This window comes from Pyrgilauda ruficollis, unplaced genomic scaffold (assembly GCF_017590135.1).
Source record: "Pyrgilauda ruficollis isolate IOZ18807 unplaced genomic scaffold, ASM1759013v1 scaffold71, whole genome shotgun sequence".
In the NCBI taxonomy this organism is placed as follows: Eukaryota; Metazoa; Chordata; class Aves; order Passeriformes; family Passeridae; genus Pyrgilauda; species Pyrgilauda ruficollis.
Window position 1 is genome coordinate 336,677 of NW_024528933.1, and position 121,896 is coordinate 458,572.

At 38.6% G+C, this 121,896-nt stretch overlaps 2 protein-coding genes across 5 annotated transcripts; one reads left to right on the forward strand and one right to left on the reverse strand.

Moving 5' to 3' along the window:
- The first annotated feature begins 5,523 nt into the window (after positions 1–5,523).
- HACD4 (3-hydroxyacyl-CoA dehydratase 4) lies at positions 5,524–22,726 on the forward strand. 2 transcript variants are annotated; one of them, XM_041485605.1, is made up of 7 exons: positions 5,524–5,610; positions 9,856–9,959; positions 10,829–10,956; positions 16,783–16,895; positions 18,537–18,643; positions 19,411–19,542; positions 20,271–22,726. In XM_041485605.1, exons 2-7 carry the CDS (start codon positions 9,863–9,865, stop codon positions 20,351–20,353), a joined length of 660 nt encoding a protein of 219 aa, XP_041341539.1. In that variant the 5' UTR covers positions 5,524–5,610; positions 9,856–9,862; the 3' UTR covers positions 20,354–22,726. The 2 variants fall into 2 exon arrangements, with proteins under 2 accessions (XP_041341539.1, XP_041341540.1); XM_041485606.1 differs by lacking the exon at positions 5,524–5,610 and adding an exon at positions 9,551–9,689.
- Positions 22,727–27,873: 5,147 nt separating this feature from the next.
- On the reverse strand, positions 27,874–120,655 carry FOCAD (focadhesin). Of its 3 annotated transcripts, XM_041485571.1 has the most exons (46): positions 120,565–120,635; positions 119,095–119,188; positions 116,603–116,705; positions 116,060–116,151; positions 113,102–113,176; positions 111,271–111,425; positions 106,382–106,486; positions 101,066–101,167; positions 98,194–98,398; positions 95,757–95,963; positions 95,235–95,322; positions 94,380–94,582; positions 88,949–89,206; positions 80,501–80,605; positions 80,003–80,104; positions 78,939–79,069; positions 77,243–77,369; positions 71,303–71,437; positions 70,868–70,918; positions 69,052–69,135; positions 67,444–67,576; positions 64,609–64,797; positions 64,295–64,416; positions 56,740–56,832; positions 54,634–54,722; positions 52,522–52,563; positions 51,152–51,260; positions 50,521–50,637; positions 49,942–50,180; positions 48,412–48,501; positions 45,563–45,710; positions 43,548–43,667; positions 42,543–42,665; positions 41,625–41,702; positions 41,176–41,247; positions 40,905–41,007; positions 39,725–39,805; positions 38,563–38,691; positions 37,446–37,561; positions 35,956–36,216; positions 35,248–35,337; positions 33,583–33,760; positions 32,067–32,164; positions 30,917–31,168; positions 29,668–29,743; positions 27,874–28,298 (listed from the first exon to the last, which is right to left on the reverse strand). In XM_041485571.1, the coding sequence occupies exons 4-46, from the start codon at positions 116,114–116,116 to the stop codon at positions 28,225–28,227; spliced, it is 5,412 nt and encodes a 1,803-aa protein (XP_041341505.1). In that variant the 5' UTR covers positions 116,117–116,151; positions 116,603–116,705; positions 119,095–119,188; positions 120,565–120,635; the 3' UTR covers positions 27,874–28,224. The 3 variants fall into 3 exon arrangements, with proteins under 3 accessions (XP_041341505.1, XP_041341506.1, XP_041341507.1); XM_041485572.1 differs by lacking the exon at positions 119,095–119,188 and having other exon boundaries at positions 120,565–120,655; XM_041485573.1 differs by lacking the exon at positions 106,382–106,486.
- Positions 120,656–121,896: the final 1,241 nt, after the last annotated feature.

Consider the following 121,896-nt stretch of genomic DNA (forward strand, 5'->3'; position numbering starts at 1 on the left):
TAGCATTATCTGGCACACCAGTTACCAACACATCTACTCACTGTAACTTTTACTGTCTACATTATTCCTTAAGTTTCTTATCTTGGTAGACCAGAACCTGCACAACTTCCTCTGAATTTAACTGGAGTACTGTGTGTTACAATTCCCAGAAAGGAAATATCTTGACAGACATGTTTATATAAAACAGAAAGTTTTTCTTCGACAAAGAAATAAAGCCTATTTGACTTCAACTATTTTTCAAAACGTTGCTCTCTCTTTAATCAATTAACATACTTTCTTTTAAAGTCTCTTTGGATTGAGTTATACTCTGTTCTGGTCTCCACTTTTTGGGAAAAGCTTGCATTGGCCATAACATATTTTTTCTTGAAATTATAATATTTTAATATTTTAATAATTAAAAATGAGACTGACATAGAACTCAGAGCATTGTCCTTGTGACAAGTATTAAATCCTGTCAGAGCTACTCACTTGTATTTTAAAAGGATTTATGTTGGACATGATTACTGATCATTAGAAGTAGTTCAAGATATTAAATACTTCATTTGCTTTCTCTTTTTTCTTCTTGGTTTGTTTGTTTGTTTGTTTTTAAAGAAAAATAGAGCACATCTCCCTCTCCTTCCCAGTTCCCCATAGTTCAGTATTTCTGCAAACCATTACATTCCTAGAAAATGTCAGAAGCTATCATCACAACTTCCGTTATAAGAGAACTGGTCAGGCCTAACATTTCAACAAAGTGAAATCTCCCAGCCCATCGAGAAGTAATTCCTCTTTATTATTGTAGTAACATATTTGATGGGGTTGTGGGTCACATCCAGCAATGAAACTGAGAGCAGTGAATTAGGAGGCACAGATACTGGAGAAACATGACTCATTTCAAAACTGGGTATGTCTTTAATATTTAGTTAATCTTTTCACTGCCTCCAAAGCAAAACCTGTGAATTTCCCATGCTACTGGAAAGAGGATAATTGGGAATGAGAAGGAAAGGTGTGATAAAGGATAAAGGCCAGATTTTTTAAGGGAAAATGAGAGATGTTATTTACACTGCTCCCTGAAAGAAAAATAAATTGTAGAAAATTGTTACCCTAAAAAACCAGATTATATTATCCCTGAATATGCAGATTGAGATTCCCTAAGAACAGTAAAACCAGGTTATAATAATCAGCCAAAAAAGTCACCCTTTGAATCATAAAAATAAGTTGCTTCCATGTGGAGAGGTTTTAATGAAAAACAGGATTAAATTGTCCTACAGAAACATGACGGTTTGCATTTTCATCCTGTGCAGAGAAGATAGTCAGTAGCTTTCTGCTCTTTACTTTTGCCTAGGGATTAGGGTAATATTGTAGGCTTAATGCTTGAAATCAGTGCTTGAAAATAATGAATCCCCTGAATCAGCATATTCCTACAGAGTTGAGGGGCTGGTTATGAGTACACAACTCAGTCTAGAGGCCATATGACCTGCTCTCTCAGAGACTCACAGGAACTGACAAGTAATGAGGGTAAGGCTGTCATGTCTTCTCCAAGTGACATTTTGGGAGGTCTGGACAGGAAAGGTGGCAAAATGCAAAAGGGATGCACAAAGCTGAACAGGCTGGCTGGGATGATCTTTTTTTCTCCAAAAGCATTTCCAAATGTTATTTTTTGCCTGATAAAACTGCAAAGCTAATTAACTCCTTTGTCAGGTGTGTATCTGTTTGGTGGACCCTTGTGGCACAATGGGTGCATCCCCTAGTACAGCTCTTCTCATCCTAAAGCAGGCGGGAACTTTGCTGTGACTTGCTCTGTTAGACGATGCCAGCAAGTCAGCTCTGGTGAGGTAGGGCCTGATTGCAAGCCAGGGTCTCTGCCGAGTTTATAAAATCTCCTGGGTGTGAGAGGTGTGAAGAAGGCATGGCTGCTGCTTCCTCTTTTGCCTAGCTTGAGAGTACAGACAAAAACGCTGACACTTTCCCCTGTTGCTTGCAGTGAAGATGACTTTGTTTCCCCTCCTGCCTCCACACAGCCTTCCCTTCTTCCCTAGCAGTCATGGTCACACAACACAAACATCGTACAGCACTGTGCAACACACTCCACTAGCTAGTGAGAAGTAAGAGTGGCCAGTGCAGCACCACATCAGCCCCATGGCCTCCAGGGAGCCCAGGGTTTACTTTAACTGAGGTGAACAGCACAGGAGTGTGTGCTTACAGCTAAGCACACATTTCAGAGATGTGATTTACCAGTGCTTAAAATAGCATAATCCACTGGCCAACACAGGCTTGAATTCACAGTGCCAAAAAATCTAATAATGGAGGATGGAACACATAATGTTAGCAGGAACATCAAAAACTAATTTTGAGACACATGTTTTCTTTTCTTAAAAACACATTTGCATATTGGCTTTATAGCAAGGTTTTGGAAACAAAAGTTGTACATAAAAGGAACAGATGTTTTAGCCTGGTGATGTTTCCTCTTTGAAGAGAATTAAATTCTTTCCACATCATACGAAGCATTTTAAGATCACCATTAACTTTCTGCATAAAGCATCCCCTTGCAAAGATTCCTGACACAAGCACCATGCCCAGATAGAATATGTTTTCCCTACCTCATGATGTAGAGAAACAAAATGCAGTTAAAAACTGTTTAGATTTTTAAAAACCCGTGAGATTTGGTCTTAACATCGTAAGTGGAACAGTCATAAAACTTGTTTTAAGAGATGGCAACAGAAATACAAGTAGTTTTTTGATGCTAGGTAAGTAGTTTCTAGACAGAAGTTAGTCTGCAAGAGAAAAGCTGGAATGGAGAAGAAAGTTCATTTTCCACAAATAAAAAGGTAGGTTTCTTTTCCATTATTTACCCTCTAGTTCCCATATCCAGTTAATATGTGTTTCAACAGTGTCATTTGGTATTTCCTTTCCTCTTAATGTCTTTGCAGCATACAAAAGTGTTAAATGTTTTAAGCATAAAAGCCTTTGTCAAAATCTGTGTGCCTGGAAGTGTCCCCATCTCTATCTAGTCTCATAAAAGCTCTTACCTGTTACTTTCTTGTATTCATCACACTACAAAAACACCACTGCAAATCACACAGCTAAAGAGACCTCACACATGTTTTCAAATGAAAGTTGTGTGCAGGAAAACTCTTGAATTTAGAGGATTCTTTGTACTAAGACCTAGCATTAGGTCCTGACTGGCCAGATCAACTACAAGCTACTGGCAGAATTGTATTCTACATTTCCCAAAGGAGAACTTGAATATATATGCAATAATTGATTAATGATCCCTGTACCTTGGCTCGATCCCTGCAGTGCATTGCCACTCAAATACGGATTCTCTATTCATTGCCCCTCATTCCTCATCATGGAGTAGGCACCAACATCATTCCCTCTGGAGGACAACATCACTCCTTTCACATGCTACCATCACAGGAGATATTTTTTTCAGCAGCGAATGAGCATCGAATCTATAGAGCCACACTGCTGCCAAAGGAAAGCCCTCAAAATGCTTCAGTGGTGGGCAGCACCTCCCCAGCACCAGTCAAAAGCAGCTGCCCCAGCTGTCCCTGCCTCCTACCAGGCTGTGCCAGGGGTGGTCATCACCATGGATCCGAAGTGGAATCCAGCTTGCAAGCCCTTGCTGGTGGCCTTGTGTTTTGGGTTTGCATGGCCTGGGGTTTTGGTAGCAGAAGGGGCTGTATGGGTGGCTTCTGTGAGAAGCTGCCAGAAGCTTTCCCCATGTCCAGTAGAGCCAATCCCGCCTGGTTCCAAAGATGGGTGCACCACTGACCAAGGCTGGGCCAGTTAGAAATGGTGGTACTGCCTGTGTGATAACAGATTTAAGAAATGAAAACAAAAGTTGTTGTGCAGTTGTAACTGTGGCCAGAGAAGAGCGGAGTGGAAACATGTGAGAACAACTCTGCAGACACCAAGGTCAGTGCAGAAGGAGGGGGAGGAGGTGTTCCAGGATGAACCCACGCTGCAGCAGTTTTGAGAGGACTGTTTCCGTGGAATGGACTCCCGTTGCAGCAGTTTGGAGGGAGCTGTTGCTGATGAGATGGAGCCACGTTGGAGAAGCTCTCAGTGAACTGTCTCCTGTGGGAGGGACCCAGCGGTGCAGCAGGAGAAGGACGCCTCTCCTGAGTAGCAGGAGAAGCCACGGGTGATGAACTGACTGTAACACCCATTCCCTGTCTCCTTGCAGCTGGATAGGAGGTAGAGCTCACAAGGAGGGAGGGGTGGAGGGTAGGTGCTTTTTTAAGGACTTGTTTTACTTCTCTTTATCCTGCACTGACTTGTTAGCAGTAAGCTCACTTCATATCTCTAAGTTGCGCCTGTTTTTCCCATGACGGTATTTGCTGAGCCACCTCTCCTGTCCTTCTCTCAACCCATGAACCTAAATGCTAAATTTTTGCTAAATTTTCTCTCCTCTGTCCAGCTACAGAGGGGAGTGAGTAAGCAGTTCATGGGTGGGCCTTTCAACCGTGGTATTTGATTGCTTAACTCTCTATTTAACGCTGATATATTTTTTCCTCCTGAGAAAGAAAAGAATTCTTTAGCCTAGAAAAAGATGATTCTGGAGCAATAAGCTGCCATACGGCAGGAAAGCCAGTTGTAACTGCATGACCCTTGTGCTCAGGTCTCAGGTGGGAGACATAACCATGGAAAACACGGTGTCCCACTGTGCCTGCCAGGAAATCATTCACTAGCCAGGGAGGCATTTGGCACCTCTCCAGGACACCACAGGCATGGTCCTGCCAGAAGCTCAGTGCCACTTGCAACAGGGATGAGACCCAGTAAGGGACATTTTATCCTCCAGCATTTTGTACCTACACGCAGCATCCCATGCTTATTACATCTTCAGTGTGCTCTTCACTTACAGCATCAGATTTCAACTCTCACTGCAGGATGGGGTGTGATTTCAACACAAATGCCTGTGGCGAAACTTACATATTGGCAGAAGGGAGTTCATAAACAAGTTAGGGTATTCTATATCTGATTTATGCTGAGACATCCCAGACACCTCAGGCAGAAGTAAACTAGGATGAACATATATTTTCACTCTGCAAGTAGTGTCCAAATTTCACAGGGGCGTGAAAACGCACACATTTCTATATAAATGGAAAATTCTTTCCTCTATCTGAAATAATTTGAAGGATGGGTGCGCTCCCATACTTATCATTGGATGGAGTTGATAGCATTGCTATAGTGCTGATGATTTAAGCATAAAAGAAGCATTATAATTTTGCATTTCTTCTCTCCAGTAATCTTTCAAAACATTGCTCTGGGTTAAGAAATAAAGTTATTGGGATTTACAGGCTAGCTTATTGGTACAACTGCAAGAAACCAATTTAGATTAGATTAGGCTAGTTTAGGTTAGGGTAAGGTAGGTTAGGTTGCACTAGGCTGGGCTGGGCTGGGCTGACTGAGGGTCAGGGCAAATGCAGTGGAAGTATTTGGGTATAAAAACTTCTTTCTCGGGAAGTGCAGCGCTGTTCCTGCTTAGTGCTACACACGTTGACGTCGTGGGGTGGGGTAAGAGGGAAGAGGAGGGGTGATCTCCTAACAAACAGCTGTTGCAGCTGCAGAGGGGAAAAAGGAGAAAGCTCAGGAGCAGCAGCAGCAATCCGACCCCTGCAACAGGTAATACTTCTTGAGTGCAGGTGACACAGACTGCTCACATGCAAAAAGGAGAGGGGAAAAAACAGTGGGTGGCATGTGGGAGAAAAGTACAGCAGCTGTACTCAGCAGCTCTCTTCTTCCTGAACTACAGGGCTTGCAGCTTGTCATGGGTAGGAAGGGGAAGACACAGAAGTTTAGACCAACATGACTTAATGTGACTTAGAAGGAAACTATGTCAGCACAGGGAATTTTCTAGCAGACCTTGCCTGCTGGGTAGGTTTTTTTTTCTTTTTTTGCTGAGGAGAAGAAAAAAAAAAAAAAAAAAGGAACATTGCTCTCTGGTTTCAGCGTGGGGGCTGGTTCCTCATATGTGGTCAGCCAGCACAGGCACACGGGAAGGCGGCAGAGCACAGGAGTCCTGAGGGGCAGGAAAGTGCTCTGTGCACACAGGCCTGGGTGGGGTCCTCCATGTGGGACAACCCTGAGAGCAACCCGAGTGTGGTCTTCATCCTGTCACCCTGCAAGGGACACATAGATGGGGCAAGGGCTGACCTGATCTGGGTGCCTCTGCTGTGCTGTCACCTGAGCTCATGGGGGAGCATGGTCCTGACCACCCTTCAGACACTGAGGGTACCTTCCTCTGTGGTTGCCTTGGATGATAGTTACCAAAGAGACACCCTGAAGACCTTTGTGATAAAAATTATAAAATGAAACAGTTACGCTTTGTGAAATTTCTGCCCAAGGAAGTACATCAGACTTTGCAACTAAAATGATAAAATCTTTGCTCTGTGTGTGGTAGTTCTGACATTTCTTACATTTCATCTGGTTTTCTGGGTTTTGAGCCCACAGAGAAAGCAGATAACTTTTCTGCTAAGCAAGATATTACATATGATAAGTGCATCCCTAGCATTTCAATGTATTTGTCACAAAATCAGCCGTAGTAAATAAGGTGAAACTGCCAATTAAAACAGTAGACAGCAAGTGCAGCCTTTTGGGTTTGTGTGTCTTGCAGGAGCTATGTTTGTTTGTTTCTCCTGTTATCAGTGTAGGCAGAGTACTGAAAAGTGCTGTGACCACCCTCCCCCCCACCCCCAGTGCCTTCAAACGAAAGAAACTCGAACGCCTTAAAGCAAATCACACTACAAAGGAGAAATGTGGCAGCAGGTCAGGCACCAGGGTGGCAAAGGGAAGTTTGGAAGACAAGCCAGCGAGTCTGAGGCAGGCTCAGGGACTGAACCACTACCTGATGGACAGTCTGTGTTTTGTCTGCAGCAGTGCTGCAGAAGCAGGTTCTGGGAGTGAGATGTGGAGTCATCTCTGCTGTGAACCGATGGGAGCACGGGATCTAAATAAAGACCATCTCTTCTGCCCTTCACATTTCACATAGAAGCAGATGCCTGAGTTTTGTCTTGTGACGCAGAGCTGTTGGGACAGGAAAATAGGTTATCTTCAGCCCACTTCTGTTTCTGTAGGTAAAGAGGTCAGCCTTTGGATGAGAAGGACCTTGGTGAAAAGTTACATTTCAGCTTCCTTTTATCACACTGAAATCACCTTTCAGTCTCGTCAGATTTATTTGCTTCTGTGAAAAGCTTTTCTTTGGTCTTAGGTACCTTTTGTGTGGGAATTATCAAAGTAGGCTGAGAAAGTGTGATGCAGTCTCAGATCAGGGCTGGTTCTTCAGAGTGGGGAGTTTCAGTAGGAGAGGGAACTGTGCCACTCGCAGCTCTGGGGCCAGGGTCTGCCTGCCATGTAACACCAGCATGCTGCCCAGCACCACATCCCTACACTCCTTGGGGAACATGGAGCCCTCCATTAATGTCGTTTCAGCAGCCACTGGTATATTTTAAAGATGATGCGTTCTAATGTGCAACAGCTGCCACACTGCCAAAACACTAATGTGAGGCTGTGTTTACAAATGTTACTCCCTGTTTAGTCAAGATTAAGTACCTTAAGAACTGCAAAAACAACAGTTTTCTAGCCAGCCAATGCAGGAAGAGTTTGGAAAATATAACCAAATCACTGAAAGACAGGCTCTGAGCATGACAGACAGATGTAGCAAGCTAAACTTCAGAAGAGAGAAACCATATGCTGAGCTTGCCTCCAGTGCAATGCCCACACAGCAGTATCAGACTGAAAGAGTGGTGGAGCTGCTGACTGAAAAGCCTCAAGATTCTCATGTCTGTTCCTGTAACTTCCATACAGTAATACTTATCCATCCAGTAACAAGGCTGTTTCTTCACACAGAACAATGTTCTTAATTTTTTGTCTTTTTATAATATGTAGTTTCCCAACTTCTTCTTACCACAAGATGGAACAAAGTGTCATTCAGTAATAAAACAGATGGAATTTGGTTTAAATATTAATTGATCTCACTGGACTTTAGTTCAATTCAGCTATATCCTACTTTTCCCAAAAGAAAGGTATATATGGAATAGATTCCTTTGTTTTGGGTCTCATTTTTACAGTATCAAAGGACAGTGATGTCTTTTGGGAAATATTTTATTCCCACAAATCTTTTTGTGCTTATAGAAGTGATGATGTGAATAACTGTCATCCTACATAACTGGATGTAGGAAGACAAGCACTTTTATGACCTCCTTGTGATTTACCTACAACAAAAATTTAGAAGAACAGTTTATCTAGATCAATTTAAATAAGTCTGTAAGTATTGTTACTTATGGTCCAATGCTAGGAATGAAGGATAGGCATTCATCAAATTCAGATATTTTTGAACAGAGAAATTTATTCCATTTGTTAATGTACAGATATGAATGAAATTAAGTTTTTTGACAGAGACATACCACAAGAACACACATGATCAAGGTGCAACTTGAAGAGAATACTACTTACTAGGGCAGGAAATTAATAGATCCAACACAGGAGATAAATTCTAGTACAATACAGGAGATAAATTCTAGTACAAAATTAACAAGTTAATTTCCTAAAAAGTAGTCTTACAGCTGGAGGACAGATAAACCTCTCTTTTCAGAATAGACCAGAAGAAAATACATTTATGGGAAATTCCAGAGCTTATGAAGTTTTGCAAAAAAATCAGATTGTCCATGAAAATTAGGTTAGAATAGCTGCAAAAGTTAGTCTTCTTCCACAGGAGATTTTGTTTATTAAATGCAACGTGAATCCAGAAGTTAATTGAATGTCTTTGTTTAGATACTTCTTCCTCTGGAGGCACAAATTTCCCTTTATGGCCACAGATCACCCTAATGATTGGTGGGGACTCTGAAAATGTTTCTGAGCATATCCTAAGTATAGCAAGAAAGGGAGCCTTTAATCCATTAGACAGAGTTCTGTTCTGGGACCTGTGAGAGACTGATTTATTTATATTTCATTATTATATATTTAATATAATTTAATTCTTTGATTTGATGAAACCATATGATTTCATTCTTTGATTCTATGAAATCAGTTTCACTGATTTATTTATATTTCATTGAATCAAGGAATGATTTGGGTTGGAAGGGACATTGAGAATTTTTAAGTTCCATTCAGCTTCCTCTAGTTCCAACATCCTTGCCGTGGGCAGGGACACCTTCCACTAGTCCAGGTTCCTCAGAACACCATCCTTCTTTTGGCCTTGAACACTTCCAGGAATGGGGCATTCAGAGCTTCTCTGGGGAACCTGTGCCAGTGCCTCACCACCTTCACAGTAAAGACTCTTTCCTTAATATCTAATTTTACCCTGCCCTCTTTCAGTCTAAAGCCATTCTCCTTTGTCCTGTCACTCATGCTCTTGTAAAAAGTTTCCATCTTGTTAAGTTTGCTTCAGGTACTGGAGGGCCACGATTAGGTCATCCTGAAACCTTCTCCAGGCTGAACAGTCCCAGTTCTTTCAGCCTTTCCTTAGAGGAGAAGTGCTCCATCCCTCTGATCATTTTGTTCTCTTGTGTTCTCATCCTTCTCTGGACTCACTCCAAGAGATTGATGTCCATCCTGTGCTGGGCCCCCAGAGCTGATGCAGCCCTGCAGGAGGGCTCTCAGCAGAGCAGAGCAGAGGGGCAGAATCCCCTCCCTCCCCTGCTGCCCACGCTGCTTTGGATGCAGCCCAGGACACGTTTGGCTTTCTGAGCTGGGAGTGGCCATGGGTGAGTCATGTCCAGTCTCTCATCCCCCAGCACCCCCAAGTCCTTCTCCCCTGGGCTGCTCTCGATTTCAGTTCTTTTTCTTTGATTTATTGACATGTCCAAAGATGGTGCAATTTCTTACAATGTTACTTTAAGTCATATGGTTTATTATTTTCACTTTTCACAGCTTTATCATGAATATGTACCTGTTTGTGTATGACTTAATGCAATTCTGTGGACATTCTTGGATATTTACAAATATGATCATCAGGTTCATGACATTTGGAAAAGGTAAGGCTCTTTCTCTATTTTCCTTGGACATTTTAAGCGGCTGTGACAAACACACAGAAATACCAAACTAGAGATAAAGTTAAGATTCTGAACATGTGTATGTCCAATACCAGGGATTGTATTTCAATTAGAAAAGCACTCAATTAAAAATGCTGAACAGATTGCTTGTGCCTTGTCACACTGGGAATGAAGCTCTTGTTTTGCTAATGAACTTTAATAGTCAGTGGCATCTAGTAACATTTGAGTTAGACATAAACCTTAATGTCTAGGTCCAGTCATTACGGCAAATATTAATCTTACTGAAGCCACCAGGAAAGAATATCCTTGTGGTTATTACACATGACCCTCTATCTCCAAAAATGTTACATAGATTTCTCTTTCTGTTCCATGGGGTGAAGACACAAAAATAGAAAACTAGTGACTGGAAATTTAAAATTACTTATAGTGGTGGACAGTATTAGGCATATAAAATGCCTACTTTCTGGACTACTTATTTTCAGATACAGGCAGGAACTCAACATCTTTTAGTGTTTAGAAATTCCTTTTGCATTTCCTCAATATTTTCTCCCATTTAGAAATATCTTAAAGCAGTATCTCTAAACCAACACATCCTGCACAGTGTTTGCCTATGCTTTAAGTACAGGGAATTTAATTATTTTCTCAGTCCTGCCTCTGTGTCAGAGCCACACATACACAGAGCAGATTGCCTCCTCCACTCCCTGAAGCTTTTCTTCTGCTACCCAGAAGTTTCGTACTGTGTGAACTGTATTTCTGGTCACCTCCAGTTTTGCATAAAAGCAAACCCAGTAGTTGCTCCAGACTTTAACTGTATGAGCATCATCTAACCTTGCTCTTAATTTTGTCTTTAGATTCACTGGCTGACACGTTTCACTCCATAGGACTTGTAATGCGCCTTTGCCAGTTGTTCTCTGTATTGGAGATCCTGCACATCCTCATCGGCATTGACAAAAGCCGTCTCCTCCCCAGGTTTTTGCAGGTAAGTTTGTTCTCAAAGCTCTCCTTTTGTGACCGACACACATCAGCCATGGCTGCCCCTGGGGACAAGCCCAGGCTGAACTACCCTGAATGTTGCACCTGGACCCTTCCTCAGGCAGCCTGGTTTCCAGGTAGTTTCCTAACTGCAGAAATTCCTTCCTCAGAACTGGCCTGGTTGGGGAAGAACTCTCCTGTCAACTTTTTTCTTTTTGAGTGAAACTGAATAGTGAGTACTCTACGGTTGGTCCCCAGTATGGACCTAGAAAATGCCGAGATGAGTGGTCACCAGCAGAAATATGTCAGTGGCCAATTGCAGCAATCAAACTAAACTCCAGGAGAGCTTGGTCCTTCTAAGTTTCTCCCTACATAACCTCCCAGCACCTCTGTAGTCCCTCCAAGTTATTTTCCCCTCCTTCCAGATGTGATGCACTCTCTCCTTTTTCCCTGACTTCCAGTAAGTTCTCTGTTTAACTAGGGTCTTTCCCTAGTAGTTTGTCATATATATGTTCAGCTGAAGGCAGAAAACCAGCCAAAACATCGCATGCTATAGCAGAAAGAAAGATGATACTCTGATGATTTCCTTGCCATGCTTTTTTTTTTTTTTTTTTTTTTTTTTTTTTTTTTTTTTTTTTTTTTTTTTCCTTTTGGGTGCTTATTGCATTGGAAAAAGGAAAATGATTACTTGAATTTGCCTTCAAACCTTTTCAGTCCTTTGTATTTGAGTAACAGTGAAACTCGTATTTATCTCAGCAGTCAGAAGGCAGAAGACCAAGACCAAGGGTAGTTAGTTATGTTTTTAGTTTCCTGGATCCCATTTTTGTTAGATGACGTATTCATGGGTGAAGATGTTCCTCTTTTCAAGTCTTCATTAACTGTCTAAATAACTAATTAACTAATTGACTAATACAGATCTCTGTTCTTTATACTGTTCCCTAAGTATGGTAGCAAATCCATCAAAATGTAAAGAACTGCTTTTCCTTGCCTAAATCCACAGGTTTTGATGCTAATCTAGCGGAGAAAGAAGACTCCTATCTAGTATGACCTATAACAAATCTCACGTCTTGGAAAGAAGAGCACCCTGCTCTTAGTCATTAAAGCAAGCCTTGTCCTGACAGAGTTTACGCATTCCCCAGCCCTGACATAGTCTGTTTCTTTCCTAACCAGATTTACACAAGGCAGAGATCAGGGAGTCCTGCACAAACAGTATTCTCTTGCCACAAATGACATTAGTATTAGAAACAGATATTCTGAGCAAGAAAACTGTGACCTTTCTTGGGCAGTGCAGTTTGTGCAGTGCTCTCCTGGAAAACATGGAGAGGCAGCTCAGGGAACCCTATGGCATTGTGACTCTCAGTGTTCACCTCACACCAAATACAGTTTTGGATCCTTACTTGGTTCTTTCCCCAGCTGCACTCTCACCATGAACAACTCTGTTCCCTTGGTCTTAGCAGCAGCCTCATGCTGTCCAAACAAGATATATAAGCTCTTTGGTGGAGACTCTGCTGTGCCATGGGTTGCCTGCTTTTGCTGAGAGTATAGGTTAAGCAGCTGTGTGCCACCACTACTCCCACATGCCTCATCACACTTTCATCACTGCCTCTTAGGAAGAAAATAATGATATATTTTCCACAATGAACTAGAGAAAGACAGTTGGTTAAGAGGTGTTTACCTTGCTACAGCTTACTAGACTGCTGCACAGTCAGGGCACTGATAAAGGTGCAAGAATTTGAGAGGAGTTGCCTGGTTCTGTGCTCCCATCCCCGTTCCAACTCAGAGCTTAAAACATACCCTTGTATGCATCCCTCATTAACAGGCATATGCATGCACATCCACAGTGAAGTTCACTTGGGGTGATCACTAGGATGAGAGAACAGCTGGCTCAGGCAATGTCAGGGAAGAACATGGGTGGAGGTGCCTCGTGGTGGCAGGTTGTTCTGTAGGAATTATAGCAAATACAAGATGTAAATGAATCCTTGAGTGAAAGATTTCTCCCTAAGGCGTTTGTCGTGGTTTAGTAGCATTTAAGAAAAACACTTTGAGATACATGATACAGATAGTGGTAAAACAAACGCAGAGAAGTCTTCTGGAAAAACTCATTGAGGGACAAAGTCTCAGGCCACCAGGCACCTGAGAAGACCAAGGTAGGTCAAGGCCAACTCACTCCATGAAAGAAAGATGAGTCCTGTGTGATGCATGTGCTGGGGTAAGGTGAGGCAGGGGATGGTCACAAAGCTGGAGCAAAGGGATGTCTCCCAGGCCATTTACACCTTAAATAATTGGAGGAGGACAGGAGAACGTGTCACATGTGATTGTTGCCACCAAAACAGAAGGTAATTAAATGTGTTAGTCTGGCTAGGGAGTAAAGGCTGAAAGGACTTATACCATAGCAAGGAGAGAGGACAGGTCTAAGAAAAGACTGGTGTTTTTGTGAAACAAAGAGCAGTTCTGCATCCTGTGCAAGCAGATTGGATTTACCAAATCAAAAGCAAGGTACTATGGTTTTGTGATAAAACCATTATTTTTTAACTTTAAATATTTAGTGGTACTTTTCTCACTTTCTTTTTTTTTTTTTTTTTTTTTTTTTTTTTTTTTTTTTTTTTTTTGGTCAATATACACTAAATTGAAGAACTATGTAAGCATTTCAGGTACTGAGTACGAAATTGCACAGTCATGGTTATTAAAAAATGGAAGTGAATGTGCTATTTTCTCTAGCCAAATTTGCTCTGTTTCGCTTACTTGATTAAAAAACTCAGTCTGCCTTCCAGAAACTTATACTACCCTACAGAACCTGCTTATCCTATGAGAGATCAGTGTCAGAAAAGAAAGGTAATTCCAATTTGATTTTAAAGAAGGAATGAAAACTGAAAACATTATATTTATGCTTTGTGATATGTCAACACATGCTTCCTTTTTATGAATGTGAAAACAGAGAACTTGTAGTTTTGCGCTTTATTTTTTTATTTAAAACGTGAGAATAGTTACAGAGACCATCTCATCTTCATTTATGCGAGGACAGATCATCCATACAGGAAATGATCCATGGCTGAGCAGCAGCACATGCATTACATCTACGTGTGTATAGAACCCTGCCTCTTCAGTTGCAGAAAATGTCCCCAGCCTTTGATTAACCTCTGCATTTAGCTTAGATTTGTGTGGGCTACGAAAAGCTCGGAGTGCTATGAAAAGAAAGAGAATAAAGGCAAGCAGGCAGGCGACCTGCTGATTTATGCAGAGAAAGAGGTAGGATGCCACTGTCTGTCCTCATGGGGATATCAAAATTGTCCTGAGCAGCCAGCTCTGTGTCCTGCCCCACAGATGTGCTCCAGACCAAGGTCATATCCTTCCAGTCTCAGTGTCTGGTGGCTGCTTTGTGCAGCCCATTGCTTGCCAGATGAGACCACAGTCTAACAGGAACAAAATACCTCAAGATGACCAGTTTGTGCCATGTCCAATTTCCTGTTCTTGCAGGTGCTTAACAGGCTTTATAGTTTGATTACTGGGTTTCTTCATGTGTAATTAGCAAAGCTGCATGCCTCCATTGCTCCCCTTCCCCAGTATGAATCTCTGATGGAGGCAATCTGCTGAACCCCAGGTAGTGGTTCTCAGTGCCTCATGTTTCTGCTTGTATCTTGGGGAGAGAAGAAAATCCACAGCTTCTTCCACTTCCAGATTATAAGGCTGAATTGTGGGTCTCCATAGTCATTCTGTCACTGGCCAGCACATATCCATTTCAAACTGGAGTTTCAAACTGGAGTTTGAAATGGTAACTACCTTTCTACTGCTTGTCCTTTTTCTCACTGAAATGGGATTGGATCCCAGTCATTTACCCCGTGCTGTTTTCTAGCACATTTCCTCCTAGCCATTTTTTGAAAAGTGAGTGACTATTTTGAAAATCTTCCAGCTCTGACATCTAAGGACATGTCCATCTTTTCCCTATCATGATGAAGTCCTTGGTCTCTAGCACAACTACTTGTGGCAATCCCCTGAAATAGCTCTTGTATTAAAAATAATGCAGAACTCTCCACATCTCAAGTCGGATTTTAGGGTCAGTAACAAACTGCCCACACCACCAATGCTGCATTCTTTACCACTCTACATCTAACAATTTTAACTCAGATCCTGTTTTATCTGTTCTCTCCAGCACACTATCCCACCCAGTGCTCACACGGCTTTTACCTTTGTTTTGATTTTCTGCTTGTAATGGTTCCCCTGCTGTGTTTCTTGTATCTCTGTTCTATCTGGTTTCAGATCTGCATCAGTACTTCCAGTTCCCCCATGTTTTCACTGTGTTCCCCAGCATCAGTGTACAAACACAGGACATATTAGCTCTCATTTTCTGTTTCCTGACCCATCTATACAGAAGTCTGCCAACATCTGACCTTTTTAAAAATCAGTTCCTCAGTTAGGAACCTATGGGATCAGCAGCACAAGATGACAGTCATAGGAGGGTGAGAAGCAGAAAAACCACTTTTAGCTGTTGTGGCCCCTCAGTGCTTTCCAAGATGAGGAACCAAATCCCTGGAGGATAGACACGATCTCTTTCTGTATGAAAAATTGCTCTGATGTAATTTTGCTGAATCGTGAAGGCCGCTTTATTTGACAGATGTGGTTTGCGAAAAAAGAGAGTTCATGACCAGAATGGTCCATGCAGGAACCCATAAATATTACGTAGCAAAACTACCACACAAACTTGCTGAGAGCCAAAATTCTTTGTTTAAGGTAGGAGTCTGGGGAAACCAATGAAGAATAACAACGCTTAAAAAAACAGCCTTGGTAATCCACTTTAATTTTGGAACTGTTAACTGACTTGACATCACAACTTGTGAAAGAAATAATTACAACTAACATACCTTATGGAAGACATGGCATTGGGTAAAAAAATCCAACTTAATGAAGCTATATCAATTCATACCAACTGCTTAGGTGTATGTTTTCTACTTCAATACTTTCAAATAGAGTGTAAATCAGAGTGAATTGTTACTGTTCTAGGACAGAACTGTTGGAGTACTGATTAATTTACTTTACAGGGCAGGGCATGGATACTGTTAGAAAAGTTGTCAGGAAAGCTGCAAAAACACACACTTTTAAAAATTTCTTGAGTTTTAATATTATCAAAGTATTTATTTTAAGCTGGAGACACTGCCTATTTAATCCACTTTATCTTTTCATTTGTGGGTTGGATAAAGTTCAACCACTAGAAAAATGCTAGGACATAAATACTATGGCAATCATTCACATAAGTGACAAGCTTAAGCTCACTTCCCGTAACCAAGAATAAGATGGAAAGAAAGATAAGGAATCCTACTTTTCCTCCTTCTTTCTGCAAATCTTACATGAAAGAGATTCCTTGGGACACAGATTTCCAAGATATAAGGAACAGATCTGGGAGTGCAAGATTAGTACTTTCTGGCTTATGACCCCCCTCAAGAAGAGCCCTCTGTATCCTACTGCCTCCCACACAGCCTACAAGCAAGGAAGGTTATTCCTGCCAGTCCTCCAGGTGGTCAGGTGCAGCAGGAGTAGTCCTTGCTTCCATGACCTCCCTGGGCTCACCCACAGGTTTCCTTAGCTACAAACACAAGCCAGCCCAGCTGGCAAGCCAACTTCCACACATACCATAACAGTGCTTTGATGGTACAGCCAGTGGTGTCCAGTTCTCTTTGCTGAAGGACCCTGAACAAAAGCAGGCCATGAAACAAAATATTCACTGCTGATTTTGTGTAAAGAAAACTGTATCCATTTGTGACCTTCTATTTTGCCAAAATGCCACAGAAATAACAGTTAGAGAAGGTGCTAACTGAATTCAAGAGTTTTCTTTTCTTTTCAGATCACTGAGAGAATAATTATTTTATTTGTCGTGATCAACAGTCAAGAAGAAGTTCAAGGGAAATATGTTGTCTGTGTTTTATTTTTCCTTTGGAATTTATTAGATGTGGTCAGGTAAGGAGTCAACATCAAAACCATGAGGGTAAAACGGGTTATTCTTGCCAGCTGAACTCTACCCCCATTGTGCAGCAGGCTCATTTAATTGTTTCAAAATTGGCAGAGCATATTATCCATTTTTAAATAAAAGCTTGAACTTTTAGAGTTACCTAATGATTTTTACAAAAATCCACATGGTTAAGACTTAGAGTAATTTACAGATGTAAGATAGAGTAATGCATTAGCAGACTGCATTAACATTTGTAGTTCAAGGGCTTTGATGCTTTTAACAAAAATTTAGAAGGCAATCAAAACTACATTCTGGAAACAGCAATTCCTGAAACCATCCTGGTTGCCATCCTGTTGCTTTATTATTTTATTTTTTTATCCACTTTGATCCAAGATTGACAGCACAGTAAGGTAACACCAGCAGAACTTCTTGCAAAGGCAGAAAGACTATTCTGGGTTAATCACACAGTGGTTTCCAAAAAGCCAAGAGCTCCTGCTGCAGGAGACTGAGAGTTTTGGTGTAGAAGGGCATATATCACACCACAAGAACAACACATACTTCTCATTTTAATGTAAGCCTCTATGCACCTCAGTTTGTAGACTTAGATCATGTACATACAGAATTAAGAAGCATTTTAAGAAGGCACAGCACTCACAGCAACTCATATACCATAACAGCCCATGGAATTGTATAAAGAGGGAGAAGCTGTTTCCTTTTTGTATTGTTTTGAGATTCAGCCTTAAGAGCAACAAGAATAAAAAATGGAGACAATCCTGAGCTTGCAGAGGGCAACCTTGAGAGACAATGGTCCATTTTCAAAGGTCCACTCTTCTATAGTCCAAGTATGATGCAAAATTAATCAAATTAATAAATAAAAAGGGAATACAGGTGTGTTTAACACCAGTTTTATCTGTCAGAAAATCTTGGGAAACAGATTTACACATCTCTAGCAAGCTCACAGTGCAGTCTTTTAGCTGATCAAAAGTGCATTAAGACATATTTCTCCAGTATTTGGAGAGCTGCTGTACCATTTTAAGATCAATCCAAGATCAGGTCACCTTTGGAGACTGAAGTACTAAGCATTCTGTTCTCCCAATAAGCAACAGTAGCAGCGGCAGTAAAAATAAAATGCTGCAATACACTGGTGAGCAACCACTTTTTTTTGGACCTACTACCCCTGCTGAGGTCCAGGAGAGGGACAGAGGTACTACAGGTTATGTACCTGCAATTGCCCTCTTGTTAAACCTTCTCCAGCAGCGATACAGCTAGCTCAGCAGTCATAAATCAGGACTGTCTCAGTCCCAAGCAACAGTGATATTCTGCCTGCCCCTCTCAGTTGCAACACCAGCACCTGAAATCCGTTTTCTGATGGACCAGTGTGAAATCCTGCCTGTTTCTGATACAGCTTTTTGTCTGGAGGGCTTTATTGCTGTCTGCCTGCTCTAGGGTAGCACCACAGATAACTCTTCTGAAAAAATGAACCATCTACTGTCAGGCACTGGAGTCTGAACAAAAACTGTTGCTGGCTTTGAAATTTACTTAAACAGCTCCAAGCTCTTCTGCAATTCCTTTGAGTTTTCCAATAGTGTATCTTTATTCTAAAGACATCATAATTTCCTCTGAGCCCATCTGCTTTCCTCTTATTGCAGGTACACTTACAATATGTTGGCAAGGATGGGCATATACTACCTACCGCTAACATGGCTCAACTTCTCACTGTGCATCCCGCTTTATCCCCTTTCAGTTCTGGCTAAAGGTAAGGAGTTGGGAAGGGTACCAACCACTTGCTTCCTTAATATTCTTCAGTAAAATGTGATCACTTCCATTGCTGTTTGTGTTTAACATAGTTCCTCATGTGTTGCCAAAGCTGTCATAAATGTTCATGTACCTTCATATTAACCTCTGTGTCACCTCTGTCTCTCTTTTCTGTTATTTTTCTTTAATAGGGACTATCTGGAGTTTGGGGTTGTGTGTCTGGTAGGTTTTAGGGTTCTTGGTGTTACATTTTTAAAAATCTGGGAGAATGTTCTTTTTGTCTAAGTAAAGCAGAAAGATACCCTCACAAAAGACAAATGGATTCCTCCCTTCCAGACTTAGTATACTAGACAGCATGTTCCAGAGTTTCTCCCCCACTGAGGCTGACCTTACTGGCTCAGGCCATACTTAGCAGGTTATCATACTTACACTGAGAAGTCTGCCCACTGAAAACACACTGAAAGTACTTGTTTCTGACCTTTTTATCTTTATTTATAATAACAATAATAATAATAATTTCTGAATTAATGATTATTTATTAATTATTGTTAGTGTATAGAATAAATATATATTAATTCTAGTATTTAGAGCAATTAGCACCCCAAATCTACAAAACTGAACTCAAGGAGAAAACATGCATATGTATATGAATGCATATATATATATATATGTATAGGTATATAAAATATAAAAGGTAACTGACTTGTTCATTAAGCTTTTTGATGATCTGCTTCCTTTCGACTAAGAATTTTTTACATGTTTTTACAGGATTTGCAATTTGTGTATCACTGCCTTATTTTGAATCCTTTGGCACATACTCTATCAAGCTACCATTTCCATTCACCTTCTCAATCTACTTCCCCTATGTTCTGAAAATATACCTGCTAGTGCTCTTTGCAGGTAAGTATCTCCTCTTCCAGAGAGCTGGGTCTCTACACAACTGGGATGCTTTTGCAACAAGAAAATCAAATCTGTAGTGGGCCTTTCACAAAGTCTAACTCTCTTTGCTACATCTCCTGCAAGCCACTGCAGGAAAGTACATCACTACCTGTTTTGATTTCCAGTATCTTTCAAATATAAATAGTTAAATATGCAAGATACACTATGTGTATGGTACATAAAAACACAAACCTATAGAGGTTGTTTCAGTGATGCTAGCCTTACAGCTATTTAGTGAAACATCCTTTTTTTTTTTTTTTTTTAATTCTTATTTTTAAATGAATTCCCATTTGATCATACGCTGGTTCTGTGCAACTGTTCTTCACTCATAACACCTAGCTGGGATGAAAAATTATACCTAAATTAAGACTTTTACAGCATGATTATTTAAAGGGATGAAAAAACAAAGCTACTCCAAAACTTGCATGTAAACAGGTCCCTTCTCCTTCTCATCAAAACACTTTGGAAAAATTTCAACTGAATTTAGCTGCATCGTACAGAAGTCTTTGTTCTGTCATTGCCTTTAATGTGAATTTGCAGGATCTCATCTTTATGATGGAGTGTTCTAAGTACATGGAAGGAACTGTGTAAGGTTGCCAGAGGAAGGATCTTACAGTCCCATCTAAATTAATTGTAGACAGTTTGAATTCTACTCCTTTGTTCTTACACCGTTTTGTGTTTTGATTCAGGTATGTGCTTTATCATCCGGAACCTTTTCTCTGAGAGAATGGCACACCTAGGGACAGGCAACATCAAAAATAAAAGAAGCTAAGTTGATATTTTGTTTGGAAGGACAAAATATATTCCTAGGAGATTGCTGCACATCATAGTTAAAAACAAACTGGAAAGATTTCTCAATGCAAAACTCCTCTTTGCATGAACATTATCTGGCTGTGTAGAATTTTCAGAAAAGGCAGATCTCTTGACTGCACCTCAAAAATACAGCAGCTTTTGAAAACTTTTGAATGTGTTTTGAAAACTTTTTGACTTCAAGTGGCCAGAGTTTTTTAAACTAATTTTTTTTCTAATATATGTTACAGAATTCTGAAAAAATTGAAGCGTGCCACAACTCACTGCCACACCCTTATCTCAGTGTTAATTTTTACCTATAGCTACAGATATTCTGTAATGACAATATCATTTAATCTGTAAGATTACTTTATACTACGCCAACGTGTATGTACCTCATATATAAATGCTAAATTGGCTGGAACTGGAATCTCTCAAGGAGCAGAAGTCAGAACCTTTGCAACCTAGAGACTAACATGCTGATTAACCCAGGCATTCACTAAGGATCCTTCACATTCTGGCTCCATCCTTCAGTTGTCAAAAGACAGTTCCAGAAAATGTAGCTAAATCAGAAAGGCAAGTGTTAAGGTACTCATCTACTATATATTCAAGGGGAAGTTTAAGGGTCAGAAATAAACACTTGTAATCATGTGTTTGGCATGTCAGTCTCTTCTCCCACAATTATTTTCTTCCATGCTGAACAGCAGACAGATATGTGCAAAAGAAGTGTGATGAGGTCAGGTCAAATAATATGTTGTTCCTAAAATGGAACTGAATTACTGTCAAAAGCCATGTGCAAAATTCTAGGCATTTTACTCAATTGTATTGCTGCTTATACTTCTCTAGGATAAACTGTGAGAATGCAACTAGAAGATAAGCTTTTCAAAGTTTGCCGGTGAGGAATATACACAGCAACCCAGTGGATTATACAGGCAAGAATAGCCTAATAATTCCTTGGAGGCTGACAGGAGCTTTTCTGGTTTTTCATCTGTATTGGTTATCACCTACATTTCAATTCAAGCATGTGGGGGAGAAAAGTGAGGTTATTTTTTTTTTTTTTAGCTGTCTGAAAACTGTGGGAAAGGAGCCTAGATAGTAGGAGAAGGAGAGAAGGTAATATTTAAAGGGAAACTAAATACTGTTAAAATATGAAGAGGCTTTTTCCTGTATGACTTTTCAAACCATGCAGCCTGAGGTTATATAAGGAAACAGTGAAGCTAAATTAATTTGTTTTGAAAGGTCACCTACTACAATTTTTATTTATTTAACAAATGTGGCAGACAATGCCTACAGACTATTTTGACCACCAAGTATTTACAGACCATAAGGAACAAGATCACGCTTAGAATAGTATAGTGACAACCCTGGATTAGTTTTTTTCAAACCACTCCAAACAGAAATTTGGAACTTAGTAGAGAAACAGGAGTGCTTTCACTTAGGGCTTCTGTATGACCCAAACTGATTCAAGTGTGAACAGTGTTAACAAACATATAGAGCAGCTGAATAAAATGACAGTTTTGAAGACAGCCATAGTAATTCCACATTAAACCACTGTATAGCTTGCTAAAGTTGAAACATGAACATTTTTTCCTTGGAAATTCAATCCAATATGCCAGAAACAGCTGGTTCCAGCCAGTTCCAAAATGGAGCCACTGCAGGACAGCAAAGATGATGGCATGGCTCCTCTCTGAAAACTTAAGAAAAGGTAAGAAATATTATGCAGCAGCTGTGAGAAGAAGAGTAAGAAAAATGTAAGAGAAACAGCTCTGTAGACACCAAGGTCAGTGGAGAAGATGAAGAGCTACTCTAGGCGCTGCAGCAGATTTCTCGGTGGGCCATGAAGAAGACCATGGTGGACCAGGTTGTCTCTCTGCAACCCATGAAGAAACACACCAGACAAGATATCCACACGGCAGCCTGTGGAGGACCCCAGGCTGGAGCAGGTGGCTGTGCCCTGAGGGAGGCTGCAGCCCATGGAGAGCCCACACAAGCAAAGCAGGAACAGTGGCCCATTAAGGACCCCTACTGAGGTAGCTTTTTCCTAATGGACTGTACCCCATGCTCTATGCTAGAGCAGTGCTTGAAGGGCTGCAGCTTGTAAGAAGAAACCATGAAGGACTGTGTCCCATGGGAGGGACTCCATGCTGGAGTAGAGCAACAGTGAGAAGACAAACAAGTAGCAGAGATTAAGGTTTATTACCTAAATGCAATCCCCACACCCACCTTGTACTGCCTGGGGAGGGAGTAGGTAGAAAATGCAGGAATGAAGGAGTAAAGTGAACCTAGGAAAAAGGGAGGCGTAGGGGGAGGTGATTTTAGTTTTGCCTTTTTTCTTTCCATCCTACTCTATTTTTAATTGGCAATAAATTTTTCTTTGACAAGTTGAATCTGTTTTGTGACAGTGAATAGTAAATGGTCACTCTATCTTGACCCGTGAACTTTCTCATCCTCTTTTCTCCCTGTTCTGTTGGAGGAGGGAGATGAATGTCCTGTTGAGGAGATGGGGCTGAATGGACTTCTGGAAGCCAGCTGAGGTCAAACCTATCACAGATAAAGCCATGTTTATTGTTTTATTGTTGTTAAAAAAATGTTATGTCTGGAGTCTTACAGCTGGGTAAAATGCTGGAATAGGAAAAGGATTCTTTAAAATCACTACGGAGAGGTCCCCCAAGCATAAACTGCATGAAAAAGGCATGAAGCTCATGACAGACGACTTCCCCACCTCTTTTTGGTACAGAGGTAATTTGGGGCAGACAGTTGGCAGATTGAGGCAGTCAGCCTTCCATATTTGACCACAAAAGACCACTGTAACTACAGCTCCAGTGCCTCACCTGAGTTCCTGGAAAAGCTGAGAACTGGGCAGGCAAAAAGATGTTTGAGACAATGGCTTTTATGACAATGAGTTGTACTTGAGTAATTGTAGCCTGTTAGGAAAGGGTGGGATCCACCTGTCTAAAAAGGGCATGAGAAGCTCTGGCAGCAGACTGGTCAATTTGGTGAGATGGGCTTTAAACTGAATGACTTGGTTGGGGTCCAAAGTGGCAATACTCATGCCATTGCTTTCTCCTGGGGAGTGGGCCATGCCAACCAGGGCAAGATTGGCTGCCTCAAGATGAGAGTCTTAGGGCTAACCACATCAAAGCTGTATATGGATATGGGGAATCTTTTTACACTCCTCCTAGGGAGCCTGGATGCTCAGCTGCCTCCCTGAAGTGCCTGTACACAAATGCACCAAGCACAGGGAATAAACAAGAAGAACTGGCAATCTACGTGTGGTCACAGAGTTATGCTCTCATTGCAATTTGGGAGACATGGTGGAATAGCTCACCACTGGAATGTTGTCATGCATTCCTGTGTACTTTTCAGAAAGGACAGGTCAGCGAGGTGAGGTGGTGGAGTTGGTCTTTATGTGAAAGAGCATCAAGCTCTGCCCAGGGACAGACAAGGAGTTGAGAGCTTATAGGTAAAGAATAAGGGACAGCCTAAAATGGATAACACTGTTGTGGGTGTTTACTATAGGCCACCTGACTCGGACAAGGAAGCTGATGAGGCTTTCTGGAGGTAAGTTCTGGAGGTAAGTTACCTACCTTTTGAGGTAACTGGAAGTAGCCTTGAGATCATGGGCCCTGGTCCTCCTCTGAGAGTTCAACAATCCTGGTAATTGTTGGAGGCACAACATGGCTCGGCACACAGTCCAGGAAGTTCCTGCAGATACTGGAAGATAACTTAGTAATGCAAGTGGTGGAGGAGCCAACGAGGAGAGGTGTGTTGCCCTCCAGAGGACCCTTTCCACTCCAGTAATTCTGTGATTCTCTGAACTTCAATCTTTGTGCCTTGAGATACCAGCAACCCCAGATCTCTTTATACAGGGCTGCTCTCCAGTATGACTCCTCTACCAATTTAGACTTGTGTCAGGAATCTGACACCTGGTACCTCTGTACCTGACGCAGAATCCACCGTTTTAACTTGTTAGATTTCATGTCATTAATCATAGCCAAATCCTCAACTATCCAAATTTTTTTGCAAGGTCTCTTGTCCCTCAAGAGTCAACAGCAACTTTCAAGTTTAGTATTATCAGCAAACATAATTGTGCATTCCTGCCTCCTAATCATGGATAAGTACATTGAGCTGAACTGGCCCCAGATTTGAAACCTGAGGAACACTGCGGATGACTGTCAGCTCCATGCACTAGAAGTCTTTGAGCTCCGCCCTTCTGCCAGTTCTTTAACCAGTGCACCCACTAGGTGGGTAGCTGTATCATAGAAGGGTATCAGATGAGTTACTCAGGGCTTTCCTTTTGTGAACTCATGTTGACTGTGATCAATGGTTGTATTGTTCTTTAATTGCCTTTCAATAGTATCCAGTATGATCTCAGTAAATCTTCCCTGGTAATGAAGTTAACAGGCCTGCAGTTGTCTGTGTCTTTCCTCACGCCCTTCTGGTAAACTGGATTAATGTTGGGCAGCTTCTGGTGAGCAGGGATCTCCCCAGACTCCCAAAAGATAGCTCCTCCAGTGCTCTGGGATGAATCCCATCAGGCCCATTGAATTACAAAGACTAAAGTGATACAACTGCTCATTTACAGTTTCAGTGTCCAGAAATGGAAAGTCATTGCTGCTGTATGTTCTCTGAGAGGACAGGCCAGACCCACGTGTATCAATGTTATTAATGACTGATGCAAAAGCATTATAATGCCTCTGCCTTTTCCTCATCCTTTTTTCAGGCTACCTTCATCACGAATTGGTTGAATATTTTCCTAAGATCTCTTCTTGCTCAGAAGAGTACCCAGAATTTCTTTTTTAATCTGACCCAACGCTGGCCAGTTTCAACTCTGAGCTTTGGACTTTCATGTTTTCTCCCTACACAGCTCCGTAATCATCCTGTGAGGTCTGACCTCTCTTACAGAGATCATTCTTTGTGAGTTCCAAGAGGAGTTCCCTGTTCAGCCAAGCTGTTCTTCTACCCTTCTTGCTGGACTTTTGGCATACTGTGATTTACTTGCTTCTGTGCTTCTAAAAGGTTGCTCTTAAAAATGGACCAGCACTCATGGATCTCTAAGCCCTGAAAATCAGATTCCCAGAGGATACTGCTAACTAGCTTCCTGAGCAGTTTAAGGTTTGCTATCCTGAAATCTTGGATAGCAACTCTGATGTCTTGTTTCTCATTTACACCAAAAAATTTAAACTTATGATTACTGTGGCCAAAACAGCCACCTAAAAATTCCCATCATCTCCTTCCCTATTCACAAACAGCAAGTTTCTGATGGGGATGGGGAGGGGCAGAGGGAGAGATGGGGGACATCTTTCCTAGTTGTTTCAATGAATACTTGTGGCAAGAAATTATCTTCAACATACTTCTGGAATTTCTGAGACTTCCTTGTCACAGTTGTCTAGCATGTCCAGGAAACTGAAATTTTCCACATGAACAAGGGCTACTGGTTCAGAGATTTCTCTTCACTGCCCATAGATCATATAACCACTGCTGGCATTGTGACTGAGTGAACAGCAGTAGACACCTACAGTGACATCTGCTTTGTTTTCCATCTCCTAATTCTCACTCAGAGGTTTTCAACCACATTATTCCTAACTGCAAGGAATGGCAGTGAAAACTGTGCCTTCCAATGCAACTCCTTTGCCTTGCCTATCCCTCCTGAACAGTCTATAGCCCTGCATGCCAGCACTCCAGTCATGGAACTCATTCTACCAAGTCTCACCAATCCAAATCTCATAGCTTTGGGAGCTGACAAATGCTTCCAGTTTATCCTGTTTATTTCTTGTATCGTGTGCATTGGTGTTCAAACATTTCAAATACTCTCTTAAACTCTCAGTGCTCTACAAGCATTGCCACCCTCAGGCCATGCTATGCCGTCCCTTGAATTCCATGTTCTACTACATATCAGCAGGAATTTAGTTAATTTAGATGTTTACATATTGCTCCTCTAGGCAAACTGAAACCCAGCAAATAGGCTTCACACAGCGATTTCCTTTAAAAAAGACAAGTTTTCATCTGAATTAAAATGCTAATCAACAGGCAAACTGAGATGATTAAAGGTGTAACTTAGTTTGAGACAGTACATTAGAGATGGAACCATTAAAATGTGACGTATTGGGCTTTGTTAGAGATTACTTAGAAGCACGCACAAATGGAAAGTCATGAACTGAGATGCATGCTCTCTGACAAGGACTTTCAGCGAGTCCTTCTGCACATTCACCTTTAGACAGTTTTCTCAATCTACAGCTGCATATGCAGCAGAAAACTACCACTAATTATCCACTATTTTGGAAAGGCAAACAAGTACTGCATTAATCCTCCACACACCCAATCAATGAAGAAATGCTCAGCCTTCACACAGTACCCTGTTGGATGAGAAAATCCTAGAAAGAGTCATGGAATCATGCATTATTCTGAGTTGGAAGGGGGCCATAAGGATCATCAAAGTCCAGCTCCTGGACCTGCACAGGACAACCCAAAGAGTCACACTGTGTGCCTGAGAGTATTGCCCAAACACTTCTTGAACTCTATCAGGCTGGTCCTGTGACTTCCCTGGGCAGCTGTTCCAGTGCCCAACCACCCTCTGGGTGAAGAATCATTTCCTAACAGACAACATCCAACATAAACCTCCCCTGACACAACTTCAGGCCATTCCCTCAGGTGCTGTCACTGTCACCACAGAGCAGAGATCAATGCCTGCCCCTCTGCTTCCCCTCACAAGGAAGCTGTAACTGCGATGAGGGCTCTCCTCTGTCTCCTCTTCCCCAGGGCGAACAGACCAAGTGATCAAGACATCAAAGAATTTCTTTAACAGAGGAAATGTTATCAGTCCTGAAAAATAAGATAATTCCTCCAGTGGGGTGTGTTTATAGATATATGGAAATATAATTTCCTTCAACCTGATCAAAATCAACAACGCTCTTACCAGTACTGTTTTGAAAGACACTAGGGAACAGTGCCCAATTATATTTAGTTAATTTTTGTCCACTTCAGCAAGGAGGATTGCTAAATATAAAATCTCTTTTAATACCTCTCTTGGAAAGATTGCAAAGTGAAAAAGCCTCTATTCCTTCAGAAAGAAAAAAGTAATAAATAAGGAAAATAGCAGGGGCTAATCTATTTAAGTTCATAAACTTGTAAAGGAGTTGCTATATTGTCCCTTTTCCCTAGAGGCAGAGGAAGAACTCTTGTTATGTGCAGAGAAGTGTCAAGGAGAAAAGAACAGTTACAAGTGGAAAGAAAATGGCAACTGTCCTGGAGCTGTAGATACTACAGCCATCAGGATCATCAACTCATTTCAGCAGTCTTTATAAAGCCATTTCAAACTTGACATGCATATCACCCCTCTTCAGAAACTCTGATCACACTATATAGTTATAACGTGTTGTCATTACTGCACAAGAACATTGGGTTATTACTAAAGGAAGGATTATCAGTTCAAAAATAATGCTCATTACAAGTCTGTTACACTAAAACATACTTTAATAAATACGCTATATCCATCAAATTTTACTAGTTTCTTTTATTTTCAACCATTACTTCAAAGCTTCCACAAATTAAAGGAATATTCCGCTCCAGCTTTTGAGGTTCCCAGATGTTACTGAAACAATTCAATTGAAACTGAATGTGTATTTCTCATTTAGATTCAGCACATTTGCAAAACAATAACACATGACTTAAAGACAAAATATTGCTTTTCATAGGAATTTTTGTGATGAAGCAAAAGGGTAAAAAAAAACCGAACCCAATTAAAAATCTTTTGATAGGAAATGTCTTTGAAATACAGCTTCTTGATGCCTGAGTAATAGTATTATGTTTTCAAGTATGGACAATTTTCTTCATTGGATAAGGTACGGTATGCAGCTACCACCCATAAGCTTTAGTCCATACTGCTTTCTTCTTGAACTCTGCAAGAGACCTCAAGGCCAGAAGTGTAACTGTGAAGACAGGAACAAATTACATTAAGTTCTGCAGTCCAAAGGAAAAGATGTGAGTATTCTTCCTAGTAGTTTTACTAGCACAGATATAGGTTTAGTTCTTCTTTTACTGACTCTTTTCATAATTCTTTCACTTGTGGTGAGGTACTAGGCCCTTCCTTTGCTTTGCGGCACATCTCCTACTGAAATCATATCACATCATCTTCTAATTAGTCTATCACTTAGGCACACAGATAACCAACATTGCAGAAAGCTCAAATTCAATGAGCAATGATGTAAGCCAGGACATAGGAGGCACTGGGAACAACAGAAGCACAAAGTCTTAAGTCCTCTGCTCAATTCACTGATTAGAAATGCAACTCACTGATTTTTTAATTCAACTTGAAAGAATTATGTGTTTAGACAAAATCCAATAACCAACCTAGTCACAGTCTAGTTATTCAGATGGAAGTTTCATGTTCTACTACGTAAAAGGAAAAAAAACAATGAGAAGCTCAAAGGGAACAGTGACTTATCTCTATCGGGGCATACTGAGAATATATGGTGAATATTGGAACTCTCTGATATACAGACAAGGTTCTCGAGCAGTCCTTAGCATTGCTTCTGGTGGAGATAAGCAGACATTACAGGGGAATTCATCAGAGAGTGACTAAAACTGCAGACATCAAAGCAAGGGTAATTATCCTATTAATGCAAATAACTTAATAACTGGATTTCAAGAAGCCTTTTTTAGGTCCAACAAATCAGATGGTCCAAAGGAAGTGCACTGTGTTAATGGAAAGAAGCACAAGTGCACTTACTTCACTTGAGAATATTTGTGGTGTCCTCTTAAAATGACTTGCACAGATCCTACGTATATATGTAAGCAATAGGACGCATGCTAGGGCTACAACTCCTACCATAATTCAACATATTTTCTAGTTTTCAACTTTCTTTTCTTGTATCTTTTCAGGAACCCTAATTTCTCTTTCCTTTTTTTCTTAGACCCTTTTACTAGGCTGTCCTAGTTCACCTCCTAGCCCTTCCACACAGCACAGTCTTGTACCTAAGTTATGTGATTTGTATTCTAGTACCGGAAGATTTCCCAATAGTATGTTGCATCTTATTTTTAAGGGTAACTTCAAAAACAACAGACAGATCTATCAATGAAATAAGTTTGTGCACTAGATGTACCTCTAGATCCTTTGGACCCTAAGTGCTACATTATAAGCATCAGAAGATGAAACAGCAAATATAAAATGTTACAGACAAGAATGCCAACTTACCTGTGACAATTACCTCAAAGACAAAATCTCACTCCTTGTAACAACTGCATTTGATCTGTACTGACCGTTATGGAAAAATGAGGACCTAATTAAAAATACATTACCTTTCAGCAGGTCCATGGAAGATGTTGATAATGCTTCCTTAGGACATTCCATCATATTGATCAGCCAGTCAATAAACTGAAGACAGAAATATGAAAAAAAAATCTGAATTAAAAGAGCCCCTGTATCAGAACACGATGAATTATTTTCAGTTTGACAGACAACATTTGATTTCTGCTAAATTCAGTTATCTAATCATAGGCAGTGACCAATGAAGCTTCTGCCCAAAGTAAACAAAACACCCTAGAGTACATCTCCCTGTCAACGCAATTCTTTCCATAGCTGGATCTGAAACTCCCTTTGAGCCTTCTTATTATGTCAGCAATAATTCTTTGTAAGAAGAAGGCACACTAAACAGCTTTCCTCCATCTTGCCTGTTCATACCTTTAACCTATTAATATAATTCATTCTTATCAGCCTCTTGTCCAAATGTTTTACTGCAAAAAAGTCCCTTCAGAACTCTTATTGCCTTTGTTCCTCTTTTGACCTCTCTCATTTTTTGTTTTTTTTTTTTGGTTTTTTTTTTTTCTTTTCTGGCAATGCAGGGTGCCTGGATGACAACATGGTATTTAAATTCCTAAGGATGATTTTCAGGGCAAGGCCTCACATTCTTCCTTAAAACCTAATTAAGTACTTTCATACTAACAGCTCACCCCTGCATTCCTCCAACATTCTGAATTCTGACTTCAAAGGTAACTCTGAGCACAGAAGCATGCTCAGAGAAACCAGTTCTCAACAGACTCCAGTTTGCACAAAATAGCTAATTATTAATCTATAGATTAATAACAGTACTTCCACATATAGCAACTACATGCACTGCACAGTAGGTTTGCCAAATTAGGCACAATTTTCCTCATTTATTTTCAACTCATACTTCAAAATAAATGACACACATTGAAAACTGTGAAGAAGATCTTTGATTGTTCTGAATTTACAGTGTGGTGTGTCCAGCTACAGTGTGGTGTGTCCAGCTTCTTCCAGTGTTTAAAACACTGACTTGCTACCAGCAGCTCCCAATTCTCTGGGCTGCATTTTCTTAAGAGTTTGACTCCCAGCTTTGGAATTTTTTTTTCTTTTTGCAACTCTCAAATTTTACTTAAGAAACTACTTTCATGTCTCATTAAAAATAAAGTGAGATCACAATTAAGATACAATAGAATATAGAGGAAATAACTGCTCTAAGATCCAAGGTGACTACCAAAAATGGGGTTCTTTCTCATATAAAGTGCTTACCACTACATGCAGTTTTACCTTCTGTGTTTGTTCTTTCCACGGTTCTTTAGCCAGCAAAAGGAAAAGGCTACTTGGAAGGAGAGTGAGAGTCTCTTGCACAGCAAACTTATCAGTGGGGTGCTTGCCAATGTGTTCCTCATATAATTCTGGTGATACCATGTGGTGTTTCCACAGTGACCAGTCAGCACTGAGGCCAAGCAGTAATGGTGCACCATGGTCAGCCCAGGCCAAAACAGAAGCTGCAAACAGCCACACAAGGAAATCTGTGCACTAAACAGGAAAAAGGCAAAAATGCACTTCATTAAATGAATAATACAGAAGGAGAAAAAAAAATTAAAAACCTTACCAAAAAAACCCAACAAAAAAAGTCATCCAAGAAAGAAACCAACCAAAAACCCAAGACCAAAATCCAGATGATGACTTGCTCTTAAAAACAATCATCTAAAAATTCAGGTAAAATTCAAAATGCAAGAACTAAAATTAAGAACTAAAAAGTTCTTAATATACTTCTATGCTTTGAAGAGCATAAGCCTCTTTATAAGTTCAAACTAAAATGTCTACATGAAGAAAAGTAAAATCACACTCTTCTACAATCATCTTCTAGATTAAAGCTGATCCACAACTTATTTAAAATGGGGAAAAAACTTTTTCATAGCAACCTGACTGTTGAGGGAGATCAGAGATGGTCACTGTTGTGGTGCTATAAATGGCTGGGAAATATTGCAGCAATGTAATTAATGCCCTTCTGATCTAAGCAGCAGCTTATTTTATGTCCTCAAATGCAAGATCTAAAATAGGTGAACAACATTATTTCTCTGAAACTGTCCAAGCTCTCTCAGAACCAGAAACTACACAGTTCTCACCTGCCTATACAGTTCTACTAGTGAATTCAAAAATTTCCTTAAATTGCTCTAAATACAGTAAATTTTAAGAAATTATTTCCTTTAGTTGCCTTAAGGTTCTATCATAACTTAAATGTAAAGGTTATTTTAAAGTAAGAGTTTTAAATACACATTCATTCATAAAAAATGTGAAGATCTTCTCTGTGGTGGTGAGATCACAATCTTCTAAAATACAAAAGCATGGAGAATAATTCTTATAACTGAGGAAAAATGTAAAATATATCAGAATCTCTGTCCTTGCTCCAAATCATTTTCACAGCCATTACCTCTTTCAGATCAACATTTTCTAAGAGTGTTGACTTGTGCGCTACATTTCTGATGTAGCCCATTAGGTCTAACAGCCAGTCCATTCTTTTCAGAACTCCTAGAAAAAGAATAAGAACGCTGACTCATGTTAAACACTAGAATGCATTGCTTTTCATTGAAAAGCAAGCACAGAAAATCACTATAACAGGAAAGCACCAACTGTAAAAGAAAAAGATCACCAACACCATTATCAAATTTGATTAATTTTGCCACTGACAGAAAACATATACAGGCCCTTAAACAGTGCAGAAATGTTGCTTATAGGGCAGGCAACACACTGACACACATACACACACACACACACTCACAAAAAAAGCCCAAACAAAAAACTGCGTGAGAATTATTTCACATAATGGCAGCCTGCAGGACCCACTAACCAAGTCTGCACATTTGACTGCTACAGGATCCTAAACCTTCCCTCAATGTGCAAATTACTGTGAAAATGGTCCTACAGTGTTGAGAGGGTCAATAAAATATGGTCAAAGCATGCAAATAATATCAGCCCTCAATTCATCTCAAGGATGGAAGACATTTCATTGATTCAGATTCTGCTATCCATAATCTGTTCTACCTCCTAGAAGCTCACCACCAAGATCACATTACATCATACATTATTACTACATCCATGTAATCTTTACAAGTGCCCCCTTTCATGCTGTCTCCTCTTTTACCCAAAGGATCCTCACTTCACTCAATTAAAGCTCACTACTTTGAAGTTCTTCAAACACAGCTGGCAGCTAAGGCATTTGGCAATATAATGCTTTGAAGCTGTTCAGTGAACACAGACAGACAAAGACCTTTCTGCCATGAAAATGAGACCTCATTCTTGTATCTTTCTGTTTTTGTTTCTTCCTTCTTTATCTTCCTGTTTGATTCTCCTACTTCTCTTGCATCAGCCACTATGCTTTGTCAGACCCATAGCTGAGCCAGCCCAAATCATTAAGCCACCAGATGACTATCTGTCATAGTTATGAAAACGGAAAAAGGGAAATTTATTTCCTGTGTTAAATCAGTGCAAGGAGTTCAGGAAAGAAAGTTATCTCCCTAGTTCCACCAGTCTTATGTGAACATCCCCCCACCTTCTGTGTCACATACTAGTAAGTCAGACTTTAGGTCAGAAGGTTAGCAGACTTGCAGTATTAAAGAGGTCTCTAATGTACTATGTACATCTCTAACACTACCCTAAAAAGACTGGGAGACACAGATCTAGTTAAAACTGTGGTCTGTAAACCACACTGATGAGACAAATGACTTGTAGCCAGACCACAGAAAAAGAAGTAACTGGAGAAAAACATACAAGCAAAGTTTGATACAACTACTTGAATACTAAAATAATTCTGAAGACAGTAGTTTCCAATATGGAAAAATTTGGAAATACTTTGGTTAAAACATCTTAAAATTATTTTAAAGGAATCAGTGTATATTCATAAATATCTGTTGATTGCATTGTTGATTTTTCTTTAAGCCTAATCTTACCTGTATTTTCATGTCTCACAATGCGAGCATGATAGAAACTATGCAAGAACATCCACAAAATATTTTCCTTCTGGTGATATCCTGCCACAATATGAATCACGGCACTCAAGTTCGTCAGAGACAATCTGCCTTGAGAAACTAAATACACTTTCATGAATGTGGCCTTCTCTATATTGTTCTGCAAATGCAATTAAAAAATGTTAAATTGAAAGGTACATTTCTTGTGGGAAGAGTAAATTCTCCACTCCTCTTTATAAAAAAGTAAGAAACTCTTTGAATAACTAGTAGGCTTCATTTTCCTCAAAACATTATTACACAGAAGACTCTACATGCTACTTGAACTTTACTTGAATTGTTCAAAATAGGCCAGCAAAGTGTAACTCAGTACAGCTTTTTTTCATACTGCGTTAAATTTTACATTCCCCTTTGAAATGGAATGAACCAGCTTAACAGTTCTAGCCACTCAAGTCTTCTTGCAAGACAGATACACTGTAGTGACAAAAAGAGGTTTTCTTAAATTATGTTTTCCAGTGTGAAATAAGAAGTGAAAAATACAAGGAAATGACAGTTCAGCCTCCACAACCTATTTGACTGCTTGGTCCTCCAGTGAATTTCATAGAAAACAGAACAGGGGGCTTTACATCACAGATGTTTGTTTTAAAAAGCTTCATCTGAAAACATCAAGTTATTCCACACAGGTCACTTCCTTAGCATTTCAGCTGCTAAGAATTCCACCGCTAATTGATTCCACTGGTGAACTATAAGATAAAAGCTTTTTTTATTACATTATCATCCTCAGTCATCTTGTCCACCAGGAAACATTCTGAGCATGAATGTAAATACAGAACATAAAGTCAGGAATGAAAGGTTTTTCAGTCAATTATTTCACATTTTTAATAGAAGCGAGATCCACCAGTTCAAGGACAGCTAGTCACCAGGATGCATTTACAGTCCAGTTTCAAGCAGGTGGGTATATTAACCAAACAGGACTGTGGTGTGCTATTTGCATCATTGGTCTGAGATTCAGAAGACATAACACCACTCTGGTTCACACCATTCCTGTTCTGCTAACAGAAGTAATTCCCAGAATCACAGAATCAGTTAGGTTGGAAAAGACCTATGAGATTATCAAGTCCAACATATGATTCAACTATACCATGTCAACTAGACCTCGGCACTGAGTGCCACATCCAGTCTTTCCTTAAACACCTCTAGGGACAGTGTCTCCACCATCTCCCTGGTGTGACATTCCCATTCTAAGGACTAATCACCCTTTCTGTGAAGAAATTGTTCCTAATGTCCAGCCTAAACCTCTCCTGGTGCAGCTTAGGAATGTGTCTTTTTTGTGTCTTGTCTAGGACTGGTTGCCTGAGAGAAGAGGCCAACCCCCACCTCACCAAGTTAGTTAAGACTCGCCGGTTCAAACCTCTCAGGTGAAATCATGAGTATTTGAATTGCTTTGAGAAAGTTTGGGATATGGATTCTTATCACTTCTGCTTCTCTCTACTGCCTGCAGATTAGATCCAGAACACTCTTACCTACATGTCAGGTAAAACAATTAAATGCTCCCAGTGAGCTAAAATAGTCTGGTAACAATAAAAATGACAAGGTTGTTTGTTTCACATGATCTGGTGATATAAAAGAGCATAATTCAAATGTAATTACCTTGGAGATCTGGACAATGCGATTGATCTCTGAATCAGCCATTTCTGAAATACATCTGGCTACATCAATGTACATCTCCAGTTCACCTCTCTGCAAACAGAAAAGTAAATGCATGTCTAAATGTCTACTTCTGGCTTTCTTCATAATCAAAACTGGTGAGTTTAGGAACTTTTTAATGATAACGATGAATAATTAATCTATCTTCTAGCCTCACCTAATCTATTTTAGAGTATTTGCTGAGGAATTTGACATACATCCATCTACAAAAACAGTGGTATTTTAATACTTTTAAAGAGTTTATTTTATTTTTAATGGCAAAGTGCCATTCTTTGGAAGTATTTTCTGTAGCTAAATAGTTTCTTTAAATCACTGTGAGAAACTGAATCCTCTGTGTGAAAAAGAAAGCCTCCTCATTGTTCACTTCTTCTTTTTCATTAAAATTTATTTCAGTACTAATACTGTAATTTTCCATTACCAAATCATTTCTAAGGCAGGAGTGCACGTTAGATTGGTTTCACAACATCATATTCTAAAATAACCAAAAGTAACTTAAATTGAAATTATGCTGCTATTTTAACTAATATAATTAAAAATTGCACACCTAATTCATGTTTTGAATCTGATGTGTCAGTGCAAAAAAGACAGGACTTCCCATCATTAAAAAAATACCTAGCTACAGTGTTCATACACCTCATACATATTCCTTACCTGAACCTCATTTGGAAGAAGCTCATATATTTTCTCCACAGCCTGACACAAAAAGCTCCAGCAAAACTGGGCAGGGTTGGGAAGTTTCATTGCCTGGATGAGCCCCTGTAGAACACACTGGCAAATTTCTGGGCTTTTTGTGCGGTTCTTCACTTCAAATTGTTGTATCAGAAGCACTTCTGTAAAAGACTGCAGTTTGTCTTCTGCAACATGTTGCATCCACAGGGATAGGGACATGAAAAGATATTTCTGAGTTTTCATCTGAAAAAGAAAAATTTTTGCTCCATTTCAAATTCTAGCTCTTCACTGACCTTGAACTATTGTTGGATGAAATTATAAAAAGAGTGGCTCAAACATGATTTATAAAAGCACTTAAAGTCGTAAATATTTCTCAGGTCTTTTCTTCTTCCCTTTTTTGATGAATTTTTTTGAATTCAAAAGAGTTCAAATATGTCAATATTCTGTTTTCATTAAAAACTGAAGAACTTACTTTCAACGAACCTTGGACATCACATCTCCATATGGACACAGCAATTTTTTTACATGGTGCCCACTGCATTCCTACATAAAGCATACAGACTGTCTAGACAGTCAATGACAGAAGTATGATAGCCATAGAAGTATGAATGTTGCTAGCTAGTGAAGAAGAATGAATATCCTGTATGAAATGCAGAGCGTAAATTTTCTCTGGCTCACCATATTTTGTGACTGCAAATTCCCACTGCAGCTGGAAAAGTGGTAGGCAGAAATAAAATCTTTTTTTTTGTACCTTACCAATTATGTACCTTAAAACTGCCAGCAAATGTTTGCATATCTAAGACTAACGAATTAAAACAAAAAAAACACTCCTTGAAGAGGTCACAGAAACAAGCAACTAATTTTCTGAGAATTGTCATTAATCTGCTCCTGAACTTGGATAAAGTGACAGAAATGTGTAGCCAAGTGTTCTGTGGGATTCAGGGAGTTTTACATACTGTATCATGGAATCCACCTTTTAATTCCAGAAGAACAGAAAATCAATGAAGGATAAGACCAAATTTGATTATACTGTAGGTTAGTCTGTTGGGTATCTACAAAATTAAGGCAAGGTTTTTAAGACATAGCTTTTTTTACTAGTTAGCTAGATCAAGAGACCTTGCTAGAAAAAGTAGGTAAGCTTTTGGACAGATTAGGGTGGACCTTTCTGTTAAGACTTTTAGCTGGTATAATGCAAGATACTTTTTCTCCCTACATGCCATGCTTTATCTCTCCAGGTTATCAGCACTATAGGTCTTAAGCAGTAAAGTAAAATGAGTGTAGCAGGTCTTAAGTCTGCCTTGAATTTCAAGGCTCCACAATAACCTCTCTCTCATTATAAATACTCACTAAATGGTATTTCTGAAGAATTCTGAACCAGTAATCCTTTTCTGGTGAGACAGCCTAAACATTGTCACTGAGGAATTTTATATGAAAGAGGTGCTGAGCTCCCACAAGTTTTCTGACATACGTACACTGAGACTGTAGATAAGGGGAGGTGCCACCCACATCCCTAAAAGCATTGCTGCATTTTGAGATGACTGAGCCTGTGTCACAGCCAGTTCAAGGCAGAGATGTTTTACCTCATCACCTAAAACAGAAAAAAACAAACTAAGTTATAAAGAAAATATTTTCTCTTTAAATTTGTTATCGACTCATAAAATAAAGGAGGGTTGTTGCTCTACTAGAGCATTACATTACAACTTATTTTTCTAAAAATCCTACTTAAAGCTTTTAACACATACATGTTAGAAGACTCGTCTTAACATTCATGCACTTTCAGCAAGAAGTATCAGCACCTGTTCAAGTTATTTCAATTCCCTCATGAACAAAAATGTGGGAATGCTAAGAAAAGTAAAAATTAAAAAAACCCCAAACCCTTCTTTCCAAAAAAGTCAGTATTTAGTACACAGAATGAAAAATGAGTCAATATTCCTAGACAATGATGCTGTCTGAAATCTAAAACCACCCACAAAACAGACATACTGTTTCCTCTGAAAATTCCCTCATTTACAAAAGTAAGACTCCTAAGGGAAAAGCAGGAACAAAAAAAACACTCCAGACATTTAACAAGTGTCAGCTCTTCATAAGAATGGCAGACCTCACTATAGGAATCTTGATCCATTATTCTGAAAATTATTACCCAGTGTAATTTAGTAGAAAGTGTATTTCAAACTAGTGATAGATAGGTGAACTATCAAACAGTTGAAATATGTGAAAAAGTGGCATGCAGGCTCTGACATGGGCACTGGACCAAGCATTTAGCAGTTACTCATAACAGGATTCAGTTAGTTAAGTTTCATGATGGGCTTTTATATACATCAAATGAAATGTTCAGGCCACTTTCACTAACATTTTAGGGAACTTCTCATCTCTGATCTTCTTTAGTTTTTCTTCAGTTAAAACAGTGTCCACATGGTGATGACAAATATATACTTGCAAACACTAAAAAGTCAGTCTTCAAAGCATAACAAAACTAACCACTGCACTAACTTCAAGCCCTGAAGAGGGCTCCAAAGTTTGTGAAAGCTGCAGTAATGAAGAACTCTTGTGACAAATTCAGAAGTTTTAATAGAAAACTACTACTCTTACCAAAGTCCAGCCTCATCAAAGGAGAAAGAATGGATGCCCAGTTTACAGGTGGATACTGATGGCTTTCTCCAACTAATGCAATGGGTGCCAGTGCTACTTTCACCAGCTCAGCTGGGACAGATTCAGGGCCTAAAACAGAAGATTCGGTCAGAATATATATGGCTTTACAGCTCAGCAAAAAAAATGTGAACACTACACTGTAGTTCAAGCTGTAGTAAAGAACTGAAAAGTGTTATAAAATCACTGTTACTTTTTGCATCTGAGAATTAGCCATTTCATTTATAATGAACGGTTACATTTTTAATGTCCTGTCAAACCGGTTTTTTGTTACTAATAGAAACTTTCTGGTCCCTTGTTCTTGAGTGAATTTACAAGTTAATTTAAGATATTCTTCATCTAGTAAGGTAGTACTTTTGGTTTTCTTACTGGGAGAACAGCAAAGTTTTCTGACACTGCTTTCCTTTCTCATCTTGTAGATGCAGGCCAAAAGAACAGTCAGATAAGTGCTAACCTTTGCTACGTACCATGTTATATCAACGTAAGTTAACTCAGCCCTCCTGGAATCAAAACGTAGGCACTTTAAACTCCATTTAAAGCAAAGCTTGCTTCATAGGACAGCAGTGAGCTCACTTAACTCCACATAGAAGCAATCCTCTCTATCCTCCTTAAGACTACTCCAAGACATCGCTCTTTTACCAGGCTTCCTCATGTAAGACCTTACTTTCTTCAGGCTTCTTTGCATCTATCCCAGCAGTAATCTGATTAATACCACGCTGTTACAGAGAATCTTAATCCAGCATCACGGAAATAAGGGGCAGCATAAAGTCAGTCTGATGATGGAGTATTAACTGAGTATACAGGCTAACACTTAAAAATTATTTGACTTTCATTCTCATAGGGAAGAAGCATCATCTCATCAACAGAGAGGGAAGGGAATAGGGTTTTAAAAGTCAAGAATCAGGTGGAGAAAACTGAAGTCCTAACTACACAATATTACCTTATCTTTTTGAGTGTAATTAAATTTCTATTTTAAATACCTCACATTAGTGAAGTTCATATTTGTGCTTAGAAAAGTTCTCTTAGCAAATAAAAGCAAGTGTTTAAGGTCATCTTTTATAGCTGTAACAAATTTCCCAGAGGAATACTGTAGTTTGATCCTTACCTTTCTTTCCACTTTCAATAGCAAAGTCAATGGCTGCCCTGATAAAGCTGTTTACAGGTAAGTAGCTAAAATCTGGAGGAACTGTAAAGATAAAAAGACTGCTTATATTCTAAAACATCATCAGCAAAAATTACAACCTTCTGCTCCAGGCCAAATTGAGATGTGTTTGAGCCAACTGATTCTGTAGGTGACTCAGGGTATTTAGACCAGCAGACTGATAGATGTATTGGCCTTTTCACCTTTAAGGCAAACTAAACATTTCTGGTGGTGGGAGGTGCCACCAGATCAGAAAAAAACAAATTCACAGATCAAAAACCAGGGATAAGAACGTCCTTAAAAATACATTGGGCACTGCAAGCTGGGCTTTGAAAGGGAACGACTCAAATTTTAGGAAGTTTAATGCAGCACAGACATTCCATATCTAACCTTAGGCATGCATGCATGCATGCAGGCATACGTAAAAGAAGAAACTGTGAGACTTTTCTTTGTGATGTTCATCTACATTTTGTATTTTTGGCTCCCAGTTTCGTTCACACCAAAGTGAACAGCTTCAACTTCATTAGCTTTTCCTTGTTACTGGTATATCATTAATGATTAATTATCCGGCCTTTACCAATGGATATTGAAACAACACTTAAAGTTAGCAATGTATCAGCCACCCTGAAAGAGCACAGAACACTAGTTTTTTCATTTCAGCTAACCAGAGAAGATCTGTTCTAGGAAAATACTTCTAAAACTTTAGTTTGGTCTTGTTATAGACTAGTTTTTAAGTATGGATTTTTTTATATAGTGGGAAGTGCTAAAACAAATAGTAGATTAATCAGTTCTAAAATGCATGGAGATGATGTCAAATACACGTGCCATAGGAACTGTAAAACCTGCTTACATTTATCCTATTAAAAAATAAAGAAGCAATATACAAGTTTGACCAGAACAATTTAGAACCTTACTTTCATACTGCAAGTAAAAGCAGATGTGGGGTATCCTGTTACTGATTCCTACTTCATGTTCCAACTTCAGGCACACAGGACCTCTGTGTGAGATCGCTGATTCAAAGGCTGTCATGTCACCTCACAGGGCTGCAATGTCTAACTTATATTATCTCATGTGTCCCACACTGTCTTTTTAGTGATGTGCTGTTTCTACATATTCTTTAAGAAGCAGTAATAAAGCATCTTACCAGATGCCCTGTTCTGGGTAGAAGACAAACAGGACATGTGAAGACGTCCCAGAAGTCTTGCTGCATTTGTCTGAAGACCAATCTGCTCTGAGAAACTAATTATCTGTTGAGACAATAAACCACTAGTTAGACAAATTTTCCTACACTGTCTCATTCAAGCTGGATACAAATATTACGTAGTTTCTTTTAAACAGACTTGTCTTGCTTGTGCAAGGTGTGAAGGTATGTCTAGTGCATTATCCAAAGGAGGAAACAAAGGCTACCTTCTTACCTGTGTAAGTGTTCTGATCACTTCATTCAGCTTACTTTGAAACTGTGAGGACTGAATGCTCTCAGACTTCAGCTGCAAGAGAAAAAGAAAAAAAGGTTAATTTTGTAACAGATAAAAAAGAAGCAACAGAGAAAAACTTTGGAAAACAGATTACACTTGCACCCATGCCTTTTTATGGAAGCGGGAGAGAAAAAAGGAGAAAGCTTACATGGCTGAAAACTCTACCCCAGTGGCACTGCACATGGGCCCTATGATGGCAAAATGGAACAAGTCCCATTTTACACATTGCAATTCAGTGTTGGTTAGTTCATATCCAACTGTAATTATTGCAAAAATGTGATGTCCTGGTTTACAGCCATTGCTGTAGGAATGGGAAGGATGCATCCCATCTTGCCTTCTAGGCAAATTTCTCCATGAGATTAAGGTACCATTTGCTTACATATTCTGACCTGTATCATGCCTCCTTCAGAGCCCACCAGTGCAACCAGCCCACTGACAGCAGCCAGACGCTCCATTGTTGGAGAACCCTGGAAGCATAATTCAGGACTAGTGAGCCAATGTGATGACACAACACTACTGTAAGACAAAATGCTTGTTTCTTCCAACTTAAAAACCATGACTACTATCATAAGTACACTTCTAATCCCAATAGCCTTTTCAGATCAGACTCCAGCACAATAGATAATACTAATTCCTTTCTTTATGAATGAAAGCTTTATATGGAGCTTCCTGCTCAGTTCTCCAACTCTGAAATCATCATGGATTGACAAATTTTTTTTTTGCTAGCACAATCTGTATTCCACAAAATATACCAGTGCAATTCAACTCAAAACCAGTTTCTTTATTGATAATTACCTTTAGCTGCAATCTTAATATGTAAGTCTAGGGTTTGATTTGAAACACCTAACTTTTACAGATAAATTGAAATTATTTTAAAGACTAAGGCACTATAATCACCCATCTTTTTTCTAGTTTTGACAAGCAGCACCTGATTTCACAAGACAGTTTAACTTAACCTAGACTTTATCCTTGGGCACTTTTTCAAATTTGTGAACATGTCCAAATTAAGACCTCATTAAGATAAGCACTTCTCATAAATTATCCAAATAGAAGAGAAACGGATTTTTTCCCTTTAGCAAACAGCCCAAAATTACGTTCTTGCTTCCAAATATCAATTAAACAGCATATTCAGATAGTCTTAACTTTTCCTAACATCACTCCTGCAGAAGCAAGGAAAATTATGTTCCTACTGTTAAATTTAAACTGCACACCATCCCTTCCCCAGCTCCTCTACCCCCACCCATGCAAAAAAACCTAAACCAACAAAACAACTACAAAACCCAGGATATGCATGAAAATTCCTTTACCTCTGCAAGCACAATTTTTATCCAGGCTGGCATTAGTCTGTTACTCAGGTCTTCAGCTTTCCCATGACCACAAGCTGACAATCCATGTACCAATGCACCTAAAGCTAAAGCAAAACTGTACGTCTGTAAGGTGAAAAGAACTTATTAAAAACAGATTTTACAAAGGAGGCTGTATTCTTTTTACATTTATTATTGAAACATTACTCAAATATTTATTATTTCCCAACAATTAGAGGTAATATCTTTGTCTAGAATATCAGATGCTTTATTTCAAATGACATGGGATTTTCTGAGATTAAATAGGCTTTCATAGAGCCTTTGTTTTAGAGCAGATTTTCTGATATGAAGGTAAAAAGCTCTAGCACAGGTAGTTAGCTCTGACTTCCTATTTTTCAGATAAACATTCTGAACAGCTGATTAATGTAATAGCAAGCTTTGATTCAAAATGGTTGCCTCCCCCAGCTCCTTCATTTCCTGGCAGACATTAATCAGAAAAGAACTTGCACTAAAATATTGAGATTTTTTTTGGCAATTTGAGGGGTATCCTAGGACACCAGGGATGAAACACACACCTGTAGGAAGCTGTGGCTATTTTTATGGTTATGCACTGTCAGTGGTTCAGGGAAAGCAAAAATTCAGAGCAGCACATTTGATGTATTTTGCCACCAAGAAAAAGAATTTATAGAAATACACTATAAAAGAGAAAAAATGGCAGGATGCAGGGACTAAAGACATCAAATACAACAATTTCTCTTCTAAATGCAATCAAACACATACAACTTGCTTTTATTTCACTGTCTTGTAATTGCTATATGCATTAATGAATCAAGTGGTAGCCTTACTAATTGTGTGATATGCAAAATACATTCATCAGTATTAGTTAATGATAAAAGCAGATCAATATAATTGTCTTGAATTGCAGTTTGGGAAAAGCAGTATCCAATATTAAATAGATAAAGAGAGAAAAAGAACTGAAACAAAGCCCAAATACAGAAGAATTATTACCTGCTGATTATTTTCTGCTAAGGTCCGTAGCTTGCTCATAGCCTTCTCAGCCTCAGCTGCTTCTATGATTCCAACACTGAAAGCAGAGACACAGGAACAGGCCACAGAGTAGGCAAGTACCTGAAAAAAATTTTATTCCATTAACTAGCATCTAATTAAGCTCACTGTAGCAATGCTCAGTAATGTGCCAGCATGATAGAAAATATGTAACATTTTCAGTTTATACTTTCAGATATTTATTCCCTCTCTGAAAGATTCTTCATTGATGCTAATAATGTTAAACAAACACAACTAAAGCTTAGAAGTACTTCTGGTTTTACAGAGGTCAAACTCCTGACCTTCTACATAAACGTATCTATTTTCTAAACACAAGTATCTGATCATTGTTTATGTAAGTACACTCAGCATGCTGTGCTCCCTCCCATCAGGACTACAAGCAGGTCCACCAGTCCAGAAAATGAGCATGTAAAACTGTCTCACACACAGCCCACAACACCAGACTCCGGCCCTTGCAGAAGGATTCACCAGTAACATTGCTTTTCTATTCTTCTGCCTTAGCCATGGAGAATATGTCAGTGACGTTTGAACTACCAAACAAAGCAAGTGTGCCAAATGTCTTAACCTCCTCTGTACCAAAGTTAAGCAGCAGAACAACACATGACTCTGAGGGAAGCAGAGAGCACCTACCTACTGCGCAGGATTGACATAAATTTGACCTGTAGCAAGTAACGTGCAGATTTTGCTACGTTTGTTGTACCTTTTGCTGCAGCAGGCCAAAATTACTTCTCAAATACCAGGTTATATGCAAGTCATTTACAGCTCTGCAAGAGCTTCTTGTGCATCTCATACAATAGCACTCATCCTAGAGTGCTGCCCAAGTTTTACTCATCTCTACAAATCCTTGCAGAGGTTTTAATTGCAAAGTGCAGGTTTTTCTTCTCATCCCCAACTATCTCATGATGTTAAACAGCTGCTGCCTTTCATCACAGAAGCTGCTGTATTGAACTCAGCTTAATTTCAATAATGCACTTGAAGATCTCTGGGGATAGATAAATTATTTCATAGCTGTAAGTAATTTTAATGCATGAACCATAAATTGCAAAAGGCTAATCCCCAACACATATGTACTGCCAAAAAAATAAAATTTCATAGAAGGTGTTTAATAAAGAGCTTTCAGAACACTACCAACAGGGGCAAAAAAAATAATAGTATCAATCTCTATTGAATCCTGTAGTTAAAACAGAGGATTATGCAACTCCACTGTCTGTACATATATCATGTACAGACAGGGTTGCTTTTCTCGTGCAAAACATCTGCTTGTTCTGATTTTTGTTTTCTGTTGCAAACTATTTGAATTTCATCAGTTTTCATTCTCAAGTTTTACCTTGGCAGAGTTATAGGCAAAGTACATGGCCACGTCAGAACTTACAGGACATATCCTGGAAAAAAACTCCCTGAAATGCAGGTCTCAGTTTAAGTGTTCAAAATATAAAAGAAAATAGTAAATGGGGCCATAGCAGTGTGCACAAGTACAAAATTCACATTAGCTAGCGACACAAAATTTCAAAGAAGTATGCAGAAGGCATATTGAAAAACAAAGTATTAGGATTTAAGTTCTCTCTAAGAGTAACTTTTTGTCTGTTTTTAGTAGATCAGATGAGGAGTAAACAACTGTATATAAGAGACACATAGTCCTAGTTACTCATGATTCAACTTTCAACAGTTTAATTTGGAGCTAAGAAATAAAAGAAGACCTTTAAAGGATCACGTCTGTTATCTTTTCAGGCAGTTTCTTAATGTCTGTACAAGATTACACATTATTCTATTCTTATTATTGCGGTTGTTATCACTTTTATTTTCCAGCAGACATAAACCCATACATGGTAAAAGAAAAATTAGAAATCAAGCCTTCCAGTACCACAGATAAAAAAAGGTTCAGCAAAAAGACTATAATTATTAAAGGGAGGCAACAAAATAAATAGAAGGCTTAAAATTTGTGATAAAATAGGTCATACCTCCTGGACTCCTCTGCTTTGGTCCTCACTGCTGTCCAGGTATTTGTAGAGTTTTCGCAATGAAGCAGAAACATGCACTCGCGACTCTGTTTGGCTACTGTGACTCATAAATGAAAGAACAAGTCCTACTCCTAAAATACATCCAGTGCTTTAAGAGAAAACAAAATAGAAAATATTAAGTATGCTTTGGCTGCTCTGAGCTCCCTTTAAACCCCAACAAAGTTTGTGGGTAAGAAGACCTCTTGGCCTTGCCTGATAACTAGACCTGTAGATAATTTATTACCACAGTCAATTTTGCAAATGGTTTTTATTGCACATATCGTTTCCAAGAAACACCAGACAAAAGAAGACCATAAGAAGAAAGTGTTTATTTAATAATAAGTCCTACATACAGCCTCATTCTTCCTTCTGTCTCTGAAGAACCAGTAGCCCCAACAAGTGCCATAAACTAGTATGAAGGAAGTATAGATCCAAATTTCTATGTGTCCTGATAATATAAACTAGGAAATCACAATTAAACACACTAATTGCAGGTTGTATTAGCATCTGCTGCTGTCAGACTCCTTCAAGAGTTGTTTCATTTGCAAAAGTAATGAAATCAGTGATTAAACCAGAAGCTGCTAAGATGGCTTTCTTAGCCAGGTAAGAAATAAAGGTATTCACCTGCATTAGTTAACAGCAATGGTCAGGTGTGCATTCTAACCTGCATGTACTAAAATCTGCATATGTTACAGTGGAGCAGCTTCATCAGGGCACACATCCAGCACAACTAACTGTTTGATGCTGAGGATACTTAAAATTGCAACAAGAACATAGTTTCAAAGGACATAATTGAATAGAGCAGCTGGCACAAACATCTCCACAGTTCCCACCTCTTTTTCAGATTTTTGTTCAGAAATTCCACGCTGGACCAAAGATCTTTTACTAAATTCTGCATGTGTGCTCCCATAACAAGTTCCAAGTCATCAGGTTTGTCAGAACTTCTGAACAGTTCGGGCTTCCATCATGATATACTAAAACATAGCAGACACTTATTGCTCTGAAGGTGACCTCTCACTGGCACATATCCCCAGCTGCTCTTATTTGTAGATGATTTTTTTCCCCTGTGCACATCTCCCTGATACTGCTTGTAGCAAGCAGTCAAATGAACATGGCTAGGATTTTAGGCATTCTCCTAAGCTTCTCCTATCCAACTTAAAAATGGCAAGAGCTGCTGCTTTTACTCAGCTGGGTAAAAAAGAGACATCTGAGAATAACTTCAGTTGTATTTTTAAGTTAATGTTTTACAGTAACTGGGAATTAAGGATAATTGAGCATGGCTACAAGACACAGAGGGGTGTCTTGGGAGTGGTACTTTTTTCCAGCAAAGATCAAACAAACCTTTTTAAGTAACTGGTATATCTGAATTAATGATCAGCCAACAAAACAAGGACATGGTATACAAGAGTTCTAAATTCAAATTTACACTACTGCTTGTTGACAAAATTGCATAGAAAGAAAATAGAGTTTATTATTTAGAGCTATAATATTTTATGTTATTCACTGTTAATAAAGACTTAAAACATAATCGGACACTAAAGCAAGAATAAAACTTCACCTTTTCTGCTACACTTTTTGTAACTAACAATTGCTCTCACTTGGCTACCTTATTTGTGAGCTACATAAAATGAGCATTTAGGTACATTTCATCTACATGATATCTCAGATTTCCTAGCACATTTTAAGTGTTTTAATGCTAGAGGATCAGGTTGCAGAGAGTCCTGCCTTCCACGAGGTGCAGCCTGAGCCTGGACAGCACTAATTTCCACACCTGCACTGCTCAGCAGACCTATGCTCAAAACACCATCAGCCTGTTTTTTGTGAAAAAGAAAATCACCGATTTAGCAGGAGCGAAACACTGGTGAAAATGCTCATGCCTCACAGCTGATCATGCCTGTGTCACACTGGATGGAAAGGCTGGAAAGGACCTTCCTTTGGAACAGCAGTTTACAAGTAGAAATGCAAAATTTGGACAACTCTGCAACTCGTACTAGACACCAACTTGCTCTTAACCTTTAAAAACCATAGACAGCACAAAAAACTACCCCCTCTTCAATCTTCCCCCTTTTGCTTGCCATTGTTTCATATTCTTCTGATAACCTCTTGCTGCCAGAGAAGTCTGGCTTGGCTCTTCTCTAAGGCTTTGATCTCCAGCTAACAGGCTGCACAAACCAGGCAGGACAAAGGGATGCAGCTGGTAGAATCTCTGTGTACTGTGTGTCTCACCCTGCACCACTCAAAAGGCAACAGAAATCCTTACTAAGCTATATAGGTTCACAGCCCAATGGTGCACAGCTATGACTCCTCAGAGCTTTTCAGAAAGTGCACTGGAGAAAGGAGGGCAAAGGCAAATGGGAATTTTTGCTGTTTCTTTTGAATGGTGAAGAGCTGGGCAGAGTAATGCTCAAACTGAAAGAAAACCTTATGCACTCACATTGAGCTGCTCAAGGTACTGTGGTTCCTTCCCTGATTTGAAAGAGAAATAACTGCTGTGGAAGAAACATCCTGCCATGCTATGTTAGCTGTCTCATGGCAACTGACATGTGCTTTATTGTCTAAGGAGATTCAAATTCTAACTGTAAAAACTTAAGCAGTGTAGATAAAGTCTGTGACTGACTCTGTTTTAGGGAGCATGGGGACCTCCAAAGGGCCTTTCCAGCCTGCCTGAGCTGGTGATTATATGGAAGTACTCAGAACCCGTTGTCTCCTTGTCCTATTCTTATACTTTTCTGTGTAGAGTTAAGGAAGAAAACTTGAAATAAAAAAGTATAGTTCAAAATAAAGTATCATCAGTAATATAGGAAACTCACTTGTACTCCAGATTGGTGTCAAAGCAGCAGTCCTCCAACACATCCAGGGACTTCATCAGAACCAAGTTCATCTGTTGACCAGGTATATCACTACAAAACCAAACCAAACCAGAAAAAAAAAGATCCAATGCCTGACAGTGGGAGGAGGAACTTGATAAAAAATCATCTCAGCTAGATGTGTAACTATTTATAAGCTGAAAATTCATGACATTTCACACTATTAGCTCTCTCAACCTCTCTCCACCTCACTGCCTAACTTACTGATAAAAAAAGATGTGTTTACTTCTCACTCCAAAAATGTCATATGGACTCCCCTCTTATAAAACATATACTCAATTTTCATAATGAACAGGGCATCTTTAATGGAAAGATCTATAATCTGATATAAACTATAGCTCCATTCCTATGAGTTTTGATTTGTTGCAAGACAACAATGCTTTGAAGAATGTGTAAGATTAAGGTTTCAAAACATGTAGGGAAGTGAAAGAGTAAAACTAGTCTGCAAGAAATGGTTAGATAAATGTATTCACTTAACACCCCTCACCACGAAATGAAACAAACACAAACCCCCAAAATATTGATTCACATACTCCAAAATACTAGGCTGATGTAACTTCATTCTGTGTAAGAGTCTTTTAATGCTTGTACGTAGCTCAGCTGTCTCACTGACTAAACATCCAGAGGTATTCCATTCCCAAATTACATGGCTGTGTCAATGGCAGCAAGGCATCAAGATACCAAAGCGTGAAGATTAGAACTCAGCAATGCTTCAGTTTTAACAAGATCAGGTGCCTTGGAAACATTAGTTTCACTGAGCGAAGTAACAACTGACAATCAGATCTGTTTGGTACCTCTGCTTGTGTACTAATGAAACATTTTTTCCGAGTATACAAGAAGAAACAATCCCTAGCAGTCAAAAACTCTGGAGGAATATAAAGTCCTACCTAAAAACCTACTACTTAATTTCTCTGGAATCACCAGAAATTTGCAACTGAGGCCAACCTTTCTGAAAAGGAGGCGTTTTCTAACAACTTCAGAATACTTCCGTGCTGCCAACACAGCTGTAACAGCATGCTTTAAAAACAGTTCATTACACTACTTCCATCCTCACATTTGTAACTCACATGACGTAAGTGAACACCGTCCCATGCACTGTCCCAGAGCACCACTTAGAAAGGAACCACTAAGAGCTGTGAATTATTTTACAATTATGTCTTCCAGCATAACTAGTCCCATTTAAAAGCATTTCTGTTGTTCTTCTGGCTGACTGCTTTGCATTTAGTACCTTAGGATATTATGAAAATTAGTCACTCATCCTGAAGGAATGACAAAGTACCTAGGATAGCACTGGAAGGGGCTAAAGTGGGGGGGGGAAGACTGATAATAAGAGGCACCATTTAAGAAACATTACAAAGCCCTTCAAGAATCATTTGCCTATGACTTGTAAATACTTAAATTCCTCAGAGCTTAAGGCCACATGCAGAAAAAGGAAGTTACCTTTACAACTACATTAAATACGGTAGCTCTCACCTGACTTTTTCTTCATACAAACGTGAGATGAACATCCCCAAACCAAGACCCATGTGGATTTGAACTGCTTGAGACTCGTCAGCATTTGGTTTCCCAGGTAATCGGTCAGTAAGCATACTCAAGACCTCCTCAATCTTCTCCTTGCATGATACAATGAAAATTGGCACCAGGAGAGACAAAGCTATGGCTGCACAGGATCGAGCTATAATACTAGCAGTATTTTCACCTGAGTAAGATTTCTAGAAAAACACAAAAGAAAGCATTTTTTTTTCTCTTACTCCTTTCCAGGCAATAACACTCAGAATTTGAGGAATTTAAAATAAACACTTAGAGAGTAGCACAGATGCATTGCAATCTGACATTCCTTGCATGTGGCTTTTACCATTTTGATAATAAAGACAAAAACTTCAAGCAAACACAAATATAAACAGAAAGCACAATGAAAGAAAATTAATAAGAGCAAGAAAAGTCTTGATTTTCCCCTATTCCAACTACTACAGCTCAAACAGAACCAGGAAACTTCATTATTAGAACTCCAGATATGAAATACTGCCTTGCCTTTAGTACCATAGCACACACCTGATAGAACCATGGGAAGACTTGACCTTTAGGCTGGTAGCGGCTATTCACAATACTCAAGAGGGTCTCCGTGACCATGGAAATCCAGTGTTTCATAGGAATAAAATCAGGTTCAGTCTATAAAAATCAAACCCAAATAGTCATCATTATTTTTTCTTAAATCAAGTTCTACCTAAACAGAAGCTCAGCTGCTGATGTTCCAGCTGTGATCCATCATGAATGAGATTATTTTGTCACTCCTATGTAGCGTAAGTAGCATCATCTACTTGTCAGTGCTGGCTCTCCAGACACTACTTTTGATCAAGTACTATTCAGTAGAGCCAAAAATTATGAAATTACGAAAAAAGAGTTTGGCTGGCTTTCAGTGTCCATAGAGTGACCTCCATCTCATCTGTCAAAATGGTCAAATAAACGACCATTTAGACATTATGCTTCTTGTGACAAAGCACATACATACTCTACATGCTTTGGTACCACAGAATCTGACAGACGATATTCACTGAGTGTGATGAAATTTTGACCTTGAAAATGTAAAGTACTTCACATGCACCTACCAGCCTCCCTGAACACCTGGTCATATTACTTCTCTGTATTCTGCAAAGAAAAGGGACCCTCTCCCAAATTCACTCACCTCAGGCACCCCTTCAGTGTCTGAAGAAAGGCTGCTTTCGTATTTGGCTACAGCAACTGCAAGGCCAGTTAAAGCAAAAATAGAGTTTCCTTTCACCACTGGGCTTTCTCTGAACAGAAAAAGGAAAACAGTTAAGAAACATAGTAAAGATGCTGGCAACAAAACATGCATCTCAAAACAGAAAAGTTATGCTACAGGTGATCCAGGAGGGAAGGCCTTTGCTCCTAGCAACTTCATTGGGCTCTCTTCTAGCTCAGCAGCAATCTGCTACATTTCATCTTCAGGAATTAGAGAAGGAATGGAGGGAAGAAGTGTTTCAGTCTTTTTTTTTTCTCGTCTGTCTTTTATATAAAGGAGAGTACACATGAAATTGTATAAAAACCAGAAGCTTTCTTCCACTATAATAAGGAATGCTCCCTGTAGAGCAAGTAGCACTTGCAGCAGTTGGTCTTAGCTAGTACCATTTCCATAGAGGACAAAACAGAAACTTCTTCAAATGGAGAATGCTGGAGAGGCAGATGCCACTTCATTGCAAGATGCCACTTCACAGCATGAGAAGATTTAGCAGAGCAGCCGTTATTATAAAAATAAAACTTAAAAAAAAAGTTTTGAATTATTTCCTTACACTACTAAAACACTAACATAATGGAAAATTATAGGATTCATCACTTCTATGACAGTGCAAACCTTTAAGGAAATCAAGAAAGAAAATCTGACAAAAAAGAGGGAAAACATAACTGTGTTCAATTTTGTATAAGGAAGTATGTTGATATTCTAGTCATTCCCAGAAAAACAAACTGCAATATAATCCTGATGGAAGTCTCTTACATTATTTTACAAAAGCACCTGAACAATATGACTGTGTAAGACCACTTACAGGCCACTAGACTCTTTGCATCAGTCTTCCATTTCTAAAAACTTCCTTGATTGCTGCTGTGAAAATATATCTACACTGCCAATCTGGCATTTATTCCAGATCCAAACATGTCATTATCACAGTAAAAGTATTTTCTGGATTTCTGTTTTGCTTTTTAAAACAAGAAACATGAGTCTTAGTGGAATGTCATCATTTGGAACAGTGAAACTACCTCCTCTGAGATAAGAAGTACTTGCAAATAATTACAAGAAGGTACTTAGTTAAATTCTTTGAAGTCTCTCAGTATCTTTTGCCTTAAATAATTTCCTAAGCTTCTAAAAGGCAACATTTCATTATGTACGTCAGAGAGAAACTTCTAAATCCACACACCCATGAAACCTGGATGCTTTAAATTTAATGAAGGCAAAAATCATCTTAACAAGATCTAGGAGGAAAAGGAACAGTGTGAAATATGGGAAAAAAACATCATCTGTAGTAATTTAGCAGTTCTTACTTGGAAGCACCTTTGATGACATCGGTCAACATATCTCTGACCCTGCAAGAGAACAGAAAGAATTTACACAATGTTCATTACAGTATAGCGTGAACTCAGCTAAATTCCTCTTTTGTCTTACCTGAGTCTATTCTAGGTTAACAACTGTATCAGCCAATCAGAAGACTTAGCACAAAATAATTACATGCATTTAATCTGTAGTTTAACCCCAAGTTTCTTCACGCTCACGTGCACTCCCAGTATTTTATAAAGGACTCTTATTTGACTTAATACGACTTTTTGTAAAATACTGGTTCATGCGATAGCCGTAAAAATGCTTTTTGAGCACATCAAACACATAAATTTCCAAATCATTGTGCTATGTTCTAGCATAATGAAATCGGAATGTTTTATAAAGGACAAGCATTACAGTTTATTCAACACTTTATTTCTGGAAACCACTACAGGTAGTTATGCTAGGGCATGGTATATAAACCTGAATCAATTTAAATTAAAGCAATAGGAGTGGCTACAATTTCTTACACATTATTGTAGTTGATTTGTAACAGCTACCTGTTTTCAATTGTTTAGTTTTGCATTCATATCAAGACTGAAGCAAAGATGCAATCCACCTCCTACACTGAAAGGTGTGGATGAGGAGAGAGATCCTCTATTCTAAAACATACAATTCTGTCATGGCCATGAATGTCACGCTACATAAAAAAGCAACTTTAGACTGAAAATGCATGTCTCCTAAAACAGAGCTGTATGTTATAAGACTAAGTCACACTCAAGCTTTCAAAGAAACCTACCCAGATCTTCCTTCACAATCACACTGCTTTGCACACAGTTTGAAAGTCACCACACTAGAAGCATTCACAGCTTGGTAAACACCAATGCAAAACTGCACAAAAAATTTTGCAAAATTTACACAATAAAGGATCAACACTAAAGTTTATACCACATTGTCCACAATTAGGTTAACCCTAATGAGCAATAAAAATGCTTAACGGCTGCTGAAGTTAGGGCCCTGAGGAACCAAGCAAATAATTGTGAACTGGAAAAAAAACTAAAGGTATTACTGGGCTCCAGTTAATTTCCTGCTTTGATTTTTTTTCCTGATAAAGGGAATTCTGTTCATTTTTTTACATAGCTTACATTATCACCATTTAGGAAATAAAGAGCAGAAATTCCTTCAGGAGAAATCTACGAAAGCAGCATTGTTACAGGCCTTTTTATACCCTATCAAGAAAAGGATCAGTCATTAATAAAGGATCTTTTCTACAACACTGTAGCATTCTGGATCTTACAATACAAGCCTGTATTCCAGAATTAGCTGGAATTCAGAACAAATTCTGAATTCTTCGTGAGTGGGACTTAATAACACACCTTTTAGATTGAAACACACAACAAGCATTTTAGCTTTGTACATATTTTGCTTCCAATACAGTTATGAGCAAGCATAAGATATTTATACTGTCCATGGATAGATAGCTTTCTTCTCTTGTAAAGCCTCCCACTGCCCCCCTTCTTCTCTTGGCCACGCACGTATATGGCTAAATCCTGACCAACTGACAGACCCTTGTCACCTGACTGAAACAGAATTAGTGCAGAATATGGATCAGGGTGTGCATGATGTGCTTGCTTTTAAACAATATTCTCACACACAATAATGGTAACTTAGCATCAGTACACCATGACATACATCAGATTGTGACTTGCATTTCTTTTATCAAGGTATTTTCAGTGAAACAGCTCATTAAACTCTCAAGAAGGAAATTTTTATCTTTGCATAACCTTTCTCCTTTAACATCCTATAAAACCCCTGAATTCTTTCACTCTATCCAGCTGCTCATCCTTCAAAGTTCTCAGGTGCTGTAGAGGGAAGGTACCTGTGAACCCATGCATATGGAAATCCTTACAATCACCCAATATTCTTTGTTTCCACTCCCTTCTCCCACCATGGTCACTGTATCTGGTGGTTGCTTGTTGTTTAGTTTCGGGTTTGTTTTTACTTTTTTTCATTAGTGCTCATACAGTCTTTAAACTTGTAAAATTAACGGCTTTAAAATCTTCTCCTCCTCTGTCCCCTTGCCACTACAAATGGTCAGGAGGACATGGGCACTTCCTTACCATAGCCAGGCTGTAAACTGTTTGTACTGCACCTCTTCAGGATTCTCTCTTCCATGTTTTAACTGCATCTCCAGCTCTGCCTGCCTCCCCTGCAGAATTGCAAAAACAGTAAAAAATTAAGCTTTATTTACATCATAAGATTTCTCCAGAGAATACTCAGGTAACACATGTAGCCTAACCTAAGGGCTAATTCATAAGTGACCTTGACTGCTTTGCATAGGGGATCCCACTGTAATATACAATATATGAAGGAGAAGAATCCATAATTTTTTGTTCTGAGTAAGAAAAACAAACTGCAGATGGCATAAACGACCACAAATACTGAGGCATCTATTCTAGTACATGCAGAGCCAAGCTCCCTTGGGAAGGGCTACAACAAGCATGGACTGAGTTTTAGAAGTCTGATAGCTAAAATGGATTCTAACAGCAAAACATCGCATTCTTGATGCTCTGCTTAAGGCAGAATTCCTCATTCTTTTACTTTACATAACTCTGACCTCCCTGTGATGTCCTACACCATTCTTTCTGTACATTGAAAGAGGTGATATGGATTCTGCCCTCTAACATGTTGTATGTAGCAGCCTGAATTGCTGCTAGTAAAGTCCAAGATAAAGAAGCAAAAAAGGGCCTTTGCATAATATCCACAGATGGTTAATTCAGCCACGCGGTGACAGTTGTAACATGTTATAACATACATATGTTATCTAAAAATACCTAAAGCAGCTTTGTTTTAATATTCCATCTCCAATAGAGAGAAGTATAACTTAACTTGTTTAGCTTGTCAATTACTGCTCCTTAGCAGATTATTAAGCCTTAATTGAAAAAATACAGGCACACATGCTGTATTTTTCTGGTATTGAATGCTTGTAATTTGGTTGTACATACCAACCTGAAAATACAACACAGTGAATCTTGAAAATCCAGGTCTCACTCAAAAAGTGACCCTCCACAGAGGTTAAAGGAGTACATCAACACACTGACTGAAAAGAAGGCAGTATAGCAGCTCAGAAACACTGAATTATGTACTATCCAGACTACTCATTTTATACTGTAGTCTCTTTTGGCCATCTCCAAGAAAGGCAATACAAAAGTGTAAGGATTAAGTAAGAAGCAACAAACATAGCCTCTACTGTCCTGTAAAATGGCAAGAAATCCTACAGATCCTTTAAAAAAAAATCTGGTACATGCTAAGTTTCTTGTGAAATCTTGCCTTGGAAGGGAAGCAAATTAGGAAAGTGATTAAATGCAAGAGACAATGTCTCCCAAGACCTAAACCTGCAATTTGAATAGCTGCTGCTTATTTTGTAATGGGGCTGGCCTGGTACAGGATCTAGCATTTTGGTGACGGTCAAGATAAAAATTGTTTTGAAAATGTGAGAGAAGCATATGTTTTGCTGCGCAGCCAAACAAGGAGCAAAGCTTCTAGAATTTGTTCAGCAACCTGCTGTTGTGCTGAAAACAGCTGATGTGGCCTGGAAACACATACAAATAAGCCCTTCTAGTAGCACAAAGAGAGCATTCTGGAAGGAAGCTATTCGCTAAACCTTTTCTAGATAATTTTCCTGTTGAAAATCAAATTATACTACATTGGTCTAGATACCAGGTCAGCTAACCTAACGAAAGAGAGAATTTAAGATATTTCTTAATCATTAGATAGGGTTGAAAAAATTGGAAGAGGAGACTCTTACAGTGCAGCAGGATGACATGCTGATTAAGGGGAAGTTCTTTTTAATGAATCATTCCTCGATAGCTTCTGTCTTCTTTATGGTACTACTATTTCAAACTTCCTACCCAAGCAATCGGTTAGAGCTCCAGCTAAAATTTCATCTTCTAAAAATTCTAAAAAGTGACACTTTCTGCAAGTTGACACATCAACAAACCTGCATGAACCTGAACTGTAAATAGAAAGTGCACTTCTATAAAGTATCCCAGACTGTGCTGTCAGTAGCTCAAGACTCATTTATAATTATTTTTTATAAATATTATAAACAAGCACCTGAAGCTTTATTTTTTTGTAACTTGTATAAGTGCTTTTGCTGGTAAAATTAAAACGCATACCACTTGAATAAGCATGAATGCCCATAGTAATATATACGTCAAAATTACCTGCAGAACTGCACTGTAGGTTCGACTCATAAATCCTAACCAGGTCTGTGGCAGCAGTATGGAGTGGTGCCATTCAGAAGGCTGAATATTAACCTGTTCAACACACCAGAAAGGTTAGAAGCAGTTACATGAAATCTAATATATGCAGAATCTGTTCTCCAGTCTATGACTTGCAGACAAACATTGACTCATTTCCACAGGCTATTACACATGGCTGTAGGAAACTAAAATTATAATGTACTTTATTCACCTTTCTGATTTTACCCACACCAAGTTACTTTCAACTTCATTACCCAGGCCAGTTAAAAGTGGTTGCTTGAGGCAGTGCAACAAGTAATTGATCCCACAGAGACAGTGGAACTGCATAACACAATAAGCACAACACTTAGCAGCACTGACAAATGTTTCTTCACTGTTTCTGAAGATCTTAGAAGTTTCTAAAAGCAGAATTGTTAATCAAGATAAATAACAGACCTCCCCCTGTATCATTATTTTCCTGAGTCTTCCTGCTTATTCACCTTTTTTATGCCCCTAATTATCTATGTAAACCAGTCAGTATTCTTTCTTCACTTGTACTTTATAACAAAAAACAAAAGACCATCCTAAAGCTCCATGCCCACTGCTTTCAGTGAACCTGAAAGACTTGTGAAAAAGTACTAATACACCTATACAAATAAAAAAAAGATAACATACTCCATCTTGCAGACAATACAAATATGACCTGTAGTAAAAACAAGGAAATCTCATCCTAATAATGACTAATGAACACTAGTCCTTCCTTTTAGTTAAAATTATATTCACACCTCCTGCTCATATCTGCCCATCAATCTCTCCAAAAGTTTATGAGTAGTCAAGGTTCCAGTTAGAATTGCTTTTCTTGGGTTCCTGAGAAACCTGCAGCAAGTCCAGTCTTCCCCTCTGCCTCTACTCAGGAACTATTTTAAACTTGTGCATTACACTATTTCATCTAATTCTGCTAGTCAACAGACAGCTAAACATGACTCATCATGTGCCCAGGTGGCCAAGAAGGGCTGGATCAATAATAGTGTGGCCAGCAGGGCCACGACAGTGATTGTATCTGTGTCCTTGGAACTGGGGAGACCACACCTTGAATTCTGTCCTAATTTCTGGGCCACTCACTTCAGAAAGAACACCGAGGTGCTGGAGAATGTCCAGAGAAGGACAGCAGAGCTGATGAATGATCTGGACCACAAGTCCTGTTTGTTAGGACTGATTGTTAGGACTGACTGAGGGAGCTGGGGCTATGTAGCCTGGAGAAAAGAGGATCATTGGGACCTTACTGCTCTCTACAACCACCTGAAAGGAAGGTGTAGCCAGGTGGGGATTGGCCTTTTCTCCCAGACAATTAGGGACAGGACAAGAGTACACAGTTCAAACTGTGCCAGGGAAGACTCGGGCTGGGTATCAGAAGGAATTTCTTAATGTAAAGAGCTGTTAAGCACTGGAATGGACTGTCCAGGGAGGAGGTATATTCACCATCCCTGAAGGTGTTCAACAAATGTTTGAATGTGGCACTTAGTGCTATGGTCTAGATGAGAAAGCGGTGACTGGTCAAAGACTGGTCCCAATGAGGTCTTCTCCAACCTAAATGATTCTGTGATTCAGGTTTAACTGGTCTTGTAGTGATTTGTGAAGCTCACTATTTAATCCACACCTATGAAAGCCAACAAAAGCAGGCCTGCAAAATACTGTATGAACATACAATATTAATGCAGGAGTTAATTACAAAGCTTTAGGCATCTTGTGACATTTCAAGCATCTAAGACAATATGGTCTACCAGGAACACCTAAAATTTGCTTACGTGTTTGTTGACAATAGAACTGCTGAGGTGCTTTTCATTAACTCTCCTCATGGCAGTAAACATTTTGCATTTATGTGGAATATGAGAAAGGAAAGAGGGAACTGAACATCTTCACATAACAAAGAACATTCAAAATTCATCTGCAACTGAAAATGACTGGACATATTGCTGAAGATTTTCATATAAGCAGTACTGCAACCTGCTATTTTAGTACAGGAAAGCAGTAGCCTTTACTTGTCATCTACTGCTGGATATCAAGGGTAACAACAACTAGACTAAGTGTTGAGTAATTAATACTAGAAACCACAGGCAAAGGTGACAAGTGAAGTTCAGATTGTTTTTTAAGTGCACAATTTATGTGTAAGAAAATATTAGCTGGCTGGGGAGGTGTGTGCAAGGAATGAGACTCAAGGAAACTGAGAACTAAGGACAAGTGCTTGTGGACCCCATTGATGTGGGTTTTTCTTAGGAACATCACTTGGCCAGACCAAGCAGCCAAGCAGTTTTTAAGGAAGAGCCGCAACCTGATATCTGAGGCAGTAAGAAATGGCATGAACTTGGAGCTAGTAACCTGAACCTGTCAACTGATGCTTCAGAAGGACATGTCTGCCTGAAAAGGCACAAAATCATAGACCAGGCTGTTAAAATGCAAGACAGGTAATGCTGGCAAACCACAGCAGATACTACTCCTGTATGTGTTTGGGACATCACCTTTATGTCAGTGAAATGTTTAGACATGTATTGGACGTATGTCCCTGCTTGCATATGGGATATATAAAGTGCCACCTAGTGATTTCATAAATAAGGCTAGCATTATGTATCTGTACCAAGGAAATAGTGAAACAGCCTCTCTTTTGATTTTGGATTTTGCTTAGAGGCTCTTTTTAACATACTTGCATTCATATACTTCCAAATCCACCCCCTAACATTTCTTTGTGAGAAAAAAAATTCTTTCTCTAAAGCACAGTAGACTGCGGAAAAGAAAAACAAGTATCTGTCAGAAACTTGATTTGTGAATACTGTTTTATCACTGAATGAAATACACTCAGTAAATTCAGCAGTAGAAACCAGCACAAACTAGTTCATATTCATAACTACATCCATCTAGGCACAGAAGAGTACAGTACAATGAATTCTGCTCCAGAAAATCCAATTGTTATCTTAAGGTACTTCAGTATAAATAAACTCTTCAGTATCTTGATTACATTAAAACCAAACCAGGAAAGAAAAGCACAGAAGGAGCTTTTCACTTTACTTTTCAAAGATGCATGTCATTACAGCTCATCTAATTGAACACACTTTAAAAATATACAGGGAATGGTTCTTCCATGAGTATACAGAGTGCCTAACATGATTATTACTTGTAGGGAAGCAGTTAGTCAATACTGCATAACTCACCTCTGCAACTCATCTTTGCAATGGTGCCTGCAAATAAAAATAGGAAATAGTCCTATAAATAGGACCTATAAAAAGGAAAAAGTAACTTGTGCTATTTCCAACACATTGAAAGCACTTGGATATTGAGAAACATGCAAAGGCAAGACCCTCCTCCATTTTAAAAAAACCCTACAAATTGCACCAGTTCAGAGTGCCAAAGGCACCATCTACCACATTGGTCTGCCAATAGCAGTTTGCCTCTGTGCTTTTTGCATGCAGGATGAACTGTCCTCTTCATCTCCACTAAAGAACAAGAAGACGGAGAGCTAGCTGAAAGCCTAGTAACTCTAACACACATGAACAGAACCATCAAAATATATGGTACATGATGTGAACATACGTGACTATTCATTCCCAATTGTTTTCACAATTCACAGATTAAGTGAATCTGATAAGAAATTATTCCTATGGATTTCTATGAAGTATTACTTGCAAAACCTGAAACAGTCACAGGCAATATTTTGAGACTTCTTGTACAGTGTGCTCCAGGGCAGCCATAGGAATAAAGAAAATCTATGGTCTATATTTCTGACCACCATCACTACACTAACTTACATGTCCCCTCAGAGAGCGGCTGACAAGCTCTGTTTAATGATGAAACAGCAGATCCCCATTTCTAGGGGAATTATGATCGTTCTCTTTCAACTCACCAGTAACCACTAAAGAGCAACACAGCCAGCATTTGAAACATACCACAGCTTATTGATCCTATTTTCTTCTTCCTGTGAAATACCTGTTCAAGTAACATCAAGAAAACCCCTTCTGCATCTTAATCTAATCCTGATGACAGATATCACAGACACGTCCAATTCCTCAGGTAGAATAGCAACTAGGTGATAGAATAAGCATGGTCCATTAAGGTTTAATAGTAAATTATCTTTTTGCTGCTGTTACTGTTCAGTTGAATGGCAGCTAAACCCAGGTATTTGTTATTTGTATGTTTTAAAAAACTTTACAACATACAAGAAGAAAATCTTTCCTCTGCACACAAACATCATATAATTTTTTTTTGATAGCACAATACCAGGCATCACGTTTTACACATAAATAATCTCATCAAAATGAGGGTATTTTCGAGCCCCTCACCTTGCCCCAGTTGCCAAAATCCAAGTGCAATAATGGCAACTATGCATACACAGATACAGACAGATAGACAATCCATAGGTTCCTATTTTATAGCTGTGAGCATAGATCAAACCACTGAAGACACAAAAACGTTATTATCCCAGTATGGGATAGGACTTAGGACTGCTTAACCCTAACTAAGAAAATGCAAACTGCTGGAGATTTTTCAAGGTAAAATAAGTAGATGCCTGCTGTCTCCAATTAATTGCATTTTCTTGATGTTTACATGAACCTCAGAATTTATTCAGAGTGTTACACAGACCTCAATGCTTCAAAGGCAACTCTATGACTTCTTATTAATAGAACACTCACTCATTACTTAAGATGTCACTATAAGGATTAACCCCTACAACTTCTTCCCTCTCCCAAAACAATGAGTCAAAGCAGCAGCAAAAATAGTGTCATTCCTATAGGACTGTAAGAATAAGATGGGACTAGGTCCTACTAACCCAATTTTCTTTGACCAATTTGGCAGTTTTATAGCTTAGGCTCCCTGTCTTTACTGTTAAACTCTGTTCCTCAGAAGAGAACATTGAGGACCAAACAAACATTAAAACATGAAATTTAGTGTGATGAGCCCAGGGACTTACTTCTCACCTAGCCAAAGGTCTGAACAACTCTTTTCTGACCACCCTGTCTCTATGGACAAAGGGAAAAAGCAGGAAAAAGCTTTCATTCTTAAAGCAGTGTAAACTGAGAACAGAAGTACTGATTTTTTTAATCAAAATTTTATAGTTAATGTAGATTTTTGCTAAGATGGTGCAGTTAGCATTGTCTGAAGATATTCTGTGTTTAGGTTTAAAATATAAACATATTTGGATTTATTTTTAGTTTTACTACACCTTGAATCAATCAGCGTGGTAAAGTACTGAGAGACTAGGTAAAATATTTCTGTCTCCAGTCATTCTAGGTATTCATTAACTTGATCCAGTTCACCACATTCTCCACAACAAAACTGCCATATTTTGTCTGGCAAACCATTTTAAGGTCCTGTTTCTAGGAAGATAGCTTGTACACACAAGAAAGTCAATTTTGGATGTGCTGCTGTATTTTGTAATCACTGCTATTACACACAAATATTTTTTTACCAGGATTTTAATTGATGCTTTAGGGCAACAGGCAACTGTTTAAAACCAAGTTCAGAATTGATCTGCATCCCATTATAATTTGACTGATATAAAACCTTCATACATGCCTTCTATGGTAATGTAATTAAACATGTTTTTCTTCAGAACCACTGTCACAGAACTTAAGTGTCTCTGGATGAAGCAATTACATGCAGTGCAGAGCTTTTCCTTCTGGATACTACGGAAGCCCATGCTTCATTCATAAGTCATTAATCTGAATCTGTTCCTCTGACATATGAAACATCCCTGTGGATTTTCCCTGGTGCTCTCCACTGGAGCTTCCAAATAGTTAGAAAACATTCACTAATTTACACTCCTGTGATAATGATGGGCATTTTGTCCAGTTTCTGCTTTCATTCTTTAGCAGCAAAGATGTCAAGATGGAAAACATCTATTAAATTTGCATACATGGTTAGATATCTTGAGATAAGTGTTCAAGTGTGGTTGTCTAAATTTTTCTAGATTGAGAGAAGAACTTTACATCTAAAGTACTTCATAATCCTATTGACACTGACTTCACAATTCAGAGCCAGAGATGGATTTCTGTAGTCCAGTCCAACTGGTGCAGACTGGCTTTTTTCCTTGTACACCTGGCCTAAATTCCACTAGGATCCACAGACACTGGTGTTACTATGGCCATAAGACATGATTATTTTTTTTGTGTCTTTTCAGTTGTGAAGGACCAAAATTGTTAAGATGTTATATGGAAAGCGTTGTATGCATATGCTAGCAAAACAGAAGAGTTTGAGAGATGGTACAGAGCCAGAAGACTGTACTAGCCAGAAGCATCCAACTTCACCATGGCACACATTTGACTGGAAACTTCAGGCAAACTACGCTGCAGACAGGTTTGTTAGAGAGACAACTGGCTTGCTTGCTCCAGAAAGATTGAGAGAGTTAACCAGTACAAACAAAATGTGAACATGCTGAAGCAGGACCTGACAGCAAAGCCCAGAGGGAGCCATGCAGGTGTACCATAGGATCAGAATGTAATCTACGTGCATTACCCATGGCACATGCCTGTGTTCTACTGTCAGACTTTCAGCTTGTACACACAAAACTCTCCAAACTCTGCACACACAACCTAACCTTCCCACTCAAACCTTGTGCTATACTTATTTCATAACTGAGTGTTTGATATCAGTGATTTTAGTAGCATCATAGAAGAACTACACAGCAGATATGCCTCACATCTGGGTGACAGTTACAAATCAGGATCCAGATCACCCCCTCAGATGCATGCAAGTAGCTCCTGAGGAAAACTAAAATGACTGTATTAATAGATTTTAGGAACTTTTAAGAGTTTAACACACTTTCAGTTGTGTTAAAAACTGCTCCCATTGGGAAATGAACACTTATTTCATTGGATCCAGTTGAACTGTTTGGTTTTTTTTACTGTTGCCCAAAATTTTCAAAGATGAACTTTGATATTCAAAAGTACTATAATTCAAATTCTCTGACAGACTTCATTACACACACTATTTTCCATAATGATTAAGTGAGGGCTTATTTCATGCCATTTTTCTAAAACCACACCAAAGGTAACTGCATGGTTTTGGTGGCACAAGCCTAATAGGTCAAGGAGCTGAAATGTTTAAGAAACAGAAAAAAAATGCCAAGTCTTAGCAAGGTGTAGATATTGTTTCCTCAAGGAAGCCCATCATTGTTCAGGCCTGCTATTCACCCACAACTGGTTACACATGACAGGTATCAGGCATATATGAATAGCAGTCTACAAGGCAGAAAAAGGCAAAGCTCCTGTTCTTCTGATTTTCAGAAGAGGCATTTCAGCAGTGAACACTTAAAAAAAATTTACATGTTAAGTTAGTGAGGGTGGGTGACCATGGTGGTAGGATGATGATCAGACTTCATGATTCTATGATTCTAGCTGTCCCTCACAACAACTTCAGTTAATTATGATACATTCATATATGCCATCACTAGCTGATACCAATACCCAATGCACGTAAACAAAAGAGATAGTGAAGCAGGGAAGGAGGTGTAATAGTTCTGAAAAGCAAAGAAGAGCCAGCAACAACTTACCTCATGAATGAGGGCGACCAACATTTGTTGGAAATTGCGGCCCCTGCTGGCCAGAAATCGATTAATAGGCTTGCCATCCTTGCCCATGTGGACTGGGAGGTCGAAACACAGCAACATGCCAGCTGGAAGAGGGAGGGAAGGGGAACACAAAGCTCAATGCCCACACTCAAAGTCAAGGGAGAACCCAAAACACAAACTTAATAAAGCCAAGAATTCAGAAGAACATGCAAGCATATTTAAGGGGCGTAAAACATAGTTTCTTAAGTTGATTCAAAATATGCATACTTGTCTACTTCAAGAAAGTGACAGCTTACCTGCAAGGCCTGGTGTCATGCCTGGTTGCTTGTTCCTCTCATACATTTTCAGCAAGAAATTTGGAACACCTGCCACTGTCTTCCCCTGGTCTGAGCGTGTGATCCCTCCTCTTAATGCAGAATGATACACAGCACGTGGCATGTTGGTCATCTCCTGTTTCACAAGTGATGTTGCAAACTCTTCAAATGCTTCATGAAGTGGAATGCAATGACATGAGAGGAAAGGGAATATGAGAGGCTGACACTTGAGAGACAAAACTAACCCTGGAAAGCCCAGAATGACACTAGTACTTCTTTTCTGTTTCATTATGGAGCATCAGTCTAAATCTGATGTTGTAGCATGGGAAGGAGGGACATCTACATCTGGAGATCTTTTTCCTTGAGCTACAGTGTCTATGAAATTGGAAAAAGCATTGCTGAAAATCATGGGAACTTGGTAAAAACAAGAAGTGTGAGGAAGTTCCAGTATAAAGCTACTTTATTCAAAACTGACATAGGTATATTGAAGGTTGGAAAGAAATACCTTAACTATTCTGTGAGCTGCTGATTGCCTTCTTTGATTGCTACAAAACAACAGTAACGACAGGACATGGTTGACAGAAGGACACATAGCAGAGTCTAAATCATGTTTTTGTAGCATGTCAGGAAGGGCACCTGCATCTTGGGATTTTTTTCCTCTGCCTGTAATGCCAATATCCTTCAAACAAAACCCACAGAATGCAGCCAGCAATTCTCTCTGCAGTGATATAGACAGAAACTCTCAAGTCCTTGTCTTCAACCCTCAACCTCCAGTTTTGTTGGAGGAGGAGATATTTGTTGACATGAAAACACTATCCACCTACCTGCGCTAGACTTTTTATAAAAACTTCTTTGTTTAGGATGGCTACAATAATAGAGAAGAAATTTGCTAAAAGAGGAAGCCATTTCACTTCTGGAAACCATTCACATTGACAGAGACCCCTTATCACTGTTGTCATATTACTGCATTTGCTCATTATGTCAAAAGACATAAATATAAGCCATTCAGAAGCAATTCTTCAGGTAGGGGACAAGCCTAGGTTCTAGACTGACAAATATAACTCAAACTAAAACTAAAATCTGGATAAATTTAGTGAAACAACTAGGTGTGCAGCAAATACTAGAAATACAGTATTTCAATGATTGAAATCAATCTCACAGTAAACAAAGACAACTAGCATCACATGAATAATATTTTGATTATTATTATTGTTGGTGTTGTTACTATTGTTATTATCATCATCTCCTCTGCAGTAAGGATACCACCCTTATTACTAACAACAATGATATCAAGCTTATAGTTCTTTTTATGAATTATTTTTAATTCTCTGTCTACCAGATTTGAAAAAAGTCTTAGGCACCCAGATTGAAAAACTATCAAAATAAAAAAAATAAGGCAGTCATACCCCTTCTGATATCCTGGGAATCTAGTATGTAGAAACAATATTAAAACTGATGTGACAAACCAGTTTTAAAGGAGTTTGAGAAAAAATACTACGTAAAGTTCCAACGCTTCTTGTAAGTAGTTTCATATTATTAATTTCAATAACATGCACCACAAGAATTCCAGCAAATGAGATGACACAGACTCAGCTCCCATAGAACAGGCACTCTGTGGCTTTTGGCCTGTCTTGGACATTGCCCCATTAATCCAGTTTCATACTCTTTGGTGAAGCAATTCACTCTCAAATTTCACTCCAGCCAGTCTCTAAAGCTTTTGCTCAAGTGTTCTGGACACTGTGTTAAATAACAATGTTAGAAAACACCTCTGAGTGAGAAACTGCTTAGTGAATGTTTCCATTCAACCCTTTTGATACCAGTCTTTGGTTGCTGCAACTCTGAATCCAGAGTATTCACTTTAAATTCCATTTTGGTTTCCTGTTCTCCTAGAAAATTGACCATTTCAACATTCATTACACAGATTTTTTGTCAAGATACATCACTCTTTCATTGAACTAGGTTATGTCATTCTTCCCCACAAAGCTTCCAGGATTTAGTAGTTAGGACTCTCTAGGTTAGGCTGCATACACTCCAGAGGCCAATGCATTCAGAGTTTGACATATGGATTCTTTTAGAAACCTCCACTGGGAGAAAATATTACAAAATGCCACCTGCTATCTCATGGCAATGTTTACAGCCTTCAATCACACGTGAAGATCCCATGTATTCTACAAAGAATAAAATAACAATGTTTATGTCCTCACACACAGTATCTCAAATCTTGTAACGGTAAGACAATGAGCATTTCTGGTAATTCAACTGCATAGGTTTCAGAACAAGTGTCAGAGACCATCTGTTGAAGCATACTTTAGTATCAATATACATCACTACATTTAGGCATTGAGCATAGCACTGATATCTTAATCAATTAAGCAGACTTTGTGTACAGCATTGCTTCCATACCATTAATACTCTGCTTACAAAACAATACATATAAAATATATTTTACTTCCATCTGTCCCAGGCTAAAACACAAAATTGCCTTTAGAAAGATCTGTTCAGTTCTCCCTACTGAGGTTACTCTCATGAAACAGTGATTAATTGAAGTATATAATAAGAAAGTGGCTTTCACTTTAGGATGGATAAAGAATTTTAATTATAAACAATTTTTCCCCACCATCGTCTCTGTCACACAATCTTCCTATAAATAGGTTGTGGGCTTTATTTTTTACTTTACATTTTTTCCCATCATTTGTTAGTGAAAAAAAGAAAGCCTGCACTTTAATGTGACACTCCATTCTAAAAGGAGCTCCAGGTCTGTACAGTCACTGTGATTCCTTATTTGTGGAGTGAACTCAAACACTGGATATATTATACCTCCTAAAACAGCAGCTGGTGTTAGAGACAACAGCTTGATATACGAAGAACCCGGAACAAACAGATTTGCCTCCTGATCTTCGTCATCTTCATTCATGTCTATCTCTTCCAGTGAGTCAACTTCTGGTCGTGCCTGGAAGATTTAAAAAAAAAATTAAATGTCAGCACAAAAATCCCAAGTCCTCACTATTATTCATGATTCCGAGTGTCAAAAATACCAACTAAATATGAAAAGTTCCACATTTCATTATTTTCACTCCATTTCATAAATTTGAAGCTTAATGAATAAAAGCTTTTCTTCTACCTGATTGAAAGGCAACACTGGTTGGTAAAAATCACAGGGTGTGTAAACACACATCTTTTATCTTTTTCAAAATTAATCTTGACACTTACAGCTGAACTAATATTCAAAAAACTTTAGTTTCACCCTGATTCTTCTTCAGGTTAACAATATTTTATATTGGCACTTTAATACAAATAAAACATTTTTGTTAGACACTACTTTTACATATTAGTTTTTGGAATTTGAAAAACTGCAACATATTTACATTTCTTTCAATTAAAACATACTAACTCATTTTCTGTAAAGTACTGCACGAGTAATAAGACTGTAAAGTAACTGCACTAGTAATACAGAACTATGTACTACTGTGAAATATTTGGTCTTGCAGCAGAGTTTATCTATTTCCCTTATTCTATCCTGTGGTCTTCTATGTGAAACACATTTTTAATTTTTAAGGTTTATGCTGAACTCTTCTCATTGCTTTATATAAAGTATGTTTTTTAAAGTCACATATTCCAGCCTTTTAATAACAACCAGTTACAACACACAAATGGAGCCTATCATACAATAAAGCAGTAAATAAAACCTTTACTATAAAGCCATAGGATTCACTATTCCATGAAGTACCAATGGACTACTGAGTACTGCCTAGTCTCCCATACAATGTAAAAAAAGAGTCACACAAATTACCTTATGCTCATCTCCTTGTACTCTTGCATTCTGTTAGGTTACTGAGTCACCTAATCAGAAGTTTCAGAGTTTAACCGCCCTCTGCACACTTAAAAAACCTTTTAGTAAGTACCTCAACTCTTTTCTGACTGCCTTTATGACAAAACAGTAAGATGTTATGCTGTAAAAGTTCACAACAAAAATGGGAAAATTTTTCAGCTTAGTTCCAAAAATTGCACCTACTTTTCAAACTGACTTGCCTGTCTTGTGAACAAAAGCCCTATTCATGAGTGTGACTGCAATGGATGAAACAGCAACCACAAGAGCTGCTTAGTGCCAAGACTCAAATACAAGCACTAAAAGAAGAACATAAAATGCAAATCAGCTGCCCAAAAAAAAGCTGCTAGTTTAATAACAAAATAAGGAAAACTACCTTCTGAGTGCTTAGCCTTAAGTTTCATCTGTGCCTTTCCCTGCTTATAAGACTTAGCTATTCCAATTATACACGACATCACCTGATGTTACCAGCAGGAGCTTGTATTTCTTCAGGAGGCTCTCCTGAATTTCTGTCAGAGAAGGCACAAGGACTGGTTTCCCTTTCAAGAGGATACAATCCATGTCAGATGTGCTTATTATCAAACATATAATATGGTTACCTGTCCAGGAAGATGAAGAACTGTATGTTCTTCAGAGTCAAATGATGAGAGTGATTTATAGGCTGAAATGGCTACAAGGGCATCCTAGAAAATTAAGAGGAAGAGAAAGAAAATCACAAACACAGCATATAGTATTGCTACCTACTAGAAATGCCACATGCAAAAAGCTTATCAAGTAACCACTGAATGCTGAAAAAGAGTTCAACAATGTTTTCCTGAGGCACACTCTCAATTGCCTACTTTTTATATACACAATGAAAAGTAGCAAGATCAATTATCTAGGCTTGATAACAATCATTCTGAGCATTCTACTTCAGGTAGAAATATCCAATCTATGAGAATAATGTTGATAGCATATTGATGTTTTAGCTGTTGCTAAGTGCTTACTCTAAATCAAAGACTTTCCAGCTTCCTATGCCAGTGTGCAGGTGCACAAGATGCCCAGAGGGAGCAAGGTCAACAGATGATCTGAACTGACCAAAGGGACATTATATATCATAGAACTTTATGCCTAGTATATAAACTCAGGGAAGTTGGCCAGAGAGTACCCATTACTGCTCAGGGATGGACTGGGCATCCCTCAATTGGTGGTGAGCAATTGTACTGTGCAACACTGGTTTGCAATTGAGTTTTATTCCTCTTTATCTTTTTTTATATCCCTTTTTTATATCCTCTTTCTTTTATATCCCCTTTCTACTATTATTGTTACTGTTATTTTGTTGTTGTTATTATTACAGATACTTTATTTCACTTATGAACCTGTCCTTGTCTCAGTCCATGGGGTTTACCTTTTTCCAATTCTTCTCCCCATCCCACCACAAGGAAGGGGAGTGAACAAGTGGCTGTCATCTGGGGTTAACCATGGGGCTGAAAAATTCACTGAAATAGGCTGACAAAAGTTTTAGTCTTAAACTAAAATACACTACTTCCACCAGCACCATGGTGATGATAGTCCAACATTTCCACTGCATTACAATACTCCACAAGTGAATTGAGTTAGCTGTCATAGCAGCACCTTTGTCAAGAATGCTTCACCATATTGAGGCTGAAATTTTGCAGAGGAAGTCAAACTAGTTTCACAGAATATGCTGAGTTGGAAGGCACCCACAAGGATCATTGCATCCAACTCCTGGCCATGCACAGGACATTCCCAAGAGTCCCACCTTGTGCCTGAGAGCATTATCCAAACACTTCTTGAACTGTGTCAGGTTTGGTGCAATGACCACTTTCCTGGGGAGCTCTTCCAGTGCCCAACCACCCTCTGGGGGAAGAACCTTTTCCTAATATTCTTCCTAAACCTCCCTTGACACAGCTTCAGGCCATTTCCTCAGGTCCTGTCACTGGCCACCTAAGAGCAGAGATTAGTGTCTGCCCCTCCTCCTCCCCTTATGAGGAAGATGCAGACTACAATGAGGTCTGCCCTCAGTCACCTCCAGGCTGAACAGACCAAGTGACCTCAGCCATTCCTCATACGGCTTCCCTTCAAGGCCTGTTGTCATCTTTGCGGCCATTCTTTGGATGCTCTCTAACAATTTAATGTCTTTCTTACATTGTGGTGCCCAAAACTGTCCCCAGCACTCGAGGTGAGGACACAGTAGTGCAGAGTTTGTTTGTAATTCTCCTTGGAAATGGCAGAAGTTAGAACCTTCAGCTACCACCTTTTACATGTAGTACATTGCTTCAGAAAAAATGTTAAGCAACAGGAACAAAACACTATTAGAAAATGAGATTACTGACACTGTCTTGACAGAAAAGTACAAAATTTAATATCTTTTTGCTGACATCAGAAATTAATGTTTTCAATTATATCACTTACCTCGTTCTGTGTATTGTTCCAAAGGAAGCTGATAACTTGAGCTTTGAATTTCTACAAAAACAAAGGAAATATGCATTTTTCTTTGACCAAATAAGTAGTTGAAACAGAGGCAGTTACCTGAAACAACTTACTGCCACATCAACACAGATTGAGCTAGGAAAGTGGAAGGAGTGCAGCTCTGAACTCCAGACATATTCACATGTCCACAAATTCTGTGAGAGGGAAACCATGGATTAACCTCCCACTGGAATTTCCTATCTATCTTCCAGGATTCACTAATGCAAGTGAAAACTGTGAAATTGTATAAAACATTAATTTGACTAATCTGAACTGGGCAGTGGTTGCAATTTGATCAAGATCAAGCAGGCTTATGTAAAAGTTACATACAAATATATACTAAAAGAAAGACTCACCTTAGTCTATCTAAGTACTTACTTCAAATTCATTTGTATTCACTGTTAATGAGGGAACCAGGGAAAACAATTCATTCAGTGCTTTTAAAATGAGTGGTCTTGTATCACAACTCAGCTTTGGTGATAGAGCATTCCACGTAGAACGGATGCAAACAACCTGCAAGCAAAGAGGGAGGCATCATTACTAACAGCTATCCCAACTTCACTTAAATAACACATCTTTCCAGTCCTTGTTCTTGCTCTTCCTTCTTGAGAACAGGAATATATGGTTCATAAAAAGTAAAAAAGCAAGCATGTTAAAAATTCACTTGTAGATCAACTGACATAACACAGTAATACTGCACAGTAATTCACCAGTAGTGAAGGAAAGCAACTACCTGTATGAATAAATAATACACTGCAAGCAATACATGTATCTTCATACCACATTACTGCTCTACTTAACTTGGTCAAATTAGATAAAAAGCAATCTGTCTCTGGGACAATAGGATGAAAGCAGAGGAAGCCACTGAGGAATATATATTTGCTGGGAGCCCTCCAAAACAAAATGCCTGTAATCTTTATAAACAATAAAAGCAAAAAAAAGCCTGCAGAACAAATGCAAAACACAAAAGTTTATGATATAGAAACTGTTGGAAACTGTCAAACTACAATAAATACTAAATAACTAATACCCAATACTAAGGCATTTATGCTGTAACCAGAGCACAATATGATACATAATTGGTCTTCCAGGATACGTAATTTCCTTCCTGGAAACAACACACATTGCACCAAGCTTCTTTTCACCTTCAAAGATCTGCATGACAGCTCAACAAGCAGTCAGTACAACGTTCTGAATTTCCAGGCACTGAAAAAGTCTGTAAGATGCTCCAGCCAGTGGTACAGTTCTAGTTGAAGAATTATGCTGAAGTCATAAAAAGTAGTAGTCAAGTTTCTCAGGAATGTTGGCTAGACAGCAATAATAGTACAGCAAGTTCCTCCTTTTTCCTTGTGAGATATTTTCAGTTGCCCAGGCTTTTTCTTGGTAACAAGCTGTGTATTTTTCTTAAAACTGAAGTAATTTTCATGGAGCATTTCATCAAACCTTAATGTTGCTACCTGTGGTAGCACTTAACATTACAGAATTTTGCCACCATACCTAAAATAATTCTGTCTGTAATTTATCTGTTGTTACTACTTGTCTTTCAGATTTCAGGTTCCACTGCATCAAAAAGAGTACAAAACCGGAAAAAATACAACCAAATAAATAACAGAAAACCCCAACAAATAGAACCAAAAACCCCAAGAAACTATAATTCCGTCCACCCTACCCCACAGAACCACAACACAAAGAAAAACCCCAAACCCAAAACCATGTATGCTTAGAACCAAAGTCTAGACAAAAAATTTAAAATAGCAATGGCAAAGAAAAGTATAATTTTCAGCCTTTTAAAGTGAAAAATTGCAAATCAAGACTTAAAAGTCTGAGCAAATGCCATGAAAATGTCTTTCAGGCATAAAAAATTACAACAAAGCAACAGAAAACAAAGACATTGAGAAATACAAATTGATCTACGTAACGAAATCAAATAAAGGTATATTTATGAAGATATTCCACAAAGGCATTGAGAAGGGTAGTTTTAGTATTATTCTGCACTGAAAAAACAGACCGTTTTGTATCTCTGAATGCAGGTAATTGCCAAATTAAGCAGTCACTACAGTGATTGCAAAACACATTTCAGGGTGCAGTTTAAAAAACCTAAGATGCATTTCAAGTTGAACCCATTTCAGGAGCGGAAAACCCATGAATGTGTTTCTATGGTAACAACCGCTGATGGCTAGAAAGACCTCATCTGGTAACATTCCAAGGGAAAATGATACCTCTCTTTCCATTCTTTCGAAACAGACTGCTTGTAAGAATAAGAAAAAAGGTCTTCCAGTGCTCAGAAAAACAGACATATCTATTAACACAGAAAGTTCCTCTTCAACTATCTAGAAATGTTAAATTTGTAATGAGTTAGTTGTCTGGAAAACACAACATGTATTAATATATAGAGAAAAGTTGTGCATTTGCGGGATTTGATACTGTAATTTAGGAAGACTAACAAATCATTAGCTAGCCAAGCATGTTTACTTTCATTCTTTCCCACAGTAACACACATATTCTCCAACTTCATGTAAGAGGTGAAGAAAGGCCTTAAACAACAGCCAGCACCCTAACAGAAGTTTCAGATTTAGCTGAAGACTGTACAGTTCCTTCTCAGATGGTATTTTCTAGACTTGCAATTTAACAGCTGTCCTACAGAAAACTCCTTCCAAATGACATACTATAAACTGATGGAACAGGGGGATAGGAACAGTGGGAAACTGGTACTTTACCCACCATAAAAACCCACAGTAAATATAGAGAGGTTATAAAAGGAGTAATAACCTTGACGTGGTGTCCTCCTGGAGGAATGGGCAACTGTGATAAGCACCTTGTGATGAAATTTACCTGCTAGTCATGAATCCCCAAGGAAAAGCCCTGTGATTCCATAGACACTTTCAGCTCCACAAAGCTGCCCTCTGAAAAGCAAAATACTCTAGAAAACTACCAAGATAAGAGAATTTTACAACATTGGTACGCCAATTACTGTCTGAAAAAAAAAGGATAAGTGCTCGCAGAAAACCTGTGTTTAGAGATCTAGACATGCTAGTGTCATACTTTGGTACAAGTTCTTAAGCCTCTTTTCATTTTTTGTTGTGTGGGATTTTTTCATTCTGGTTTGTTCAAATTAACATATCATTGTCATCTGGAGACATTAACAATCACACAGCACTTTTGGTACAATATATTTTGATTTAAGTTTATGTTTTCTTGTATTTTCAAAATTGATATTTTAGAATAGCAAGCTTGCCACTCCACAAAACACTGACTGCTAGATGGGAAAAAACTAAAAGCTAAATTTTACAGATGCTGAAAAGAGACAAAGCACATCTGCTTCAGGTAACCTACGGCCCTAAAAAGGTGAGAAATCTCAGGACAAAAACAGAGAACAACAGCATTTCAAAGGAAAGGGAATTTAAACACTATGCTTAGAAATTTTATTCTTGAATGTTTCTTGGCTTGCATACTGTACTTGATACATGAAATCGATTAGATGCCAGGATAGCTTGAAATAAAGAACACTAGCTTCTGTTGAAATCACTGGGGGGAAATAAAATTACACGCTGAAAAAGAGGAAATGTGATCTGGCAAGAACTGTGTGATTTTTTCCCATTTTTGATGTACAAGTCACTGTGCATTATTCATTAATGACCTTATGTTACACCTACCAAAAATAAAGAGGGGGTGGAAGCAGCTAGCCCTTCTTGCAAGTCCTGCAAAAGCTAAGCTTATACTCTTAACACTATTCATGTAGGATGCACTTTGAATGAAGTCACTATCTTTATACAAAACAATTACTGCAGTCAGCAGAATGGATAACTATTCTTACACAAGAGTCAACCAAAAAAGAAATCAACGTTATAGCACATTTTGTTATCGTATTACTTTAGCAAAGGAGCCTTTCCGAGACTCTCAGAACTCAACCCTGATGAAGACACGTGGTGTATAGGGTTCCATCATCAACCGAGTCAGCACTACACGTATGAAAACATAATTTATTATTCTGGTTCAGAAGCTGACTGAAAGTTTGGTGCTCTGTCCTGGGCAAATCTGGGAGAAAACCTCTAAAGGGGGCCCCCTCCAGAAAGCAAACCCACACAGCCCCTTTCTCCTACCGGTTCGGGAAGGATTTCTTGGAGACAAGTGGAAAGAACCTGTTCATTTAACAAGCACAACACCCCCAGCACACAAAATGAACAATACCAGATGACAACACTTTTACTGGTCTGAAAAGGATGACAAATTCAGAAAGTCTTTCCTGGGAGTGGTCGCTCTGTGTTGCGCCCTCCAGCGCTGGGGATAGCTGCTGCAGCTACAAGATGTAAACTCTCGGTGTTTCCCAGATCCCAGTCTGGAGCAGGTTTGAATGGTTTCAAAAAGGGAAGGGAAAAAACAGTCCAGGGAAAAATCTGGATTGTTTAGCTAAACTAAAAGCAAAAAGCAAAAACAGAGCAGGAGCGAAGCAGGAGCAAGAGCAAAGCAAGCAGTAAAATCTAAGCAAAAAGCAAAAGCCGCACTATGTACTGTCCCGTCTCTCTGTCCCGCCAGCTGCGGGGGAGCAGGTTGATAAGAAACCAAAACAACCCTTGCTCTTTAGAGCCAGTTTTCAAGGCACAGTACATAATATCTAGCAATAACAGAACACACAATTGGGGATACAAGCATCATAACCTCACTTTAGGACATGCTCCCTAAAATCCTACATCTAAGCAGCTGCATGTGGAAAAGCCTGGAGACTATATCCCTTTCCCTTAAGTCAGCAGCAGAGACAGAAAACACCAAAACAAAACCAATGTCTATGATTATGTCCTTTCTGCACTGTAAACTACAGTCTAAACAATAAATAATAGACAGATTAAATTACTTAACCCAAATGGTGACCCAGCTCGCCAAACCACAAGAGTTTCAAAACCTTGCCAAACCTGTTAGAGTTTCAGAATAGCTAGGTGGTAGATTAGGTCTCCCAGAACATTACACTGTAGCTGGGGAAATAAAGCGAATACAATTTGGACAGGAAAAATTAGTAATATTCACAAAGTCTATCTATCCCTCCTTCCTTTCTTCCATCTTGAATAGTCTTAGCCTTCCAGTCCTCAACAGTGGTAGAGTATACATCTGTTCTCAAATGAGGTTATTACAGTAGAATGTAGGAAATGTAAGTTATTACAGTAGGAAATTTATCATATATCTAACTCGTACTTTTTTGCAAGACAAAGTCTAAATACAATCCAGCCTGGGAAAACACTGATTCAATACCAAAGCCAGCATTCAAAGAATCGCTATGATCTTAAAAAGAACCAAACTGCACACCAAATGCAAACAGAAATTTACCCTAAATAGTTTCTTAGCAATCACTGTATCTCTATTTTTAATTATATTGAATGCAAATATCTATGGATGATTCACTATATTGTTCTTGAACTGCTCAGTGATTTTAAATAATGTGGCAATAGCTGGTGTTACTGCAGTGATCACTGCAGTGGAAGTGTCGTAGTGGATAAACATAAAATTGCTGTTTGGCAGAAAATGGGTAATCAAATATTCCTTCAGGATATAATTAGTTCACTACTCTTATGGCCTGTATAGTACAGTTTGTCAGTAGCAGATTCACAGCATGTCTGTGCCTGCATCACAACACCAGGATATCACTGTCTGGGATGTGCAAACAAAGAGCCTTGTCTCCTAGCTTAGAGATATCACAGCATCATTATTTGGGTTCAAAGGGACCTCAGGATATTTCCAGCCCAGCCTCCTGCTCAAAGGAGGGTTACAATAAGATCAGACCCAGCTGCTTAGCGTTGTATCCAAAAGAAATGGGAAATTCTCCAGGGAAGGACACAGCACAATCTCTCCGGGCAGCTTGCCCCAAAGCTCACTTGTCCTCTTCATCAGTAAGCAGTGGACACACTATGGTAACCCTCCCAGCTGCTAAGTGATTTCACTCCCTATCTGGTACACTCTATAAACAAGACACAGCAGGGCAGACCAGTAAGAAGATATAAAAATTACATTATTTAAGTGCCTTTATGTACCAAACAGTTTTCCTTTTCAAATCTCAAGGAAAAATGCACGGAATGATGTCTTTGCAATAAACCACAAAGCTGATTTAAAATTTCAGGTCATGCACTGAAGGGCTGATCTGCTGTGGTAGGAGGTCACAGTACAATTTCCCAGGAACTATTAACTTATGGTGGAAGAGAAGAATTAAATTTGTCACAAGAAAAATAAATTCTGCAGCAACTCAATGTACTCTTAAAAAAGAGCCAACCGGGAAAGAAGTTCATGAACCATAAGCAAAACTCAAAACACAAGGACAAGCCAATTTAATCTTACCTCAGCCTCACAAAGAGCTCGTAGACCCTGTAATACTATGGCAGCGGGTGAAGCTTGATCAGGTTTTGTGCATTCATTTAATACCTGGGAAATTGCAGCCAACATGTCTGCTCCATGCTGATATGGTCTAAAGGAAAAAAAATGAAAATAGAAGGCAATATTCACACATACACACAAGTTATAATTTATACACAAAAATTATTAATTGCTGGTTTTATTTAAGTGACAAGTAAAACTGCCTAGAAGTGGGAGTTCACACACACATTAAAAAAAACATACAAGGAGGATATGACAGAGTGCTCTAAAGGCTGAGTGACATGCGGAATTAAATCAGCAGCCATCAAGTTCCAAAAAAAAAATCACAGAGTGATTAAGTTGTAGAAGGTTTTGTCTAAGCATGTTGTGTTCACTAAAAGATTACATCATTCAAGAAGGGACAGAGAATGAAAGCTCAAATGCACTATTTTATGATTCTTTGTTGCAGTCTCCTGCACGTAGTTCCTACTGTGTATTGGTGGAGATTCTGGCACCAAATGTTTTCTGTCCTTTTTACATCAGACAGCTATGTTGTCCCTTTTCTTCCTTTTTTTTTTCCTGCTGCAATGCCACTTGTCTTTCTCTCACTGACTGTATGGGCTGCTTTAGCTCTCCAGTCTTTTAACTATCCATTCAGTTTTATTGGGTTGTGGGTGGCAAGGTGTTCAACAGTTCCTCATACTATCTCTGTAAGAGATTCTGGTAAATGGTGTCTGGTAGGTGATTTATATCCATGGTAAATTGTGACTTATCTATTTGTTCACACTTTTTTCAAAATAATTTCTAAATGCATGAAGAATGTGCATACATCTGAACTCCAGCTATACTACTTAACTGGCAAAAAGAATACTACGGGTGCATAAAGATTTCTCTCCTGCTTTTCACTTTAAAAAAACATTGAAAAATACTGTCTGGCAAAATGGAAGAAGGTTGAAGAGGTAAAGGAAAATATATTTTCTTTAGGAATTTGTTTTTAGTTGATAGTTAAAAGTTATTTGAACCTTCTCAGCTGTTAGTAGCTGACCTTCAAGAAAGAAAGTGAAAACTGGAACCCAAGATAGGTGACAAACAGAAAAGATGATAGGGTGCACATAAAACCAGGCAGCAAATACTAATGCACTTAAAAATACTCTTTACAAAAACTCTAAATCATTATCAAGTACTGATATCTATGGATTGTTAGAGCTAGAAAGGTTCAATGTATTATCCAGTTATACTTGTACAAGAGTGGTATTATACCTGAATAAAGACCAAAAATGTACTTGTGACAAAATATGGTTTTCAGGAAAAAAATTTCTATCTTTCTTTGAATAGATCAAAAGAGAGATATTAGTTCTTTTTTCTATTTTTCATCTCTCCCTTTTTCTAATCTGGAAGTGTTATGCCTGAAGTTTCTGTCCTGGACCAGTGTATGATGCATCTTTAGTTCCATGATGAAGATAATTTAATTTTAACAGCATTTATATGTGTGTTCTATTAGTCATAATAGAAAACCCCAAATTTAGTAGCTGTTCAGATTAGCAATGGCTGAGTCAGTGTCTCAACTAGAAAATATTACTCACAATTAATGTAACAGGGTAAGTAAAAATAATGATGCAGCTTTTCTGGAAACAACTCTTTTTCCTTACAAAGGTATAAGATAGGTAACACTTGCACTTACCTCAGCCTACATATATCTCTTATACAAGCAGCTTTAGCAATCAGCTTTTCCCATTGAGCATCTTTGTCAATAGACACAGAGGGCATATCAGACATTGCCAAGAACTTCTGCAGTTCTGGATAAATTCGATCCTAGAAAAGATTTCATTTCAAATGATCATCACACCTGTAAAAGCATGACCAGATTTTCAGTTGGTAGCACTTCTACAGGACTTCTGCATACCACTTTGATTTTTATTATTGCATACCATATTTTGCTTTTTTTCATTATTCGCCTCTAATGCTACATTGAGATCAAACTGGCTTTTGCAGACGAGGTCTCTATTGCATCTTTAAAAAAATCAGAAGCAAATTATTGTGCTGATTTTGTCTGGGATAGAGTTAATTCTCTTCACAGTGGCTGGTATGGGGTTGTGTTTTGGATTTGTGTTGAATACAGCATTGACAATACCAAGATGTTTTTGTTGTTGCTGAGCAGGGCTTACCCACAGCCAAGGCCTTTTCTGCTTTTCATGCTGGGAAAGAAGTTGGGGATGCTAGTGAGGCTGGGAGGAGACACAGCCAGGATGGGTGACCCAAACTGATCAGAGGGATATTCCAGACCATATGACATCATACTCCAGATATAAAGTGGAGAGAAGAAGGAAGGGAGAGACATTTGAATTGATGACATTTGTCTTCCCAAGCCACCATTACACATGATCTCTCTCCTGGAGGTGGCTGAATACCTGTCTGCCCATGCAAAGCAGCGAATTAGTTCCTTGTTTGTTTGGCTTGTGTACACAGCTTTTGCTTTCCCTATCAAACTATCTATCTCAACCCAGATATCTCAACCCCCTTTCACCCTTCTGATTTTTCTCCCCAGTCTTACTGGTGAGTGGGGGACATACTATTTAAATACTTTACTAGAAGATCAGTACAGACACCATTAACACCATTCACTTCATAATGCTGATAGCAACATACTAGTAGCAGCAATGTTCCACAATTACTTTCTTCCTTGGTTAATGGGAATGAAGTTTTTCTACTGGACTTATTATAGAGACACTATAAGAAGTTTCTAACCTGTCTTTCCCATAATGATGTCATCAGCCGTGAGGCAATTGCTCTGAGCTTAGCTGTGCTCCCCAGCATGTGTATGGCACGTAGAATCTGAGCTACACAAACCTGAAAGAAATTTTTAACCAAGTGTTTTTGTTATTTTATAGGTCCAAGGACAAAGAATAACCTACAAATCATTAATTTACAACCAAGTACAACCATGAAACACAATCCAACTGCTATATCAGAAATAAACTGAAAGTCATTTTTCACAAAACTTTAGCAAATAAGAAGTCCAAGAGCATCCTCTCATGACATATATAATGATCATACAGTGTAGACAGTATAGTGTATGTTTAACTTTAAAACAAGTATCATATCCCATCCAAAATATTACAAAGTAATACTAAAGCCTAAAAATCAGTTAAGCAAAATATACATTGCTCAGTCTAAATAGTTTTTATAAATTCATGACCTTTTATTGATACAGTTTTCATTTTATTAAAAATCTTTCATTCTGACCTTATGTACACCAAGTGTAGGCAAAGTATACAATATCTCCCTGTAAAGTGCAGGCTCCAAAGGTCTTCCCAATTTAAATATCAGAACAGGGATCAGATTTGGGACCTAAAATAGAACAAATATGGGAAATAAATTGGAATCTGCTGAATTTGGCAACAGAACACCTTAGAAAAGACAATGAACTTGTCCCAACATATGAGAAAATCATACCTTTTATGCATTTTTTTTCTGCCTGCATATATGAGAAACCTGTCACATAATACAATATAATTGATTGCATTCTTACTATATGGTACAAAACTTCCAGAGAGCTGCTGCTGAAGTTACAGTAAAGGAGACTTACATGTCTCCATTCTTTTTCTAATTCAGATTTTCTCTATTTTCACACAAGCAGGTGCTGCAGTTTTTTTCTTGTGCATCTTATTATCACTGTGTGACTAAATTTAATCTTAAATTAAATCTACTCATGATGTCATTTTTTACGATTACTTAAAACACAAACACACAGAAACATGCTAATATATTGGCATGTTTCTATATTTATATTTATAATATATAATTATAATATTTACTATTTATATATTTTATATGTATATATATGTGAGTGGTTTATACAGATACTGGTTAAAAAGCAATGGAAAATTCTGCTACAACAGTTGTTTCAACTTGCATTTTTACATGAGCAGATGATAACATTTTTCACTGTAAAAAGATCAGTCTCAGGAAGAATAATAATTCAAGTGCTCTGGGATTTTGCATACTTGGCTCTATTCTGGTTCCAAGTCAGAGATCAAAAAGAAATATTGTTTCTTTTACAAGTCATCATTATCTTTACTGTTCAGCAGTGGTGAACTGGTACTTCCACAGACTATTACTATGTTCTGGAATCTGCATTTACCACCTAATGGATAACTATAATGCATTACTTTTTTCCTTTTTCCAAACAGTATTTGACATTCTTAAATAGAATAAATCCCTTTATAAACCAAAAACATTCCAGATTTTTGTGGAATTGGCTAGTCTTCCTCTTTTTCTATTTCTCAAAGTTGTTGTCTATCTTCTATAGAATCAGTCATCACATTACGACCTGCCTAGAAAGAGGACTGGCTTTAAAAAAATATTTCAAAGCACAACCAATTAAATGAGGCTGAGAATTTGGGGCAGTATGCACTTGAACAGATTTTCACAGCCAAACTGAATGCATCTTCCCATCGGCAACTTCCCTTCCCATTCTTTCAAATTTTCGGATTTAAGAAAATTTGGCAGTTTTACAGCTTCTGTTGTGTCCTGATTTTGGCTAGGCTAAAACTAAATTTCTTCACAGTACCTTCTTAGCAATGATTTGTCAACAAAACAGTGTTGGAAACACTGATGTTCCCTGCTGGAATTATATTCTTTAAAACACAAAAGGGCATGGGGGAAGTAAGTTATACCACTTCTCAAGCACCTGGCAGAATTGATTAATGTAAATTCTGGTCCCAGGTAAAATTCAGCAGTAAGATTAAATGTTAATGTCTGCATTAACACCGAAACACAGAAAAGTGAAACCTGCACTCAAAAGTGCAGGTTTAATTTGCTGCCCAACCTCTTCTTCCCACTCCCTAACTGTAATGATTTGTCTAAACTAGTCTATGCAGTTGTATTTCCCTGCTTTATTCATGTTAAAGAGACAACAGCACTGCCTGAGACAAAATTATGTACATTAGTATACAGGAAGAAAACTAAAGTTAACTTCCTGATTAAAGAGAACCCAAAATAATACTTGAGTGCCGAAGGTTCAACATCCTTCAAGCAAGAACCTGTTTTGGTTAAATCAAGCCTTAGGTAATGGAAAGGTTGCACAGAAACCAAATAACACAGGCAGACAAAACGTCTCCTTGAATACAGGAGACCTGACAGAGGAAAGCAGTTTTATTTCTGGGCACCTGTTGTACCTTGAGTGTCAAGAAAAAAACATATCACCTGATTTAATGTTACCTAAATCTTTGAATGATACGAGGTAAACTGCAGGGTGATGTGTAAGCAGGGGGCATTGGATATCTTTGGGGTAGAGGTAATCATTAACTTAACACAGGAGCCTGCATCACCCTGTTAAGTTTCAAAATTCTCAGGGAGGTCACACATGCTCCTCCACTGATTCACTGATATATAAGCTTTTCATACAACTGTTAACATGTTAATAGGGAAGAAACGTCTTTTAATAAAATTATCCAAAAAGTTTCATATGCAACAGACTAACTGGAGGGCTCTCAACTCAGAGGATAAGAGGATTTTGTTAATTCTTTAAATCGTATCCATCCCTGATAAATGCTGTGCTGGGCAAATAGGCTATATAAGACAGAGGTAGAGATGATAGTTATGTCATCATAATGATCAACATCCTAACTTGCTTACTTCCTGTCTCTTCCCGTACTACCCCTTCCTCTTGCCACAGGCAGGTTCTTGGGCAACTCAGTTTTATCTTAAACTAGCTCTCTAGTCAATAGACTAATTCCTTAGTTTTTCTCAGTTGTAGCTACACTCGATTACACATCAGCAGTGGGACCAAATGATATATAAAAAAAATTATATTCATAATCCTTAGTTATAACAGCATTCAAACTTTCTAAAGTTATTCTGCTTAAGCCCAGCCTTCATCAGCTGTGATGGGAATCTCATTTCAAGTCCTGTGTCTAATTTAATTACCTTGTTATGAAGTTTACTCTACGGTAAACATATATTAAATCAAAGTTCTACAATTGCTTTTACACAACTATCTAGTAAACAGATCCTAAGTTTGATTTACAAAATTCTCAGGAAATGTTTATGCATGTGCTACTGTAAAGACAGTTAGAAATTTCTTTAAAAGTATTATCCTCTACAGTCTGTTTGGTTTGTCCTGTATATTTCAATAGTAAGATTAGGAAAAACACCAAAATGTTCTGGTACAGCAAAGCTGCTCCTCTCTCCATCTCCTTTATATAATGGACAAAACAATGCTGAGATTAATTTCAGTACTAAATTTATGCTACATCTTCATCAAGGGTGTAACAGCTCCACAAAGCTGATGTAACAATTCACTAGCTCGCAGGAACCAGCTTCAGAATGGGAGGCATGCTGCCTGTCAACACTGGTACCAGAGGATGCAGAAGTTAGGTCAAAACTCCCATTAGGAATCTGAAAAAGGGTTTTGACATTACGTTTTTTGGTTTTAAAACTAATTTGCATCACAAAAATGATGCTGAGATTTCTCAACAATTTCCCCTTTTAAAATAAAACTAAACATGTGAGACTAAATTATATTATTTAATAAATACACTTGAGAAGAACTCTCTGCCATTTGGTGGCATGACTTCTTTTTTTCTGAGCTACGGGACAACTGCTCTTTTTCAAAAAGCACAAGCTAAGGGAGAATAGCAGGTTCCATTTCTGGGCTGAATTTTGGCAGATGAACCATCAACCTAGCTGTCCAGTAGGCAAGACAGGGAAATGAGAAGATTTCTGAGAGCATACAGTACTTTGGCATTTCTTGCTTCAATGAACAAGACAAAACAACTGGACAATTCAGGCAAATGAAGGAACAAGTTTTTCAGATAAGTGCATAAATGTAGCTAAGTTTCTCTTTATAAAACTATAAAATAAATTTCTCTCAAAAATGAGAAGCACTTTTTAGAAAACACAAGCTAGGTTTTCAAAAGTTTCATGTACTCTAGCAGGATCCTAATCAATAAGTTACAATCATAAAGAGTCTGTCCACAAGCTCGGACCATGACATGATTCTTTCCCTACTACTACTCACTAAAGTTTGTGTAATGAATCTAAGAAAAAAGCATCAGGCAGCACCTGAACAAGACAAATTTTGTTCAATATATCCTTAAACATGTTTTCTACATGAATAAAAATGTATTTTACATTTCTGGGTATTAATGCACTCCGAAACCCCAAAGAACAGAAAATAATGCATCTTCAGATGAACTTCCCAGAAAGTGTCATTTACCACTAAAATAGTTCATTCGAGCAGTTGAAAGACCATAAAGAATGCATGTCCTCTATAGACTCATAATCCTCAAATAACAGTAATAGATCTTGTGCTATATCCACCAGTTACCTCAGTCAGATGATTTAATTTTTTCTTCTTGCAGCACAGCAAGGGTTTCACAGAGTGTAATAACAATTTCTGTACAAGACAATTCATCCAATTAGAAAGACCAGTTAAGTCCTTCATGTGTCTCTGCAGCCCGTGCAGAGAATTTTACTTCAGAAAGCCTAATAAACCCACATACTATTCTTCATTCCTCAGCCTTTAGAAAATTCTTCTGGGCTTTCTTCCATAGTGAAAGTCCAGAACCACTACTCCAAAACGCTTCAGCTAAAACCATTACCTTGCATCATCAAACGGCTTTTACTCAGTGGGGAAAGAAGAGATACATGTAGAGAAACATTCTGTAGCCTCCCTTCATGGAGAGGGTGAGGGAAAAAAAAAACCAAAACAAAAATAAAGCAGAACCAGAACAATGTCTGCAAGAGCAATTATAGTACAATAACTAAACCTAGTGATGTTTTTGAAGTGCTCCATCAGTTTAGATAGTAGACTCCTTACAAAAACAACATTCAGTGTGAAAATGGGAGCTACTGTTACTGAACTCTGTGAAGAGTTGGAATAAACATGAAAGCAATCTTTCTGACTCTGTTTTGTTTTGAAACGCAATTCTTCAACTAGATTTTGCACAGGAATCACCTGTGGCTTTTCAATTCAATACCAACAGCTACAACCATTGTGTCCCTTTGTAAACAACAAAGTAAAGGAATTTCTCTAGCAGCAGAATCCTGTGACTGTCTAGATCACAAAAAAAACCCACACAACCAACAACAAAAAACACCATCACATAATTCTTTTTATGCAATGACCTTCACCATGACATATCAGCATTTTTATATACTCTGCTAGAGTACAGGTAATTCACAGTGGCTCCAAAGTAGACACTTCTTAATTTTACCCTTTATTCATTTAACTTCAGCAACATTAAGTGCTGAAGTAGTAGCTAGTAAACTTCTAGCCCACATTTACTTTGATTTGGACATGATTCAAAGAATTCAGAATATATCTGTTGCAAATATTTGGCTTTAAACTGAGTGTTGAAGTGCCGCTGACACCAAAGGAACAGATTCAATTTAATGTAGATGTCACTATCTAAAAATAAGATTGGGCTTAAGAACAACTTTTTGTTTTGTTCTTTTCATACCTGTCCTCTGACTTCCTTCTTCAGAACAGGCTTCTAACTACTATGTTGCACACCACCTTCCACAACATTCTTCAGAAAGTACCCTAAGGAAGGAACTGAAGACTTAAAATGTCTACCAAGTTTGTTATGATGAGTTTTTCACTTTCTTAACTTACATTCCAACCACTTACTTCCACCATATTTTATAAAGCACCATTTATTTCTGTGGAACTGAATAAAACACAAAACCAAATATAGCAATTTCTGAAGTATAACTCTGCCATCAGTATGTTAGTGTTATTTGCAATCACACTGCTGACTGAGTTTATTAAAGTAATCAGTTATATCCTCCATGCAGGAGCGTCAATGTTTTCTCTCACTGTACTGTTATTGCAAGAGAAAGATGAGACAAGTCTACAGTAATTCTTCTGCCTTAGAGAGAGCAATGAACCTACAAGAAACAATGTGATAATCTTTCACTGCAGTGCTACACTGCAATAATCTCTGCGGAGCCACTAAGCAGACTCAGAACTAAAATAACAGATGCCGGGTGATGCCAAGTTCAAATGACCCAGACAGTAAGTTCAAGCTTCAAAGCATTAAAATATTTTGGAGTAAAATACATCATGTAAAAGATGGAAATGCATTAAATGTTGCTAACTGGAGAATATGGTGTCCTTGGCTGCACTTAACTGAGGACTAGGAATAGAAACATCACCCTAATGAAGCACACTATTTTTCCCATGCCAAATTTTCAAATACTACTCAGCAGAACATCTGCTATATTACCAGTTATATTGCTTTATGTGATACTACTACAAAGATACCTGATTACATTACATATTTTGCAGAAAAGTATTTTAAAGCCCACAGTAATTTTAAAAACTAAAAGCTCTCCATCTACACACCTTATCAGCTGACAAAATGTGAGCCAGTAAGAAAGTATCAACAAACCAAGTTGAGTTCTGCATTTCTGCAGTAGTTTCTAACTCACATGGACTTCTGCCGATTGCGAGGGAAACAAAAAATATTATGAAGTCTGAACTTCATCTTCTCATTGCCTTTAGACACAAGCCATGCTTCCCAGTGCTAGGGAGGACTTTTTCATGAAGGTCCATAACTCTAAGGAAGATTTCTTAATTCTAAGGCAGTCTGACCACAATATTTAGCTCAACAGGATTTGTCCATTAATCTTACTTACTGTATTGGTGAACAAAACCGTTGGCTTAAAATAATAAACAATGCAGAAAAACCCACTCATATAATGCTAAACATTAATAGCTTCAGGTTAAATCACTCTCCCTGCATCTGTCTAAAGCTTCTGCAATTCTTCTGAATAGCTCTTTGATTTAAAGTAATTTAAAGTCAGTGGAGCTATTTTACATCAATCCAATGAAATTCACAAATTCCCTACATTCAGGCTTCAGGCCATTCTGCTCAGGTACCATATTACTTCAGTGGTATTTTTTCAGCAAATTATTGCTTTTCTTGTATGACTGTTAAACTGCATTTTGAACAACTATATAAAATAGTTAATAAACAAAGCATTATTCCTCTCTTTCCTGTAATATGTCACAGATTCATCATCCAACTCAAAGACCCAATGCAACAAAACAGGTTAGAGATAGTCCACAAAAACTGAAACCCACTCCCAGAGCATCTGGAGCTATCTTGGTAATTTTTACACAGCTAGCTAGGCACAAGAAGAAACCTGCCATACCTGCAGCAGCTTGGATCAGAAGTCAAAGTAAAGTTTCCATAACAGGGCAGATGTATGTCTTACCTAGCCTCTTCCTAGAGAAGAACTAATTTAGAAGGACTGGGACCTGGATACCTGGTTACAAAGTATTTAGTGGACATGTCAAACTACTCATAGTTGAAAGCTGACTTACAGAAACATTTTCAAGAAAAAAACTAAGTTAAAGAAGAGATACCCAGGTGATTCTACATCAGTTCAGCTTTGCTTTTACATAGAAGTGCAATTCATTTTGCTTACTCCTGACCTTTGAGCACAATTAGATGCTTTCTACTTAAGTGAGAAACTGAAGTTTTAATAACTACTTGGAAAAAAAAAAGTAGGTCAACAAAGCATCTATAAGTTTCCTTAAGCTTAGTGTCAGTGTCTTCCCTCAAAAACCTGTCTCAGTTGCATGAGGAAATGTAGCTGGAAGACTCACTTCTGACTCCTGGCTTAGGACCACATTGTCATTGTCAGATCACAGTTTTCAATAACTCTAAATTTTACGTTCTTTCCCATTTCATTGATTAGCTCTGCACCCGTCCTCAAGTGTTGTTTTCCGACAAAATCATTCTACTTCTAACCTGTCTGCTTCTTAAAGGATTTTGCTTTTTCCTGGAGATAAGATTTTTATGCTACCAGATTTCCAATATGTACTTAAATAACACAGTCAAAACTGCAACTTTTTTAAACTGCTGTGCTGTAGAACATGCAAACTCTTTGAAGAAAGCAGTTTAAAAAACCCCAAAGAAAATAAAGCCTGTCTTCATGGCATAATTAAAGCTGAATTAACACTTCTCTCTTGACTATTTTACAAATAAGTTATGGTTGTTTCTGTACAAGGCCTTCTGCATTATGTTGCTATTTCTAGACAACCCCCTTCATCTTTCCAGATTACAGAGGTAAGTTTAAGCATCCTGTGTAATTCTAGCTTGAATTCAGTACTGAAGCAGACAAAGACTATGCACATATTTCTAAAAAGCAAGAATAAAGGTGTCACAAGGGACTTGGTAGTCTTCCAGTAATCACAAAAGAACATAGAGAATAATTCATAAGGTCACCAGAAGTTAGAAATTATTGGTAGCCCCTTTTCAGCTTCCTCACGTTGTATTTCCATGCTTCCTGGAAAGTATCAACAAGCAAGCCAGTCTCCTTCCTAAGTCTAAACAGCCACAAAATACTCCTAAACGGAGAAATAATACATATTTTGCTCTAAGTGACACACAAAAGAGAGCAAGCTGAGAATATAGGTGTGCGCATGTCTGTGCAGGATGAGGGGCAGCCTCCATCAGCAACTGAGATGTCAACAGGTGGTGAGACTGGGATCCAGAGGGCATGTTCTCAACACACTGACCATCTATGCATTGTTGCTGCAGAGATCCACACTGTACCTACTGAGGATGCAGCCTTGCCACTTGTTGGACCTAGCATCGTGAAGCTGTGGCAGACTTGCCTCTCTCAGGCGGCAAAATCCAGCCCAATCCCAAACCATTAAGAAAAAATCTTTACCTGAGAACAATCAGCCTTGGCTATTTCTGTTGTAGCCTGGAGTACATGATGAAGACTGTCTCCATTTTCTTGGATCAGTAGATAAGCCAACAAAAGAAAAACATGGGTAGGTACTTGAGTGCTAACAGGTAGCAGTGACCTCACTGAATATAGCCACTTAGTAACTGCAGACTTCTCTTTCATGAGCTCCATGATCTTCCAGGTTGTATACAATGAACTGTAAGAGCTGGTTATGGGGCAAAGGAGTTTGCAGGGCACCTGAGAACAAGTCAAACAAATCAAAGTCTCAAACAAATAAGATACCATGAAAGAACAATTGTAATATCCAAAACATTTTTTTATGGTCCCAATGCAATAAATATAAATAATACACTGCAATACATTTTATCATAATCTTTTATATGAATTCTTGCACTACAGATGTTTCAATGGGTTAATAATTCCCTGCTCAGAAGTTCCCATTTTATCTGACATCCATCACTCCGGTTCTTGATGGTAACTGCAGTGCTACTTGCCCACTAAAATGAGCATTGTAATTCTCCAGTAAGTTAAAAACATACATTTCTAACAATGACAGGATAATCCCAGAATTTTAACTATCATCTATAGTATTTTTAAAAACTGTCTTTACTCTTAATAGTACTTAATCCCACAAGTTTAAGTTAACCTGACTTTACGTGTTTTGTTTAAGAAATGCTTTGCTTCTCAGAACAAAATACTCTAGAGTTGTGTCACTGAAAACAGGAAAGTAAACTCTCAATCCAATTTGTTAGATTAGAAAACTGACATTACTTTAATGTCAGCTTATTCCTGAAGGCATAGGGAATTCTCCTCAAAGCATTCATGCTCACTAACCTAAGAGACTGGGTTATATTTCTCAAACAAATACATATACATTCTATATTTGAATACATCTATATGTTAGCTATTCCCATGGACTTGTTTGGATATGATTTCTGATCTTCTGGTGAATTTTCTCTCCTTGAGAGTACCTCAAATATGTCATCAAATATGTCATTATGTATTTCTCTTATCATTCTTTGGTCTGACACGCAACCCTTGTTCTCAAAGCTAAGATATCAACTAGTACATATTAATCACTAACACAAATAAATAAGGAAGTATTAGCAGAACATGACTCATTAATCACACTCATAGGGAGTTAAGGCAAGGCCACACTAACTTCTGGCATTTGTACTAAGCACTGTAGGGTAGAAAACTAGGTGTCAACCAGGAATATAGGGATAATATACTATCGTGCTGAAGTTAAAAGGATTTTTCAACATCTTCCCCCACTCCTCCATAGATTTCTTTTAATAGAAATATAACCTTTTCAGTAACAGTTGCAGTCATGGTAGCAGTCAACCTAGCAGCAGGAAAGTTGTAAAATACAAATGAGGAATTATTTTAAGTTGAATTTTTATATAAGAGTATATGTATTTTAAAGCTTCTGTAGAACAAAGTTCGAAGTTTTTAATTAAAACAGGACAGCTTAATAGAACACATGATATCTCTTTCCCCCTAATTATTTGCTTCCTTAGAAAATATCTTTACATTATCCAGAAAGTAGTTAGCAGGCAGTAATCAAGTGAAGAACATTTATATAAAGATGAGGTGAAGAAAGTATTTGAGAAGAGATCTCCAAATGAACATTGAAAGCACAAAAGGCATGGGTCCACTCAGCTTTAAGTCAATAGGGAAAAAAAAGACTTTGAGTGGTAAAAGCTGTTCTAATTAAAACTGCAGAATTTCATTTTAATCACACAGTTTGATTCAAAGTAAATTTATTTTGGCTAATGGAAGGCAGAATGTCCTTGTATTTTACATTACTTTTTTTAAAATTACATTAAAATTAGCTTATTCCATTACTTACACATTACAACTATTCTATGTGAAAAATCAGCAATCTAAAGTGCTATCTCCTCTGGCTGGCAAGATCACTTGGAGCCAAATATCTCTTCTGGGTATAGCTGTGATACTTTCATTTACTGAAAAAGGCATTTAAACTTTATCTAAGGGCATAGAGAGGTCTAGTAAGAGTTCCAGGATCCATAGGATGTACTGTTTAGTTGCCTGCCTGTAGAAGATAACACGTCTTGAAATCAAGAGCAGACTATGAAAGGTTTTCTGCTGTTTGAGGTTCTCTTTGGGAGGGTGTTGTTTGTTTGTGGGGGTTTTTTGTGTCTCTGGTAGTGATGTTCTCTTTGGTTTTTTTTTATTTTTAATATTTTTAAGTGCCTGAGAAAAAACTGCTGAAATTGGTAGAGCCTGAAATATTATATTGACATTTCCCATTCCATATCACATTCCCAAAAGGTTTTGCTACGTAATTGTACTCACTCCCTTCTCCCTTTATTGGAAGGCTATGATCACAATTTTATTTTACTGCTGTACTCTAGTCAAGTGAGTTAAGTACAAACTTTCAGTCTATCAACACAAATATATATATAGGGGGCTGTGTGTGTATATATATATACACATAGATATATACATACATAAAATACCTCAATGGCAAAGCATACATGAAGGCCTAGCCCCATCCTAACTTGCAAAATCATGGCACAGAAGATATAAATATTCCCCACTGCAATCAATGCAGAAGAAAAAAAAAACCATCAAAGAACATTTAACTTCTGAGTGCTGTTAAAAGCAAAAAGAGAAGCACACCCTCAATGGAAAGGCGGCCAAATACCCACTGGGGACTATAAGATCCTTGCTAGGATTTTCAGGTTGGCATACATGAAGGTCAGGATTCAGCTGGAACTGGAATTGGCCAGAGGTATCAAAAAGAAGAAATGGCTGATCGGATACATAAGCAGTTAAGTAGAAGCCCGGGGAAGACACAGGGCCATTACTAGACAGGACAGGGAAAAAGTTACTGATAATGCTGGTTCTCAATACCTTCTGAGCAACGTGTTTCACTGAGGCTGGCAGCCTGTCCCAAGTGGGGCCCCCCAGGGATCAGTACTGGGCTCCGTGTTGTAACATCTCCATGAATGATCTGGATGGGACCAAAAGCACCCTCACCACGTTTGCTGTGTCACTAAACTGGGTGTTGAGGGGAACTCGTCAGCAGGGAAAGCCACCTTTCAGAGATATGAACAGGCTGGAAGACTGGGCTACAAGAACTGTGTGAAGTTCAACCAAGGAAGTGCAGAATCCTGCACCTGGGAGCACAAAACCGGAGCCCAGCCAGGCTAGGAGCCATGAGCTGTGGAACAGCCTTGCCAAGAGGAGCCCAGGGCTCCCAGCAGACAGCACACAGACACCAGGTCAGCAGTGCACTGCTGCAACTACTGAGGCAAAGTGGAACCTGAGATGCATCCACAGGGCACTGTGAACAGAGAGAGGTGTGACCACCCCACTTCACCAGCGCTTTTCAGACCACACATGGAGTAGTGTGTCCAGTTCTGGCCCACACAGTTCCAAAACAGATGTGGTCTGAAAATGGGTCAAAGGAGTGCCATGAGTCAGGTCTTTTCACCCTGCAGAAGTGAAGACTCAAGGGGAATGTTATTATTATTTTCCAGTACTTGAAGGGCAGTTACTACAAGGACAGAGGGTCTCCCTTCACAAAGAGCCACATGGAGAATACAAAGGGCAATGGATACAAGATACCTGGGAGAAGGTGAGGGATAAAATTACAAGCAAGACATTTTTGATAGTGAAAACAATCATTCACTGGAACAACCTCTCCAAGGACATGGTATAGTTCCCATCACTGGATGTTTTCAACATGTGATTGGATAGGGTACTCTCATCTAGGCTCCCTTTTGTATGAAAGGCTAGACCAGATGATCTTGCAGCCTGGGCTGTTCTGTGATTTTATTAAAATATACTATAACTTAACCATAACTCTTACATACATTTGCTCAAAGCTTCTTCACTGGGGACATAGCATTTCCGCTCTTTTTACTGCCTTTTTTCTTGTCTATTTCCAATATGAAGCAAGTCTAAGGATAATTCAATCAAGATTTTATTTTCTTAGCACTGATCTGATCCTACAACACAAATTGACTGTTATCATGGGACCATTAAAGAGAATCTAATTTTTTTAATCTTTCAGTTGAGAACCAAAGGTTATCATCATAATTATTTCAAACAATGATCAGGCAAAATTATTCTCTCCCCATTTGCATTGAGACCCATAAATTACCAAACATCTGCCAAGCTACTTGGTACAAACTTTGCAAGAATTAGTGGGACACAGGTGAAGAAACTGTTAGGGAATTCTCAGCAAAGACAGCTGTTTTCCATTGTAACATGTCTAACAGAAAAAGATAGTAATCAAAAATTATTTAAGCCTTTAAAAGAAAAACTTTCACATGCTTTTCTGAAGCAAAGAGAAAACCAGAATTAATACAACCAAGTCCTGTTACAGGAAGACAGTGTAATGCAATGCACTGTAATCTTGTACAATAGCAGAGCAGTCTTACAACAAGACACTAAAATACTTTCTAAATCACAACAGAAAACAAAATGTGTGTGAGGGACACAGAGCATAGAGGACTGACATGAGACAAAGATATTTCACTGAAACAAACCTCCACTGACATTTGTACCATTAGAAGGAAATAAACTGTAACCACTGTCTATTCTTTCAGAGCAGACTATGAAGTGTAAGGTTTTGCGAACTTAAAAAAAGTTTTTTCCTATTAGGAGCACAAACGGGTTTGCCTTTTCAGATTTGAAGAAATAGAAGATGAAGCATGTGGAGGATTCCAGGTCAAGGAGAAGTGGCAGGACTCAGAACTGGCATTATATCTGACTCCAACTTGTCACATCACACCCTCTCTACACAAAACAGGGGTGTAAAGCAGTAAGGGAGCTTAGCTACCCCCCTGCTAGAAACATCTTGATCAAAGAGATTTGCTGTCACCTGTTCTTGGAACAGAGCAGATAAACTAACAGAGGGCAGAGAAGTGGGATGTAAGTAAGTAACTAAAACCCAAAAAACCCCAACAGAATATATAAAAAGATACAGGTTAATAAGACAAAATTTGTTAATTGACACTTAGTTGCTCTGTAACTCTCTTCAGCCAAAGTAGAAAGAATGGTACATAACAGTCACACACAGCAGAAAGTAAAGAGAGATGCAGAGAATAAACAAGTCTGAAAGAAACATACGGATATGTAAATATACATAACCTTGATTTCTGCTAAGTCCTGTTACTTGCTTAATAATACAGGTGAATTCTTGAATCTATACAGTCTCTTAAAGTAAAAAATCTCATTTGCTAAATAAAACCAGCAAAGAAACAAACTCTCACTTCACTACTGCTCTAGTTTTATGACTGTACATATTTTCAAGCATTCCCATAGAATGTATCACACAAAAGTTTACACATGCAGAAAGCAGCTTCATGCAGAAAACATTTTAAATGCCTCCCCTACCTGCCCCGAAAAAAGGAAAGAAACTTTATGAATTTACCGATTCCTGTTTATCCTTCACACCCTTCTCCTTTAATATTCCCAAAAGATTTACAGCCAGCTGCTGCCTGGTAGTTCCAGAAACATCCCCTGATAGGCAGTCTCCAACAGTTGTAGAAGATAAGATCTGTAGCACAGGCATCACCAAAGTAAGGGCTGTGGTTGAGACGTCCTGGGTTTCTGAACATGAAAGGAGCTTGTAGGCTATTTAAGAGAAGATGAGGAAAAACAAAGGTCAAGGGAGTGAACATTGGTACCTTTAGGCATGACAGAGGCATTTTTAGGAAACATTTCATTTGAGCAAAGTAAAGGTCCCCAGATTTACTGTATGTGTATATAAAGGGTAAAATATTTTTTTGCTGTTTTTAATTTAGAGACACATACATTTCTGTTGTTTATAGCAAAGTACCTGATGGTAGCAAAAAATACAAAAATGAAATGTAGCACAGGCCTGTGTTTTTACTGGAATAACTACACTAATCAAAACTGCCAAGTCAAAAGCACGGCTAAACATTGCCATGATTATCACACCTGCTCTCAATACCCCTAACAAGAAACCACTCAGGATGCATGAACATCAGCTAAGAATATCCTGTTGGCTCAAAAACGAAACCAATGAGCTCCAAGACAGCAGGGAGCTTAAAATACAGTAACATCAATGAAATAAGTCAGCGTAGTAGGAAAAACTATTTATACTGCCACTACTTTTAAAATTCAGGAAAAATTCTGCTTATAAAAAAACCCATTTCACCACCCAATCCAATTCCAGGGGAATGCTGTGCTTATTTCATAAATATGAATAAGCAAAGACACAGTTTTAAGAGGGTGGATTCCTCTTTCACAAGAAGAGCTTTACCTAAACTCAAGATAGACTTTTGCTGACTTTCTGGAGTTTGCAGCAGTAGAAGTGCTAGCCCAATTATATACTGGTCCACTGGAAACACCTATGAGGAAAAAAGAAAAAAGTTCCAAGCCTCCTCTAAGTGACGTTAAACAGAATAAACAGGAAACTAACAAAACTTTGCAAGATTATCTTCTTGAATCACAGTAAGTGCACATGCAGTGACAGAGCAATGAAGAATATATAACTGTGTAGAAAGAGCATTTTAACTAAATAAGTAGAACATTTAGTTACTTTGTCCACACTGTTGTAACTCGATTTAAAGAATTTTTCATATTAAAAGATTAATATATACAGAATTGATATATACAGACCCAGTTAAGTTTTTACCTTCTGAAAAAAGGGAAAAAAATTAGAAACTTAAATCAACAGTGGTCACCTGCAGGTCAATGTCATGTATTAGTGTCTCTACTGCCTTAAACATGACAATCTTTAAATTTAGTAAAACTATTTTACATTTTTACTATACACTCTTACCTGTTTTAGAAGCTCAAAGTTGTCCTCTATTAGGGAGATCAAAGATGAGCATTCTCCTGTCACATTTAAACAAACTTCACAGAAGCATAACAGTTGCAGACTAAGCTGGGATAACTGAACTTCCCAAAACAAAGGATAGCGTAGTAGGCTGAGGAACAGCTCTTGCAGGAAAAACAAGGCTTCTGTAACTTGCAATAAATCTTTAAGCTGCAGAGAAGTCAAAACACATTATGATTTAGTTGCCCTTCCCTATCGACGCAGAACTTAAAATTAGTTTTATTAGTTCTGCGATGTTTCTATTGCATATAGTACCAAATCTTTGAAGAAACATCTCTATAAACTAATGCCAGGAATCCCTTATTCATCTTCTCTGAAAAAAACAATTTATGAACTGCTATTTGATATTTTGAAGTAAAATGAGAAACATGTGAAAGAATTAAAATATTTCTTTGTAGCTCATGAGAAAAATCCCTTTTTACTCAAAAACAACAGCAATTAATTCAGCTCTTGGGGCTTCCATAATAACACAAAAAAATGAGTGGGGATTTAATTAAGCAGGTATATATTCTTATAACGGAAACCTCTGGCTCCACAATATTTCTTTTATAAAATAACCAGGATTTTAAGATTTGTCTCAAAAGAGAAAGGCGGTGGTGATACTCGATCTAGAACACCACGCAATCTAACTACCACAAAAACTAAAAGCTGAAGTGTGATACCCAAAAGCAGTATCTCCATATCTGAATGCCTGCTAAAGAGGTTTCAAGAAGCAGATTGTCTCAAAAAAAGCCCCATGTGTTGGATGACAGCATTTTCTCTTCTTGAAAATTGTACTTCCAGACAAATGCACTGCTCCAATCCAAACTCTGGAACCAGCATTAACCATAGCACCCTGATTTTTTTTTTATTCCCCTTTTGTTCTATAAATAATCTGCTCTAAGCAAAAATCTCACTGAATTGAACAGCAGAAAAGTCTACAAGTGAAGAGCTGTACTTCTGACAGCTTGGTTGACACTGCCAGACAAAACGACAGGGAAACATTCCAGCATTTATATTACACAGAGGATTAAATTAAGCTACACTAAAAAGAAAAGGTAAGAACGACCTGAGGTTCAGAGAAAGAAGAGGAAGGAATTGACAGGTTACAAAAGAATCCATCAAACAGGCTTCTTGAAAGAAGTACCTTCCATTGTGGAAGTTCTATCTCAGGCAAGACAAAAATGTTCAAGTATTAATGCAAGTTCGAAAATATGATTTCTGTTTAAAAAAAGAACTGGTTTCTTGTTTAAAAAAAAGAAATGCCAATATGTATGAAGGAAAAAAAGGTTCATAACTAATGTTGTAAGTTTTATTCAGTGCCATTTTTATGGCTAAATGTTTTCAAGTCTGAAGCTTGGTCATATATTTAAGACATATTGTTATACTGAAGCTCGGGTAAAATTGAGACAAAATCAGAAATCTCTCTGTGACTAGAAAAGGTTGGCATGTACCCATCATCGTAAGGAATAGACCTGAACCAAGATAAACATATATAGGACAAGCTATATGGTTTCCAAAAGATTGTGAAAAATAGCTGTAAGTACAAAGAAGACTTTTCTAGTAAAATGCCATAGCAGAAAGATGCTACTAAATATCCTTATAAGAAGCCTACTTAGCTTTACATTTTTCATATCAATGAACCTCCCTCCATAGCAATAAGAGCAAAGCACCCCATATTTGGCTGAATACACCTGAAATTTTGTCCTAATATCAAAAGAAGAAGGAAAAGATAGGTACAAAAAAGCTTAACTGGTACCACAATATAGCATGAGGAAAAGCAGAGCTTTAAATTTTAACCAACATCATAGTAGCCAAAGGGGACTGTAAGATTAATTCCCTAGCTCCTGTCATGTATCACTGTGCAACTTAAAAAAACATTCAAAATGTTCAACATGTTCCAGAACAGCTAAATTTTATGTTCAGACCCACTAATCACTCTGCTATAAAGAGTGAGAAAGGAATATCTAGAAGTACTTAGATCATGCTTCTCATATAGTTTGTTTAATTTTAATATTATGCACTTCAAGTTAAAACTGTATGGTTTTGACAAATATCTTGCCATTTAAGAAAGTTTTCTCATAACTGTCTTTCTAAGTTTACTGTATGCTTACTGAGGCAACTAAATGGAAGTAATTATGGTAAACGTGTTTCAATTCCTATCTTAACAGGTTTATCAGATTTGACAAATAAAGTTTTATCTTCTACCAGAAAGAGACAGTTTGTTAGATTTATATATTATCAACGAATTGCATCTACAGAAGATAGAAAAGAATGCTCTATTTGCACACTTGAAAGATAATAATAATAATAATAATAATAATAATAATAATAATAATAATACTATCGCTATTTTTGATAATATCTGTTTGTAAAAGGTAGGGACAGGCAACAACTGTACCTGCAAGTGTGGAATCAAATCACACAGAAGTTGAAGAATCTCACATTCCAGCATGGAGGGTGCATCTTTGTGCTTTGGCCCATGAGGCTGCAGTAAGATCTTAAGTAAACCCATTCGCAGTTCAGCATATTCCCGTAACTGGGATGGCTCACAATACAGGTATCTCAGAAATGAAGCCATTATGCCAACACATGAACCCTCTGCCCTGCAGTTCAAGAAATAAGTTTGCCATGAATGCTTTCTATTGAAAGAGTAACAACAAGGAAACCCAAGTAATGAGACATTACCTGCAAAAATTCACAAGACCCAGTTAACAGAACGGTGTCGAGAAGGACCTTACAAACTTGACTTACCATAACTAAGTACAGTCATGACACCCAATACCATAACCATACCTCAAAGTGCAATTTTTAGAAGACTCCATATGGACCTGCAGGTTACAACACTCCTAATTTTATTCTTTTTTTCTTAATCAATTCAAGAAAGTGACTTTCCTTGCTGAATGTCATAACAGACTTATGTGCCATTCTGATAAATACGTTTTTAAAACACATAAAACATAATTTCAGTAAAAAGGAGTCATCCTTTACTTATCAGTTTTTGCAGAATGGTCTTAATAAAATTAAGTGAAACAGGAACTGTTTTAATCAACATGGCTTCCCAGTAAAACCTTATCACAGAACAAATCATTTGGCTTGACCATGTTAAGAATACAAGCTGTCCTTGATATTACTAAAACAATCAAATAAAGCTGATGGTCAACACACTAACAAATATAGAATCATAGAATTGTTTAGGCTCAAGTCCAACCAGCACTGCCATGCCCACTGCTAAACCAATGTCAAGTCCCACATTTACAGGTCTTTTGAATATCTCCAGTGATGGTGACTCTACCACTTCCCTGAGCAGACTGTTACAATGCTTAACAAGCCCATGATGAAATTTTTCCTAATAGCCAATCTAAACCCCCCTGAGCAGACTTGAGCCTATTTACTCTTACCCTGTCACTTGTTATTTGGGAGAACAGGATGACCCCACCTGGCTTCAACCTCCTTTCAGGCAGAGAGTGATAACATCACCCCTCAGTCTTTCCTTTCCTCTGGGCTAAATAGCCCCAGCTGCTCCTCACCAGACCTGTGCTCCAGACCTTTCACTAGCTCCATTGTTCCACTTTGGACTTGCTCCAGCACCTCCATGTCCTTCTTGTCATGAAGGACCCAGAACTGGACAAAGGGTTTGAGGCGCAGCCACACCAGTGCCAAGTACATCTCCTAGTCCTGTACCTGCTGGCCATACTATTTCTGATCCAAGCCAGGACGCCATTGGTCTTCTTGGCCACACGGGCACACACTGGCTCCTGTTCAGATATTGTCAGCTGGCACTCTCAGATCCTTTTCCTTTGTGCAGTTTTCCAGCCACTCTTCCCTCAGCCTGTAGCACTCCATGGAACTGTTGTGACCACAGTACAGGACCTGGCATTTGGGGTTGAACCTTGTTGAACCTCATACCACTGGCCTCAGCCGATAGATCCAGTCTGTCCAAATCTCTCTGCAGAGCCTTCCTAGCATCCAGCACATCAACAGGAAATCAAAACTCTGTTTTAAACAAGCTTCTACAACTTTGCATCAAGACTCAGTCTTGATGCAAAACTGTAGAAAGAATTCAGTAATAGGTCTACATCAACATGGCTTGTTTACATCACACTTAGGGATACTGTTTACTGGGGGACTTGATAGTACTAGGTTAACAGCTGGACTCTGTGTTCTGAAGGGCATTTCCAAACCTAAATTATTCTGTGATTCCATATTCTCAGTCTAGCACATTACCCACAGAAACACCGAACAAAGAGCACCAACAGGAACGTCACATATTTTCCTTTTCACTAAGAAAACCTCCTGTTTTTATTCAAAAGAAGCCATCAGCAAAAAGTCCACAGTTCACTCCATTTATATACCTGAGGGGACTCTATGTGAGTCCCAGATTTAGCAGCAGAGTGAAAGAATTAGCAACGTTTGAAAAATACTGTGATCAATTAAATTGAGCAACACATACTTTTGCTTGAAAGTCTTACTATTGATCATGTAGTCTAAGCCCACCAGAAATTTAAGAGATTAATTAACTTGTTTCTTTACAAAGAGCAAGACAACAGAGAATCCAATTTCTCTGCACTATTACTCTGTTATTAGTCTTTCAGAAAAGGGATATTTTTATCGCAAAAGCATACATATAGGTGTAAAATCATTGAAAACAGTTCTCTTTGAGAATGCCACAGATTCATTATCTTACACTGAAGCTTTATTGAACAAGTTTCTTAGTGGTAAGCATGAAGAAAAGGCTGAGATCGTTGGCTGTTGGGTATTTGGTAATTTTAATGATGCTTTATAATATGGCTGTGCCACTGACTTTTTTCTATCATTTTAATCAGAAGGACACATTGTTTTTCAAGATCTCATCCTTTCTGTATGATTTATCATCTTCACTCTTCCTTCATCATCCCACCATTTTGTATGGATGAGTTACAGCTGTATTATATTCACTTTTTATGACTAAGCAGTCAAAATTTTTACAAAGCTGACAAGCCAAATTGCTTATTTTTTTAAAAAAATTTAAATATGCTATCAGTTTTGCACCAGTTATTCTATACCCATACAAAACTTATCTACATAGTTGATAAAAAGTGATGAAATATATTTTTAATTAATAATTATTATTTATATTATTTTAAATTGTGAAATGGTACAATTACATTTTACAAGTATCTTTCACAAAAAACAGAATTCTTACAGCTTGTTTGCCTTCAACAAAACAGTTACAGTGGTACGATTCAGCTGTCTACATTTGCTAGGCTTTTTAAAATTTTTAATTGATTTACCTCTCTGGACATTGATGGAAAAATACGGTTATCTGCTGTAGTAGAACTGGCCAGCAATCAGGTCTGTTTTCTAGGACAGTGATTAACGGATGAGGAGTGCTCCTGAAATACAAAGAAATCACATTTATATCTATAACACAGAAAGGAAGTATGCAAAACAACTATCTTAAAAGCGTGGCTGTAGAAAGAGCCAATTTAACCTCTACCTTTTACCAACACCCTTTACCAGCTTTGCTAAGATTGCTACACTGTCAAAAGAGGATATTTTCTCAAAATTTCTGAAACAAGATTAAAATTTCCTCCAGGTGGAGGAAAACCTGGGAAGGTGGGAAGCGTGAAGTACATAACCTGTTCTGTCAGAAACAAAACCAAAGTAATTTAACTACAGTAACTTACTGCCCTGAGTTCTGGATGCCCCATCCCTACAGGTCAAAGACAGGCTGGATGAGCCTTTGAGCAACATGGTCTAGTGGAAGGCATCTCTGTCTGAGGACTGGGGTGCTGCAACTACATGATCTTTAGGAACCCTTCCAACTCAAACCAGTATGCTGTAAGTTGCAAGGCAAACAGAGAAAGGCAGCATAAATCTGCTGCAAACCACCACCTCCAGCCTGGTTAACCATCTTTCCAGCTCACAGGTCCAACAAATCTGTGCTACACACAAGCGAGACCTCAAAGGAGTTTTATCTACAGATCAGTGGATGATTTCAGAGCCATCCCTTGAAGTATCTCAAGAGACACAGCCTCAGTTTCAGACACTACATGAGTGACAGTCAGATATGCCTTTTAGGAAGGATTTACAATGGTATTTGACTTACTACCATTGTTTTAAAAATTTCTAAGGAGCAAAAAGCCAGAATTTCCAACAGTCTTTTTATTAGAGAAGAACATTCACTGAGACACCCTCATACCCAATAACACTGCTAAACAACATGGGCTTAATCTTAAGCAGCACTGAACCAACTCAGTTACAAGTGAAGTGAATGCAATCTGAAAGAACACCATAAAAGAATAAAAATCTAATTTTTCCCATTACCTGGCAAATTTAAAATGCATAATATGATGGCACATGAAGAGTTCCCTTAGCTAAACTAAAGAGGTAATACTTACCTACTATAATCAGAAATTTTTACAGTTATACTATGCCTAGCAAAACACTATTTATGAAAAAACACCATGTAGCAGACATATTCTTAAACTAAAAGAGGTCTTCCTCATTATGGTTTTTTACATTCCCAATGCTAACATTTCTTGAGTCCTGAGCAACTGACTGGTTATGAAGGTAATCAAAGAATTACATATCCATTAGCTGAATTAAAGGCCCACCAAACTATGAAAGCTGGTTGAAGAGTATTTACATACCTAATGATTCTCTTTTTCTTTGCTATGTGGTTACAACACAGCTAAAAATACCGGGGTTTTTTTAATACTGGTTCCCCCTCTGCTTGTCAAATAATTTTTCTTCTGAAGATATGTGTTTCTTTTCAGGGAAATAAATAATCTGAAGAAAAAAGTTCTTTCAGAAAACTGGCTGATGCTATGAACTACTTGAAATACGTTCAGAAAACAGATGCCATCTACTAAGAGCACAAATGATGCATATTACAGGTCTGGCCCCACATTTGGGGCTAGAAGCCTACCACTTCTCACATTAATTTCTCAAAAATTTGTTAACTTACTTAATGTTCTTCTGATGTCCACCTTCCTAGATCCTGTAAATATTTTACTAAAGTTAGAGTCTTTTACAATCTGTGCACAAAGACTAGAAAAGCTAAGGTTATTGCTTCATTGCAGCTTTCCAAAGATGACAGCATGCAAGAGGCAAAAAAGTTGTTGCTTGTCTAGCACCTGAATCCAGCGACATCATAGACCAGATCCTTATCAGGCAGTAAGCTAGAAATACTGTCCACATGCAATGCCAGGACCTTGAAAGTACACAGTCCTTGTAAAGACATATAGGGTTATAGCAGCTTCTTATTTCAGTAACTTTGTCATATTTTAAAAATTAACCACCTTTCCTAATCAAGAGAATACGTCTCCAGTCATCATGTAAATGCTGCAATGACACCAAAGCCAAGAGAGTGAACCTTCCTAAAGTCAGCATCCGACACATCAAGTTTCAAATTAAAATGGCTGACTATTTAGGAAAAAAAGCAAACCTTTTATTACAGATCTTGTATGTTCTGAAACTAGTAAAACTGCACTGAACTGGATGACGAAATAAGTCAGCTAAGCTCCACAATGAACAGTGATTAACAATGCAGCACTACAAAGTGCAAACCAAGAATGTTCCACTTGATAATTTCTGCTATTAGCAGAAAGAGGTGTGTAGATACAATTTATTGTCAACACCATCTTAAGAATTGCTAGAATTAAATGCTAGAATCTTAAGAATTGCTAGAACAGCACTGTAAAACATGGATCTTTTAAATGGCACTACAGCACCACTACCCTAAATTACTGCTGGGTTCAGGATAAAGCAAAACACACAAGCAAATATAGTGGTTACCCACTCATAATATGGAAATGTCCAGGCAAACAAAGATAAATCTTTGTGAGGGATAACAATAAAGCATACATTATTTTTAACTTTTAGGTCATCTGAACTGTTTTGTTATGTCTCTGAACAGAAGTGAGCTCCAATCTGATTTAAAGGACAAATTCAGCAACAGGCTTCTTTTTCTGTGTGAGGAAACAATGTCTGCAGTCAACATACCTTTCTGTGTATGCAAATGTGACCCTGGCCCTTTCAGAAAGCTGGTCCTTTCAGGAATAGCAATTTACTTCATCAAATATACATTTTTAAAGCATTTTGCTACCTGCTCTGAATCTTCTGAATTCAGAAAAGTAGCAGTTCTGTATAACTTTAAAACAGTAAAATCATGCCTGATGAATCATTAATAATACAATAAAATACTAGTTCATAAAAAAAGGCTAATAGCTTTCAGAAAAAAAATCATATTCAATTTTTTGTACATGTATATCATAAACCACCTGCACCAAGAATGCTAACAGGAGCCCTTCCTGGGTCAAGATAAAGGCAGTTTACTAAAGAAAAGCAAAGACCAGAAAAGAAAGCAAGGAAAATAATAAAAAATAATCTTTACTTTCCATCAGCAGGCAATGTATAGCCACTTTCTGTGCAGTGGGGCTTCAATATGCATAGCATTGCTTTGGAAGACAAACACCTTAACAATAAATTCACACCCAGCTCCTTCCTCTTAGCTTTTACTCCTGAGCACAGTGTCATACGATATGAAATATCCTTTTGTTAGACTGGGTAAGCTATCCTGGCTATGTCCCCTCTCAAAGTCTAGACCACCCCTCCCTTACTGGCCCTTTGAGGGGATGGCAATAGGCTGGAGGGATAGCACTGCTCAGCAGTGGTCAAAATTGGTGTATTTTCAACACTGTTCTGGCTGCAGATGGCTGCTCTGGAGAAAGCTAACTCCATCCCAGGAAAACACTATATAATAAAATGCACAAATCTGCAACACATTAATTTTCTTCCATTTCTTTTCAGGAATGGATCATGATATTATGTCATCCCATGAAGCTGTATTATAAAATGAATTGTATTGTCCAGAATCAACATTTATCAAAACCACATTTATTTATTGCCCTGTAACACTGGTGACAATAGCAAACCACTTGAGAATGTACTGTTACATTTTGATTCTTCATTGATGATTTCCATATGGAATACTTTTGCACAGTTGACAGCATAATATATGAACACTGTTATGGGAGATTACTGTTGGTGAGCTACTGTATACATTCTTCAATTCCTTACAAAAAATCCAGTTTTAATGGCATTTCATGGAGCACAACTACAAAAATTGTTACATAACAATGAACAGATAGGCTGTTCTGTATGCTAAAATCGAGAAGTTGGGTTTCAAAATCTCAGGGCTCTGACCTTATATCAAGCAATCATTTCTCTTTATTAAAATTAACTGCAACCAAAAGGGAAAACAAAAACCATACTGGCTAAATAAAAGTCTGCTTCTTATTTTTAGTTCTCTATTACTTTACTTTATACCATTCTGAATTACTAAATTTCACCTCCATTGTATGTTACCGCTAACATCTCTTTTAGTGAGTGTGAAAAGATGTAATAACTTTTCTTTGCTCTACTGGGTAGAGACTATTTCTTTATTCCAGTCACATCATACCATCCTCTTTTTCATATGAAGCCAGAATTAAGTTCCTTTAACTTAGCTTCTTATACCAGAAGCTTTTAAAAAAGGTTCCAAAAGAATTGTCTTTGTTACCTACCTTTTCATTTAAAGGTGCTCTACACAAGTAGGGATTTTGCAAAGAGAACTGATATAGCCACATGAAGGATTTCAGGAATGCAAACACATCCAGCACACCAATAAGCCTGTTTCACTTTCTTCACTGTTTCATTTCGCTCAATTATAGACATGATTCCTGTCTCTCAAATAATGCATTTTATATCCTTAAGCCATTATAGCTACAGCCTCCTACAATGATACCTCTTCACTGCATAAAAAGTAACTTGAAAAGCATTCATAACATCTGCCAAGCTTTTCTGTTCTTCAGAAAAGATACAATAGAGGCTTTTAATGTCAGTACTGACTCATGGTTTCTCAAGAGATGGATGAAGTCACTAGGATATCCTCTTCAAAAGTCTGATAGTGCATGACAAGAAGCTTTAGATAAGTACCTCTACCTCTTTAAGTATTTTATTTTTACATGTCAATCACCTTAACAGCAAAGACATTTGGGTACTTGACTTTTATAAGAACAGAGCAGAAAAAACAAGTGAGAAGGAAGTGATTCATAGATTTAAAATAAAACAATTGTTAAAAGAAGTATTAGAAATCATCCACTATTTGAACAAATACTAGTACTTGTTTTCTCCTCATCTTGCCTCCCATTGCCCCACTGCCATTGTCCCTTTTGAGCTTATGGTGGCAATCTTATCCTTGTATTAAAACTCCTTAAAACTTTCAACCAAAAAAAACAAAATCAAAAACCACAGAATCAGATCATCATTTAGGCTGAAAGGGACCTACTCAGATCATCCAGTCCAACCCACATGCTCAAGCAGTCAGCTAGTAAAGGCTACCCATTATCACACACAGTCAGGATCCGTTATTTCTAAGGACAGAGATTCCACAACCTCTGTGGGCTACCTGTGCCAGCACTTCATTACCTGTGCAGTGTAAACAAAGCAAAATACACAAAAACCAGTAAGATCAAAATCCAGTATTAACTTTTTTTTGTTGTTGTTTTTCCTGGAAATCAGAAAGTTATTATTGTTTCTAAATAAAGGAATGCAAAACTAACCTGATTCCATACAGACTCCAAACAGACTCATTCCCATCTTTTCCCAGCTGAACAGCTTGAATTTGTATTAACTTGCAAATAGTTTTTACTAAACCATGCACATTCCTGTTGACAAAAAGAATGGAGTTACTGACAAGTGTGCAGCTACATTAATTGATTCATACATAACAGAAGGAACAAAATTAACACTTGAGACCTGGAGTTCTACTTAAGGACACCTCTTAACATATTCCCACATTGTTCTGGGCAAATTGTGCATTTATGTGTCTTTGTTTCCTTTTCACATGAGTGAAACAGCAAAGAGAATATTAACCCATCAACTACTGCGAGAATGGGTATACAAGGCAAACAGCACTATTAACAGTAAAACCTTTACCATACTTGTCACCACCTGCAGACAGACTGTTGTCTTGATTTTTTAAGATTTTCTAAGCTTTCTGATGTTTACATTCTTGTAGCAAACTTTCTCACACATTCTCTGTAAACAACTTATTGTTTTGCATTCTTTTACGGAGGAGGAGAAATTTGATGGACTGTTGGTTTGTCCAGTGTCATTGGAGAGGTGGCACTTTCACCCTCCAATCCACTGTCACCTTTAGAAATCTATAAATGTTGGAGTCAGAAAATAAACTTCCCTTTTTCCTACCTTGAGAGCAGCAGCCTGTCTGCATCGTGCTGTCTCATGTCCTATAGTGACAACAGACTCTTTTCTATAAGGTAGTATGGCATGCCAGGGAATATCTAGAAAGACCCACAGTGGATCTCCTCACTATTAAATGCATACTTTTATAGTTCAGATATAGGCAAAGTATTATATTCTCTCTTCTGCACTGGAAAGCATTAACCCAGATCAAAAGTGATAGAATATGCTTGTATTTCTCCCTCTCTTTCAAAAATGTGCAATTATAAGATGTGCCTGTAATCTTCAAAATGACTGGCTGCTGTGACACCTGGCTCTCAAAATACTGAAATTTGACAATACAAGAAAACACTGAGGTTTGGCAAAACTCTGCTGCAAAGCAACTAACAGGAAGATGTGCTGCAGTCTTCTAAATCCCAATATAGTCAACCTAAAACACAGAGGAGGAAGGAGATTTTTGGATGGGTGTAGGGGAGGGAAAGAGAAAACAACCTTTTAGATTCTTCACTGCTAGAAAAAGCCAGTGGAATGGAAATTTCCAAGTTTATTTCCCAGCTTCAATTGGGTAACTGCAGCAAGGAGGAAAAAAATGAACCATAAAATACTTGGTAAGAAAACCATCTTTCCTGTTCTGAAACTTCAGTACTCCTGGTCCTAATTCCCAAGCAGTAAGTGGGGAGAGAAGAGATGCTTTAGGCTTTGCACTCATCTCCTGAACACAAGCAAAACAAAGGCATGTCATATTGCAAGGATTTCCATCTCATTTCCCATCTACTACAGGCATGGATGCTCAGTAATAAAAACATTCTGAAAAAATGCTACACAGAAATCCTTCTGACAGTGTCTTTAAGATTACAATAATTATTTATTTCACAGGTTTTTCAGTAGATTGACTATTTATCCTTGTTCATTATTCACCACAGGCAGTGTTTTCCCACCATCATCTAAACAGAATACTGAAAACCAATCCTAAAAACATGGGAAAATACACATGTATGTATCTACATATGTAAACATATTTCCTATATATGTATAAACACACAAACATGCATGTGAATATGATGGTCCATGAAGTTTAAACTCTTAAGGCATCAAAGGAAACACTTAAGAGCCAGTTACAGTACAATAATAGATACAATGAGACAGTATTGTGAACCACACAAGATAACTGAGATAATCACGAGATCTTCACCTCTGCCAAAACGTCTTCTCTAGTGTGAATAATTTGATAGACCTGACAAAATATAATCCAGCCGGTGCACTTAGCCCCTGCAAAACTCATTGCAACAGAAGAGAAGTAAGAATACAATGTGAGTAGTCTGCCACTCAGCATTGAAAGTGCTCAGGGGTTGCAAATGCCTTTCTGTAAGCTACCACTAGCTGCTAATTTTTGTTTTAGCAACATTGTGTACCAAGCACTGCAAAGCCACACAGATGAAAATTTGGCAGGGAATGGGATGATGGACAGCAGACTACAATTCTAAAGCAAGGTAAAAAAAAAAACCACTAGCACTGAAAAGAGTCAATCTGAAATTGTCAGTTTAATGAGCTCCTGAGGCTACAGACATTTTAAACCACAGACTTCTGTGGTTAGGCAACCTAACCGTGCTTTGCAATGTATAGTGTATGTGGTTTCATTTGTAGCAGCTTGGGGGAGGAGGGGGTGGCAGTGGGAAAGAAGCCAAAAATACATAAAAGGTTACTACATAATTTGCCAGCACTTAGTATAGCCATCAGTCATGTGCTGGTTTCACACATGAAAAAGAATTTTAAGAAGTTTCAAATAGTGTAGAAGTGGGGCAGATTGTAGTCCCTTCAATATGCAATCTGAATTTGTTTTTAAGGTTAACTTAATTCTAAATATCCCATTTTACACTTTTTATTTTCTACAGTACAAAGCTGTATTAATATTTCATAACCTTATAAACTGTTGATACTGAAACAAACCCTCAGCTGAAGAGCAAATTCAAATTTATTAGTCTGCAAGACACATCTGATGCCTCTTCCCTGGTCCTAGAATTATAAACTGGACATGATTAAGGCATAAAAAGGTTTTTATCTTGGTATTTAATAACTATCCTTAGGTGCAACAATTCATCACGGTGGAATACACTGAAATGCCCACACACACAATTTCACAGACCTTGCACATTAGCATATTTGACAAAGATTCCCCAATGAGGAGCTGAAATTAATGGCATGACATCACCCTATCCTAAGTATTGCCTCCCAGATGGGCTTGAGCCTAGTTTACAAAATATGTTCTAGAAAGGGCCTTGGTTTTTCAAGATAATATGAGATTTTCCGGCCCCCAGCTGTGAGGTCTTTAGCATGTTTGATTTTCTGGCCTAGCAGAATACCAGGACTTAAGCTAAGACACCATAACAAAGAATTTCAACTATGTATGCTAAGAATACTGAGAATACATAAAAGGTACATAAAAAGAAAATGCAAAAAATCATGATGGCATCACAGCTAATAAAACTTTTCCTCCACCTTATGCCACAGGACTCAGCTTCTCACAGTCTTATCACAGGTACTCTCACTTATTTGTTATACGTATGTAGAATCCTCCCTTAACCCCAAAAATGCCCCAAAACTTCATCACTTGGAGGACAGTGGTTTGTAGAGATTACCCATGCTATAAAAATGTATTTACAAAACCTCTTCTAGGAAACTGTAGTTATTTATAGCAAACCCAGCACAGAATCAGCATCACCACAGCAAGGCCCTAGCTGTAAAGAAGCAAGTCACAATGTTAGAAAAAGTTCACATTTGGCTCAGACTGAATATGAGAAACCTTAGTGTAAAACTCATTATGTGAAGCTGAGAAGCGATGAAGAACATGTCTTGAATAGCATGGCTCTTGCAGACTCTGTGCTGAGTCTACCAGCATAACACATCTCATACATAGCTCTAAATAGCTGGTTTGGTTAAAAGTAACTCTACTAGTCTCTAGCTAGAGAATTACATAACTTGGCGCAGAAATCCACTTAGCAGTCAAAAGCAAACTTAATAAGGTTGGTAAATTTCTCCCCAATCTTTTCAAGGTTGGAAATCTCTCCCCAATCCCCATCTGATTTCCCATTTCTAAATGTTATGTACAGTGCCTCTTTCCCTCCTCACAAATGCATTTTCTCAATATGTTGGACAGGCAGCGTAGGTCAAAAGACCATTACAAAATTTAAGCATTCTATTTCCAGAATTGTGTAGGAGGAAGTAACTTCAAAGTAAAGTGATTTTCTCCTCAGCAGACAAGGAAACAAACTGCAGCATTCCTAATCCTAACACACATTCTTATGGTGAATTTATTTGAGCCATCAGTTTTTTGACAAACTGATGATGTTATTTCCTTCTGTGCTGGTTTTGGCTGGGATAGGTTTAATTCCCTTCACAGGGGCTAGTATGGGGCTGTGTTTTAGATTTGTGCTGAACACAGGTTGATTACATAGAGATGTTTTTGTCATTGCTGAGCAGGGCTTACACACAGCCTTTTCTGCTTTTCAAGCTGCCACACAGGGGAGGAAGTCTGGGGTGCTTGGCAGGTTGGGAGAAGACAGAGCCAAGATGGGTGACCCCAACTGACCGAAGAGACATTCCAGACCATATGACATCATGCTCAGTATATAAAATTGAGGGAAAGAAGAGGGGGTGTTTGGAACAATGGCATTTTTTTCCCAAGTCACCATTACATGTGATGGGACCCTGCTCTCTTGGAGATGGCTGAACTCCTGCTTGCCTGTGTGCACAGCTTTCACTCTCTCTCTTACATTTTCCTTATTTCAACCCACATGTTTTCCAGCTTTTACCCTCTTCCTAATCCTACTGGTGGGGAAGTGAGTGAGCAACTGCGTAAGGCTTGGCTGCTGCCTGAGGTTAAACCACAACATACACCCTCATAACAGAAGTTGCTGTCATTTGCTTTCCCCTTTCTATGGAAGGGACAACAAAACTAAGCATTTCATTGACTTGTGAGTTTCCACAGTTCAAAGTTCAGAGCACTAGCCTGAACTACTAACAATTTCAGCTTACATCCATAGAATACTCTAAGAGTTTTAATGTTAGACCCACACTGTCACACAGCAAAGGTGGAAGTAACATCCTTCAGCAGAGTGACAGGGCAGTAGCAGTCCTTAATGCCATGGTGTGTCTGAAGATACTGACACAGAACTTCTCTTCTTCCTCTGTATTTGTAAGGGAAAAGCCATGACTGATAACCAGCTGACAAAATTAGGCAACCAAACACTACCTTGCTGAGGGAATTAGGTTGAGAGCTCCATGAAGAACATAGTCAAGCTCAGCATGTTTCTCCACTACAAGTGCCACCAAGCCCTCACAGCAGGCTGTTCGCAAAGCAACATTCTCACTGCAGCACTTCTCCCAAAGCAGGTTCAGAGCAGGAGTCTGAAAGCAAAAGCATGGGACACAAGTAATGAGAAGGATCATACTGATTTATCTTTGTTCATCTCAAACACACTTCTAAATAAAAAACAGCTCAATCACTTCTCCTGAAGCCTTAGACAGCACAAGAGGTAGCTGGGGTACAGATTTTATTCCTGAGAAAGTCAGAACAAAAAGAAAAGTCAGGAAAAGAGGGGACAGGTCCCACTTGCTTGTCCTCTGCTAGGCCCACGGTAGGGCAACACTTACTGTCTCTGACAAAAAAGTAATGCTGACGAATTTTTCAGCTGTGCCTATGCAGGTAGAATCATGGAGTGGATTGTGCTGGAAGTGACCTTAAAGACCATCCAGTTCCAAGTCTGTGATATGGAAAGGGATGCCATGCACTGCCAGGTTGCCCAGGTTCCCATCCAACCTGACCTTGAACACATCCAGGGATAGGGCACCAACAGGCAGGTTAAAAAATAAGGATGCAACTGGAGGCAACTCACAAACTGCCATGACAAGCTGTGTCTACACCAAGGTGTAGCACACACAGCTGAAGACAGGAGTACAAAGGGCTATCCAAAGTTAAGTCACCCATACTAAACACAAAGTTCTATTTGCTAGTAAGCATGAAGATTTGGAGTAACCAACAAAACTGCTGCTGGTTTCCATGGTAAATTAGTATTCACAGATTAGTTTGCTGACTTTGAGACTTTCAACTGGAGAACAAGGAAGGTTTTAAAACAACCAACACTGCAAAACGCTCTGGTGTATAAAGGGAGTCAGCAATGTCTAAACAGCATAATCTTCTGCTTCCTGGCATATTAGAATGTGTTGCTGTATTTCAGTTTAATACATTATATAAGCAGCATTAAGGGGAAAACATCACCTTGTAGCTCAAAACCAGAACATAATTTGGGAACTTGATTATGATCAGACCGTGAAAGAGTTGTCAGATAAACTACACACCTCCAATACTCCCTCACATCAAAATTTAGCACTTTCCAGGTCTGGGTATGTTAGGGTGAAGTCCCCATACTGTGGAACAAAAATCCACAGATCAATTTCTGTTCATTTCTAGACATGTCAGCTTTTGAGGAGAAAAACCAGAGGAACAAATTCTAACTAACACCTTTCCCATTTGCTGTGACACTTACAATTGCCAGTATTTCATATACCTCTCTGTTAACGAGACATGCACTTAAGTGAGCTTGACTAATTTAAAATGCAAATCCTAAGTATGCCTTTATATCCTGCTCCCTCCTGAAGAAAACACAAGGTCTAGTTACTTCATATGAAATACAACACCAATGCAGGCATGTAAAATGCTATACTTCTTGAAATTTTTATAGCAATGTATACAAATTTCCAACTCGAGAGACAAGGTCTCAGTCTTGTACTTCACTCTCAGTAACATAACTAAATTAAACTCTCTTAAACTGGACATAGCTGGATATAGGTATTCTGCAGGATTAAGGCTTCTGCCATTAAGTCTTGTAATGGAAGTAAAACTGCTCTTCTAATGCCAGAGTTTAACTGTTTCTGTATGCCCAAATACATATTGATAACTACCTTATTTAACTTCTAGAATTGTATTAAAATTAGACAGTGGAAAATGGGAAAACCTAGAAAAAGCACATAGAATAATCACATAAGGATGGAAGAGGAGACAAAAGTGAAAAAATGCCACACACCTGGTCAGAAGCCTGTCTGATCTTCTTTGAAGAAACTTTTTCTTTCAGCACTGCAGCAATCAGATGGCCCACTGCCTAAAGATAAGAAGAAACAAAAGCCACACAAAGATGCATTAAAAAAAAATAAATGAAAACAAATAAAAAGCACATGCATGATTTTTAAATTCTCCATTAAGAAGTCTTTACAATGCTGTTGTATATGATAATTTTAATATGATTGAAATACCAACCTTATGGATACTGAAGCTGAAGTATGCTTTAGGGTTAAAAAATTCCACAATGTTAATATACTAACTTTTACTGTTATGCTGAGGCACAAAAGAAACAAACTTCCACAGGGCTCCACTTAAGTCCAAAGGCCTCTTTTTACAGGTACATAGGTATTTTGGAATTGCAGATATTTTGATGCAACAACTTCAATAAACTTTATATCTTATGCCTCCATTGCTGCACAGATCTCCATGTCCTTAAAAGAGCTTAAAAGCAGAACACTGCATATCTAAGCAATTGCCCAAATTTCTGCACCCCAAGTTTTGCCTTAAGCACTTTCCATATCGCTTTATCACAGCTCCTGCCAGAAATATTTCATTTACTTTAAACAGGGCATTTGACATTAGCATTATTCCTTAAGCTATTCCATGGCAGAAATCATTAGCAAGTTTTACATAGTCAGGGTATTCAAAATAAAAAGCTTCAGTTCCTCAAAACAGCACAGGTTCACTCTTTTGAGGTAAACATTAAATTCCTCATTCTATTTCAGCAGAAGTCTGATATCCTCAAACCATCTTTCAAATTCTAAATGTGAACTGAAATACACTCAAAGGTGTCAGGTTGTATGAACCTAGGCTTTTGTTTTCTGACTCATCTGTAATATCTTACTCTGTCTTGTTTAATAATTATTGATACTGTTATACAGAAAACCCATTTTTGTGAAAGACACAAAGACATGTTTTCATAGTATCAGCACAAAAGTGTTTCAGACTATCAATGCGCCCAGAACAGCCGCTGCATCTACTCTTCTCTGCTAATGACAGATCATTATTTTTGGAAAAAGTAAACTAGACCAGCAATGAATAAAACTAAAAATTAGCATTTCATTTTTGTTACTATATAAAAAGACAGGAACAGACTATTTTCAGTATTTCAAGATTGCTTCTCCTTTCAAGATTTATTTCCACTTCAGTCATGCACCAGTTGCTAACCTGTCATAACAAACCAAAGTAAGAGCTTATATTTCTTGCAAAGACATCACCCAAAGCACTCCTAGATTACAAGGACTATGCTTTTCACAAGTAAGGAAATATACTCAAACATATTTGACTTAAAAAGACAGATTATTTGGAAATTTTACTCTTGAGGAAACATAAGGAGAAAATGGGACCAAGTCAGAGATTTATCTCTGGTTACAACTAACCCATCACAAGAGCAACAGTGTGCTCTCCAGGGAGATCAGATCTCTTTCAGTGCATTTACAAGGGAAGCTTACATCTTTTTCCTGCTTAAAAGAACCTTCAGAAGTTAATTCACACCTACATCCTTAAGACACTTCTGTTACACAGGAAAAGGGGTTTCTCAATAGAAACTTGGTTCTTGCAGTGACCTAGATATACAGAAACGTCAAAATGTAGATTTGCTTCCTGCACTTCTAGAACTTGAATAAGCAGTAAAACTTTACAACCTACAAATCTGTGCTCAAGTTCCTCACTTTTCTAATCATATGTAGACTACACACTCTGCACAGCAGATATCTTCGTTGGTCCCAGAAAGAGGAGACATCTCTCATGAAGTTGAATCCTGACCTGATTATAGTTTGAAGATTACAGAATGCTTTCCAGGGTCAGAATACAAGTGGAAACTATCCAAACAGCCAAAGAACAGGACAAAATCAACCAAAGAGCATTAGTAGACCTTAATGATGTGCAGCTGTAATAATGAGCCAAGATATTTAAGCAACACAACAGTGTACTACAGGGACATTCTGCACTAAAGAAAAATTAACTGCGTCAAAAATGCCGAGTCCTACTCATCAAGGCTAATGGTATAACCTCATCTGCAGTGCAACTCTTGGCTCGACCTTAGATGAACTCCAGCTTTCAGGAACATGGCTTTCTCTCCCAAATGACAAGTTGATGGTAAGTAGACTTGGATCTCTTTCAAACCTAATTACTGTTAAACCAAGGTGAACTGACTGAAATGAAGAGGCAAGAGAGGCACCAGGTTGCACAGACTGCATTCTGATCAACTTATTTCACCAAACACATGGGTACATATTTAATCCCAAATACAAAACAAGATAAAGAAGAAAACAGGGAAATTAGCAATGAACTTACAGCCAAAGAGGTACGTTTTTAATACTGAAATGAGAAATTACCAAACTAAATAACATGTATGTTACCAAAGAACCAGAGACTATTACTACTAATACTCTTTCCTGTCCATTAAACATACTATGATAAAAATTTTTTGTACATTATAATTTCAGATGAAAACAACGAGGAGCAAATGCATGGATCAGAAAATAAAGGGGGCTGAGCTGAGCTGCATATATTAATCCCTTGATGACAGACAAGACTGCAGTAGTTCATCAGCTCTCACTACCAAGGAAGAAACAAAGCAGTTCTATTAAATATTACAAAGTATTTCAGCCCCACACACAGCATCTGGTAATTTCTGGCTTCTTGAGATCACAAGGTCACCAAAAACCACTTGGCCACACTCCAACCTTCCAGTCATGGAAAGTTTCTGATTTTCCTGAAGAGACTTTATAGTGATGAGCAATTATGTCCCGTGTTTCGATTACACAGAGAGGGCAATTAGGATTTGATTGTGATTTAAGAATACTCTGTTTCTCTGGTTTTCTGACTTTGAAAAAAAAACAGATAGGCAGATAAGCAGCAGCTGTTAGAGCAAACATTTCCACAGACAACTTGGTTTGTTTTCATCCTTTAAAAAAATTACCTGTGACTGAACAACTGCATTAGGAAATTCAAATCGCTTCTTGATGTCATCCAACATCTTGGTTCTGTCATATGACACTGTCAAATTTCACCCTGCAAGAGAGATTCAAAAAATATACTTAGGACTAGGAAGGACAGCATGCTATTTTTTACACCCTCCCCATCCCCCTGTCCCGATTTATGCTGTATTTAACAACACATGCAAGCATTACAGCATTTTCTTCCCCCTCTGAAGTCTACCATATCACTTTGTCTTTTGGGTTTGAACCCAAGAAATGGTGAACACTCATTGGTCCTGCACAAAGAATGGGTTACAGACATTTCTTAAAGCTGCAACACATATACCATTCCATATGGCACAGCATATGTGTACTCTGAGAGCATGTATTCTTGAGAGCATTTTAAGTATATTTCACTGAATTGAAAATGAGAGAGCTCAAAAGGAATGTTCACAGTCTCACAAATATGATTTAAAATGCAAAATTATCCACAAACTTTCCATAATTTCATGCAAAACCAGAAGTAAAACAAACAAAAGACTAACCTGTGAGATTGCAAATGGTAATTGCAGTTAGGGGCTGGAACACTTGAAGTGAAAACCTTCTCTGTAAGTTGGAATATGCAGGTACTCACAAGCACATATGAACCTACATTAAAGAGAAATCAGAAGTCAGTTTATTGCACACCAATGAAACTGATGGCCACTGCAAATACTCAAATATTTTTCTATATGAGTTTATAATAAACTCACCTCCAGTCCCTTGGAATGGCTTCCTCAAAAAAACAAAAAAGGTAATACTTTTTGAAAACCTAAGCGTAATCCTTTGCAATAAGCACTGAGGAAATATATGCATGCAAAATACTCAAATTTCAAGACATGCTATCAGTGTGATACATTCAGAGTCTTGTCACTGACAGAGACTTTAGAAAAAAAGATGGAATTAAAGCCTGGATACAAGCAACACAGCACATGCCACAAAAAATACCATTCGTGGAAGGAAAACTCAAAATTAATGGCTACATTAATAGATCAGTGAACACAAATTCCTCACACTTAAGCGGTGAGGTATTCCCACATACTTGTGGATGACATGTCTGAAAATGTATGAGGAAAAAAACCCAACACTGATGCTGGTATGCTATGTATAGTTTTCGAATAGATGTTATGGCATTTTGAGACAATAGGTGTCCATACAATAAATGAACACACATTAAACTAGAGCTGATAGCTTGCTTTAAAAAAATTTAAATATTGCTACAGCAAACAATTCCAGATATACTTATATCTGTTGAGCATGGCTAATAACTTCAGTGGATCTAGATGTATCAGCCTATCTGTATATATAAACCCAAGCCCCCTCATTTCTACTCAAGAAGCAGCAAAATTAGATAAGGCTCCTTCCTGGACAGTTTTGACATGAACACACTGGAATTATATTGTATCTCTAATCAGGTAACTTTTTTTTACCCACATTTAAAAGGAAAAACTACTACAGAGAATCATCACAAGCACAAAACTTACTTTCAATGTAAGCACAAATCAGCTCTTCCAGATAGACTAGAAGTCTGTTGCTCTTGCATCAGACACAAATCCTAAATTTCTATCAATCTAAACTAAACATGCACAGGATAGGTACAATGCAACAGCTATATCAGCGCAATTAAATTAAATACTACCTAAACAGTTCCTCAGTCTTCAGCATTCACCCTTAGCAAAGGTAACTGTGTATGCATACGGAATTTCCATAAAGTTTACAGGATACATGAATAATCAAGGCTGGCAGAGACCTAAAGATGCTTTTTGTTCAACCTCCCATTCAAAGGAAGTTCAGACATGTAGTCAGACCAGGTTGCTCAAGGCTTTGCTTCAGTTTGGCTTTGAAAACCTCTCAATATCAGGGAAGGCACCACTTTACTGAGCTGTCCTGATCAGCAAAAGCTTTCCCTAGATCACTAACCTTTAGCTCTTTTTTCCAAGAACTCCAGTGAAGCGCCTGGCTATGCTTTCTTTCATCCCCTCCCACTGGTGCAAGGGCTGCTATTGGCTACCACTATTCAGCTGTCCCTTTTCCCAGCTGAACAGTTCTAGAAACCACAGCCTCTCCTCACAGGGAAAGGGCCCCAGCCCCATTATCTCCGTGATCTCTGCTGAATTCAGTCACTATCTCTCCCTACACAAGGATCCAGAACTGGACATGTCAATATGAGATCTAAGGCGTGTTAAGCGTAGGCAGACAAATCTCACCCTATCAGAGCTCTGCCACACATCCTAGGGCAATGCCTGCCAGGGCCTATAGCTGCCCCATGGAACTGCTCCCCAGCCCATCTGTAAGTGGTGGGCCAAGACAGGGCATTTGTCATCGCTGAAATTCCTGAGATTTCCATCACCTGTTCTTCTAGTCCATGCAGAGGGCAGCCTTGCCAGCAGAAACACATCCTACCTTTGGTACAGGAACAGGGTGGGAGACAGTGTTGAAAGCCTTGCTCAAGAGGAAGTAAATGACACCTACTCCTCCACTCCACTGCAAATCCAATTATTATTTATTAAAGGCAATCATGTGGGTCAGGCGTTTTCTCCTTGTTAAATCCATACCCATGTGTATTATTCCTAGTAAAACTCATTGAATCAGACAGTTTTAGAACAAGTATATCCAGAGTTCATCTAGTCCAATCCTCTCATCAAAACTGGTCTGAATCTTCCTCTCTACCAAATCCAGTGGAGTCCTGAAAACCCACAAGGATGGAAGTGGTGGAGCCACCACCCCTGGAAGTGTTCGAGAAATGACTGGATGTGGGACTTTGGGCTATTGTTTAGCTGAAATTGTGGTTTTCAGTTAAATGCCGGACTTGATGATCTTGAATGTCTTTTCCAACCTCCACGATTCTGTAACTGAGGGTCCCTTCCACCTCAGGACATTCTATGATACACCATTAACCACACACATAAAAAACTATCCACTCCAAAACCATCCACACAGACACGCAAGATAAAGAAATAAAAAACAAGGTATTGGAAAGGGACCTCGGCTTGCTTACCCAACTTAGTCAATGTAAGCGATAAGCATCTGCGTAGCCTTAAGCTTGACTTACTGCAAGCTAGCCAAAAAGTTGTTCTGTCACTGCCCCTCACCTGGAAAAGGGGTGAAAATAGGATTAAGGGCTTATGACATGACAGGAAGATCACTCAGCAATTACTGTTATAGGGAAAACTGACTCAAGCCAAGGAAATTTATTTTTACCAATGAAAACTGAGTAGAATAGTAGGAAATAGAAAAAGATTTCGGAACACATTCCCCCCACCTTTCCTGCCTTCTGGGGTCAACTTCACTCACTACCAACTTCTCTACCTCTTCTCCATAAAAGGAGTAGGGGATCAGGAAATGAGGTCGCAGTCACACTTTTCCCAGCTGCAGCATGGGATCCCAACCACAGTCTGCTTCATTAACTGCTCCAGCATGGGTCCTTCTACGGGGTACAGCTGTTCAGGAACAGACTGCTCAATTGTGGATCCTAAGTCTTGCCAGAAAACCTATTTCAGCACGGGTTCCTGTCTCCATGGTCCCACTGGTCCTTTCAGAAGCCTGTTCCAGCATGGTCTCCTCTCCACGGAGTCACAGCCTCCTTTGGGCATCCAACCGGTCTAGCATGGGGTTCTCCACTGGCTGCAGGTGAACACCTGCTTCACCATGGACTTCCATGGGCTGCAACACACATGGGCTACTTTACCATGGTCTTCACCATGGGCTGCAGAGCAATCTCTGCTCCAGCATCCGGAGCGTCTCCTCTCCCGCCTTCTGCACCTTGCTGTCTGCAGAGCTGTTTCTCTCATGTTCTCACTTCTCTCCTTGGGCTGCTGTTGTGTGGCAGTTTTTCACCTTCTTAAACTTGTTATCCCCGAGGTGCTGCCACCATCACTGATGGGCATGGCCCCGGCGAGTGGCCGGTCCATTTGGAGCCAGCTGGCATTGGCTCTGTCAGACATGAGGAAAGGTTTTGGCAGTTTCCCCCAGAGGCCACCCCTGTAACCTTTCTGCTATCATATCCTTGCCACACAAATCTAATAAAGCATCCTAACACTAAGGGGGACAAGCATTGCTAATTCAAGTGAACCACAGAGAGGCTGTCACTGCATTACACTTTTGGATCTGGTCCAGTTCTCCAGAAGAATCTCTGTCAAGGTAAATTAAGCCACGTAACAGAAAAAGAGCGCAGGGAGCACTGAGACCACATTTCTCGCATGTGGTCTCAGAGCCTGTGGCTCCTTTTTAAAGGCTCTCGATTCAAACTGGTGTTCCTACCAGGCCAGGAGTGAGAACACCTGCACACACTCTTACGGCTTGCATGTGACATAGGCAAACGTCTCAGAGCGACCAGCTTTAAACAAAAATGCAAAACAACCAACACCCCCTCACACAGGGCAGCAGCGGCAGCTGCCTTTACTTCGCTGCCGTCCTGACGCCGCGGATCGCTCCCGCCGCCCGCCCCGCGCTCCCCGGGGCCCCTCACCTCGGCCGGGCCGGGCTGGGCCGGACTCGCTGCGCCTGCGGCACGGCCGCGCCGCCGCCCGTCAGCCGGCCTCGCACAGCGCGCATGCGCGGCGCCTGGCGCAGGCGCAGCGGCGGCGGGGTGTGAGGGGCCGCGGTGCGCGGTGGCGCGGGGAAGGAGCGGGATGCGGTGCTGATACACAGCTCTTTATCGGCTTCAAAATTACTGCAGGGTGACTGTCGTCAGCCTCCTAAATGCTTTGGCAGGCAGTCATCAGCAAGCTGCAGGCACATCAGGAAGACCCTGGACGTGAAGAATAAATGATGTTCTGGTTGCTGCAGATTGCCGTGTAATCATAGAATCACTTAGGTTGGAAAACACCTCTAAGAACAGGATGCAGCTCTGTCAAAGACAAAAGAAGAGTTTAAACCCAGTTCTGATGTATTTTGGTAACTGCTGTGCTACTAACTGGTAACCACACATCTGTATGTGTATTCTGTATTCTCAGTTAAGGTTGTTAGTTTAATACAAAACAGCACTTCTGTTCCCTAACATCAAAGCAACGCACACCTTCTGCGAGGCATGTATAAGAATGCCTCTCAGTGAAAATATCTTCGAAAAAAAATCAGAAATATTTTAAAAGGAATGTGTTTTAAAATGGTTGGGTTGTTCTCTAAGGTTAGATTATTCTCTCTCAAGGTTATCTTCTCTGATTCTCTAGTTGGTTTGAACTGAAAGTAGTGGAATGCTGACAAATAAGAAACAAAAGGAAACGTAGATAAGTCTGTCTAGTATTTCTTCAGTTTTTTCATTTAAAAAGATCAGGAATACACTGTTTTCAGTTTCACCAGCTAAAGCTGTAGGCAGTTTATGGTATCCAAAGAGCCCTTCCACTGCCTGTATTGAATTGGTGGAAACACATGCACTCCCACTTCCAAGAGGCACTAGAAGCCCAGAAGTGACTCACTGTATTCTCTTGAGCTGCCTACAAGTGTACAATACACAGGGAAAATCAGTCAGATCCCAGAGAACATGTGGACTGCTTGCTTTACCCGTGACCTCTCTGCAGCAACTGTTTTCAAGCAGCACATACAAGTATTTGTGACATGGCTTTTGCTCAGTACACTCGGGCCAAGATGGGCTCCCATGTCTGCCTGATGCTGAAGTATCATGAGGAAAAAGGACCTGTAGGAGCTTTCACAAGGATGTATTTCAGTCCATCTCTAGGTGACCATAGGTGGTGACATGAATCCAAAGGGAGTGTTCAGTTTCCTCTGCCCATTCCATGCTTTCTGCTTCATCTAAGAACGTCTTGCTATTGACAGGTTGGTTTGTTGACATTTTGTGATTAGT

Coding starts and splice junctions, on each gene's coding strand:
- HACD4 (XM_041485605.1), top strand. CDS start 9,863: ATGAATATGTACCTGTTTGTGTATGACTTAATGCAATTCTGTGGACAT. Junction 10,957..16,782: donor TCCTCCCCAGGTTTTTGCAG/GTAAGTTTGTTC, acceptor TTTTCTTTTCAG/ATCACTGAGAGAATAATTAT. Junction 18,644..19,410: donor CCTTTCAGTTCTGGCTAAAG/GTAAGGAGTTGG, acceptor ATGTTTTTACAG/GATTTGCAATTTGTGTATCA.
- FOCAD (XM_041485572.1), bottom strand. CDS start 116,116: ATGTTGGATGACATCAAGAAGCGATTTGAATTTCCTAATGCAGTTGTT. Junction 111,426..113,101: donor TCAGACAGGCTTCTGACCAG/GTGTGTGGCATT, acceptor TTTTGCTTTCAG/ACTCCTGCTCTGAACCTGCT. Junction 31,169..32,066: donor AAAATGTTGATCTGAAAGAG/GTAATGGCTGTG, acceptor TTTCCTGTTTAG/TGCACAGATTTCCTTGTGTG.